The 137,802-nt window shown below is 40.7% G+C and overlaps 6 protein-coding genes and 1 pseudogene across 17 annotated transcripts; 2 read left to right on the top strand and 5 right to left on the bottom strand.

The window, feature by feature from the left end:
* Positions 1-5,434: 5,434 nt before the first annotated feature.
* ATPSCKMT (ATP synthase c subunit lysine N-methyltransferase) lies at positions 5,435-30,050 on the bottom strand. 6 transcript variants are annotated; one of them, XR_011737518.1, is made up of 7 exons: positions 29,823-29,888; positions 29,093-29,376; positions 27,790-27,927; positions 26,702-26,752; positions 20,874-21,193; positions 12,552-12,625; positions 5,435-7,395 (listed from the first exon to the last, which is right to left on the bottom strand). XR_011737518.1 is itself a non-coding variant. In XM_071804456.1 (5 exons), the coding sequence occupies exons 1-5, from the start codon at positions 29,851-29,853 to the stop codon at positions 20,996-20,998; spliced, it is 591 nt and encodes a 196-aa protein (XP_071660557.1). In that variant the 5' UTR covers positions 29,854-29,892; the 3' UTR covers positions 13,352-20,995. The 6 variants fall into 6 exon arrangements, 3 of the variants coding, with proteins under 3 accessions (XP_071660557.1, XP_071660556.1, XP_065686103.1); XR_011737519.1 differs by lacking the exon at positions 5,435-7,395 and adding an exon at positions 7,572-11,636; XR_011737517.1 differs by lacking the exon at positions 5,435-7,395 and having other exon boundaries at positions 7,572-12,625.
* Positions 30,051-30,170: 120 nt separating this feature from the next.
* CCT5 (chaperonin containing TCP1 subunit 5) lies at positions 30,171-38,276 on the top strand. The gene is made up of 11 exons (XM_065830030.2): positions 30,171-30,365; positions 31,232-31,292; positions 31,390-31,554; positions 32,078-32,276; positions 33,059-33,251; positions 34,198-34,347; positions 34,674-34,793; positions 35,193-35,378; positions 36,310-36,447; positions 36,825-37,005; positions 37,997-38,276. Exons 1-11 carry the CDS (start codon positions 30,261-30,263, stop codon positions 38,122-38,124), a joined length of 1,626 nt encoding a protein of 541 aa, XP_065686102.1. The 5' UTR covers positions 30,171-30,260; the 3' UTR covers positions 38,125-38,276.
* A 5,211-nt stretch (positions 38,277-43,487) lies between these two features.
* On the bottom strand, positions 43,488-65,104 carry LOC136099065 (serine/threonine-protein kinase SBK2-like). 3 transcript variants are annotated; one of them, XM_071804453.1, is made up of 5 exons: positions 65,003-65,074; positions 60,090-60,321; positions 56,495-56,684; positions 55,535-55,737; positions 43,488-55,268 (listed from the first exon to the last, which is right to left on the bottom strand). In XM_071804453.1, the coding sequence occupies exons 2-5, from the start codon at positions 60,090-60,092 to the stop codon at positions 54,714-54,716; spliced, it is 951 nt and encodes a 316-aa protein (XP_071660554.1). In that variant the 5' UTR covers positions 60,093-60,321; positions 65,003-65,074; the 3' UTR covers positions 43,488-54,713. The 3 variants fall into 3 exon arrangements, with proteins under 3 accessions (XP_071660554.1, XP_065689047.2, XP_071660555.1); XM_065832975.2 differs by lacking the exon at positions 60,090-60,321 and having other exon boundaries at positions 65,003-65,104; XM_071804454.1 differs by lacking the exons at positions 60,090-60,321; positions 65,003-65,074 and adding an exon at positions 64,814-64,951.
* A 20,127-nt stretch (positions 65,105-85,231) lies between these two features.
* LOC136098447 (carboxymethylenebutenolidase homolog) lies at positions 85,232-95,609 on the bottom strand. Of its 2 annotated transcripts, none has more exons than XM_065831864.2 (6): positions 95,487-95,609; positions 90,233-90,455; positions 89,297-89,404; positions 88,049-88,191; positions 86,505-86,596; positions 85,232-85,486 (listed from the first exon to the last, which is right to left on the bottom strand). In XM_065831864.2, the coding sequence occupies exons 2-6, from the start codon at positions 90,445-90,447 to the stop codon at positions 85,307-85,309; spliced, it is 738 nt and encodes a 245-aa protein (XP_065687936.1). In that variant the 5' UTR covers positions 90,448-90,455; positions 95,487-95,609; the 3' UTR covers positions 85,232-85,306. The 2 variants fall into 2 exon arrangements, with proteins under 2 accessions (XP_065687936.1, XP_065687935.1); XM_065831863.2 differs by lacking the exon at positions 95,487-95,609 and adding an exon at positions 93,840-93,977.
* Positions 95,610-97,276: 1,667 nt separating this feature from the next.
* LOC136098301 (carboxymethylenebutenolidase homolog) lies at positions 97,277-107,837 on the bottom strand. 3 transcript variants are annotated; one of them, XM_071804459.1, is made up of 6 exons: positions 107,528-107,837; positions 102,276-102,498; positions 101,236-101,451; positions 100,096-100,238; positions 98,552-98,643; positions 97,277-97,531 (listed from the first exon to the last, which is right to left on the bottom strand). In XM_071804459.1, the coding sequence occupies exons 2-6, from the start codon at positions 102,488-102,490 to the stop codon at positions 97,352-97,354; spliced, it is 846 nt and encodes a 281-aa protein (XP_071660560.1). In that variant the 5' UTR covers positions 102,491-102,498; positions 107,528-107,837; the 3' UTR covers positions 97,277-97,351. The 3 variants fall into 3 exon arrangements, with proteins under 3 accessions (XP_071660560.1, XP_065687649.1, XP_071660559.1); XM_065831577.2 differs by lacking the exon at positions 107,528-107,837 and adding an exon at positions 105,882-106,019 and having other exon boundaries at positions 101,344-101,451; XM_071804458.1 differs by lacking the exon at positions 107,528-107,837 and adding an exon at positions 105,882-106,019.
* Positions 107,838-110,051: 2,214 nt separating this feature from the next.
* On the bottom strand, positions 110,052-115,269 carry LOC139827201 (carboxymethylenebutenolidase homolog; annotated as a pseudogene).
* Positions 115,270-123,941: 8,672 nt separating this feature from the next.
* LOC139827200 (carboxymethylenebutenolidase homolog) lies at positions 123,942-135,121 on the top strand. 2 transcript variants are annotated; one of them, XM_071804461.1, is made up of 4 exons: positions 123,942-124,397; positions 130,512-130,734; positions 131,561-131,668; positions 134,314-135,121. In XM_071804461.1, exons 2-4 carry the CDS (start codon positions 130,520-130,522, stop codon positions 134,411-134,413), a joined length of 423 nt encoding a protein of 140 aa, XP_071660562.1. In that variant the 5' UTR covers positions 123,942-124,397; positions 130,512-130,519; the 3' UTR covers positions 134,414-135,121. The 2 variants fall into 2 exon arrangements, with proteins under 2 accessions (XP_071660562.1, XP_071660563.1); XM_071804462.1 differs by lacking the exon at positions 134,314-135,121 and adding an exon at positions 133,324-134,081 and having other exon boundaries at positions 123,944-124,397.
* The last annotated feature ends 2,681 nt before the right edge of the window (positions 135,122-137,802 follow it).

Here is a 137,802-nt window from a genome sequence, read left to right on the forward strand (position 1 = left end):
TTAATTATGTTTTTTAATTGACACAAGCTTTACATTGGAAAAAAAAAAGATACTGAAATAAAGAAGCTAACGCTTTGCTTATTTTATTGTCTTTATTCCAGAAAGCACTTTCACCATTTCCAGGCCATTGGTGGAATTCAATAGCTGAGGAAACAGAGGTTTCTAAGGAGTCTAAGGTGAGAGAGTGTAGGCTATAATCACATTCATCAGATTCCCCCACAGGGACAGTATCAAAAGTTCAATATCTGCCTGTGGGGCTTAATTGTGATTTGGAAAATGTTTGTGTGGATTTTTCAGAAATTACATTTTCTTCAGTCTTCAGAACTTTCAGACTGCCAGACACAAGAACTTTCTTTTTATAAAGTTAACTACTGTTGTGAACTACCAACCAAATGAATCTACTACTAGAAGATAAAATAAACAGCAAATGCCAGAAAACACATTCATGAGAGTGACTGGTTTGTATTCTGACACCTGCATGATGGTTTAATATTTATTCTTCTGATCCATCAGCTGGCAAAACATGTCACACAACACGTCACACAACACAGAGGCTTCGTTCCACATCAAGACTACTGCAGCAAACATAATTAATTGTATGCCTTTCACAAATCTATTTATTTGGTTTGACCCACTATGCATTAAGTTCAATCCAATATAGAGATATGTAACAGAAAGATAGCTCAAAGAAGCATCATGTTGAAGTAGGCAGCATAATTATTCAGTATATAATCAGCTTGATATATTTATATGGCTGAGCTTAGAGCTGTCTCCAGAAATGGAAGAATTACAGGGAATCTGGAAGGTAGTACAATGTTCAAATGATTTTCTTTAAATAATGCAAAAATATGCTAGAAAAAAGATTCAATGTGTTAATCTAATTGGAAAACTATGCACATTGCCTTTGTATTATGCCAGCAATAAATTATTGCATAAGAGCTATTAGCTATTACTGAAAGACGTAGTTTTCACAGTATACAATGTGGTGATATAACAATCCCATCTTTCTTTGCTGAAGTCATAAAATACCTCATCTTTTCAAACAAATCTGTTTCTAAATTACCTGAGTACAAAAACTGCAGGTATCTTCCCATATATCCATATTCAAGCAACCATTTAGAGAAAAGATGAACAAATTTTTGTGAAACTTTAAAAGAAACATGACACCAGTCTGAAAGCACATATGAATCTCAAAGCAAACATAACCTTTTGTGGAATTTAGAAGTTTTCAAGTTAGAAAATCATATTCTCTTCACCTAACATTATAGTTTATACCAGCAGTGCCAATATGTTATGCTTCCCAGCAGCAACGGCAGGTCCTGCTGTGGCTTGCAAAAGTGGGTGTCACAGACAGGATTTTGAGACATACAGGAACTTGGGAGGCAAATTCCTGCTGGTTTCATAACCTTCCTTGAAGCAAAGAAAGACGACCAAGAAATATAAGCTCTAAAACACCCAAAGGAGACCATTAAATGGTCTTCACATACACGTAGTAGGTGCAAGAGAAAGACTGGAAAACATTAAAAAGGGAATTTAGATTAAAATATACATGGTTTTGAGAAAAGAAGGCATTTTGGAAGACCAGTATTTAGAATCTAAGTGAAGAACATAGAAATAGGTAGGAAGAGAAATTACAGGGACACAAAAATACACTGTAAAGAATCAGCAGGTTTAGAAAGGGTTCTAGGCAAGACAAAGCATGAAGTAAGACACAAGCCCCCTTTCTTTCAATCTGAATGTTGTATGCAAGAAAAATGAGAATATGAGAGATAAAGAAGCTAAATCAGGCAAATTCATTTCCTCCTGAAGTACAAATTTACCTCTTCTCACCAGCTCAGGAATACTGAGGTTTCTGCAAACCCTTTCCCATCCCACAGGCTCATAGTGATTCAAAAAAGCCCAGTGGGCTGGGCTGCAGCTGCTCTCACCGTTGAGCAGGAAGGCAAATGAAGCCTCAGGCAATGGAGCTTCACTGACAGGAAATTAAATGAAAACTGTTGTATTAATTACCATGAAACAGATAAGCGCAGGGAGTCAATGAAGCCAGCAAGATCCTGTCATTTTACAGTCCTACACAGTTAACTGTGCTTCAAAGAGCTGAGTGCATCTGCTTTGTCTCATGCCAGCTACCACTGGTAAATCTTTCCACAGCCCCCTAATAAAGAAAACACAACTAGAACATTTTAGGTTTAAAATGAAAACCTGACTTAATGTTTCAACTGCACAACATTTGGCTGCAAAGCATTCAAAGAACCTTTCCCCTCCCCATGACATCTTCAGAAGGAAAAAAACATTAGCTGAACTGGGCTAAAGCTCCTGTTAAAATTGGAACCTTTTTTCTTAACACAAGACTATATACAAAAAAGTAATGAAACTACCAGAAAATATAAAGGCATTTGATAATTTTGATGCTGGTTCACTCAGATTCATTGCTGGACATAACACAGTGTTTTATCAGTGACTTTAAGACCTGGCAAAAGGACACTAGCCTCAGACTAGCCAGACTGGCCTGGTTTTAGCTGTCCCATTGTCCCAAGATGCACAGCAAGGCCACAAGACACTCAGTTACTGACTAGCAGTGCTAAAGGCTCCTTAATAAAAGGCAAACTCTGTAAAGGAAGAAAAGCAAAAACAATGAAGAAACAAATAAGAAAGGAAAGGTAGAAAAATTTGGCAGTTGAATTCCTGTTATCTGGAATTTAATAAAACATCAGTGAAATGGTGATCAGAAATTTCATCTTTAAGAAGTATTATATTATATAAATGCATGAAATATTTAAAGATTTCTATCGTCAGAGTTCACTGGTAGAAGATCAAAGTTTATTTTCCGTACATTTCATGGAATAATCTTAAACTGAGTCAACAGGTTTTACTTCCACAAATGTTTTTCTGCAAGTATCTCTAGAGTTCACAATGTCCAAAGAACTGCCAAGTGTCCTGACAGAGGTCCAAGTAAAAAATTGTGAATAAGAAATATTAATACCTGGAATTTTTTTATAACCATTTCTAATACTAATTCTGATTCTAAAAAATGATGCAAGTAGCTAAGTATTCACCCTTCTCATAGATGAAATTTCAGCCTTTAAAGAATAATCTACTTAAGAACTTCAGTATACTTTCATCCACACTCACATAATTAAATTCAAGATACATGAACAGTAATTATATTTTTTTAAATTAATAACTCATTACTCTTCTCCCTGACTACAAATTGCTAGACATGGCACTATCTCAGTAATCACCTGAATACTTTTAATGGCTTTTTTGAAGTGTGTTCACCTCCCTGAAGTAACATAATCTTTTATCCTCATCTGTTAAAATAAACTGAACACAAACTCAATATTCATGGACGTTATTGGCAGATTACTGAGTTCAGATAATGACTTCTCTTCACTTTTCCAATAACCTCATGCAGTTCTCTTTATTTACCTACATGCATTTTTCTGTTCAAAGACTAAACATGCTGAAAATTTTCTGATGATTGCATGAAAATATATAACATTAATGCAGACAGAACTGTCTTCTGACATCCAGCTTTCTGAAAACAGATGACATCTCCTACTGGCTAAGCTTAAGTCTCCAAACTATTACTAAAAAATTTAATTTCTTTTTATATCAAAGTTTATTTTCAAATGTATTAAGAAAACAATAGCTTCTCTACAATTTGCATTATTTAGAAGCTATAGTGATAACCTTCCATCACATCAGGGAAAAAAACCTTAAAGTTTTTATTTTTCCCTTATAATAATGTCATCCCTGTTTTGTACAGTAACTGTCTGTTAGGTTTTTTTAGGACTGAGTATACCTTCTGAAAAAGTATAAATTTTAACTTCACAAAAATTCAAAGAAATCTAATGTGGAAGTTGATATTTAAACTTCACCTGTTTTTAAGATGCATCCATTGATTTTTCTGCAGTAAGGAAATAAACAGTTCTGTTCCAATTGATGTGCTTACACGACAACTTAACTCCAGCTAGCAAAATCACTTTGCTAAAATTGCTCTTCAATAATAAAAATCCTTTGTTTTCCTGTAGCAACATCAAAACAAAGACTTTTTGTTACAGAACAGTTTTGAACACAATCGGTAAATGATGACTTTGTTCTATGTCAACACGGTTTCACTTTTTCATCGCAAATCAACTTCTAAAACCATAGCGAAGCAGGCAAGTAGTTAGGGACTTTTTACAAGTATTTGCATGCATGACCTGAAATCATTGTTAGGCAAAGGTTTCCTAAACAGCTCATTTTTCAAAACGGCTATTTACCATAAGATTAAATCATGATGTGATACACTGCGTGAAAGCTTTTGATTTTATAAACACCTTCACATTTATGATTTGCCATTTTAAAGAAAAACTGCTTGAAAATCTTCCAACTATCGACTTTTATCAACAATTACAGGAAAATTATGACTCTGCAAACAAATCATCATTTCCTTTTTCATGATGTGCAAACACAACGAGAAAGTTTGTTGGGATGAGCAAATGACAAAAAAAAAAAAATACAGGTATGCTACAAATGGATTTATATAGGAACCTTTCCTAACAAAAAGCAAGCACTAGAGCACACATGAACTGAGCTGCTAGTTTTACTTTCAAATTATACCATTCTTGGTATTATTCCATTCTGTTTCCATACAATTTAGCTTGATATGACTAGTAAATTTACTGCACTCTGAAATTCTGTTCGTTTTACAAAGTCACCTCATTCTTACAAGAATTGTAACTTGAAATCTAAACATACTTTCCATGGCTGATTTTCTTTCATTTTTTGCCTCAAATTCTTCTCCTTAGCATCTGGCTTTATTAATTTCCAAATAACACCCATCTTCACAAAATACCATCATAGTTTTGAGTGTCATTCAATCAGAGATTTTGAATTCCATTTGTGGAAAGAAATTGATGACTGACTGTTGAAAGTTTTCAAGTAAATGACATTAAATATTAAATACCTTATTCACATTCTTGGCATGAATGCAAGATGCAAACATGTTAAAATAACAAAACAGGCACCCTAGTTCCACCTACTGACCAAATATTCTCAAGTAAAAGATATCACTCTCTTGTCTTAAAAAGACTGGTTAGAAATTAGTTAATGTTTAAAATAATTTTGAAGACAAATAAGCAAAATTTTTTTCATTAATTACCACAAATAGTAACATTTCCAGTTGCAACACTGTAGTAGTTAAATCTTTGCCAGGTTGTTTGCCATCCCAAGGCACGTTCAGAAATAAAGTATTTCAAAAGGGAAATAAAATTTCACATATGTAAAATATAACGGACAACAATAAATATATTAACCCGGTAGTGTACATGTTTTCACTCTGTTACAGGACTGCATATTAAGAAGCTGTTAATTATCCTCCACATTTAAGTTTTTGTATCATTTAGCTTATGCATAAGAAAATCAAGACAACCTTTCCAGTTTACACATACCGTGTAATTGGTAGTCAGAGCTAAGCATTCAGGGCATGATCCAAAGTGACACTTTACTGGATAGCAACACAGGTATCTGTCTTTTGTTTGTAATTTAAGTCCAAAAAAAAAAAATATTTACAATGAGAGAAAAGGAAGCCTTAGTGTTGCCTGAAATCTTTATGGACAGAAAATGAAGAGGTTTGTCCTCATCAGCAATGGCATCATCAAAACCTGGGGGCTGGGTGAAGCAAGGAGAACCATGCTCAATATTGGCAACGACTTTTTCCTGCACCCCTCACTCTTAATTTGGTTGAAAGAGGAGACAGCGGAGGAGACAGGAGTTCCTCAGTGGGGAGATGCTGGGGCAAACCTCCCTAGGACACGGAAGCTTCCATGTCACTTCTACACCATGACAATGCATGGAAAATGCTGATTTGCTGAAAATAAGGGGAACATAGGGAGTACAAGAGGTAAGAGAAGTTTTAAAAGGAGTTGCTACTTGCACCTCTCCTCTGATGGCAGAGAAACTGCTTTGTCGTTGGTTCAGATTTTAATGCCAATGCCATCCTCCAGTACTGGTCACTGAGATGCGGCACTCCCAACTCCCAGCCCCTGCGGCAGGGGTTGCTTAATCATTTATATAGAATGAAACAGTTGCGTGACCCAGCACTACGGAGTGGAGACCTCAAATTCCCTCAGGCAGAGAAAGAATTAGAATGCAGGCAACTAGACTATTTTCCTCTGAAAAACAGAAGACTTTTTTTACATTTAATTTCAGCAAGGAAAGATATTTCAATTCAGTTAGATATAACATAAATTCAAATAGTGTTTACGCTAAAAACTGGGAAAATTATGCAATGTAGTAAAAAGATCGGACATTTACATAAATGAGACATGATTATTTCCATTATATCAAATAGTACTCTCCCAAATAATACATTATCTGGATAAAAATAGCCACATAATATATGAGTTCTCCTTCTCAGCTTTTGTAAAACTAGCAGCTACATCCACATATTTGTGAAATTAAAAGAACCCAGCCAGAGGAGAATTATCTATATGCAGCTTTGTATGGGATGTTGCAGAGAGATCTGTGCAGTATTTATCAAAGCTCGTCTACTTAAGAAAATACAGTTCCAGTGTCAAATTAGGTCACAATTCAGTGAATAGATTTAACCAAGAAAAAAAAATACAGAAATCAGAATATTTTCTTTCAACATTTTCCTTCAAAAACTTTAAATCCAAGAACATTTGTTGCAGGCAAGCTAAGTATCTGTGCTATTCTCAGGGTATCTACACTTTTTTCATTTTACTATATAAAACCATTTTGGGTCTCCTCTTTTCATGGCCTTTATCATATTTGGTGATCAAAGACTCAGATCTCATTACATCATTATAATTTCTTCCTACTGCATACCTTTAGCAAAAGGAAACATAAGTGCCTGTGCCCTAAATTCACCTTTTAAAAATATCCTTCACAAATAAGAGTAATTTCAGACACATATTGTCTTAATGACAATAAATGTCATTAAGAACATTTGCAGAAAGCAAAACACATTCTGTCATCTTTTCTGTGTCAGGTCTCAGCAAATCAGTGTTTGTCTCCATGCGGTGACTAGGAACAAAACCAGAATATACAGGAAGAGGCAAAAGTTAAACTTTTAACATATATCATGAACAATTCTGCCTTTCACAGACATGCTACCATTCCCATAATTAATGTAACAAATTAATTATTAAAAAAATAATCAGGAAAAATAGGTGAAATGCATGAAAGAGAGGTACCAGCTCAAATATCAGATTTTCCAGGAGAAGAAGCAAATGCTGCAGAAGCAAAGACTGTGAAGATGCCAGGAAGTCAGTCGCTGTTTTTGTGGAGGAGCAGCATTACAGTAAGCATTCATATCTCCATTGCTTAATCTTCATTAAGCTGATGAAACAGTGACATGAAGCCTCTCATGTTACTGTCCAGCAAGTTCTGAGTATAGAAAGAAATGGCAGAAAACACAAAGTCTATGCAATGAACAGCAAAAAGAGAAAGTAGTTTATTGAAAAGCAGATGAAACACAGCATCTCATCTAAAATATCAAAGAGATAATAGCATAAGAGTTTGTTCTGATCATTGCATTTGAATAATGGCTTTGGAGTCAAAAGTATTATTATAACAGGCAACTTTTATTTTGCAACATTAAACAGTCAAATTATGATCAGGGTTTCAAGCAAAAAAGCCTCAATCTATACGGTTATCGTGACAAAAACAGTAGGAAATGTACCCAGAACTATGAAAATATGGACAAACACACAGCACAAAGGAACAGCTAAACAAAACAGAGGTTTGCAATTTAAGTCTTTTGAAGAACATAGTTTAGATCAGAAAAACCTACTTTTTTTTTTTTCAAGAGAGAATAGTAACACCATAAATGTCTCAAACTAACAAAAACCTCAAAATCTTACTCAAAGCAAACACAGGGCTGTGCCTCACCATTAGCTCTTGTTACACCTGATAAACTGATGGCTTATGAGAACCACATTGAAACACCAAGTCTCAATAAACTTCCAAGTCCTTGTTAACCAACTAGTGCTAGCAGAGGTCAGTCTGGCAAGCATCTCCCAGGGCAGGTGGAAGTCTGGGGCCAGGAGGGAAGCAGACAAGGCAGATGCAGGCTGATAACAAACGGATATTGGGACTGAGCACCATGAGACAACACCAGCAGCCAGCTCATAAGGCGCAGACAACCAAAATGTGGGAGCCCCCATGAATCACATCTACAGCCCAGCGCAGTGAGCATCAAGAAGCAGAAATCTCTTACCTACAGAATGGATAAAATAAAACTACCCATCAGACCAACAGCCCCATTTCCAGACAGTCATGCTTGGGCCTTCGGGTGCAGGTCAGGATGGGAAATCACTGATACTCCCGTGACTGCTGAGTCCCTGCCCCCGACATCACTAAGTAATCTGAAGTTTCCTTCAACCATTCAGAAACACAATTAGCAGCCTACTGCATTATAAAAGACAACCCACATCCTAGCTGCCCAGGGAAGTTCACTGACCAAATCACGACTTTTCATTGAAAAGAGACAAAGCGGTTACCGAGGGCCTCTGTGCTTACTATAGCTGGCAAAAAGTTGCACCCAACTTAATTATGCCAACAAAGTGTCTTCGCTTATGTGTAAAGATTAAACAGTACAACAGGCTTCAGTCACAGTTCAGTCTTCCAATTATTACTGAAATACAAGCTATACTTGATAAAATAATTTAAGCGTGGCCATTTATCTAGAGAATTCTGTGACAGCAGAGTTACATCTGCCATGCATGTAATTACTTCCAATATCTCAATCTTCTACTTAAGGAGACAAATTGCATACTATGAGAAAATTAGTATTTGGCTACCTCATCATTAATAATTTGCCTAGGAAGTGAGATTCAACTACACATAGAAAAGCTTAGACGCAACAAACTGAACATGCTCTATAAGGATTATAGTGTAAAACATATGCTGCATTACAAATATTGTGACATGCAATACCAACCAGTAAAAGGCTAAGGACTGTTTTCCTGCAGTTTAATTGAGTATTAATAAAAAGACAGTCTTCTAGGTACAAAGTTTACTATTGATTTAAAAGTCCGCATCTCAATTATTGTTTCCATTTTCTTTCCAACAGGTTCAAATGTTACTCTTTTAAGTGAGCTCCACTAAGGTTCACATACAAAACGAGGGCTGCGACCTACTGAAAGAGGTCATTTATTTCCTGTATTTTTATGTTATCTGTGCCAAATGAATACTAACAATGGAGAATGTGTAAGTAATAACAGGAACCAGGTAAGCAGAATAACCAAAATAAGACTTCTAAATGATATAAATGCATGTAAAAATCAGACATAGAATACTGACCCGGGTAAAACTAATTCAGGTTTTGGTTTTGTTACAGTTTCATTAAATTCTAAGTAATTTGAGGAATTCAGAGTAGCTCAGTAGGACCCAGCACATATAGACCCTCACCTGCAGAAGTTGTCTGCAATTTCAGTGTTGAGATCAGCTTCATCCTTCATAGGCCAAAGGACAAGAAACTGTTCAATCGGCTAAGAGCCAGCAAAGATAAAAGTGTAGCAGGTCCAAACCAATTACACTTCAGGGGGATTTATCACTAGGAAAGGCTAATTAATATCTTTACTCCCTCCATCTAGATTTATTTTAGGAGACAGAAAGTTAACTCTACTTTGTAAGTCAGAGGACCACTACCACTACTAGTGCCTTGCCAAGAGCAAGAAAAAAGCTCTGAGCTTCTTGCTGTAATGTGCAATTGCTATCCACCTCTGCAGCATGCGCTCCAGAAAAGGCTGCACCTTCTCTTCATGTCTCATAGTATTTCAGTCCTTGCAACCAGGTCTCCTGTTTGGCATGCGGCATGCTGGCATACACCTACCCAGTTTCTTTCAGAAAACACCAGGAGACAGTGATTAGAAGAACCTGATCCTCCCAGAACAGGCAGAAGCCCATGTGAAAACACTCCTGGGTGAGCATCCAGGTTCTCCTCGCTTGTTGGACACATGCTTAACTGTGGCTTTGAGCTGCTCTAGCTGCGGCTCTGCCAACGCACAGGTACAACTGGGGCCTCTGAAAAATGGACAAACGCCACCTCGGCGGTCTGTTTTGCAGATAGTCTCTGATGCTCGTATTCAGGAGAGCAAGAGTGTTTAAGAAAGAGCAGTATTAACATGAAGACCATTCACTAAAGCTTGTATGCTCAATTTTCTTTCTTCTCTGCAAATTTTTGATGGACATATGGTCTAGCAATACCCAGGATAGTAATAATCTGATTTTTCAGTGTCTGCTTTTATGCCCACCTTCTTTAATTTATGCAATCAGCAACTGCAGCCTGGAATATATTTTAAATATTCATTTTGGTCAGGTATTAAGACAGTTCTTTAGAAACTTTGTTCTCTAGAAAATATCATCTACTTTACTGCTTTTTCAGTCTGGCACCTCCAAATATATTTGCCATAAGGGGCTTTTCTATCCAGAAATAAGGCTGCTTTAAAATACACTTCAACCTGCTCGGTGAAGGCACTGACTGAAATCCTCCTATTGGTATCTTCTAAACCAAGAAATTTTATCTAATTTAGAAATAAAATCTGTGCCAATTGAGCTAGAACTCCACAAACATGGCACCTAGGAGGGAAAAAGGGGATGGTGGAGAGGCAGCAAATGGCAAACAGGGAACTGCTGATACACAGGTCAAAGTCTGACCCCTCTCTGGAGACCAACTGACAGATTCTGACCCAGAAACTGGAAGTGAAACCAGCATGTACCAATAACATGCTTAGTCTACAACATAGAAGAAAATAAATTTTTATGGAGTAACTAGCATATGGTATAAATTCAAACTGCTCCGTGCAGAAAATTAATTTAGAAGTATTATATTTGAGCAGATTATCCATCTAAACATGGTGAAAAGTGGCATTTGCAGTACAGATATTCGAACCTCGAAAATTAAAGTTCCATTGTATAGCTGCTCAGGAAAAACAAACAAACAGTTTGCTTTATGGTGAAACTACACTACAGATAGGCAGAGTTTTTACCAGTTTCCTACATTCTTTTCACCCTTAATGAACAAGTCTCATTTTTCTTTTTAATACAAACTGCAGGACAAACGTTTTCTTTCAGACAGTTTCTACAACCATCATGTTAATATTAAAGTGGTCTATGGAACAGGTACTTCCCAATGCATAAGGATATAACAGATGGTGTAACAACTCTGTAATAAGGAAAACAATTTAAATCAAAAGATACATTTTTCCTCTCTATCATTTTTCAATAAACATTTTGAAAGCAGGTAGCACCAAGGCTTCTTGCTCCTCAGAAACAGGATTAATCTTTTTCAATTCACCTGGCCTTGGTCCAGTGTTCATTCCCTTCTTGGCCCTAGCTGAAAAAGTGTATTGATCTTTACCTAATCTTATGGCTCTTGCTGTACCATCAACATGGCATGACAGAAGTAGTGCAGGCTGAACATCCAAGTGTTATTATGGCTAGGTAACACTACCTAATTCGTATTAATTACTGTTCTCCCTAGCACCTCTTCCTGTTTCATGTAATTCTAGTGGTATAAATGACAGGCATCAACATATTGAAGCAAAATTGTACTAATAATAAGGAAATACAGAGGAAAGTCCTTCCATCCCAGGGCTGGCGAAGTGCTGTCACTAATCTTTCAACTAGGGAAAGAAAAACATGTTGCCATGCAGAAAACTGTCTCAAGCAGTCTCTTCTGTATATCCATTCTGAATTGCTTTTCTATTTGAATAGTCTGATTTTGTGATCACTTTTCATTATTTAGTGATAAAAGACAGAAAGGAGCAATGTTGTTTATTGCTTTGTTCCTGGACTAACAAATTTTGACTATATTTACTTAACTGGTGATTTGATTGCCATGGTGGAGGTAGTGTATTTGTTCATACATTGTTCAATATGGACTTTCCTGAATACGATCAAGTATTTTTGTCTTACGTTTGTTTACATTTACAGATGACATTGAGTTGTTGCCTCTTACTTTAGAAAAAAAAAATAGAGAAAGCAACTAATCTAGGAAGATCTACACATCATTTCAGCAGCTTGTTTTCCAAGCAGAAAAATATAACATGCATCAGTTCTGGTTTTCAGCTAGTTAAGCTGATCACTATCAATCAGCTTCTTAACCAAAAGATCAAGACAGTAACTGCACTTAAAACTGATGGTTGTGTCAGGGAAAGATTAGTTTGGGCTTGTCAGGACAGAAAGTTAAAACAGTGAGAGCTGTTGATGACTCCCCAAACCAGAAAACTTTTTCATTCAATTTTACATGCCATTTTGATAAGGTTAAATTTTGACGGCCTAAAGAAAATAGGTCTTCTCTCAGTTCAACTCATTTGTACCCATGAAGAATTACAAACATAGAAATAAAAGCGAGAAATGAGAACATGTAGGCTTACTAACACAGGCCATGAAAGATCAATGTGATGACTTCACCAAGAGAAAAATCAAGTTTAATTCATGTTTAGTGAAGTGTCCTCAGGGAATTAGAAATAGACCATGCACAAAAATTAAAACAAACAAAAAGTAAAGCAATAAGATACAGAAGTCACAATACCTACCCTGGATTGCAGCCAATTTATATTTAATACTGCCAAGAACAAGATATTTAAGTTGTCCAAAGATGTGAAGTTTTCTGCCAGAAAAAATGGAAATAATCAAAACAGAGAAGAACCAGACTGACTCTTGCACAAAAATAGACTAAGATGTAGTACATGATGCAAAGTTGTGTACTTCAATACAAATAATGTGTTTTACTCCCAAAGTAGTACATATAAACAGTGACAGACATATCCAAATGCAGTCAAAAGCAGTAACCATTAGACATCAAATGTCTAATAAAAAGGTAATAAAAAGCTAATAAAAAGATAAGAGTGAAGAAAACAAAACCAAGATCACGAACCTGACAGACACAACCTCCGTAGGTGATATATCTTACAGTCATAACTGCTAAAAAGGCATTAAATGGCACATGTGAGCATCTGACCTTTATACCTCTGGCTCCAATAGTTGTGAAAGTGCACAGGTATTGCCATGCTGCAGAGCAGCCAATTAAAAAAAAATACATTCTTCTAGCTGTCAACATCAATGTGCAGTTGCAGACTTACTCATTTTAATCAAAGCATCGCCACCAATTATGTCTGTGGCTTGAATAAATTATCTCTTTGCTTTGTTTTATGTAGTTGTAAAGCATGAAGAGCACACCAGCCAACCCTACAAAATGTTGCTAGATTTATCATTCGGTAGCAGTTTGAAAATGAATACTGGTGTATAAACACTACATTTTATTGCAGGGCAGAATGTACACTAATAACTAGCATTCCAACTGCCATCTTCTACCTCTACTTTTTTGTTGTTGTTGTTTAAACATACACAAACAAATTCCCTTGAAGTTAATAGGAACAACATATGCTTACTAAAGGCAGAACAGACTTGTGTCTCTTTCTCCAACCTAGAAATCTCTACTCAGTAACATTCAGCTTAGTCTATCACTGGAGTATTACTATATGATTATTCTTATATTTTCATTTCATCGATATATTTTTACTGACACATGAAAGGAATTATGCTGCTGTAAAGAGCAAAACATTCCACAAAAGGCAGGCAGACATAGAGTCCTACTAATCCAAGCCTCTGTACCAGACCCAGTATCAACCCCCTTGAACTAATCTTAAGCCCAAAGTAATTATATCAACTCTTGGTGGAAAAACAAGATGTTCCTATGAGTGGTCCTAACAAATGGTATTTGTATCAGCAAAAAGAATTTAAAAGAAAGCATTCTCATCTCTACTGGTACAGGATCTTCATGCTGCTGAGAGACGATCCAAAAGGGAAGCCTCTCAGACAGTCTTGCTCTTACGTTTGTGCTGCAGAGGGAGGACACTGGTGTTAGGTCTTTCCCTCCAGTGAAGTTTATGATTAGCTGTACCAGAAACAAACAGCAGTGTAAAACTAAAGAGCAACATTCTACTACTATCAGGCAGAGAGAAAAAAATGGAGTGAATTTATTCTCTGCTTTGCAGAGTTCTTTGACTGGGGCAGAGATCAAATTCAGCAGCACTAAAGCAGTATTCATAAAAGCCTGCCAAAAAATATGCTGTATCACATCATACTAAGACAGCAAGCTTCAGAAGCCTACATTTTGCACAAAAATGGAAAGAGACTTTTATCACCAAGATAGATTTTTCAGGTATACAACAGAATAGAACGATAAATGAATCATAGGCACTATCTAGTTTTGCACCTGTGGAAATGAAAATTTTACCACAGTCAGATTAAAAGAATCACTTCTGGTTAGTTATTCTGGAAGGGATTAAATGTATGCTTCTACCTCTAATTTGTCCTTTGTCTTTACACACTAAGTATCACCCAAGCAGAAGAAAGTCCCCACTCCAACCATTCTGATGTTTACAACCACCCAAAGTGCAGACAAACACGAATAAAACACGTATAGGCCTTATGGAGGATCCAGTGTCCAGGTTTCCTGTTTCCTGAGAAGTGCTCAGACTACCTAATTTTCATGCAGCAGACAAATAATCCTGAGAAGAGTACTGTTTGATCAGCATTTTTATTAGAATGAGCACAACAACCTAATTCAGATTGCATTTCCAGAAGGCTTACAAAAAGTGCTAACTTCTTCTAAGAAACTTAAATCATTCGTTAAGTCAGTCTTAATCTGACCTACATTACAGTCAACACACTCTGGTAAACACGACACAGTTGCTGAAGCCGGCAACATTTTTTACATTAGAAGCTGCTTCCTAATCTTTAATTACTAAGGGTGAATAAATACATTTTAAATCTGTATTGTTGTCACTCTGAAGGTATTTTGTTGGGAAAGAAGAACGGGTAAATAAAGAAATTATCTGAAAGCACTACAGAAAACATTTCAAGATGTTCACTAGCTGTATTAGTTCAGCCAATCATGCTCTCCCACCAACATACCCTTTATCAGAACAATGACAGTACTTCACAATTTAGAAGAAACCAGAAGGCTGCCTCTGATTGTAGTATTAGAAAATAAATTTATTTTAAAATAGCACACAATAGTGCTGCTTTGCTACGTGTCTTTCATGCCCTGGTTTTACTTGACACATCAGACTGACAACTGAAATTAAAGGTACCTGAGCAACAGGAGACCTTACTGTCCCTGTCACTAAGTAACATTAATATTTTCATGTCATGGCCATTACTTGTTCTCTTCCTGCTTGAGATCTTTTTAGAACTGTTCATGTGAGATCTGTGTTTGCAAATAATCTTAATTGGTACTGATTGCACCCAGAAAGCTTATTTAGGCATTATGTGTAAAGTCAGAGTGTAAATTTGGCTTCTACATGCACTGAAACAAAAAGGAAGAAGCCAGAAAATATACATGAACACAGATGATGAGGGTCTCTGTAGACAATTTAGAGAACAGTCCATATGGACATATAAATGATTTTGATCTGTGTGTACAGTCTGAAAAGCTTGAAAAAAATAGGAAAGACAGAAAAATAAGTATCTTTTCAATAAGAGCTACATAATCTTAAGGATGTTCATTTTGTGTGCTCTCCTCAGATTTCCATTTCCAGTCAAGAATCAAGAGAGCTTATGCCAGAGCTAGGCACATTCCCTTAAACTAAATCTATCAAAAGTAGAATTAGTAAAACGTAATGGGAATGTGCAAAACCATGCAGCTGTTCTCACAAAGTGAAATATGAATTTCCATGCATGGAAGAGGCACAGAGCCTCATACATTTGTACACTTCAGAGGTCCAAGGCAAGCAACAAAAGAAAGAAGAAAAAGATTCCTCACTTTGATACACTAATTTCCAGTTAGCTAGTGTCTTACGTAAACCCTTATCTTTAGTGCAGGGATTCTCAAATGTTAATTTCAGACACACTAAAGTTTTCCAATGGAAGGACACAACCACGAGTAGCAAATCTGCTTTTTTAAATTACTTTTTGTGGATTCCTCAGAAGGCACCCACAAACCTGAGGTTGAAAGCCATTGATTTACTGCTTCTGACTTTACAAAGACCTCTGCTCACCTCAAATCTTTAGGCCACAAGCTTGCTTTATATGTGTCTTCAAAAACCTACTTTGTTTTTAAAAACCACAAGATATATACAGTAAGCTGAAAGATATCCCTGTACATTTACTGGTAAGCAGGTTTTACTTAATTTTTACCAGTGCTAGAAGTTGCTGGATTGTATTACAGTGATTTTTCAAGGACTACACAGCAATTTGCAGGAAAACCATCAGTCTGACATTTCAACCAAAGCCTCTAATAGAAACCCCAACATTATAGTTAGAAAAAGAAATCAGCAAAAGTCCCACCTGAACAAATAAGCGAAATTCAAAGAACTATTGAACGGTTAAAATGCCTGTATTCAGAGTGATGAAATATAATAAAAATGTGAAACTAAGCACTTAAAACTAAATAGTCAGAACTGTTGTAGACCAAAGGCTATTTTCCAGCCTAAATACCATAGGGGTGGATGTGTTTTTCTTTCATTTACTGGAAACAAAAGTCATGCTATGTCAGCATACATATGGTTACATAAATCAAGAGGGCTAGTAAAATACATGTTAAAATGTTAAAGAGAAAAACGACATTCCTTAACATAGTCTTCCTGCAAAACTGATAAAAAAGGCAACTTAGTTTACAGGGAATAAAAAAATAAGAGGAAAAATTCAGAAAACAAAGAAGGAAAAATGGTAACTATCCCTGTATAAGTCTCCCTCAGAATACAAGATAGAAAGATTATCATACAAAGAAAAATACTGAAAATATTAATTCTGCAGCTATCTCACTCAAGGATTATTTTTAAGTTAAACACAGAGGCCATGTTGTCTAATCAGGAAGTCTAGAAGTCTTCTAGAATAAATATATGTTACTTCTGAAAAACAATGTAGGGCTACATTGTAAAACTAGAGAACTGCAAACTTGGAAAATGTAAAAGAAATATAACTCCCTCAAAGCAGAATTTACTGGCATTAGATCTGATGTATGGTTGCCCTCTTTCAACCATGACTTTGAAGAATTCATGTCCATTCTTGAATAAATGCTTCAGTATTTGTAAACCATCATGAAAAGTGAAACTACAGAAGTCTGAGGTGATCTATCAAGAATTAGTGTCCTTTCAAGTCTAATTGTATAAGACATGAATCCATTTCTGAGTGAATGCTCATCATAGCCCACTCTCTTAGTATGGATGCTCCTATCCAATGAGAAATATGCACAGCTGATGTGCAAGTCTGCCAAACTGCTTTGAAATAGTCCAAATTGCCATACTTTGGGCATGAGATTCCCTTCCTCCTTTCTCCCCATAGCTCAAAATATAAAAGACTAACAAATTCTACCTCTGCTTATTTCCCCTTTAGATCTTCAAATGGTATTGCAGTGGTAATATTTTTTAAAGAACACACATATAAGAAAAGTGAAGCTAAAGTCATTCTTTAAAAATGTATGCAGAATTCAGTTCTGTCATCTCCTGAGCTGTGTTCTTTACAGGTGAAAGACTCCTCCCAAAGCCTGGGCTTTGATAGTTTGTTTTTTTTTTCCACAAGATCATACTCATTCAACCAGCTTGTGAAATGTGGTGCTTTATTTTAAACTTGATTCTGTACCTTTTTACCTGGCTACAACGCCTGAGTCAGAATTAAACAGCAGCTCAGAGACAGGGGGTTAATTTTCTTGGAGCAGTATTAGATTAAGTGACAACATACAATCAGACTCCAGAGGGTAAGTCAGGAACTTCAATACACCCAGTAACGCAGAAATGCCTGAAGCTCAAAAAATATGTGCACATTTCACAAACAAATCTGGACAAGCTCAGTTAACATTGCTGTGTAAGCTGTAGTGACTGAGCAGCACACTGCATATCAAATGGCTGACTTGTAGCTGTACTCCCTATTTCTCCCTAGAAAGCAAATTTATGCAAAATAGAAAGCTACAAAATTTGAATTGTAGCACTCAAACTGTGCATTAGCACAACTGTTTTTGCATCACAAAGCCTGCAGGGACATAATGCATCTGAAGAAAAACAATAAAAGAAAGTCTGACTCCTATAGAACTCTGACCCTACCTAGGCAGGGCAAGGAACAAATAAAACAAGTAATTCCCAAAAGGCACATGATTCTACTACAAAACGTAAACAAAGATAAACTATAGGTTTTTCTGTGTATCTGAATTTGGTATTGAACAGCATGTGTAGCTTGAAGGTTTCCTTCTTTTGGCTTCAGAACTAGACTATAATTTCATTAAGACCGTTCTCTAAGGCTTTCCTGGTTTTCAGAAGAAATGAATTTGTACTTTGAAGTAGTATATCAATGAAATCGTAATACATGAGCCTAGCAATTGGAGGCATATCAATATAATAATTCATACAGTGATAACTGAAGTCACAGTTAAGTATTTAATCTTGTAAACTACCAAATAAACACAGCAAGTAATGGAAAAATTGAGGACAACATGACAAGAAATGCTTTCCCAGTCCCCCTGTGTAAATTAGAGCAATTCACTTTCCATTTCACACTTCAGCCATGGACACAGAAATACAGCATGTTTCCTTATGTAACAAGGAATACTGCACCTTCAGACCACTGTCTGTCTCAGTGTAGGCCCCCAAAAGTAAATGGCCAGAGCAAGAAATAGCCCTCTGCTTTACTTTAAAAGCATTCATAAATCTCTCCTTGCCTTGAGGACAGAGTTTAGTGCTCCTAAAGCTCAGGCCATCACGTCATTAATTCTAACTTGCTCTCCTTAACAAATATTTCTGGAGCAACAGATGGTAACTAAGAAGTACATTCCACAAAGCCTTTACCACAGGCAGAATTGAGAAATTCAATTTTACCTTTATAACTGGCAAATGATAATGCAATAGACATAGTCAGACATAGCAGAAAAAGTAAATACCTGCTTCATTCCCTACAAACCAACTTCAGTGAAAGCAGGCAGTAAAAACTTGGGTCAAAGGACTGCATTACAGAAGAGTCACTATTCAATCAATCAAAATATTTTGCTTTCTCCTTTATAATCATTCAGGGAAGGATTTGGCTTAATAAGCTAATTTCCCCGTTGTATGGTCTTTTTCAATAGAAATAATTTCAGATTTCCTTTGTCTAAGGTTCCAGTTTTATGGCCTTGGGATAGTCAAGTAAATTCAGCCATTTTAGACAAGCCACTGTAATCCTGTCCTGTCACTGTGCAATAATGATAACACTTAAATCGTGATAAAAATAACTTACTGTAGTTTTACAAGATGTACTATGTTACACTGTGGTGAAAGGCTGTAAAAGACTGCTGACCAGAAATCAAGTATTATTCAGTACATACAGTCTCCATGTTGACAGATGTGCCTTCCCATGTGAGGCTGAAATCATCTCTCCTTTGCAGACTCCAGAGCAGATACATTTGTCCCTTTCTTCTGCTTTGTATACATTATCAGAACAAAAGCATTCTACTGCTCTATTTCAATTCCTAGTGTAGATTGTATTTTAAATCCTCCTTTCTCCTCCCCTCCCACCAGAAAAAAGCCTGGGTACAGATGTAACTATGGACTATACATCCCAAATAACACCTGACTTCTCTTCAAATCAGATACTACAGCCCAGCAAACAGGCTTTCCCAATGTCTAATAAAATGTCACAGACTTTGTATTTACCTGAAATTGCACAGTCTCAGCAATTCTCTTGGCCCAAATTAATTTCAGTTGTGGTAATAATTGCTTAGAAGTCAGGTGACAATTGCCTACCCTGTTTTAGCTTTGTTCTATGCATATCATAGATGCAAAAGGTCTGACAAACTTATGTAGTCATCACTTAACAAATGGTCTATATGTTCATGGGGGCCAGGGGAGGCTAACTATGAACTTTGACTAATTGTTAACGTGTGAAAACAGTCAAAAGTCACCTGGGAACTAAAAAACCAACCAAGTAAGCAGACTGTTACAAAATAATAAAAGTGCTCAAACCACGTTAGAAAAGGAAAATGTCATGGCAGTGACAGTACCCCCCAGCAAACCAGTATCAGCAAAAAGGTGGGGAGAACTTGCTTTACTTCCAAGAAAAGCCATGCAGCGATGCCAGGAATTTTCGAGATCTCATCAGACAGCAGAACTCAGAAAAGTGCAAGGGAAAAAAGCCTGACTGAAAACCTCCCTTCCTATCTCACTATAAATTCAATTAAGTCTAACCAGATTTAACCAAGCTAGCCAGACCAACTAGCCCTGGAATCAGAAACATTCTTCATTACACATTCAAGTAAGCAGCTCTCACCCACACCTTGTCTAAGGTTTAAGCACACAGAAGTGGTGACACTTCACTGCCAAGTAGGTGACTTTTGAAACCCTAAATCAGAGAGGTCAGGAAAAATCATGGTCATTTGAAAAGGCTTAGACCAGTAAGTATTTAGTAAGAGCTCATTTTTGCAGTTTTCTCTTCACATAATAAAAATACATGAATATAATAAAGGGCTGCACTTGTGTTAATGAATAAACAACTTGTTATATTTTCTTGTTGTGTCATATCCAACTTTAAAAAGTACACATTAAAGGCTGAGGTGTAAAACATTGGCATCATCACCATACTCAATCTGCATCAGTTCTATGTATGCAGCTAATGCCTACTTGCTATACACAATGAAGACATTCAGGAACCACAGCTCATTTGAGAAGCTACTTGCACACCACTTCCAATACCAGTAACAAATGGTACATAGGCTCAGAAAGAATGCACATATTAAGTTCACCAATTTGAGCATTTTAACTTTTACATATGTTCCACATCAACAGTAGTAAACCATGTTTTATCTTGTTTTTCATATTAAAGTTTTCTGCTTCTATAAAACTTTCTTCTTTTTACTAACTACATTAAGCCATTTAACTATGCTTTTCACTAACCTTTGTGTGCTTTCAGATAACCAGTGTACTTCAGTTATTGTAGAAAATATATCTCTCCATTCACATTAATCTTATCTTTAACAAAGAAAGACAAAATTTCAGGACAAAAATGAATTAGATGTTCATGATTCTGCCCCTGGTGTAATTTCCAAGCTTTTTGTTTCACATCCTCTAGAATGTTTCAAGTCATAGGCCCATACAGTGTCTATTCCCTCTCCAGTAGTATGATCTGGAATCCAGCAAGGGAAAGGAAAACGACAGGCAATGATTCTGGCATTACATTCAAGTTCTTCTTCTAGTTTCTTCTCCAACTGTGGCATCTGTTGAACAACAATAAAAAGCTTTCAGAAGCAGTAAAAACCAGAAACATTTTCTTTAAAATCTAATTCAAGTGTTCAAAAGAAGGACAAGGTTTGAGGAATTTTTTGAAAAAATAGTAGGAAAGTATTCACAACATACGCTTTGGCTTTGATGCATTGGCAAAGAATAAAATGGTGAGATCAAAAAAATCATAACTCTAAATTATAAAAATTCAATCAAAAACCACAGATAACTTGGATTGAAAAAAAAAACCCACAAACAAAATACCACAAACAAAAAAAAAAAAAAAACACAACACAAAATAAAAGACTTTCCATGTTCTAGTTCATTATTCTCTTCAGGGTGATTCTTCTCTGAAGGAGAGTTCAGCATCCTGAATTTATACTATTTATGACACCTCAAGTTGCATGAACTATTATGTGATACTCAAAGGACAATGCCTCTCATAATTCTAGCCTAACCCCAGGACAAATCCTAGGACACTCAAAACATCATACAGCCAACGACCCAAAGCAAATATTCTGCTGTCACTGTATGGTAAAGTACTGGCATGTTACATACCATTGAAATTGAGCTTTGTTGGTTAGAGCCTGTTAACATACGCATGTAACTCCCCGCATTTAGAATCACAGAACGGTTTGGGTTGGAAGGGACCAAAGGTCATCTAGTTCAAACCCCCTCCAATGAGCATGGACATTTTCCAACTAGATCAGGTTGCTCAGAGCCCCGTCCAGCCTAGCCTGGAATGTCTCCAGGGATGGGGCATCTACCACCTCTCTGGGCAACCTGTGCCAGTGTTTCACCACCCTCATTGTAAAAAACATATTCCTTTTATCTAGTCTAAATCTACCCTCTTTTAGTCTAAGACCACCACCCCTTGTCCTGTTGGTGTAGGCCCTACAAAACACCCTGTCCCCATCTTTCTTATAGGCCCCTTTTAAGTACTGAAATGCCACAGTAAGTTCTCCCCACAGTAAGTTCTCCAGGCTGAACACCCCCAACCTCTCAGCCTGTCCTCACAGCAGAGCTGTCCCAGCCCTCTGATCATTTTCATGACCCTCCTCTGGCCCCTCTCCAACAGGTTCATGTCTCTCCTGTACTGAGGGCTCCAGAGCTGGACACAGGACTCCAGGTGAGGTCTCACCAGAGCAGAGTAGAAGGGCAGAATCACCTCCCTTGACCTGCTGGCCACATTCACTTTGATGCAGCCCAGGATGCAACTGGCTTTCTGGGCTGTGAGTGCACATGGCCAGCTCATGTCCAACTTTTCACCTGCCAGTACCCCCAAGTCCTTTTCCACAGGGCTGCTCTCAATCCCTTCAGACCCCAGCCTGTATTAATACCAGGAGCTACCCAGACCCATGTGCAGGACCTTGCACTTGGCCTTGCTGAAACTCATGAGGTTTGCATAGGCCCACCTCTCCAGGTGCCTCAGGATGGCATCCCATCTCTCCAGCATGTCAACCGCACCACACAACTTGGTGTCATCTGCAAATTTGATATTAAACAGTACCAGTCCAAATATGGATCTCTGAAGAACATCACTCATGACTGATCTCCATCTGGACACTGAGCCATTGACTACTACTCTCTGGATGCCACCATCCAGTCAATTCCTTATCCACTAAATAGTCCATCCATCAAATTTGAACCTCTTCAATTTAGAGAGAAGGATGTTGTGGGAGGCCATATCAAATACCACTACGCAACTCTCCTTGGTTGAAGACCTGCAGTCAGCTTTCCTCCATTTGCAAAAATTGAGTGGATGTGAAAGCCAACGGAAATATCACTACTCCCCCAGAACAAAGCAACACCCTGTCCAGTCAGATACTCTGTCTCAAATAAGTATAATAACTTAGAAAATTCTGCTATAGATTAAGTAAGAAATGAATTAAGACACCAAGACTTCAAAGAAATTTCTTTCTCATCCCAAATAGTGATTATGTTCTGGAGGGAAGGAAAAAAAAAAAAAAAAGGAAACTATATTTTTAGCCATTTTTGTCCTTTGAAGAAGTTTCAGGTTATGCCTAAGTAGATCAGTCCACATCCATTTGGAATTCCTCTTATTCTTACACATGGTACCTATCTCAGGGAGTGATTATAACAGCAAGCACCACAAGTTACTTCTATTACATGTAAAAATCTATTTAATTTTGTACCATGACATAACATTTAGAATCATTTACAAATACAGCTCAATTTAAGTCACAAAGGACACAAAATAGATTAAAAAAAAAAACCACACACACACACACAAAAAAAACCCCACTATTAGAAAACAGGACTGACTAAAGAAAATATATTTCCAAAGGCTGCAGATAGCTTCCACTATCACACACATGCAGGGGGTATCTTTGATGTAACATCCTATTATAGCTACATTTAAGCTTAAAATGGAATATTTTAGGAAAATTATGGTCATAGATCTAATATATCAAAGAGTTACCTCTGAATATTTTTAAGCATTCTATGCTCTGATTTCATCCATACAGCAAATGCTTCTTTTAAACATTTTTGCTACCGCAGCTTAAATAAACTAGAAAAATAAGTCCACTTTGGTATCTCAAACTGAGCTGAGACACCAGAAAAGGAAGGAATAATTTTTCACAGAAATGACAAATACAGGTATAGTCTAATTTTTAAGAAGTAATTACGAAAATTAGTGACATCTCACATCTACATTAGCTCAAATTAGAAAACTTCATTAATTGTTCAGCCAAAAGAACTGTATCCTTGAACCACAGTCAAACTAGTTTTTAAGCTAAATCTCTTGGTAACAGGTGTTACAATCCTACTATACTTGTATATCAAGAGAGGGTTGGGTTTTTTTGCTATGTCTACATAGAGTTTAGTAAACCTTTTGTACAAAATATAATCAGTTAAAATACACAGAAGTGGTGAATATGAGCACTAGTTAAAAATTCTGTCATCCCACCCTGAACAAGTGAAAGTTTCTCTGCAATGACTCAGATAAACACACCTTCCCTCTGATTCTTGCAAGAACTGAGAGGTCTTAATCTTCCCTGAAGATCAATAAATCTAAGTCCCGTAAACTAATCTCAGATATGAAATAAAAGCTCTGTGTGACAGCATCAAATCAGACCAGTATTATTAAAAAAAGCTAAAGAGGCCTATTGTCCTCAATAAAGATAAACTGCATTTAAGTTTCTAGAAAATCAATGTAGTCATCCAGGAAGCTAAGCGTTCACAACTTCCAAAGTAAATTTAAAGGGGATCATTAGCCAACTAAGGCTCAGGAAAGACAGTAGTTCATAATTTTGGATCTATAACATTTATGACAATATTTTCATTGGGAGAAGTTAGGCTTGTATTTACTGAATCTACTGAAGTTATTCTGAGCCCTCGTGCTGGTTTGACTGAAAGTGAGTTCATTTTCTTCATGCAATTAGAAACCTTTCTCTTTTTTTGTAGCTAGCACAGTCATTGTTTGAATTAGTTTGAGAACAAGAACACCCCAGGACAAAGTTAAAGTTTTTAATTGTTGTTGTCTGGGAGCCAAGGACAATCTGAGCTCTCTGCTCACAGGTGTGAGGCAGCTGGCAAGGGCAGCATGGATGGAACAGAATTTGACTGACATCCAGACTGATCAGTAAGATTATTCCATCCCATTAGCATCATGCTTCGTATTTAAGGAGAGTCAGGATCTTCTGGCTAGGTCTGTCAGAGCCAGCATGGAAACCTGCTTGGTGGAGTTCTGTTTGGGAGTTTCTTTAGTTTGGCCTTTTGCCAAACCTCCAGGCATCTGGACCTTCCTGACTTTTCCTCTCTTCTATCTCCAGAACCAGGTGCTGCTGCCAGGGACTGGCTGCTCAGTGTGTACAGAGTTTGAGAGGAATTGCATTGAGTATCTTTTGTTTTCTACTCTCAATTTTATATATAGTAGTAGTGCACCAGCAATATTTTGTTATTTTGTTAAACTGTGTTTATCTCAATCCACAAGTTTCTCCCTTCATTTTTGATTCGCTCCTGTATTCAGGGGTCAGGGAGGGAGTGAGCAAGCAGCTATCGTCCTTATATTGCTAATTCAGGTTAAACCTGGACAGCCCTATAGCTAGTCTTTCTATCACAGCTGTTACTAATTTATCCCACTTTATACCAATACATTTAAAGTTAAGCCAGCATTTCTGCTAGGTTTACTCACATTTGACCAGGGCATTTATTTATTTATTTATTTCTGTTTTACTGAAATATCTTTATTCACTTGTACTTTTCCCCTCAGTGCTATTGCAGAATTTCTGACTGAAAATTCAAATATTTATACTGCCCCCTCCTGGAACTCAAGCTCGAGAACACTTAACATCCAAACCTGCCAACATCTGCAGCACAAATACCTTCATAGTTCTCACTAATTTGCCACCCACAAAAGCAGGATGAAAAAGGCATCTTCACTTCAGTTTCTAACACCAGCTACAACTTGAATCTGAAGCAGGTATTTCATTCTAATGCTGTTAAAGAAAAAGCTGAGAATAGAGAAGCTTTATTTTACTTCTTGTTGCATCTTCCTGCTGCTACTACAGAGATATTATCAGTGTATGTTGTATAGTATAACATCACATGAAACTTCACTCATTCCATCCCACATCTGCCTTAGCAAATTAAAAAGCAATACAGGAGCACTTATAGGATATTTCTGATTTGCTCCTCAATATGCATCCAACCTCTATAGAAAATTCCAATAATAAACCAAAAAAAAAAAAAAAAGAAACCGCCAAGATTATTTAAATATTTACGATTTTTTCTCATTTCAAATAGAGAGGGGGAAAAAAAAAAACAACTAGATCGAGCTGAAAGCCAAAGTAAATGTAGTGTCTGACTTAATTCATCAAATATATGAGTAAAGCAGTCACTCTGCAACTCAATTTCTACAGCAAGTTTGAAGAATGCATTTTCCACAGGGACATGGTGAACATAGGTTACAAAGCCTTCCTAAAAGCCAAAGAATTTGTGTACTTGTCCTCTAACAATTATACTTGAAGTATTTGTCTCCCTTCCTAAACGCTCACAGTCTAACACAGGCAAGGGCCTATTTGAGTTGATCGAGTTTTTGGAGAAGAACATAAGCAACATTCAGTACTCTCCTCTAACAAGCTTCCCAAAAATGAGCTGTAGCAAACTTCCTACTCCATTCTCTCCCTGCATACTGCTCATTGTTTTCAGTATGAAAACCTGACATTTTCAAGAACTAAGCTATCACCTTCCCCCCAAGCAACTTGTGCACAGCAGTTTTCATTTTGGGTCTGGAATAACGGACAGAAAATACTTCTGAAAAAAAAAAAAACACACTATATTTTTAGAGCTCCAGTCCACACACTGTCACAAGTTTTACCAGGTTTAATCATAGACATTAATAAGCAAAAATGAAATATCAAAGTATTACTACTAACTACCTATGTCAATCTCTAGGTTGGCTCATTCTGCAGATGAATGTACTAACACTGCATGCCTTGGTATTAAAATAATTAAACAATGCAAAATAGAAAGCTTACCATTCGAGGTACCCCAAAAACAACAACATTTGTATAATGGGAAAAGGAAACCTAGAAGAAAATTTGAGAACAAGTCTTAATGAAAATGGTACTTATATTTGGAGAAGTTCTCACCATTGTTTTCCTCTACTCCTAGCTGCACACCTTTCAACAGGGATTTAGACCAAAAATAAGAAAGGAGATCCCACATTAACTTTGCTTCATGCAGATTTCCACAGAAAGACAACTTTAGATTGTGGAGTGGCAAAAAACTTCTACTGCCTGGCAAAGACTATGACACTAATTCTAGTAGCACAGAGCACCAGTTTAGGAAACACCTATACGATATTACTCGTAGCTAAGTTTTTCCACAACTTCTACATATATTAAAATGAGGTATGTTTTAATTGTGCCCCCACTTTTGCTAAATGTTAGCTAGCTATAAAAACTTCCCAAGCATTCCAAAGCCTGGGTTCCTCAGTCAGTGCTCTGAAGATTTCCTATACTCTTATCTAAACAAAAACAGTACATTCACACTTTTCCCAAAAATTCCTGGTATCCACTTTACCCATTACAAAATGCCATTCTTAAAAAAAAAAAAAAAATAGCAGGGGAGAGGTCCACATAAATATGACTCGAAATAGCACACCGCAATAAAGAAGTAATTGTGACTCAGATGACTGAAAACTGCGAAAAAATTCTCAGTCACATGTACGGAAGTTACTTTCAAGCAACACTCAAAACCAAGGTAACACATTGCATGGCTAGAAAACAACATGTCTAATGAAATGGTTATTTTGCACATTAGGTGAAGAAGAGTCTTGTTATTGACCCTCCCCAGAAATCAGTTCTCAGTGAAGCCTGACATTCATCAGGCACCAGAATGACATCACACACTCAAGGAGCCTGTACTGTAAAAAGACAGCACTTCACTGAAGCACAAAACCAGGACAGTAGCGTATTTGTGCCCATGGGCTCAAGTATTTTTCTCAAAGCCCAACACAGCACCTTGTGGCCAGTCGGCATTCTGGTTCTTTCAAGAAACTATCTCCAAATTACAGAAATCCCTCAAATATCCCAGATTCATTCTTACACACATCATCACCTACCTTCCATAAGTCTGAAATATAAAATCTGGTGCTCTGATGTACCCCATCTCTCCAGGCTCGGTATCTGGAGTACCAGACTAGCCAGGGATTTAATTCATAACCAACAGCTTTGAATCCCCTTTTTGCAGCTGCTATCACCTACAAGGAAGAAAATAAAACTCAACACAAGCTCAACTTTTTTTCAGGAGAGATGCATTAGGGCAACACCAAGCATTCAATTTTAGACATCTGGATCTCCAAGAAGTCTTCAGTCTCCATTTAGACACCTACATATATAGATATATATACACATACATACAAGGTCAGAATTAAATACACAGTACCTTTTCAAATTAGGTGCCTCAAATGAGGGTCAACAGCCAGAACGCTGAGCAGAGAGAACTTGAGAAGGAGTTAAGTCGCACCTATGTGCTTTTCTCTCTTTCCTACTTAGGCACTCTTCCTAAGCCATCTTGACATATTTGGATTTCCAAATCAAAATTTTTAGTGTGGAAAAACGGTTGACTCATTCACATGAAATATGGACAAAGGTAGCATTCAAGCACTCACTTGTTCCACCTAGTGCACCATCTCGTTGCTAAAACTGGGCTGAGGCAGATGTTCAGGAAATGCTACACAAAACATCACAACTACAAAAAAAAAAAAAAAACAAAAAAACCCAAAACAAACAAAACAAACAAAAACACACACAAAAAACCAGACCATTCTCCACTATGTCCTCACCATCACAATTCACAAACACGGCTTCAGACAACGTCCTGGAAGCACAGTATCACTTTGGCTTTGCTGATTCTCACCATATCTCTTGGTAATTATTCCAGTTTCACCACATTCATTTTGAAGCAGGGCATGCAGCAGTGCACAAAGGTGTGAAGACTACAGTTGTAGTATCAGAATTTTTGGTTTTGTAATTCATCTCACCCTCCAAAAGCACAGTGCTATTTAATCTCACAGCCTCATACATTGCAGCTACAAACCTACATGGAGTCACAGCTCTTTCACAACCACAACACAAATACTTTGCATCTTTTCACAAGAATGCAGTACAATTCTCTCCAGCCAACAGGATAAGGTTATAATTTTGTACCTTGTCAAGCTGCTGGTAACACTGCAGCAAAATATTGATTACTCACCTACACTGAATGTAAACCTTTCTCAGCTTTGAGCCTTCTCAGAGGACTCAAAACACTGGATGCCAAAGACAAGACGTTCATAAATATGAAGAAACAACAGCAGTCATGGTTACAGGATTTCGCACTTTTTTGAGAGGCGAAAGAAAAAGAATGCGATGCCCATAACTTACAACACGCCCATCTCCACTACCAATGTCAACTAGAGAGCCGCTTCTGTTTTCCAGCATTTTCAACACATTCTGGATCTGAGTGGAAGTCGCAGGAACAAAGGGCAGGCACACCTTCCTCAGAGCCGGGGTCACGAAAGGGGTGGCCACAGCATAAATTGCCACCAAGGTCCCCCCAACACCAGCGGTGGCCAGCAGCCCCCAGCTCCTTCTCCTGCAGCTGCCTTCGCAATCCTCCTGTGTGCCTGCTGCCTGGCTCCCGTTCGCCAGCACCTTGGCCATCACACCTACAAACAAACGTTAATGAGCATTTTCTCTAATCGCTTTATTATACGATTACACTTAAGACACAGTAGTGTTTTGTATCAAAGAGTTAGGAAACGAGGAAAAATAAACTTATATCCCTTCAGCTGATCCTTAGACCCAAGCGAAACCTCACCATTACTGCTTGTGAGGAGCTGAAGCGCTAGGCTACTATGTCGGTGTAGGAAAGCGGTTTCTGTTTAAGCCCGTAGTTCTTCCCGCCCGCCCGGCAAGCAGCGCGTCCCGGAGCAGCTCAAGGGCGGCGCGGGCAGAGACCGCCCCACCATCAGGGAGACAGACGTCCCTGAACGATTAGTGCTTTTCCCTACAGGAGAAACTTTTCTCCAGAGTATAGCTCCACCAACCGCAGAGCTACCCATCATCTGCCCCCCCCACCCCCCTCCTCTCCGCACCAACCCCATTCCCTCACCACCGCGCTCCCTCAGCACCAAGACAAGCATGCTTAGCCGGCTGTGTTTATAAAGGAGGGCAATACCACCTCGCTTTGCGGGAGGGACCGAAATCTTTCTGAAGGCGCCTTGGGGAGGAGCAGCACGTTCCCTTCCGCCGTGCCTCTTTTATGTTCACGTCACTCGATGTAACCCACTTTTGCTGCACTTGGCGCTTGTATTCTACCTAATAGTATGCGCTTCCCCGCCCCCCGCCCCTGCCACTCAAGCCACACAACTCCCACCGTGCCGAATGCTTCCAGAAAGGTCCGCTGGCCGCGCCACATAGGTCCCGCCCGCCAAATGTGTCGTGGGCTGCTGGCTGCGCAGGCGCGGAGCCGTGCGCGGGCGAGCGTGCTGCGTCACGGCGCGGCGGCGTCCGGCTCGTGCTTGCCCGGTCGGTGGGAGCAGCAGCAGCCATGTCGGCCGTGGGGACTCTGGCGTTTGATGAGTATGGGCGCCCCTTCCTCATCCTCAAGGACCAGGAGCGCAAGACGCGCCTCATGGGGCTGGAGGCGCTCAAGGTGAGCGAGCGGCCGCCGGGGCCGCTGGTCCGTCTGCAGGCCGCCGCTGGGCGGGCCGCGCCATGCTGTCTTTGGGGGCGGGGAGCGGGCACCGTTAGGCCTTGGCAGGGAGGACGGGGCCGGTTGGACCGAAGTGGTTCCGCGCTTTGTCTTCTGCCTCGTGTCAGCCGCAGGGCGCCTGGAGTCTGATACACGCCCGCGGCTGTGGGAAAGATGGAGGGAGAGACAAGGCGGCGCCCCCGGGGCTGGCAGTCCTCCTTTTTCTGTAGGTTCTGGAGCCGTGTCCGTGCCCTGAGTCTGCTCCCGAGTCGCTTGGCTGCGGTGTCATCTCCCTTGTAGGTGCGGCGGGGCCCTCCCGGGGGCTCCTGGTCGCCGCGGGCAGGGAGGATCCCTGGAGCCGCCCACCCTCATTCCCTCCTTTAGTTTTTTCCGCCTTTTCCCGTCTGAAGCTCCGCCGTTGTTCCCAAGAAAGGCACTGGCTGAGCGAGTAGGCAGCCTTATGTGAATGCGTGTGATTTAAATACTGATGGAAGAGGGCAGCAAAATTATGCTGGCTTCTCCTTTTAGGATTGCTTGCTTCTGGTGCTTCCCTGGCTTGAATCTCAGGGCTGTCATTTTAGGTGCCCTGGTTTTGCATGCTGTAGCAACCTAAGTGTAAGCTGTGCAAGAAAAAACAGAGAAAATGTTTTTTGGCGTTAAAAAAATACACATACTGATTTTTAAATTTTTTTTTTTAGCTATGCTTAGATGTTGTCAGTTAAATTACAATATTTGCATTAGCTTTTTTCCACCTCTGTGTTTTTCAGCTTAATATAATGATTGGGATGCATGATGATAATTTCACTTATTTATCCTTTGTTTTATAGTCTCACATAATGGCAGCAAAGGCTGTAGCAAGTACTCTGAGAACATCCCTTGGGCCCAATGGTAAATAATGCAATAATGATTCTTTCACAGTAATTTGTTTTGTGGATTTTATAGATTTTCCTTGATGCTTTGTATATATATATATATTTATTTTTAGGCTTGGATAAAATGATGGTGGACAAAGATGGTGAGGTGACTGTGACAAATGATGGTGCTACCATCCTGAATATGATGGATGTAGATCACCAGATAGCCAAACTTATGGTGGAGCTGGCTAAATCTCAAGACGATGAGATTGGTGATGGTACTACTGGAGTTGTTGGTAAGAAAATATTTTAGATTTAACTGAGGTTTTCTAGTTCTAAAATCAAACTTTTTCAGCTATTTTAAGAAATTTTGTGTGAAATAACAGTAGCTTTTCTGTAGCACATTTTTAGAGCACACACTGATTCGATAGACTTGATTCGATATTCTAGTCTGTTCTTATAAGCCTTTTAATCAGAAAGACGTTTTTGTGTCTTTTCTGTGTATGGTTACATTTGAAGTCAGTGTTGAGACTCCTCTTTGTACATTCAAAATTTTTCTGCGTAATTTTCTCCTGTAATCGTCTACCTGTCCCGTGTTGGTGCCCGTGCTTCTTTTTGCTGTAACATAATGCAGTTTTCTTTCTCAGCATAGTAAGTAAAGGGTTGTTTAGGGTTATTTTGTCATTTAAGAAACCTTGAACTGCTAAAATATTACAAAAAAAAATCAGAAAGCATACTTTTTAATTGTTTGATTATGTGCTAAAAATGATGTTTCAATTTGTGGAAGAGTAACCATTATTTTAATATTTTGTTTTGTAGTTCTGGCTGGAGCATTATTGGAACAGGCTGAGCAATTACTTGATCGTGGTATTCACCCAATCAGAATAGCAGACGGTTATGAGCAGGCAGCCCGCATTGCTATTGAGCATCTAGACAAAATCAGTGACAGCTTTCCAGTTGATCCACAGAACACTGAACCTCTGATCCAGACAGCAAAGACAACACTGGGCTCTAAAGTGTAAGTCACAAAAACTACAGAAGAATATTTACAGTCCTCTTAAAAATGCTTTTAATTGAAAGGAGAAGTTCTGGTGTTTGCTTGGTGTTTGGATGGATTATTAAATTGTTGTCGCTATTGGAGTGGCTACTGAAAGCTCTATTATTTTTTACTTTGGTTAGTTTCTCAATGTACACGTCTCAGAGTAAGAAATTGTTAAGTCTTTTTCACGAAAGAGTCAATTCTGTGAGGTTAAACAGCTGTAAAATAAATTTCATTCTAACTTGTTCTGTTGGTTCCAGATTTCTGCATCATAGCAAATTCCGAAAGTAATAGAAACCTTTTAAAAATAATTCTGTGTTATCTTTCAAAGGTTTGTTTTAGTGGATTATTTTCCTAAAAAAAAAAAAAAATCAGTAGGATAGTTCCATAAGTGCATTTTTCATTATAGGTTCTATGTGTATTCTGTAAATTCAGACATTGTAAGGGCTTCCTTTCCAGAGCTCTCTTAAAAGTGGTTTCTGTGACTTGAATGTTTCTTAGCAGTTAATTCTCCTTGCTTGTTTCAAATCTGTATCTTGAGACTACGTCCACAAAAGCTACTTGGACAAACCATATTGCATGGTCTGCTTTTTCCTATATTTAGCATCTTTTATTTCTGCGAACAAACAAGCAGGACCCCCTTTTAATGCAGCGTCCAAAAGTCATGTGCTGTAATGATCCTTTTCTGATCAAGATTGATAGAATCACCTTTTTCTTCCAAACTATGAAAATACAATGCGACTTTTTTTTTTTTAATGTAGAGTTAACCGTTGTCACAGACAAATGGCAGAAATTGCTGTAAATGCTGTACTGACAGTAGCAGATATGGAACGTAAAGATGTTGATTTTGAGCTGATCAAAGTACAAGGCAAAGTGGGAGGGAGACTGGAAGATACGCAGTTGGTTAAAGGAGTGATTGTGGATAAAGATTTCAGTCATCCACAGATGCCTAAAGTAAGTGATGTTCCTGTGCACGTCTCTCATCTGTAATGGGTTAAATAAGATTGTTTAGCCCACTTCAAATGCTGTGCTAACATTTCTTAAGTATTTAAACAGTGTTGTGGTTTGGCTTGGTTTTTCACCTGTATATCAACAGAGAAAATGGAGAGTAGCATTGAATTCTTCATTTTGAAATACACCAAGTTAAAATTTACAGCAATCTTGAGAAAGGGATGGAAGTGCAAGCAGAAGGTACTTCAGGAATTGAGAAAGGCAAGGGATATGATTACAACTACATGAGGGCAGTTGAAGAGTTCTGTATTGTAAAAATAATAATCCAGAGTGTGTAATATGCTTAAGATGTTTAATGCAACTCAGTATCAAGAGGTGCTTCTGCTATTCTTAAGCTTTGTGTTGCCCTGTTTGAAACACTCGAGAAGCTGTGCTTTTATTATATTTGGTGTACATAGGGTCTCCAAGTCTTCGTGCTATGTACTTCAAGCAAGATGGAGACAATTTAGAATTTCTGTTATTCTAAAATATTTTTTCTCATAGGTGACACTATTTATCCTATAAGAAGGAAGACTGGTGGAAAATAATAGTCTTGTAATACATAAAAAATGTCTTTGAAGATGAGTATGTAGTATTTTTAATGGTCACAGTGATTATCAGGGCAAATAATGGTTTTATTGACTTTGTTTACCTAAACTATAAAAAGACATAATCGGTAAAGATTGTAAAGTGCTTAAACCATGTCTTGAAGCTGTGGAATTTCTTATTCTAACTGGGTTAGAGACTTGATGGAATTGTTTGAGTATGGTTAGTTTTACTTTAGAATCAATCAAGTGGTCTTCAAGTTTCTTTAAGAACATGGAGATAGAAGGATATGTTGTTGCAAATGTGAGAAGGAGGTGTTACTGAGGTGAAAACTTGTTTTTTTTTTTTTAATTTAATTGTACAGGTGCTTAGAGATGCCAAAATTGCAATCCTTACTTGTCCGTTCGAGCCACCTAAGCCTAAAACAAAGCATAAGCTTGATGTCACATCTGTGGAAGATTACAAGGCACTGCAGAAATATGAAAAGGAGAAGTTTGAAGAGATGGTGAAACAGGTAATCTTCTAGATTCTTTTTTTCTCTAGTTTCTGTGGTTTTTGTAGCCTTCACACAGAACATTACAGTGTGTTGACTGATTTCTGGAAATAAACTAATGATCCTACTGGGAGTGATATAGAAGCAGTTGTAAGGCTATGGATAAAAGTTAATTTTTATGTAAGTAGGAGATACACCCTGGTTTGAAATTCACTTTTATCTCTGTGTATGGCAGATGGTTCTTTTACAGACTTGTGTTTAGAGAAAATTAGGAGAATTATAAAGAAATTGTTTTTCATTTCTGGGCTAGTTCAGATCAGAAGATTGATGCTGTGTGTTGCTTTCAGATAAAAGACACTGGTGCAAACCTTGCTATTTGCCAGTGGGGTTTTGATGATGAAGCAAATCACTTGCTGCTCCAGAATGAGCTGCCTGCAGTACGTTGGGTTGGTGGACCTGAAATAGAAGTAAGTAAAATCTTAAAACTGGATTTTGTACGTGTTGTTAAGTGTTTGTCACGTAATATGCTGTACCAATTAAAAGTTCACGCTTTCTGGGTAGAACTGTGTAATTGTGTGTATGGGTAGGTATTGGAGAAAAATCGTTTGGGGGCTATAGAAAGAACCTACAAATAATGGGACTATTGTTTATAATCGGAGTGTATGCATGTTACTTGTTACAAGCTTTATGTGGCTAGGAATGTTTCTGCTTTAATTCCACTGTTTACAGAAAGAAAGCATCACCTAAAATGATGGGAAGATAACGTTTTGGAGTAGATGTTTGACATTCTGTTTCATTAGTTTTAAGTTAAGAAAAAAAAAAACATAAAAGTCTTCTCAAAATAATTGATGGTTGTTTAACTTCAGTTAATTGCCATTGCAACTGGAGGACGCATCGTTCCTCGCTTCTGTGAACTCACGCCGGAAAAACTGGGTTTTGCGGGTATTGTCCGAGAGATCTCCTTTGGGACAACAAAGGACAGAATGCTTGTCATTGAACAGTGTCAGAATTCCAGAGCTGTGACCATTTTCATTAGAGGAGGAAATAAAATGGTGAGATGTTTTGTCTGCTAGAAGTGTTTGATACGTGAGTTGCAGAATGTGTAGTTTCTTTCAAAAGCATGGTAACTGTTATAATTTTTCAGGGGAGGCTTGAAGGCAGTTGTGACTGTGTTAGAAGTCACTTGTAAGATTAATGTCCTATGTTTCTGAATGAAAAAATTGGTTTTTTACTATTAGACCATATAGTTCATAAACATATAAATAGTTTTACCTGTGAATGCTCTCATTTGTGTTTTTTCTCATGGGGGGTGTCACTTTTACGCATAAAGACATATCAGTATTTTTGAAAGATTTGGTTTATTATGGACCTAGGTATGTCACTCCTGATTTAGTCCAGCTAAAAAAGTTAAAACCAGACTAATCCACCCCCTTCAACCCCTCCTGCAAATGCTTATGTACTTAACCTGGTTCTTGGTTGCACTATTAGTGTTAAATTATATTTAGTATAGGTCAAGTCTTACTGTGAGTGAAAAACCTTAGGAAGAAAATAACATAACTCCTAGTCTAAAGAGTTCTTTATGAAAGCAAAAATACTACTTTAAAGGTTAGCATAACATGTTAAATCTTTCTGCATGTGTTGGTGTTGGGAGTTGACATGAACTGCAGCCTGAACATAATGTTGGCATTTAAATTTAAGTGTTTTGTATCTTGAAATATGCAAGATTGAAAACCTTATTATGTAAGTGTTTGTCATTTCAATTTATAGGTTTAAGAAATAACATTGAAAAGATGTGTATGAGGTTTTTTCATCCCTTCTCTGCCACTGGGTGTGAAATACTCTAACGTAGCAGCAGTAGAGCTGCATTAGAGCCATGAAAAGATCCTACAGTGTATTTGCAGTTTCCCTGTCTGTATTAGGAAGTATTTCTTCATAGCCTTCAGTTGTGTATATCGTAAAATACATGCTATTTTATAATTCCAGATAATTGAAGAAGCAAAGCGGTCTCTTCATGATGCATTGTGTGTAATCCGAAATCTTGTTCGTGATAATCGTATTGTATATGGGGGTGGTGCCGCTGAAATTTCTTGTGCCTTGGCAGTCAGTGAAGCAGCAGATAAGGTAAGAAAGGAGCAGTTACAACTTGCTTTAATTTATGAGTAGAAAATAAGGATTAAGTCTGTTTTAAGAGATTCCAAAAACCAGAAAGTGCATGTTATGGAACTTCCTGACATTTGCTGATAAACAATGTTAAAAGTTTTCCTTCCCTTCTCTGTAAAAAGTCATTACCAATACCTTTTTCCTTTTATGACAGGAGCAGTTTAAAATGGTTTTAATTTGCAAGTAGTTATCATCCAAAGGTGTTTGTTCAGTTGTTGAGATGTATATTGCCAAGAAAATTGCATATCATGCATATATATTTTATAGCTAGTGTGAAAATCTCCTTTTGTTGACATTAAAGTTAATAGCTGTATGAATTTAAATTTCTTTTCCCGTAGTGCCCATCTTTAGAACAATATGCTATGAGAGCTTTTGCAGATGCGCTGGAGGTAATTCCCATGGCACTTTCAGAGAACAGTGGTATGAATCCGATACAGACCATGACTGAAGTGCGGGCTAGACAAGTGAAAGAAAATAATCCTGCCCTCGGCATTGATTGTTTGCAGAAAGGAACAAATGGTAAGAACTACAGTGTGAAGAGAGAGGAGCATAACAGGGTTTTCTTTCTGAGATGATCAAAGCGGCTAATAATTTCCCTCTCAACCATTGAAGTTTTTTTGTTGATTTTTTGTCATTGTTCTTTTTTAATCTGTGCATCGATTCAGTTAACTCTTGCCCCTTGTCATAATAAGTGGAAATACAGGTGGAGAGAGAATGTGTGTCTACCGGGTAGAAAATGTAAAATTGCTTGAAAACCTTTATTTGGTGGAAGGATGAGTCGATGATGTTGGCTGACCTTGTAGTATGGGAATCAAAGCTGCTGTACTATGAGGCAAGAGCAGGCTGTATTTTAAATACTGCAGTTTTAGTGATCCAGTTTACATTGCAGCCCTACAAACAATTGTTTGGAGAAACAGCTCGTGAAGAAGTAAACAAAAGTTGGAAATGTCTTCAGATAGTGTTGTTCACACCAGTACATGCACATATATAGACCTGTAATAAGCATGTGAAGACTAGGAAACCAATGTCTGAAAATTTATTTTCATCTGGACATGCACTTCACTTTCTTAATTCTGTTGCTTTTTTCAGAAAATAAGGTGGTAAATTTTGGAACACAATGTCAGACATTGTGTTTATGTAAATTCATAACCCTTCTTTGATTAGGCATTTCTGCTTTATGGCATATGAACTTTCACATCTTTAGTGGTTGCTCAACCCTTAGGATCCTTCTAATGTTTGTGTATAGAAACTGTACTCTTTAAAAATAATGCAGAAAGGTGAAAAGCAACAATTGAGGGAAAACTGAGTTGGGGAAAAGAGTTTGGATCTTAATGTTCTAAGATCTTTGTTAAGAACCTGGACTTAAAACTCTGGTTTGTACAAATTGTTTGTCAACTGTGGTGGCCAAGAGAAGTAATCTTAAAAGGTTCTTTAATTACTAGCTCGGGTTAAATGTTATATCTAGATTTGAGGAAAATATATAATTCTTCTGCCTTTTTTTTTTTGGCAGATATGAAGCAGCAGCATGTTATAGAAACCTTGATTGGCAAGAAACAGCAGATTTCTCTGGCAACTCAGGTTGTTAGAATGATCCTGAAGATTGATGATATCCGTAGGCCTGGAGAATCTGAAGAGTGAAGGCTGAAAAACAAGAAACATTAAGGGGGCCACAGCAGTAGCGAAGATGGTAGTATTCTGATGTTTCATCTTCAGCTATTTATTTTGGACACGTTTTGTTTCAGATACTGTAATGGCTAATTGTTGAAAATAAAACATGATTTAGCACTGGCGGTTTCAGGACTTGTTTCAGAAGTTTCTTTGCATCATTTCTTAGGTGTGAATATGCATAGAAAATGCTTCTCAAATGGACAGGAAAAAAGATCAGTAATGCAGTAGTAAATTTCTGTGGGTCCTTTTCCATTGCTTCTGCAACTAGCCCTCTTAACTGCTTGTGAGCAAAGCCTACAAATTCAAGAGACCTTTCACTCTTCAGTGAGAAAATTGTTATAGCCAGTAATTCTCATATGTTAAATACACGAAGTATGAAGTTTCATTCTGAAGATTTAAAGCACCTGTATTTCATGCTTCCATTTTTATTTCTCGAAGGCCCCTTTAAGCATGTTCCTGACTTGAGTCAAAGTCCTTCAGTGAGTGTCCATAGAGGAAGAAGGATAGAAATAACAAGTCTGAGATGTTGGGGGAGTTCCAGGACTGGTTACACTAAGGTGTATTTCTAGAGCTGTTTGGGGAAGAATCTTGCAAAGCTTTATTTTCATTGTTAGAAAATGAGTACTGGGTGTTCCTTTGTTATTCTTTGGCTTCATTTATGTGCAGTGTGGTGGATAACAGTTAATCTGTTTTACTTCTGCTGAAGTCTGGCATTCTGAATCAATTCATGCTTGTAATTGTGAATCTAAAATCCCATAAATACAGTACATCACGTAGAGTCATTTCTTTGTTCAGTAACATGAGGAAAGGGGTGTAGTTATAACTTTAAAGGAAGTTGTTTATTTACAGTAAAGCTGTACCTGGGACAGAAAGGAAGTGACAAAACATTTACTCACATTTTATTAATTTTTCCCTTCAACGCCTGTCCTGTTGTTGTATTTAACCCTGCTAGGCAGCCAAGCACCACACAACTGCTTATTCACTCTCCCACAGCCATTGGGGGAGAGAATCATAAGGGTAAATATGTGAGAAAACTTGTGGGTTGAGATAAAGACAGCTGTGCATACAAGCAAAACAAGGAATTTTTTCACAGGCAGGTGTTTCAGCCATCTCCAGGAAAGCCAGATGCCATCACATGTAATGGTTACTTGAGGAGACAAACGCTGTTGCTCTGAACGGTCTCCCCCTTGTTCTTCCCCCAGCTTTATATACTGAGTGTGGTGTCACATGGTATGGAATATCCCTTAGGTCAGTTGGAGTCAGCTGTCCCAGCTGTGCCCCCTCCCAGCTTCTTGCACAACCCCAACCTGTTTCCTGGGGGATGGGGACAGAGTGAGAAGCAGAGGTGGCCTTGGCACTGTGCAAGCACTGCTCAGCAACAGCTAAAACACCTGTTCTCAGCAGTTTTGGTCACAAAATCTCAAGCACAGCACTATACCAGCTACTGTAAAGAAAATCAGCTCCATCCCAGCCAGAGTCAGTACACCTGTCCTGTCTACAATGGCAAATCCTACTACCAAATCTTTTCAAAGTTTCACCTATCGACTTGAGTTACGTTTTATTTTCACATGGCTTAGAAATCTTGACTCCTTTAAAGTGTGAGATGCCAAGAAAAAACAGGCAGGACTGCATGTCAGTTCTGCTGCCCTGCTTTAGGTTGTCCTGGCCAGGAGCCGTGAAGGATGTGAATGATGGACAGTTCTGTGCAGGTAACACTGCAACGAGAGGGAAGAAAAGCCCTGCAGGTGGTTTACAGGGTTGGTTCACAGCAATTTGGAGCTTACAGTCAGTAAGGGACAGATGTGCTGGTAGTTTCTAAGGATGTGTGAACTGAGATCTGATCAGAATCAGGTGGTGGTGTGTTGGTTTGGGTTTTTTTTTTTAGTTCCAAGGGCAGGTTTTGACTGTAAACTACTGCCTAACTCAGAAGCCTCTAGGAACACAGGACAATTTATTTTAAGAGTTGTGAAATCGTGTGGTTTTGCTAATCTGGCTTATGGAAGTAAAGGTTTTGTGCTCTGTACATAAATATTTTATAATGTTCAACCAGATCTCAGTATGAAAAGTCTGAAACTTGGTGATGGAATCTAGATAAAAATCATAAGAAAAGGAAGTCTTTTTTTTTAGACACTTGTACTTCTGTTCTTCAACATAACAGATGTGTAGCATTAGCATTGTCAACAATTGTGGCATAGAGGCAATTGGAGGACGAACGACTTTCATCACAGCATGCAACACACAACTGAATGTATTAAACCAAATTAAATAAACCAGAGCAGCTCAAACTTTCACAGCAGGAGTAATTGAATTTGTGCTTTGACAGAACAGTTGGAATACCAGTATTGTGATTTTGTGCTGTGGTCTGCCTCTGGTTGAATATGCCAGAGCAAACAGAGCTGAATTATGATAAGGTTGTAGAAGACAAACACTGATATTCAAATTACGCATGGTGTGTTTGTAACCATCAGGAAATAAAAGCCTTGCCGAGTCGTGTATTTGGGGCACGGTCCCTTCAAGTACTACTCCCTTACCCTGAAGAAAATACCGTGTTCACCACTGGAGGGCAATGCAGGCGTACCTGCCGTAGCACACTGCATCCAGCATTTTTAAAAGCGAGCTGAAGCAGCCTGGCAAGTCTTTCCCAGCATCACCGACATGGCACACGGATGTCACCAGCAAGACCTGAATCTTTCCGAATTATACTCAAGGGCTCCGTTACTTGAGCTAGTTTGATGACTGGCCCCATGTGCCCTCTTAAATCTGAATTTTCACATCTTCCTAGAATTCTTAACCTGGCCCTGTCTCTGTCCTGCAAGTTCTCGTTCCCCTGTTGCCAGCCAGTTTTTCCCAGCCTCGTTTCTTAGTCTGCTGTGTTCCCGGGCCTGGGCTTCTTTCCTTCTCTGATGTCCCGCATCTCCGCACTAATACAACCCTTGGCTTTGCAGGCACAGGAGGTGAGGCTGCCAGGAGCACAGCACACAGATTCCTCTCAGTCCTTCCCATCGCACCCGGCCCACAGCAGCTGTGCAGGGTGCTGGGCACTAGGGCTGAGCTTCTGACTTCGAGTGAGCCACAGTTATTCACAGAAGTTAGGTCTGACTGGATTTTTGTTAGGAATAGGGTTAAGCAGAGCTGTGAAACAACATTCTCGTTTCTCTACAAACTGATACTTTTAAATACATATTTTTCCTTTGCTTAGGGAAAAAACAAACAAACAAATACCTGCTGTTTGATCATTTCTGTCTGTGTTCTGCATGGGGAAAGGTGCTTCATAACGTGACCAGTTCCTCTCCAAACTGTCTATTCTGACGAGCTCGCAGGCAACCACAGATAGGGTCTTAAGGGGAGCAAGTCAAGCAGTCTTGCTAACATGTGGGTCTCCTAGTTCTCTCTATACTATCAAGACACCTGGATATGAGGATACCTAGAGCCAGACCTACCTACACTAAGCTGACTGGCTTCAGAACCTGCCCGGGCTGTATGTCACTACACTAAGGCTGTATAGAAAATAGGATACCATGGGAACTGCTCTCCTCCGTGGCAGAATGGTATGACCGTCCCTTGTACTGCTAAAAGTTGCTGTTATATTGGTCATAGGGATGGTTATTACACCCCCCAGACTCTTACCATCATCCAACGGGGAGTGATTCAGTTGTGAGGATTGAGTCCTGAGAGACTAGCCTTGTTTGTCCTCCCTGCATAAAAGTACCTCTCCATTTCATATCTTGGAGTGTTTCCCAGGAACTCTCTGCCAGGGAACATTTCTCACCATGTTAAAGAGCCAATTAAATGGACTGACAGTGTTTGCTTTGTAAACAACTCATCTCTCTGATACAAGAGACACAGTTTGCTAAACTCAGATGACTGGGATGTAAAGCTTCAGTACTTTCCCTGTAAGATGTAGACCCTGCAATACCTGCCTGGGGTACACGCACTAGAGTCTGTATCCTCGTGAGATTCCTCCCTGAGCTATTTGGGACCAGTAATTGTGCTATGGTGAGGCTCTTGCACCAGAGTCTTGAACAGCCACAGCACAGGCACTGAAAGAAACACGTCTCTGCCAGTTCTCTGGTGCCCAGGTACTCACTGGACATGGAAACTGCTGTCAGGGCCCTGAGTGCACACCCCTTTGCTACTCCTCAGGGGTTTGGCTACACAGCTCTGACATGGCACGGCTGTGCCACCTTATATCACACTGCTGGGGAAAATGCTGGGGGTTAGAAACAACTAGAAGAAGCCCTCGGAGAAGCCTCCCTGCTTTCACTGAGGACATGCTTTTAAACCCAGGCCCATACCCTTGTTCCTTGCCTGAGCTGTGTTTCAGTTTTGCCTGTGCCTTGCTGATACTGATGCTGGTTTGACTTCCTGGCTTGTCTTTAATCTTGGCTTGTCAAGCTGGACTTGCCTGGTGATCTTGACTCTTCCATGTGACTGGACCTGCTCTGCTTTTCTTGCTCAGGTGTAGTGGTGTCAAGGAGTTCTGGCAGAGAACAATGGCCAGAAGTTGTCTGGAAGGAGCACCTCAGAAACCCTTTGAAGGAGTCTTTACCCTTCAGGATGGGCAGTAGAAAGATAGCTCTCTTGAAATATATGAGCAAGAAGGGCTGTGCAAATGAAGGTGGAATAAGCAAAGGAAAGCTGGAGAACCTCAAGGACATCAACAAAATCTGATCACTTGTTTACAGTGAATGGTGGGTACTTGGGACTTCAGTCAGGGAAAGAAGAACAAAATATTAGAATCAGCAAAACAGATGTCAGTATGAGTGATGTTATCAAGGATTGCTTAAGGCATCAGCTCTGTGGGATGAGGTACTACCGTAAGCCCTCTCTCTCTCAGAAAAGTTGAGCAGCTGAGTAACGTAGGATTATAAATGCTTTGTGTGGATTCTAACACTTTTTCTTTTTACAGTAGAGCCCATAATGGGATACACTGTGTTCTGCAAATAGGAAAAGATCATAACTGCATCAGCTTCATCTTCAAAGTGTCCCAATGCAGTGGTGAAAGAGAGAGCAGCAAGGAGGAACTTCAAAATGCTAAGAGTGAACTAAGATGCTGGACTTGTGTACTCACCTGTACTGTGGTCATATCTCAGGGGTTTCCATTCTACTTGGCTGGAGCTTCACTTCTCTGCTTCCAACAAAATCAAAGGAGATTTCTTTCTTCCTTCTCTGCATCGACTGGCTGTGCTGCCAAGGACTATATGTTCCCTTCCCTGAACTTCAATGTGTAGTAAGAACCACTAAATTGAAAGTTTCCATTTCTCTGCAGGCTCCTCTTAAGTCAAAATTTGCTGAAAGGTGAAAAATTTCTTTGAGGAATTAGCACCATATACTTGCCCTGTTCTTATCTTTATTTTTTTGAGAGACAGAATACTGGATTGTATTAGACTGTTAGTCTGATGGGGTACAGGCATTCTTATTTTCTAAGTAAAATTATGTTGAAGTAAGCTTTAAAAAGAATTGTGTTATAGCTAAAACTAGCAGATTTAAAGAACAAGAAATAACTGGCTAGCACTGGTGAGCTGGCAGATTGTTTCTGATTCTCATAAGGCAGATTGCCAAAATATGTAGCTGCCTAAGGGTTTTAATGGTCATTTAAATGTATATCTTTTCCTGGAACATAGTTCAAAGTTATATGAAGAGAACGTTCTTTCCGCATCCTAATTTCTGGCAGAAACCAAAGAAAATTGGTTTATATTTTGGTCAATATTGTACCACTCCAGTGAAGAAAAAAAAAACAACAACTTTAACTCATTAAAATTTACAGAAGTGTCACTGGAGCAGCATTACTTTTTACTCTTAAAATATTTTTATTTGTTAAATACTAAATTAACAGGTTTGAAAATATTTTCCTGAATTCACATTTAATTTTAAATAGGTTTGGTTTTAAACAAAAAATAAATATAACCCAAATATTTAAATGTTTGGCTTGAATGTAAAGTTTTAGTGACTTCTAATACAATACAGTGCCCTTTTACACTAAGCAAAGAAAACTATCTTTTTCTGTAAAACTCTAAAGTAACCAAGTTGATTCCTCAAAAATGACATTTATTTTTTTGCCCCAGATCAGGAGGGAGTGGTTTGTCTGCTGGCGCAAACAGAGCCCATGTGCACAAGGGAATATCTAGTGTCACCTCAGCTGCTCTGATATCAGTGCATCAGAGCCTCAGACTGTCTCAGTTTCAAGAAGCTGCTTTGATTTATGTGCCTTATGACACCTAGTTCTCGGAGTATCGTAAAAAACCTGTCCAACGTTAAAATTGCTGAGTTCCCACTCTCTAAGTGGACTGTCTCGTGGTGAATTTCTCTGCCAGCTGCTCATATTCATCACTCACTGACCATTCCCATCACCCAGCTCGCAAGTGCAAAGCCCTCTGCAATCTCCTGACCTTTCTCCCACGCGTACACCACCGATGTCTCTGCTGCCTGCTGCCAGGTATGTGTCCCCATAACCCACTGGCAGGAGCTGATGGTCCTCACACTCAGCTGGATTTTCCAGTGAACGTAACACTTCTCCAAAGACCCTTGAACCAGCACAATAACTGAGTCCATCAGGGGCTCTTGACATGCTCGCCCCTGGCAGTCATCAATTCTTCCTGCTCTCTGCTGCTGTTTGGATTTGAGTCTTGGTCAGAGCTGACATTAGCTGGTTTCCTGTTTTTCACATCTAGCTACTGTGCTGGCTGGTATTTTGCAAGTGCCTTGACTAGACAGTTAGATATGAGGTCTTCTCATTAACACGTCTCTTGTAATCGGAAGAAGGCCAAAGACCTACGAAGTCAAGTTTCCAGCACTCCCTTTGATTTAAGGGCAGTTAAGGTTAAGTGAGTGCGAGTGCTAGTGATCGGGAAGGAGCTCAGAGGGACAGAAGGTGATATGTGGAGGGCACTGAGGAAGCAGGAGTGACCAAAATGACTGAAAACTCATTTAGGAAAGATCCTTTGCTGAGTAACTTCAGCACGAGGTTGCAGTGGCACATCCTCTTAATACTTGTCGCACTGCCTCGCTTTTCAACTATGTTGACTCACTCTCTAAGAAAAGCTACTGCTACAAATCCCATGGGAGCTCCATTTCTGATTCCTCAGGATCTGGATCAGGTTCTCTCTCTTGCTTTTTCATGCTGGGACCATGCAAATGCCCAGGGGATGGAAAGATCAGCACAGCCTCGACTTCTCTTCCTTGACAAAGAAAGTCTGCAGCAATTTTTTTCTCTTTTGCTAATATAAAAAGTATGTGCCCTTCAGCTCCTGCTTGTTTAGGAAGAGCAGAGGATGTGAGCAGAGATGTACCTTTCTTCAAAACTGAGCACTGTGTATTATTGCTTTTGAGTAGAAGTGCAGAAGCTAATAGGGCCAACAAAGTTCAGTGAATGTTTAGCAGTGATTTCATTTCTTGGCTGAATCTAAGCATGGGAGCAGTTTAGAGCTGGTGGAAAACAGGTCATGTTACTAAGTCCCAGGCAAATCTGGATTCCTGAGGCAGGGGTTAGTGGGTACGGGTGTTTGAATCCTTGGCGCACTCCCAGCACTGGGAGCTTCAGCTGCTGCAACACAGCAGTGTGAGCATCCGAGGGACTGAGATGTGGTAATGAGAATCCCTGTAGTGAAACAGTCCCATTAAGGTATCGCAAAAACCAGATCCCGCTTTGTCTCAAGAAATTGCTCTGTGGATGAGGCAGAATGGGAACAGGACCTCTGCACACCAGTAGTAGTGCAGTGTGGGATTATAATCCTCATCTCCAAGCCCGAGCTGTAGGCTTTGCTTCAGGTCATTAAAGGAAGACAGGCTAGCTCCTATGAGGGTTTTAGTGCCACAGATGAGATAATAGAGGTCTTGTTGAGCACACAGTGAAGGTAATTCAGAGGCTCTAGTGTCCTTATTGTCCAAATCAGAGACCTGGTCCTGTTGGCTTCCGGTCTATGTGCCAGGATTTCAGTGGAAGATGGGACCTGAATGACCAATAGCAGCACACGCCCAGGCTGTGCTCCGTTGTGGAGCAGGGGTACAGAAAGAGTGTCAAGGAAATAATTTACGTGTATCCCAGTTTACATGCTGTGAAATTTTACCAGCCCCTAATCCAGGCATGTTGAATCTATTTTGTGTACAGTTTACTCACCGACAGAAGATAGATACATTTATCCTCTCTATGTACTAACATGACTGAATCTCATGTCAAAGTTGCAGGCCTGAAAAAATCTGGATTTGAGAAGGCTATAAAACTCTTTCTCAGTAACTATTCATAGCTATTCCCCAATCATTAGCCTACTCGACAGCACTATAAGGAAAGAAAATGTGGGGATGTGACGACAATCCAACAGATTCCTCAGCTTGGAGGCTCAGAAATCTGTCTCAAGTTGTGCATTGCCTGATTTTCTGTTCTTAAATGCTTCTTTTCAGCCTCAGGACATAGGCGAGAAATTATCTTCTTTAATGCCTACCCAGACATTACTGTTGTGTTAGTGTTTGTCCGACAAGCTATACCAAAGGGTCTTTTAATTTAAGCAATGTGTCTGTGTAAGTTCTTCCCTTGTCTCCAGGTTGACAGGTAGTAGCCCTTGGTTCCTAATTGCAACAAAATGATCTGGCAATGAAACGGCAAGCAGATTTATCGCTGAAGTAAATACATGTTCACAAAAAAATAAAGACAATGAAGCTAAGGCTAATGAAGGAGTTATGCAAAGTGGCAGCTTTGTGAATGAGCATGGAAATTTCTGCCAGCATCCTGTGAGACCATGGAATGAACAGAAGAGTCAGAAAAGGGAGCTGAACATTATCCATTCTAAAGTGACCCTGCCTTGTAAATGGCCTGGTTTTGTTCTTGGTAGGGAAAGGTTCCTCATCTCTAGCGAAGAGTTTCCCATTTATCTTTCTTTACCATCATCTTATTAGGATTACCTATGGAAAAATAACCACTTTCCTGTGCCACTGTCCTCAGACATTAATAACAACTTGAAATTTTAGAAGCAGAGATGTGAAATCCAACCTGCTCCAACCTGAACATTGGTCCTGACCCACTACTCTCCCCTGCATAATTCTAATGTGGATGCTACCCAGCCATCTGCTAGCAAGCTGAAAACTGTCCCAAGAGCCACTGGAGAGCAACAAAATCTGTATCAAAGCTTGGCAAAATGAGTAGCCGTGCCAAAACCCAGGAACACAGGAACCAGGACCTGGGTCCATACAGGCATTGTTGCCTCCGCTTTCCCCAGCATTAGTAATGTAGAAAAGGAACTACTGCAGCTAATCAGAGGTAATTGTTTTGACTGAACAGAGAAGTACTGGTTTTGATGCCTTTCTTCCATTGGGAATGCAAGTCCAGCAACAGAAATGCCCCAAATATTTTTTCTTTAGTGGAAATACTGTGTGGAGTTGTGCAGATAGATATCTTTGTTAGACTTCATGAATTATCAGCCAACCAGCCAAGAAAAAATGACTGCAATTACAGCAAAATGCTAATGTCTTAAACTTCCATGTCATTCTTTCTATAGTGATTTGGTCTGCAGCAAGAGATATGGAATTTAAGTTGCTAGTAATAAACTCAGGTTTGTCCTAGAGTTATAAGTGTTGTTGTGTAGCTGGGTGGCAAGGCTCTGTCTGCATCCACACCTCACATATTAATTTCTCTGGTGGTCCAGGGACTCTCCAGGTATTCAGCTACATGGATGAGGCAATGGACTGATGTGAGACAGTGGACTGACTTGAGACCAGGCAATCAACTGAACAGCTAGCCACCTTCACAATTAAATGTTTGACTGCAGGAGTCTCCAAATGGGAATTTTGCACCTCCCTGGAGATCCCATCAGGCAGTCCCTGCTGTGCCCCGACCGATAACATTTTGGTGTCTAGATTAACATCCTGAGTGGATAATTTGGCCATCCCAGAGACTTCCAGGGAGCTTCTGATATAGCACTGATCAAACTGTATGTAAATCCTACTTAGGGACTAAAGTAATTGTCTTCCAGAGCTGTGAGACTCATTACAGCACTCTATGGGAAGAGACTAGTAGCAGGTCTCTTATGGATGAACTCTGAGGGGTGCTACAGTTTGCTGTTGGACTGAGGTGGTGAAACACAGAAAGCCCTATTGAAATTCTTCCTATGTTGCTGAAATCATGGAGTAGCGGGAACAAACAAGAAATATTGGTTCTGACCTCTGGAGGCAGTGGGGTGTTGGCACACAGAGCACAGAACTGATGGCAACTGCAATGCAGGCAGACCAATGAGTCCAGCGAACTGCAAATCAAAAACAAGGTGTAAGGAAGTCAAGGCTTTTGTTTCAAATAATGCAGTCCAAGGGGTGAGGGCTAATGGTAAGAAGGGAAGGAGTGGAAAGGAAAACGAGAACTCAGGGTCAGGGCTTCTGATTCCTTGCCTAATTCTGGGAGAGCCACGATATGTCTGCTGGTTAAGGAGACATGAAATCAGGATTACTGAATACTGTTGCCAGCTCCTGCCTGCTGGGTGACCTGTGCTGCAGTTCAGGACTTTGCTTTCTGTCCAAATTTCTCATTCATTGAACCAAACTGACTCTTGGTGGTGGGTGGTCAGTTAGCTTCCCCTCTTAAGGTCGCATCATTCCTGTGGCCACTGACACCTGGTAGCCCCCACATACCACATTCCATAAACTCATCTCTCTCCCACAGCGACAGAAGGAAAGGACAGGACAGGGACATCTAGTTACAGCCAGGTGTCTGCCAGCCCTGTGTAATTCCTGGCATGCCCTTGTGCAGCCAGGAACCTAGCGGGAAGGTGGCAGGCCACTCAGGGACAGGGCAGAATCACTGTTTATCTTGGCTCCCACTTAATTCCCAGGTCTCCATTATGGAGCAGTCCAGAAGGGGCCAACCGGTTCAGCAGATCCTGGGGTAGCCCATCAGCAGTAAACTCAGAGACTGGCAATGGCTACATTCAAAGGCATGCAGTGTCACCAGGAGGTCCATCTTCTCTCTGCCCTAACCTCCTCCAGCACTGGGAAGAAGCTGTCCAACCTGCCTGCTGAAGTCTACCCCTACCCTGCTAGCAACAATACCCAACCAGCATCTGCTCTTCATGCAAGTGTTTTCTTATGTTTCCAGCTGAGTGATGAACAGCCCTGGTGAGATAAAGGTGCTACAGTCTTCTCTGAAGTTCTATGAGCAGTATGGATATGAGGGAGGGGAACCTAAGGACATGAGTACATGCTGCTTCTTGCTACAGCTCCCCAGGTCAGCGGTGCAAGGAAATTAAGTTATTCAAATGAGACATGAGTGAAAGAGACTAGCACCACTTGCAGCTGAGTGAAAGGAGACGTTGAGTTGAACATCCAGGGTTTTTGTCAGGGGATGATTATTTTGCAGCAGCATGACCCCTATGAAGGTGAAACAGTGGGCAAGCAAGTTATAGAGAAACAGGGCTGAAGGAGTGAGAAAGATGGAACAAAGAGCAAGAAAGGGAGGGAAAAAAACAGTAGCACACAAGGAAGAACCTGAAAGCTCCTTAGGAGCTGACAGAGGAAAGAAGTGATAAGTGCCTTTCTTCAGCATGAAGGATGTTAGTCCATAGCAGCATGAGCACTGTAATGTTACCAAAGCCTCATATACATGGAGCAATTCTCACTCAGCTAAGGTAACTTATACCTTTGAGCCCAGCAAAACTATGACTGTCATACCTCCATTATATATGTGTGGCTGTATGCAATAACACTGCAAATCCTGGGCTAGGACAGTCTTGTGTCTGTCTGTGGTCAGGTTGATGGCATAAACCTGGTGTATAGTGGAACTCCTGTGTTCAATTTGTTTTGACTAGTCTAAAGTTATGGAGGTTTACCATCTGCTCATCTAGCTCAGTTTCAGGGGTTCAGGCATGCAAGCACATCCACCACCATGAGCCTCTGGGAACTGACCTATAGGTCACACAGGACTTACTGCAGTTTTTCAGTACTTAAAAGGGGCCTATGAGAAAGACGGGGACAGACTTTTTAGCAGGGTCTGTTATGACAGCCAAGGGGTAATGGTTTTGAACTAAAAGAGGAGAGATTCAGGCTAGACATGAGGAAGAAATATTTTACAATGAGAGTGGTAAAACACTGGCACAGGTTGCCCACAGTGGTGGTAGATGCCCCATCCCTGGAGACATTCAAGGCCAGGCTGAATGGAGCTCTGAGCAACCTGATCCGGTTGAAGATGTCCCTGCTCGTTGCAGGGGGCTGGACTAGATGACCTTTGAAAGTCCCTTCCAGCCCAAACTATTCTATGATTCTATGACCCCATATCATAAAGGTACAAACAAGTGTTTTGGTTCCTACCATGAGGACCGAGCCGCCAGAAGTTATCCAGTAGCTTCATAGAGCGGTTCAAGGTAAAGTGGAGAGAAGCTCTGCAGAAGGAAGGGTCAGAAGTTAAACCTGCCCAGGATAACCCTGTGGAAGATGATTGTGTGTTAGCTCTGTGTTTGCCAATCTCTGCAAGATTTACTGTCCTGAGAAGGAAGATGAAATAATTTCTCGAGGCAGAATGTCAGCTGCAACAACTGTTAATGGCAGAACAAGGAGATGTCACTTTTTCTATCTCTGGCTTTGAAGAGACCAGATGCAGCAGATGTCAGCCAATGCCTGCACATTACTGTCCTTGCTCTGCTTCCACCTGCCACTCTGTCAGTGAGGCAGGCACAGAGCAGCATTGGGGACAAGGACAGGGGACTTGGAGCTGCCTGCTCAAGTGGCTGTTCGCAGACTTCTCAGCGACCTCTAACCATGGTAACAGGACTGCTTTTCCTGAAACCAGCTCTGTATAGCTACAGGCCAGATACACAAAATAAAAACCAAACTATTTTATCACTTAAGATAAATTTTATCATAGGCAAATAGATGGTTGGTCAGAGATCATCTTTCTCACTATCCCATAAGAAATCTGTCAGCAAAGCTCAGGGGGAAGCTGTACTCAGTTGGAGTTAGCACACAGAAGGTGACTAGCAGGGCCCAGCATGAGAACAGGAGCCTTGTGTGATTCCACCCTAAGACGCAGGAGCCAGCCAGAGACATGAGTCCTTGGTGGGAGACAGCTTGCGAACAGCAAAGAAGGGTTAGAAGTGCAATTAGTCTGTGTGACAACTGTGACCACCTTCTGTCACCACCCTCAGCCAGGCCAAATCCTCCTTCCTCCCTCTTTTGCACAAAGCTGGAACAAGGCACAGGCCTTATAAACATGCCCAGCTGCTTGTCAGCCCAGGGGAAAAAACAAACAAACACAGCCACAGCAACAGGCAGGCCTGTATATGGGCAAGCACAGACTACTGGCAGGCGTGGCTGGCTCGCATGGGCCCTAAGTAGGGAAATCTAGGATACTGGAGAACCCTTATGGGATTTAGTAGCACTCAGTCTTCTTCTTGTGGTTAATACTGACACAGGTAGTCCAACACAGCACAAAAGAGACTTAAAATTATAGTATGGGTACCAAGGTACTGTGCAATCCAAGCTACAGGATGTGGAAAACACTGAGGCAGTTCCTTTGATATTTTAGTGTAAGGCATTTCCCTCTGGTTCACACATCCCGACTCAGGGATGCATGATATGGGAAAAAAAAAGGCTGATGGCTGAAATTTCATGAGCTATTGCATGTCAGGGACCAGGTATCTTCAGATCCAGCAAGCTTCAATCCTGCACATCTTGGTCCCTTAGCATGGCAACGGGGCTTTATGATTTCTTGTGGCTTCTCAGCTACAGGCAGCTCTAGAAGACATCAGCTGGGTTGCAGTTATTGCTGACCTGCCGCTACATAAGTAAGAATGAAAGGTGACAAATTCCTGTCAACTGTATCCCTCAGCTATTGCCTTTTCACCCCTGTGCTCAGAACGACACTTGTTCAGAACAGGGTCATATTTTGTGTTTTTTATCAAAGCTCTAGTGTGCTATGTCTTTGAAGTGAAAGTCAAAACTCCAGAACAAGCAGTGTGGGAGGAGGCAGGCACTGACACTATGCAATCTTGCATCTGCCCTACCATATTCCCTGACCTGAAATTATTTCCCCTACTCATTTTTGGCGTTTGGTGCTCAGTCCCTCTGCAGTCTCAAGACCTGACATCTCTGTGCAGAATGGGAAGGGTCACACAGGAGACTCAGTATGTGCTCTTGCTCAGGAGACAAGGCTACTAGACAACTCTGGGGAATATGCAGGATTAGTCCTTTACCACTCTTCCTAAGAAATTTCAGTCATTATCTTAGCAATGATACTTAGCAGAGTTTAAGTGGGTAACATAGCACAGAGTTGACAAGGCAGAAGGAATACTGTATGTTGCAAGCTTCTAGAAACAGCACCAGAAGCCTTACTGGAGAGGTCATGAAGGCTGGACCTCTGACCTGCCTTAGGTCACTGGATCAGCCAGTCTAACAGACTGACTTTCCTTAGCCTTCCTGTAGAAGGAAATGGCTCTAACCAACTGTCCAACCTTGTCCTATCCTTCCTTTTGTGTCCTGAGTCCAGCCAGTGTCACAACATGTTCTATATGTTGGAAGTATTGCTGACCTGTGGTTAACCCAAATAGTTTGCCTAAGTGCTCTCTTCAATAATCAACATTTTCTTTCTGAGATGACTCATCTATGGCATTGATGGACCATTATCCCAACCTAAGGCAATGCACGTCTGCCTCCACTTTCCCATTTCTGCTCTTTTCTAGTAAACAACTTCCACTTCTTCCTGCCAACACTTCCTAGCTGGAAGAATTGTTATGATCAAGGGCTCTGTTCAGCTAACAGATCCAGGCTCAACCCATCTCCCTGCCCCTGCAACACCGAAGTGCTGGCCCATGCTTTCCCACACCCTGCAGCCTCTGGTCTGCATTGCAGTCCCCAGGCTGGTGCTGAGTATGACTGTTCAGGAGGCATGAGGAGTGTGCAGTGCAGAAGATGGAGCAGAGTCCACAGTGAGCTGCGCAAGAGGAACCAGGAACCATGCGTCCTACCACAAGCCATGCGGAGTGCTGCAGGCGCCAGGGCACTAGGGCCTGGATTCACACTTGGACCACAGTCGCTGCAGCCAGATCTCACATAATGCAATGTGTGGTTACTTGATTTATCTCTTCATTCCATCCTGAAGAGGAGTAAAGTACTGTGTCTTTCTCTTCCATCTGGGGCCACCTGATGCCCCTTTGGGGATGACACCAGATCCATCCCATACCTCGTGCCTACATGAGCTGAAATGTTGCCCTTTAGGGTGTCAGGCACATGGCCAGCCCCACTGCAGCCCGTGCAAAGTGACAGCATTTCTGCACGCAGCTCCGTTCCATTCAGCCTCTCCCAGCAGCTGCTGTGGGGGTGATGGGGACAAGTGGATCTTTTTTCAGACCCCCTGGGGACAGGCTTCAACAGGTCTGTTTATTCATTGATTTAAGAAATCCAGCTGCAATTATGATTAAGCCACTGAGAAAAGGTGCCTGGGCTGCGCACTTGGCTCAGGGCAGAGCTTTTGCTGCTCTGCTCACTGCTGTGCTTGCTTCATTGGAACCCTGTCCATACCACCATCAAGGACATAGTGCAGTCACAGTGCTGATTTTATCATCTAGCTGCATATCACGCAACTTTCTGGCAGCAGACACTCCCTCTGCTGAAGTCTCAAGGCTCTGTGATGAAGGAGATAGAGAAACAATCCTGTCCATTGCCACTGCTTGGTGACACTAGCCTCTGTCACACTTTGTTGGGCAGCACTGATCCTCATCAGCATGATTGGCTCCTGCAAAAGACAACCTTGGTCCTGATGGAATTGGATAGTTTGATTTGTTTTCCTGAAGATGTCAGTGTTCCACCAGTTCAAGTCTGCCTTAGTTTGGAAATAAACCCTAAAATCTTGCTAATCCTTTCTCGTCAAGCCAGTTTTGTATCTTGTGCCCACCTCTACTGAGACCACTTCCTGCCATGCTGAGCAGTTGCAAACCCGATAAGCTGGGAGCCCCATACATCTCCAGTTACAACACGGAGTGTTCTCAAAATAAAAAATGTCACAGAATCACAGTGTGGTTGATGCCAGACAGGACCTCTGGAGGTTGCCTAGTCCAACCTCCTGTACAAAACAGACACAGCTAGAGCAGGTTGACCAGGGTCTTGTCCAGTCAGCTTTTGAATATCTCCAAAGACTGAGACATGACAACCAATCTTCCCATGTATGTTTGGCCACCATCACTCTAAAGCCATTTTTCTTATGTTTGAATGGAATTCCCTGTCTTTCAATTTGTGTACATCACCTCTTGTCCTGTCACCCAGTACCACTACAAAGACTCTGGCTGTGTCTTTTTTTTTTTACCCACTCATGGGTTATTTATACAGATTGATAAGAACAGAACAGAACAGAATAGATTTCAGTTGGAAGTGACCTACAACGATCATCTAGTCCAATTGCCTGACAAATTCAGGGCTGACCAAGTCAAAGCATGTTATTAAGGCCATTATCCAAATGCCTCTTAAACACTGACAGGCTTGGGGCATTGACCACCTCTCTACGAAGCCTGTTTCAGTTTCTGGCCACCCTCTTGGTAAAGAAATGCTTTCTAATGTCCAGTGAGACCCGCCTTCCCTAATCCCATGGGGAGTGGGGTCTAGGGCTTCACCACGGCCTCTTCGTTGCGCCAAGGGGAACTGACATAGTGCAGCACTCCACTGACAGGGCCACGCTTGGTAGGATCTATGGCCAGCAGGCTCCGCAGCATCAGGGCAGCCTCAGCCGTCAGGCGTTTCCAGTGGCGGGGCAGGTCCTCCTCCAGGCCCGTCTCCTGCCACTGCATGAAGTCCTCAAAGAAAGGGTCATCTGGCAGGCTTTGCTCCCAGGGGAAGTAGCCAGTCAGCAGGCAGAAAAGCAGCACGCCGAAGGCCCAGGCATCCAAGCTGGTGTCGATAGGCACGCCCTGGGCATCAGCAGTGTTACTCAGCTCAGGGGCAGTGTAGGGGATTACCCCAGCCACAAGCTTCAGCTTTGTACCTTTGGGCCGTGTAAGCCCAAAGTCAGTCAGCTTGATGCGTCGGCACTCGGGATCAAAAAGCAGCACATTCTCAGGCTTGACATCACGGTACACGAGCCCCCGGCTGTGGATGAACTCCAGCGCACTCACGAGCTGCTTGGCACACTGCTTAGCGGCTGGCTCAGGGATCCCATCCTGCACAGGGAGAGAGACAGGCGATACAGAACACGCAGAGCATCTTGGCAGCCCTGCCAGCTGGGCTCTCACCTGCATGCTCTGCATTGGCGAAGACCTCTGCACTACTGGTCTTGCAAGCCTGAAGCTGCTTCAGTGCTGTAGACCCCAGAGATGAGAGGCCCACACAGCCCATTACCTTTATCTCCCTTCCCTCCAACCCAACCAGCCTGCACAGGGGCCAAATGCTACAGTCCCAGTCCCCATGGCCTTGTAGCAGCACTCACCCGGGGTTTGATGATAGAGATGAGGTCTTTGTGCAGTGCTGGTTCATAGAGGAAGCCATAGTACTGGCTGGACTCAATGGCAATTCCAAACATGCTAATGATGGCGGGGTGGGTGGTGAGGGAGAGCGCCACACAATATTCATACAGGAAGGTGTGCAGCTTGGTACTGGCTTTGGGTAGCAGCTTGAGAGCCATAGGAGTCCCTGCAGATGGGGAAAAGCGTGTTAGACTCCTCTGAAAGTCACTCACATCAAGGCCAGACAGAGAGGGCACTGAGCAGCTGTGAGTCCAGACATAGCCACAGGAAGGTCTCTGGGCCAAAGCTTCGTGTGGATATGTCCCATGGACACCTGATCTGGGAACAGGCACTGCCCCTGATGTGAGTTTTGAGCCAGTCAGTGCACACACAGGAGCAATTCGTAGAGGAATGGAAATTCAGGCGATGTGGGCTCATCAGTCTGAGCTGAGACTACTGGGAAAGAGTAGCGTCAGGGCCCTGTGGGCACTCGTAGGCCTAAATGGCCTTGGCCAACCCCACCTAGAACCTCCACTTACACCCTCTGTCCTGAGGGCATCACTTTAGCTCAGGCTTGGGGGTCCACTGCTTTCCTGAGCTGCATGATGGCAGTACTGGTTTCCAGCCGTATCACATCCATGTCAGTGCCTAGCCATGAACTCTATTGATCCTGACTTGTGGATTTACTTCCTAGCTTGACCTTCGACCTGCTTCATCACTATAACCTTGCCTGATGGTCAGAGCTGCCACCTGGCATCACCTGCACCCTGGCTGAGTTCAGTGGGATGGTCCCTGGCTGGGGAGGGCCCTATCCTGCCAGTCTCCCTGGGGACCCCACATCATGCCTGGCGCAAAGCCCCAAGGAGTCACAAGGCCAGCCAGCACCCTGGTGAGTGGAGAGGAAGCAAGGCACAGTAGTTCATAGAGAGCAGTTGGTTCCTTACCTCTCTGCCTGTGGGTCACTAGCATCACGTGGCCATACTTGCCCCTGCCCAGCTCCCGAATAACCTCGTAGTGCTCGGCCACCTCGGTGCGCACCAGGCTCTGAGCTGTGATCTCCAGGAGCTCCTCTAGCACCGTTGGTGCCCCTTTCCCCGTCACTGTTGCAGCTGAGCTCTCGGCCATTGCTGAGTGCTGCAGAAACACCACAGTCCAGGTCAGGAAAATCACAACATGCACAGAGAAAAGGAAATTGGACATGTCATGCAAACTGTGCTAGGTAGGGTGTGTTTCTGCCACTTGGAGCCTGAGCATTTTAACAGCTGTGCTAGAGTTGAGCTTGTGCTTCTGTACAGTACACCTCAAGGCATAGCCCCTCACCATATAAAAGATCCCTGTACAGAAGAGAACCTCCCTCAGCCCTCTGGTCTTTTCGGGCCTCCAGACAGATGCTTGTCTTTCTCTAATTTCAAAGATCTGGAACACCTTTCTGTGTCTGTACTAAAGCTTGGCCTTCCAGATCCCTTCTTAGTCTACTCTCCAAGGTGTTAGGCAACAAGCAAAACATTAATAGAGCCCGAGATTATCAAGCGTGACCCCAGAGTCAGTGTGCTCAGAGCAAGCCAAAGGGAGCTCTGTACCTCACATGCCTGCTGATATTTCTGACCCAAAGTCACTCCTCTGTGCATCTGAGAAACTGAGGCAGGAAGGAAGCTTGAACACCATTGGCATTTTGAGCTACAGCCAGCTGCTTCAGACCCATTTCAGAGAAATGCTTTTTTCAGCCCACCCATCCAGATACAAGTTAGTATTTTAAGGAACCTGTGGCAGCACTCCCTGACTACCTCCCACTGCTCTGAACACAGGCACCTTAGATCGGGGAGTGCCCTCTGCTTTCAGAGCAAGATTGTAGAACCACAGAGTCACAGGATGGTCAAGATTAGAAGATCACCAAGTGCAACCTCCTGGTCAGAGCAAGGTTGACTAAAACAGGTTCCTCAGAACTGTGTCCAGTCCAATTTTCAGTATCTCCAAGGATGGAGACTCCACAGCTGCTCTGGATAACTAGTTCCACTGCTAGATCATCTTTGCAGTAAAAAAGTTTTTTCTTATGCTTAAGTAGAAATTCCATGTTTCAATCCATGCCCATTGCCTCTTGTCTTGTCACTCAATATCACAGAGAAGACTCTGGCTGTGTCTTTTTTATACTTTCTCATCAGGTATTTATACATATCGATAAGATGATCACCTTGAGCCTTGTCCTTTTGAGGCTAAACAAGTCCCAGCTCTCTAAGTCTTTCCTCATATGAGAGATGCTCCTGTATCTTAATCATCTTCATGGACTTTTCCAGATTTGTTGCAGTATGTCCACATCTCTCTTTTCCTGAGGAGCCCAGAACTGGACCTGCTACTCCAGATGTGGCCTCACCAGTGCTGAGTAGAGAGAAAGGTCGCCTCTTTTGACCTGCCAGTAATGCCTTTCCTAATACAGCTCAGGATGCAACCCAAGAGCCTGGGGGTTGTAGCATCCTTGGGTATGTCTTAAACAGTATGCAGTAAGACAGAGCTGTGGTGTAAAACAAGTGGCTCACCTCTGCATATAGAAAGTCTGGATCTCTTCCCATGAAATATTCTAAGTCGCATGACACCTTTGGGGCGAGTAAAGTGGTTGGCCCTACATTTCTGCAGAGGCTTTGGCTTGGTGTGAGAGCCAACAGCAGACAAAGTTAGTATAGTCCGCAGGGAGTTCGACACTGAACAAGTGCGTGCATGGGAGGAGAGGAATGGAAGGCTGGGGAGAAGCTCACAGGGAAAGTGTTTTAGAGATTTTGCAGATTGCTGCCTGGCTGGCACAGCTTGAAAAATTGCACACAGCAAGGGCACTGTAGAATCCACAAACAGACCTACTCTGCCACTGACATTTCCAAACTGCTGTTGCCACTTTTAGGTGTCAGAAGAATAGCTGCAAAAGCATTTTAGAGTCCTAGCTATGAATAAATTTAAAATGTAGCAGACCTTTGAAAGACATGTACCTCTCCTTGATATTAGATAGATTAAAGCCACACTAAATAGGGAGTGGAACAACAGGAGAGATATCTGCTTGTCTTGTGCGAAACACATTAGATTTATGTATGGGGATATAGTGGAAGATTTGGCGAGGAGGTTAGTTAAATGTAAATACGCTCAAGTGACTTGCACCTGTCTGTAGAAAAAGCACACACATCACACTAATTGTCTTACTGACCTTGTGTGCTTGATGAGTAGAAGCTCTCTGTTAGATAACACAGGCCTGGGAGAAACTCTGGGCACCTTATCACTGTGTCTGAGATTTCTGCTTTGTTGTGAGAAAGAGCGGGAGGCTGCACCTGCCTGAAGCCTTGAAATACAGGCGAGCTCAACAGGCCCAGCGATCTTCCAGCAGGGCTAAACTGACCAGCGCCTGCATCCCCGTTTGTGTCACCTCTGCCTGGGAGCTCAGGTGTGGCTTCGGAGATCCCCCAGTAGAGAGGTAACTAAAATAAAACTTGCTCTTTGCAAATGCATCCGTGGCCTTTGGCTCTTCTTGCGATGTGCCTGCGTATGTGCACACAATTTATATTTGTGAAAAAAATATCAAAAGATCTCTTTTGTAAGACAGTGTTTCTCTTATATCAAATTCATGGTCACACACAAGTTCTTGTCAGCAAATGGTTCATGATCTTCTCAGATAACTTAATTTCTCAAACTTGAGTTAGATAAAATTTCTTCCCTTGTAGCCCGACCACCTGTTAGTGCTATCTAATCCAAAGGTTAGAATCTTCTCGCTGTACCCACTTAACGTATTATTCAATAATGATATGATTTTCAAATATCTATTAATTAATCTGGTTTTGTTTATATTGAATTATTTATTATATGGCTTATCTATTTTTATACATTTCATTATTCCTCACCTATTTACTGTCTGAAAACTTGATTTGTGAATGGGACGGTATGCTTCTCTGTATATTCCTCATTCTCACTCCAGCTTTGGGAGTCAAAACACTTCAGTCCATAAGCTTTTTCAATTGAAAGAAAAAAATCCAAACAACTCTTGTGTCCTTCCACTTCACATTTCAAATGAACTGCAATACAAATGGCAAGGATCTTTACTTCCATGCGTAGCCCCACCATTATGGGAGGACAGATTGTCTGGGTACAGAACAGAGCATCAAACTGAAATAGCCAGCTTGGAAAAACAGATAGCCAGAGAATACGGGTAGGGTGTCTTGAGGAACACTGATAACCCTGTGGATCTGATCAGAGCTCCATATGAAGGAAGCCCCAGCTGCAGTCACTCTAGAAAAGTGTGCAGGCTTTGGCCCTTGCTGCCCTTGAGGAAACTGATTACAAGACACAAGTCTATGCTTCAGGAAACAGCCAAAGTTGTCAGGTCTTTCTCTGAGATGCCACCACCATTAGCTGGGAAGCTAAGTGAGAGCCAAATCTGAGTCACCACTGAGTAAAGTGTGCCTGGGTTCTCTGCAACGACCTCATTTACCTTTCAGAGTGCCATTTGTCCTTTGCAGAGTGACAAGACTGGGGAGGAGGCCACCAGGGCCCTGGCCAGGGTAGACTCACCATTTAGCTGTGCTGTAATGAAGGCAGCAGGCAGGGTCATTTTCAAAACTGTTCTTTCCTCCACCATCCTTCCTGTGCTTCATCCCTACTAGAGGTGCTTGTTCCAGGCTGTCAACATGTGAGAAACTCTGATTCCCTAATAGAATCTCTAATTATAGCAGCAAGAAATTCACATCCTTTCCACCATCAGGAGATGCTTCCCAGCTTCCTGAGGAGTTGAGGAGCAGCTAGCCTATGGAGATACAGTGTCTTAGTCTAGGTAATATTATTATGGTTCTTCAACCAAAATGATTAATATATTTGGTCCAGAACAGCACTTCATACATGTCAAGAGCCAAAGACAGTGCAATCTCGTTATAACAAAGATGGTGCTATGATGACAGAATCACAGAGGTGTTTAGGCTGGAAAGGACCTGCTCAAGCAGGGACAGCTAAAGCAGGTTATCTGGGAAGGTGTCCAGTAGGTTTTTAATACATCCACAGATGGAGCCTCCATAAACTCTCTGGGCAACCTATCACACTGTTTAGCCACCACACCACCGTGATTAAAGAAAAAAAAAAAGTGTTTTCTTGTGTTTAGATGGAATTTCTTATGTTTCAATTTATGCATGGTGTCTCTTGTTCTGCCAATGAACACTACTGAGAAGTCTGGCTCCCTTTTCTTCATTCCATCTTATCAGGTATTTATACATACCGATAAGATCCTCTCTGAGCCTTTTCTTTTCCAAGCTGAAGAGTTTCAGCTGTCTCAGCCTCTCCTCATGTCAAAGATGCTCCACTAAAAATGGCTTTGAGTATATGACATGTAAAGTCCGTTTTCTCATCTGAGCTTCTACAGACCTTTAACCCAAACCAGATAACCAACAACATTTGGGGCATCTCTCACAAAAAGTTGGTCAGACTTGATCCAAAGACAAACTTTGGTCAACTATAAAAGCCGGTGTTATCATTCTTGCTGTTACATATTTATAAGATATCCTAATCTGAATTTACCTAACCTGCTGCTGAAGTTTCTCAACCAGAGAAAAGAGTTTTTTAGTACTTATTGTATTTCTCCTGACTGTTGCAGGCTTTACATGTAGTATGATCAGAGGCATGACTGCAGCCTATGAGAATGTATTTTGAACTACTTAGATTGAATAAAACTAGCAGGGTACAGTCTAAAACTCAGGCTTTGTACCCAACCAACATTTTACTCAGGCTTCACAAGATTCACCTGGTACACTACTTCTGCAGTGCTCACATCAGTTAGTTTTAAAACATACAGGATGCTTCCAGAAATCGTAGTCACATTTTGAATAAACATCTCCATGCTCTTTGATCAAGACACCTCTTAGTCCTCTTACTGATTAAATGCCTTCATCAACTTCTGTCCAGTTCTCAAAACAAAGCCTTTTGTCCAACTCTCAGATCTGTTTTATGCCTCTTTTCTAAAGCCTCAACATTTTTTTCAGTCCACGTTAAAACACTGACTGCTCCTGGGGGAATGCCTCCTGTGAGGCATTGAGCCAGAATTGCCTTCTGCCTCAGGCTGTGGCCCCAAGATCTCTTTCTGCAGGAACACCACACTGATAAGCAGCATTACCTTATATATCCATTATGATTCCAGAGCTTTCCCAAGTTACTGTTTTTCTGGGGGAAAACTCCATTTCTTCACAGGTTTCCCTGGGTGCCTTGTTTCTACCTGAATACTTTTCCATTGACCTTAGTAAAGCACATTTTGCTCAAATGGACTTAGTTTATCAAGTAATTCAGACCACTTAGTGTCTCTGTTGTTACCAAATAATTGGGTTAATTTCTGTCTAGAGTCTGTGTAAGGACCCTGTCTGCAGGGGTTTCCCATCAACCTCTAAATTGTTGACAGGAGTTCGGAGCAATTGCCAGACCAGTATTGGTTTGTACAGCATCTTCCAGAAATATCCCATGCACTGATCGTTCCCTGAAAGCTATCTGTAGAAATTCATCCTGACTTTGGTCAAAATCACTATGGCACACATTTATAATGGATTGAAAAATAAGTCAACTATTGTGGAAATCATCGTATTTTATTGGTGTCCTCACCCTACACAATTAATTTTGTTAAATCCTGACTCTGTTATAATACTTTTACCTTTGTCAATGATCTAGAAGACAACACTGAAATAATCCAGAAAATGTTTGCAAATGATACAAAATGGGTTTGGGTAGTGTCACGGTTTAAGCTGAGCTAGGAATTCAAAACCATGACAGCCGCTTGCTCACTCATCTTCACCCCCGAATAGGGCAGAGAATCAAAAGGGAAAGGAGAAACTCATGGATTGAGGTAAATACAGTTTAATAAAATAAGAAAATAACATTAATATACTACTAATAATACTAATACTTATGTAAAATGGAGAATAGAAAATAAATTAAGATATTCGATGCAAATCCTCACAAACTCCATCCACACTGAGCAGCCAGTCCCAGGCAGCAGTACCTGGTCCCAACCGCCGATCCCAGAGAGAAGAGAGAAAAAGGTAGAAAGGCCCAGAGGCCTCTGTAAAATGGTGGGATGGCAAAAGGCCCAACTAAAGAAACTCCTAAACAGAAATCCATCAAAACAGAGCAGAAATCAAAACGAGTCTCCTTCTCTGTCTTCCTCCTCCCTCCTAACCAGAAAATTCTGACTCTCCTTAAATTTGAAGCATGACACCAATGGGATGGAATATTTTTATTGATCAGTCTGGAGGTCTGTCAGAGTCTGCCCCATCTATGCCCCCTTTCCAGCTGCCTCACACCTGTGGGCTGAATGCTCAGAGACCTTGGCTCCCAGACAACAACTTAAAAACAGTAACTGTCCCGGGATGTTATCTCTTGTTCTCAAACTAAATCCAAACAATGACTGTGTTAGCTATGAAAAAGAAAGGTTTCTAATTGCATGAAAAAAAATTAACTCATTTTCAATCAAACCAGCACAGATAGATAACACGTTGCTTGATGAAAGTAGTGCATGCACATACACACATACAAAAGTGCTTCAAATGACCGAAGAAGCTAGGAGTTTAGCCTGGCACTGAGTAACCATAAAAAAAAAAAAAAAAAAAAATCAATTTAATCAGAAGAATCTAAGTTCTTCGTGCTGCTTTGTACATAAAATGTGCACTGTGTGAACCCAGAAATGTAGGCCTGATATAGTCTCAGTCTCAATTCCTTTGCAGACCTTAATATGTAGGATGATACAGAATTGCACTACAAATAATCCACAGTGGTGTAGATACACATCTTAATGATACAGATTGAAGTCTAAGAGAATAACTGTACAAGGGTTACTGATCTTGCAGGTTCAACTCTTGCATTCGTTCTGCTGAAGAGAATGCCCAAAAAGCATCAGATGCAGGAAATATCAGCAATGAGATACATACTAGCATTTTCCAGATGCTAAATTAGGAAAATAAAATTTACTTTAAAAAAAAAAAGAAAAAAAACCCAAAACCATTCTGCTTTACATAGAGTAATGTAGATTATAATCAAAGGAGAGATTTGTTCTGAGACAACGTACCTCTTACAGTTCACTGTAGTTTCTGCCGAGGTTCTTACGAACAGATGCCCTGAGACAGTCTGAAATTTAATCTCCGAAAATCAGCTGAGTTAGGAAAGCTGTATTTCTAAGAGGTGGCCACCTGCTAATGACTTCTGCACGAGAATTGAGAATATCGTGCATCAGTGGAATTCGTATTCTTATTAGAAATACATTCCTTCCACTTGCTCTGTTTTGCATTCTTATTTATCTAGTTTTTTTATTATGGTTTTTATAATGTTAAGAACCTGTTGATGTGAAAGCCTTGTTTCTCTAGGCTAAATTTCCTGAACTCTTTTGGTGGCCAGTTGATGAGTCACCACAATCAGCTATTGGATGTTTTCTATATTTTTAATGGTATCAGTGAGACCACAGTTCAGCATGTTAGTGCTGGTTTCCACAATTTGACAGAAAAAGGCACAGAGAAGAACTGAGAATGACAACATAGCAGACAGTTACAGGGAAAACTTAGAGGGGAGCAATCTTTTTAGCTCATGAAATAGACAGCGAAGAAGTGACTCTGACATCTGTATGTATGTTTTTGGGTACTAGAAGTTCATTAAAGAGGGCATTATAATAAAGCATTATAATAAAACCAACAGCTGAAGCTGAAATGAGGCAGTTTCAGAACTCAGTTGTCGTGCAGTTTTTCTGAAGAAGGATATTTGCCCCTAAAAATCTCATCAAAGAGTATGGAAAAATACCTGTCCATCTCTGGAACTTTTAGCTCAAGAATGGCACCTTTCTTTTTCCCCAAAAGGTACACTTTAGTGCAAAACACTTTTAATACAGGCAAGAGATCAGAACGGATTATCGCGGTGGTTGTTTCTGGCCTTATTGCTGATAGATTTATGAGCTTCTTTCTAAAACTGGTCAGCAGGCTAGTACTTAATCTCACTGCAAAGAACGGCATGACTGTCCCCTTAGCAGAACTGTGTATTGCTCTTCTGAGGAAGAAACACCTCGCAACCTCCCCAGAGAGACCCCCGCCAGCCTCTCCCCAGCAAGCAGGACACCACTATCTCCATGCAGGGATCTCCTCAGATGGAAATCTGCAGCAATCTTGCTGGGACCAAGCCACATCACACCCTCCTCGCAATCAACCAGCCAGTACCGCGGCACCATCCCACCAGACATAACTGAACACAAGGCAACATTTTGGGGCAGAGCCATCTAACAAGCTCACCATCAACCAGATGTGGGAAATGGGTACACTCCACGTTGTGTCGGCACACTATGATGGAGTCTCCAAAACCAGTTTGCGAGGGGTGAGCTCCCAGTCCTGCCTTTTTACATGCCTGTCCACTCTCCTTCATCCTGCCATGCTGTGACCTTTCATCCCACACTCCCTCCCTGTCTTTTCCAAGCGTCTCACCTTCTTCAGCAGCGCAGCACTGCCGATCAGCCGTGGACTGCCTGTCTTCCCTGCGGCAGCCTCTGGGCTGGGTTCAGCCTGTGCCGAGCAGCCAGAGGGGGCTGCCAGGCATTACGGGGCCAAGCGTGACGCCCCGCCCCTTCCCCATGTCTCTGGTCCTGGGGGCAGACTGCCTCCCTGCCGAAGGTCACCTCTGGGGGGAGGAAGAAAAGAGGGGGAATGGGAGGAGGTAGAGGACTATCCATCTGCCCTGTTTGTAGAGGGAGAGGTGTTGCAGGGATCAGGGTTGGGTTGTTGTTTCTGCCCTAGCCATATCATCGTACACCCCAGGGACCCTTCAGCAGCCCCACCCTGTTCAGCCCTTCCCTCCAGCTTGGGATGTCATTACAGCTGAGAGAGCAAAGCAGCTCCCCAGGCTGTGACAAGTAAGAGCATGTCCCTGATGGTAGGGCTCAGAGCAACCGTGGGCTGCCAGCACTTGCTCTTGGCCACCAAAGGGGCTGAAGACATGTCAGTCACAATTGCGTGTGCCAGTGGACACCAGAGACCAGGCACAAGCCATAGCTGGTTGAAAGCCCCTTCACAGGGCCAGGCTGCTCACACAAACCAGTACCACAGAGCATTACAGTAACTACAATGACTTGCAGTCATTTCGCCTGTTCTCAGTACCTCCACCAAGACTTTATTCCTGTGCCAAAGTCCTCTTTCTTCCACCCAAGTGTGGAGAAGAAAGTGACTTCTGGGGACATAGATGCCATGCAGGTCTTAGGTCTTGGATCTGAAGCGCTGTTTTTTTCTCTCACAGAGATGGATCAACTTGTGTGTCTGAAGGAGTGATGCATGCAGCTGTGACATAAGAGTGTCAGAGCACAGGTCTACCGTTCCCTAGAACTGAGGTCATGCAGTGGACCTATAAGGCTTCACCTGCCCTGATGAGCCTCTGTGCTCCCTCTGGGGGCACAATATGGTGAGGAAGGCTGAGAGGGGACAGAGGTGAAAAACAGTTTAACAGGAGAGAGCAGAGCAACCCCCATAATCATAAGTATTCTGGGTCTCTAGCACAGGGCTGAACCTTCTTGCTTGCTCTCTGAAGGGAGGGTAATTACACCAAAGGCTTGTCACTCAGTGCTCTGCCCTCCATAGGGGCAATAAGGTGAAACACACTGGCTCACCATCACAGACTTCTGAAAAGCTGGTCTGCTGCCTCTCAGAGATGGTGCAAATCAGAGGGCAAGAGGAGTAGCACAGTCAGGATCCCAGCTGTCCCTGTGCTTCTGGAGAAGAGGTGGGAAGTGAGGTTGTGGTGTTGATGACCTAAATGTCTTGTGCCATTCAGGGCTGCTCCATCACACTCATTCTTGAAGGATGCTCCAGTGACTGGGAAAGGCCTTCAATGGGCAAAGCCTCTTCAGGCAGGAACATTACAGCTGAGTGTGGCATAAGTTTACAGGAGAAACCTATCCAATACCCAAGAATTTAGCACTAGGATGAATGGTGTAGTCTAACCACTGTTCCCCAGGCACATGGCCCCTGTATTATTTAGTCTTCTCAGGGACAAGAATGAGTGAGACTGTTGCCTCTACTTGAGACACAAGTCAGAAGTTGAATGGCAAAGTCTCCCTGAAGACTTGTTTGAAGTCACAGTTACAAGTCAACACTGGGAAAGGAGCCCGGATTCCCTGACTCCCCAGTCCTTCTTCCCTCCACTGCCATCAGTAACTCAAAGCTGGTTCCAGATCTAGGAAAAAAATACAGTAGTCATCCTGTTCTTTCAGATAATTTTTTAAGAGACAAATGTTTTCCAATGTTTTCCACTCCTGCTGAGAGTGAGACCTGCTGAGTGGTTTGGCTTAAAGAGACCTGTTTCACAGACATACCTGCAGTCCAACAACAAGTAGCAATTTATTTGAGGGTTGGTCCCCTTCCTGAAGTTTATGTGCCATGACATCTGCAGGGCTTGTCATGCATGTCAATGACACAGGGAAAATGTCACATACTGTTTATCACACATGCATGTGAGACTCCCTGCTCTCTATTCCCTGAGGATTCGGCACAGAGCAGTTGTGTTGGAGGTCCTATGGCCTGCTGTCTTACTAATGAATTTGTGCATTTGTGCATTTCAGGACTTCTTTAATTTAAAACCTACAACTATCTCACCTACACTGCACACATTTTGTCCTGCTGGCAACCAAGATATTGGTCAAAGTCAACACTGACAGATCTGGAAATATGATGTAGCCAAGGTTGCCTTTGTCTTTCGGAAAGTTGCTCCCAGGCTGTGGGCTTGAGGATACACTGTCTCCAGTCATGCAGAACCATTTGTCTTCAGCACTATAAGCAGACCCACAAAGAATCTTGAAGTAAATCAAAGTCAGTTGTGGATGTCTACACATCCTTCACGAAAATTCTGTAGGCAACCATTGGAGGTGAAGAGGAAAAGTGGGAGAAATAAGGAATTACAAGTATGTATTATTGTCCACTGCTAAGACTCCTTTCAGATGAATGTTTTAATTTTGTGACACACAAGCACTGAAGATGGCCTATGGCCCACTGACTACCGTATCTGCTTCAAATCTAGCAAATAATTAAGAAAATGCATCCTTTTCCTCCTCTGAATTATTGTTGGGTTTAGCATGATAATTATCCTGTCCCTTGCATGCCTGACTCAGAATAGGCAACACAAATTAAAATAATGGAACAAGAACATTCCCAAGGGCCAGACGTGGCAGCCGGTGTCACAAAGTCATCACAGTGACAACCGCACGAGGAACAGCTGGAACTAAAGCAACTGCAGTGAAGGGACCTAGTCAAGGAAGTACTCTCCCACACCTCTTCAGTCTTTGCTTTACTTCCCTTATCCCTTTTCCTCATCAAACACACAACAGTCCATTTCACTCTCATCAGAACATCAGCAGTTCTTCAAGTACACGCCATACATAACTCTAAAGTATCGGGGTTGAATTCCTATTAGTGAGTGCTCTAAGTCAGATAATGCCAGAGATATGGTTGCAGCTGGAACACTAAGGGGATTGGCTGTTCAAACCCACTTTTAACAGGACACTCAGTTTCTCAAGTGTTTGCCTTAGTGTTAACTCTTCTTCACAATATCCTTGGCTAAAGACTCTGGTGATTTCCACAGGAGGTAAGTTGGCTGAGGAGGTCTGTACTCCTGTTTCCAGGTTGCCTAACTCCACATGGCTTTTTAGTTTCTATTCTGTATTTTGAGAGGCACCAGCAGTGTCTAAGGTGATAGAAGATTTGATGCCATTTGAATCCAAGAGAGCACTCTTTGGTGGTATGGAGGCTTATCAACAGGGATATGTGTGAAAGAAAGCTGCTGAAATATGAACATTTAGTTCCTTTACTTGGACTTAAGATGGCACTGCTCTTTTAATATTGTAGTCCATGGCAATACTCAAGTTGCCCATATATATTCAAACTCACTATAAGCACTTACCCAGAACATCACTGAAGACAGCTTTTCAGAGCAGTCATGATTCTCTCATTTCCAGCACTCAGTTTTGCTCAGCTCTTTTCAGAACTAGCTTTGTGCCTGATGCCGGGTTGGGAACAAGTCTTTGACTTTCCCCGTTGCCTTCGTACTTCTTCTATTAATAATGCCATGAGCTGCCAACATTTTCCTCCCCTCCAGTCTCAGCAGGCAAGTAAGCAAGCCAATCTGCAGGGTGCTACGGGGTGGGGGCTGTCTCCTGGCCAGAGAGCTGGAGCCCTGAGCTTTCCACTGCACAGGCAGGGTGATCAGAGGAGTCCGCCAGCTGCGCAGACCATTTGCGCTCTGAGGTCATTCAGAGCTACCCCATCGCTGAGGAATCTGCTGGCTGCCTTCCTGACAGTGCCGTACAATGTCCCACCTCGCCTGCCAGCTAACGCAACATGCTCATGTTGAGCCCAGGCCCTGCTCCCCAGGGGTGCTTCCCAATCATGTTCCCCAGCTTCAACAGAGCACCTCACACCCAAAACCTCCTCCTTTCACCCGCTAACTACTGTATCTACTTCAAAATATCCTGGCCAGTCCCATTTCAGCCTCCTCCCTTCATGTCGCTGTTGGGTGCGTGGGTGCAGAGTGGTTGCAAGAGGCAGTACTAAGCCACTGGGATCCATAAGCACTGATCCCTGTGCCTCAGACAAATGCTGGGATTGTGTTGTTCCCCCTAGCACAGGGACAGGGACTCACAATAGCTCTGTGATTAACCTTTTCCATTGTGATCTCTCTCAGCCTCTCCTCCAGGATTTAAAATGATATACAATATCCAGGATACACACCAGCCTTCTCGCTGAAGCTCAATGACTTGTTTATCATGACAGGTACAGCTAGGGACTGTTCAGGTGGCAGCACACTTTGGAGCACTCACCCTAGCCTGGTGAGATGGTCACCACTACTGCAGGCTGAGTTGGCTGGAGCTCTGGATGGCTTAGAAACAGATCCTGGGGAAGGAAGGGTTGTGGTGGGACTTTGGAGGAGAAAAGGCTGGACTTGCAGAGGAAGAGTGGGACCTGGTTGGTGGGGCAGGGAGGGCATGTTTTGCTGGGAAAGCTTATTTCTGTCAGGGCGCTGGGAGGGTCCAGATGCTCCTAACCAACAGGGAGCTGGGAGACAAGGGAGATAACAAGGCTGGAAGGTCAGGGGCTTCCCAGCCAGGGCTTGTCCCACAGTGCCCCACAATGTGGGAGCAGGAGAGTCCCACGGATGGGAATTGGGTTCAGCTGAGAGTCCAGATCGTCAGGCAAGTTTGTGGTGACAAAGCAGGTCCAAGGTTCACTTGAGAAGCTGATCTGTAGGTCAGGGTCATTCTCAGTGGTGGTAGCCAGTGCTAGACACAGGCCAGTGACTGCAAGGTAGGTCTGAGGTCAAGCCAGGAAATCAGTCCGCATGTCAGTGTCCAGACAAACACCCTCTTTGGCCAGAAACAGCCCCAAAAGAGTGGAGACAGACCACAATACAGCTCAGGCAGGGACTGAAAGCCCAGGGCTAAGCTGAAATGGGGTTCTTGGTCCATGGGCAAAGGTTGCAGGTGGAGGCCCAAGTGAGACTGGTGGGGGCCATCCAGTGCCCTCGGGGAAAGGAAAAACAGTGCCTCCTTCCTACCTCTCAATTTTTCAGCAGCTTCACATATGCCTGTTGCAATGGACTGGAAAGCAAAGGATGCTCCCACTCTCTGAAGAAAGCTGATCCCTCCTGTGCTACCTCACCTCATTTCTACAGCTTCATCTGCATGGGGTAGGAGGCCATGCACCCTGATAATCATTTTCCACCAGACAGCCCCCAGACACCTCAAATGCTGGGACATTGCCTCCAGTGATTGTGTCTCTCTGCACACGAGTTTCTCCTGGGGCCATCCACAAAAATGGGAGGGAGATGTCCCCCATAGGGCATCAGCAGTGAGCACCTGCTTTCTGATAGGTCTGGGTGGACGGGGGGTTGGGAGAAGTCGTGGGTGCATGTTTGCAGCACACAAGTCACCTGGGCTCTGGTGCTGGCCAGGGGCATTGCATCATCACAGTGCCAGGAGGCCTCTTTCATTGCCACTTTGTGTTTCCTGGTGCTCACCCTGCAGCTGCTTCAGCCAAGGTCATTCCTGGAAAAAAGTTGTGTCCAATTTTCTCTGAAACATTTCCACTGATGTGGGGTCCCAACTGCCTGCAACACTGTCTTCTTCTCTAAAGAAAACAGGGGAGGGAAGTTGTAATAACTATAATAAATAGATATAATAAAACCTTGAAGGGAATAAATAAGATAAAAATAAATTACTTTCCACTGTCTCTTAAAAAGACAAGACACAAGAACTAGAGGCAGGTCCAAAATAAACAAAAGGCTTCCTCACACAGCATGCCTTCAGCCATGGACATCTTGCCCCAGGAGACTGTGGGTAATAAATGTTTATGTGGTTTCATAAAATAACTGGATGGAGACACTGCAGAGGAAAAGCACAATTAAACACAAAGATTCAACATCTGTCTCAGACTGCTGTAGGCTAGGAGAATATTAGGGGGATTTACTACATACTTCCTTGCTCTTATGTCTTCCACAAGGAAATTGCCACTGGACATTCTCACAGCCAGGATATAGCATTAAATGTTTTTTTATTCTGATTTGTTTCAGCTGTTCTCATTCATTCCACTAATGAAATGCTGTGGTGGCAGGCGTATGCTGCAGTACCCGCTGAAAAAGCTAGCAAGGCAATAAACTTCACGGCCCTGCTCTGCAACCACTTCTCCCAAACAGCCCCATACCTGCTATTTAAATAGCTGGCAAGTGATTATCTTTCCTGGGCTAGCTTGTCACCTTTGCAGTCTGTCCCTGCCAGGGTAACAAATTTCAGATGGGTCAAGGAGGTAAGATGAGAGGGAGTTCGCTTTGTGCATGTAGTAGAGACCTCAGGACAGAGGGTTTCCAGAGAAGGAGTAGATGCCAGCCCTAAGCAGTAGCATCCTGGATTATTTGTCTTTCTCTTAAAGGAACACTTGCAAGACCTCTATAGGCCAGTGCTGGGGGAATGGGCAGTGTTTTAGAAAATAACTCTTTGGTAACTGAGGTAACCTCTCAGCTTCATGTTGCAGAATTTGGTGAAAGATCTGCATTCACCTTATCCGATCACCTTTGAGATTTTATAAACCTCACTCACACACTTTACCTCTTGTCCTTTACTCAGCTTTCATTCCATAAAGAGACTGTTCCTCCAAGCCTATAGTAACTTAATTCCTTTAATAACTTGTAGTGGGGAACCTGCCGGTCAATGGTTTTTTGGAAGTCCAGATTTAATATATTCTGCATCCCCTCCCCTGTGCTTATTGAGACCCTTACAAAACCCAGCATGGCAAAGATACAGGCTTTCCCTTTATAGAAGCCTCACCAACTCTTTCTTAACATGCTACTATTCACATACTCATCAGTCTTACTCTTTGTTATAGACATCACTCTCTTACCACAGATGGAAGTCAGACTCACCAGTCACTTTTTATAGTGGGGGTGTTATACTGACAATCCACCAGTTCTCAGGCACAGAGACATTAAAGACAGGTCATACAGCCTGGCCAGCAATTCGCAGTGCCACATTTGAATTCCTTCAGGACTTTCAGGCAAATGGCATGCAGTCCTAAAGATTTATTAACATTCAAAGTATCTGTCTAGTCTCACTTCAAACTAAGCTGTCTCCTCTGACCAATCTGCTGCAAATATGGCACCAGGAGTGGAAATCTCCCCAACAAACAAGGCACTTCTCTTCTGGAAGGTGGAAGAAGCAGCTGGATCCCAAGGCTTCTCTCCCAGACAGACATGAAAGAAAGGAGCTCTGAAGCTTCTTCAGCTCTCTAGGAGAAACATTTGAAGTCTGATGTCTTGGCAAATACATCTCTCAAAATCTGAATTCTCGTGTTTCTTTCCCAGAAGCATGACCACCAGGGTGGGTGCTGCTGCATCTGCAAGGTCATTCTATTGAAGGGCAGAGGCAATAAATCAAGACTGGTCTAGGAAAATACACCTGGGAACTGGACCCAAGTGTCGCTAGGAGGTGATAGTAAACTAAGGAAAAGTGCACTAATTGTATAGATTCATTCAACTACTTTGAAATTCAGTTCTACAGAAGCAATCTGCTACATCTAAGCCCTTCATTCCTTCATTTTTCTGAACCAGGGACCTTCCAGACTCTGAGCCTCAGCATTCCTTGTCACTAGTGTCTGATAATCCATCTCTGGTATTGAGGTGACACTACGTGAGTACATGGATGGCTGAGGACCTGGGACAAAAGTGGATAGGGAAGGGACATGAAAATATGCAGATAGAATAAATAAAAAAAAAAGGCAGAAAATCCTCAATCTGATGAGATGTTATTGGATGGACATGCATGGGGTTTTCAACTTCAACATCCCTGCTACCACAATTCTTCTGTCTCCACAGAAAAAGGAGGCAGGAAAATTTTGACTGTCTTCAGGCAGCCCTTGTTCCCTGCTGGCTTAGGTTTACCTTCATGCTATTCTGCCCTGTAGGAACTGTAGGACCTGTCTAGTGCTGTGGTCCCTGGAGATTATGTTTGCACATCTCACCCAGCAAACTTCCCTCTGAGGGATGATCTGCAGGCATGAGAGAAAGATGCCCAGCTGTGCTCCATTCCTAGGGGAGCTCAGATACAGCTTGAGTCTTCCAGAGAGGAGATTTCATCAACCTCTGTGATCACCTGAAAAAAAGGCTTCACTCATGGGAGGTTCAGAGTCCTTCCTCATCAGAGAGTCTGAGAGAGCTGCTGGTGCAAAGATATTAGCAGGGCTTGTTCCAGAGGTGAAAGGAAATGATCCTCCAGATGAACCCTGATCTACCTCCCCTTTATTGCTTCACATATATGATAAAACACTCACACACTTTGTGGAAAGGTTTTCCTCTTCTAATCCTCGGTTCCGAATCACAGAACCAGGCAGATAGCATACATCCAAGATAAACACGTCCATCTTATTGTGTCCTGAAACATTCAGATTGCCATCTTGTTTGTGTTACCATGCAATGGAAAGTTCTTCTGAGATGATTTTTCCTCACCAGGAAGCTCAGATATTAAGAATATTTTTTTTTTCAAAGTCTGTGGTTTTGACTTCTTGAGTTGGACAACCCGAGCCTAAGCATGAAAGCTGCCAGTGAGTCATGGTGCACATTAGAGCTGAAGACACCAAACAGTGCTCAGCACTCCCCAAATTCAGGCTCTGGTTGTTCACAGCTGGACTCCAAAACTGTGCTCACATTTAAAGATCTGAACATCAGAGATATCATGTGAAGCAGTAACATATTACTGTTTCTGCTATGTGACAGTGCAAACAGAAAGCTGTGAAAGGATGTTTGAAAAACTCCTGGACTTGTGAAAAGCATTTGGCACTGTCCCATATGATATCCAGAACATGGATTTGATGGATAGACCACTGGGTGGATAAGGAATTGACTGGATGGTCGCACTCAAAGAATTGTAGTCAAGGGCTCAGTGTCCAAAAGGAAACCAGTGATGAGTGGCGTTCTTCAGGGGTCAATATTGGGACCGGTGTTGTTTAACATCTTTGTCGGCAACAAGGACAGCAGGACTGAGTGCACCCTTAGGAAGTTTATCAACAACACCAAATATAGGCTGGGCAGAGAATGAATTGAGAGCAGCCCTAAGGAGGAGGACTTGGGGCTGTTGGTTGATGAGAAGTTCAACAACTTGGCAATGTGCACTTGCAGCCCAGAAATCCAACTGTATGCTGATCTGCATCAAAAGGAGTGTGACCTGCATGTCAAGGGAGGTGATTCTGATCCTCTGCTCTTGTGAGATATGGATCTGCTAGAGTGAGTCCAAAGGAGGGCCATGAAGATGATCAGAGGGCAAGACCACCTCTCCTATGAAGATAGGCTGAGAGAGATGGGGTTGTTCAGCCTGGAGAAGAGGATGGTATGGGGAGACCTTATAGAAGCCTTCCAGTACCTAAAGTAGGCCTACAAGAAAGCTGGAGAGGGACTTTTTCCAGGGAGCATGTAGTGATAGGACAAGGGATAATGGCTTTAAACTGAAAGAGGGTAGATTTAGATTAGAGATAAGGAAGAAATTCTTCACCATGAGGGTGATGAGGCACTGGAACAGGCTGCCCAGAGAAGCTGTAGATGCCCCATCCCTGGAAGTATTCAAGGCCAGGCTGATCAGGGTTTTGAGCAACCTGGTCTAGTGGAAAGTGTCCTTACCCATGGCAGGGGATTGGAACTAAATAATCTTTAAGCTCCCTCCCAACCCAAACCATTCTACTGTTCTATGATTTTGTGAACTGGCTTGGCCAATAGGAGTGAACATTCTAAGATGCTAAACCAAAATGTATTAAAGCACAAGTCTAATGAAGAGTGGCTGGGTGAACTGGGCTTGTTTAGCTTTGAGAAAAGAGTCTGAGGGGAGACTTTATCACTCTCTATAACTACCTGAAAGGAGTGTGGTGTCCGTGTCTCCTCCCAAGTACCAAGTGATAGGACAAGAGGAAGAGGCCTCAAGTTGCGCCAGAGGAGGTTTAGGTTAGATACTAGGAAAGACTTCTTTATGGAAAAGGTTGTCAGGCATTGGAACAGGCTGACTAGGGAAGTGGTGGGGTCATGATTTCTGGAGGTGTTTAAAAGACACATAGATGAGGTTCTTAGTGGCATGGTTTAGTGCCAGTGTTAGATTAACGGTTACACTCAATGATATTGAGGGTCTCTTTCAACCAAAATGATTCCATTATTCTGTAATTCTATGATCCAATCCATGCAAAACAGAGAACAGTAAAAGAGTTTTTGGCCTTGAGTCACATCTTTTTCTTTTGCTCCTCCATCAATCTCTAGTAGTAGTTAGTAGCAGTAGTAACTACCAACTACAACAGAATTGCTTTAATTTGTAGCACATTTTGCCTCAAATTGCACTTCTATTTCAAAGAAGATATGTTCAGAATGATTTCAACAAAATTATGTGTAGTATAAACAGAAACTAGACATAGAATTAACAACACCAACAACATCAACAACACCAACAAAACACACACAACATACAAGAAAAAACAAACAAACAGAAAAACTATAACCAACACAAAATAGTAAGAACCTGGATCTGCTGTTCTTTTTTTAAAGGTTTGAGGGGTTTTTTCTGGACATTTCTGAAGACATTTTTTTTTTTAAATTGTTTGGTTGTTGTCCACAGACTTTCTAAAAACCCAAATGCCAGTAATTTCTGGAGGAATCCTAAGCACTCAAAGTGACTGTGTATCATTGCCCAGCCACTGAGTTTCCTGAGATAAGTGACATTGCTGCTCTTTACCATTGTACATGTTTTGTTCAGCAACATCTCACTTCTACTGCGAAAACCATGTAGCACAGTTGAACTAGCAGAGATCACAGGCTTGTGCTACAGGAAGCTGGTCTTCCCATGTGGACATATCTATGTAAGTTCACTTAAGTTGTCACTATCAACATGAGCCTTTTGCTCAGATGAAATTCAAAGTGCTTTCCCTCCTGTCACAGATCGAGAGTTGTGAAAATGGCCAGTTGTCAGTGATAAAATCAGGACATTAAGTAGGTATTTTCTTCCATTAGGAAAGATGCAGATCAAAGTATCTCCATATTTGCCATATAAGATATTTAAAAGCTATCCATTTATTGAGGTCCCTGCACTGTATTCCACTATTCCTTCAGAGGAGGAAATGGCTGGGTTGTTTGTGATGATATGGCTGGAGCACGAATTAGGTGCTTCTGTGTAATGTTGCCCAGTGGCTCTCAGCCACAGCTTGGAAAGCTGAAGGCTCTCCAGCTAATGCATTATTTTCTTTCAGTGACCTCATGTTTAAAGCATCATTTCCTTTAGTCTTAGGCTCTCCCAAGGGGTCAGTAAATTCCATATTCAAATAAGATTTTAATATTTTAATTCCTTCTTGAGTGACAAGCTGGAATGGCAATTTGAGTCCTAATCCCTCTCCTGAGTGGTGAACGGAACATCTCATCATTAGTACATCAGACAGATGCTATCAAAGATACCATGGGAACAGCAAACACCAGCAATGTGAACCAGCTGGAAAATGACAAAACTTGAGATGGTCCCCTCTGCACCTCATCAGCCTGCAGAGGTTTTTGGTGAGCCCTCCCTTGTCTCCCTTCTGCTGGTATAGCATGATACAATGTAGGTATCTTTTCCTTTCCCTTCCAGATCTTTTGCTTCCTTCAGACTCACCATTCCCCAATTTGCTTAAGGGGAAGAAAGAATTTATATTCAAAACTTGTTCTTCTTTATTCAGTCCTGGTTTATTTCATTCTCCTTTGAATTGCTTTCCAGTTCCTTGTATTTTTGCCAAAGCATCCTGACATGTTCCTCTTAAACCCCCTTTGTATATACGATCTGGCATCAGCCCAGCAGAATAAATACATTCGGAGACACAGTGAAATTAGGGTTCAGCAGGGGAAAAGGGTGGGGGAGATCCCAGAAAAATCCCAGATGCCTGTTCTTCACCAAATTGCTTTTATCTGACTGAAAACTAACTTTCATCACAGGACTGACTGTGCTGTCTACTTCCTACCATTATCCTGGGTTCAACAATTCCTGGGAATTCAACTTTGCACTTTGGCATAAGATCTACAAATCACCCAGCAACAGCCATGAAGCAACACAAGGCCACCTGTCTCTCACAGTGACATTGCTGTCAGTGTGATGGGGAAAGGCTTAGGGACAGTGAGAGTGTTTGTCTCCTCAAAACTCTAGGGCACCTGGAAATAGAAACGTTCCCTGCTTTGCCTCTCCAGTGCTGACCCACTGCCTCTCCTTCGAAGCAGATCTCCCTTTATCTCTCTTCACAGAGGGGCTCTACCTGCACTTTGTCCCACTGGCTTTCTGCTCCTCTCTATCTGAGGTACCTCTGTTAACATTATCTAGTGTTCATCCAGAGCTGATTTTTGGCCCATGAAGTCAGGGAGATGGAGGGGACATGTGCGATACCTGTAACTTTCAGGAAGCACCATCACTACCAACTTCTCTCCTCATCCAGACACCCCACTTCTACCTGTCCTGCCTTACTATCTGTCCCCTACACCTTCTACTTGCCTATTTGGTTTTTCACCTTTTCATCTTGCCTATTTGGTTTTCTGGCCTCATGGGCAGACAAGACATCTTCAAAAGATTCTTGTCAAGCAAAACCAATCACACAGGTAAGATGCGCATGGACTAGTGAAGGTGGCCCTCAAGGGTCATCCCCAGGTCTCTCTTCCTCTTGTTCATGGTGTTTCTTTTCCTTCTTTCTGAGGTCCTTGAAACTTATGATTTTCCCACAAGTCTCTGATTTTCAGCAATCAGCACCACTTTCTGCTTCCTTCAATGCCCAACTCCCACACCTTTCCCTTTCACAGCCAACCATGTGCTCTCTCTTCATCCCACCTGGTAATGCTTCACTCTTTGCCTGTGCCAGTTTCAGTACTTCCCTGCTCTGCTGGAAAGACCCTGAAGCTGTGCCATCTCTTCCTGTTCTATGGCCTCTGCTGCTCTCCCTGTAACCAGGTAGCTGCTTGCAGACATTTAGTTGGAAGAAAAAAAAAAAAAAGTGAGAAAAGTGCAAGAGTGAGGACTGGGCCTCAGCAGTATTTTGCAGAGGCAAAAAAGATGGGATTAAGTGCACTCTAGCCATGTTGCCAGCCACCACAGTACAAGCCCAGTCCCAGTTGTAAGCCCTTCAGGTGTGATTAATGATTTCAATCTGATATAACCTGGTAAGATTCTCTAAGTAAAGCACCCTGCTAGCAATGCTGCGCAGCTTTAGCCTGGCTCAGGCTGCAAATGGAACAAGTTGATCACTGCTTGCAACAGCCTTGACAAAGTCAAACGAACAGTGTTACTCTCTGCCTTGATGTTACGTAGCAAAGCAACATCAACAAAGAGCGAGCTGAAAAGGACCTGCAAGAAATACCATTGATGCAGGGCTTTGTTACTTTTGTTATTCTGTCTTTGAGTGATTTTTACAATTGCACTAGCTAGGGAAGTTCATACCACCATTTTATTTATTAAATTTTTCTATCACTGTTTATTACATTCTGCATTTCTCTGATTATCACATCTGAAAATATAGATGTGACATACATCCTGTATATATCAGACATATACCTGAGCAGGAGGTGAGCTCTGCTTTACCCTGCCTTGTGGAGCCAGAAGTTGATTTCCCCTGTTGTGGATAAGACACAGGAGTGAGCCTGCACCTTTCATTTTGATCCAGGATATCTGTGTCTGTCCAAAAGAAAAAATCTGAGCAGAGCCAAAGTTAAATCAGCTGGGTGAGCAAAACAGAGAAAACCAGGGACATGGCAAGCACTCGCTTTGTTCAAAACAAATGGGATTACCTTATCTTGCACTGCTAACCTACCCTGAACCTACCCTACGCACAGCGATTCACAGCAACAGCGACAGTCCCAGTGACAGGGAGAGTTACAGCTGCTCACTACTCTCTAAAGCAACATCACAGAGCACTACAAGTACAGCGTTTGCCGATATGTGCACCAACATGTAAACTACCTCTTCCCCTGCATCTCTTTCCCCTTGCAAACACCAGTTCCTAAAAATTACCTTCAGCTTTTTGCTCAAAGGAGTCAGAGGAAGCAATAATGTTTTCTCTCACCTTGTTTTACTGAAGGACATGGGGTTTTTACTTGTAGCTGGCCACCTGTCTGAGATATCTTGGCTACTTCCTTAATTTTTTAAGGACTCTGGAAAAAAGAAAGACCTTAAAGAAATCTTCAACAATCTGTAAGCTCAGCACCTGAAAGAAAAGCTAAAGAACAGTTTTGTAGTCCAGTTGGAAATATTTCCAATCCCCTTAACAAATAACATTATCATAGCTTTGCTGAAGTTCATGGCAAACTACCAGGCCAGATGCAAAATTTCCTGACCAGCATTTAATAAAGAAGTGACAGGACGGAAAGGAAATGTGTTGCCACAGGTGCCACCATCTGCTCCACTATCTGATAGGGGAACTTTGTTTTGGAGCTTTATTAGCCCATTCCACTCCCCACTTTCTAAAATCAAGCGTTCTGTTATGTGCTGGCCTTTGATATGCTTCAGTGTCGAAGACGAGAAACAGGCAAGTAAGTAAAACGTGCTGAGGGAGGTTTCTGAAGACGTACAGAGGAGACAGGCACCAAAGTCACGTCACTGTTCTCAGAGAGCTCTGCAACAAAGTACTCTTTGTGAGTCTGCCTTTAGTTTTTCTTGTCTTCCATGAAATGAAACTAGATTGCTTTGTGTCTCTGTGACTAACCTGCTTCCCTGAAAAACAGTCTCCTCACTGCATCTTTCTAGAGGATAAGCTACCACTCACTGCCTGTGGTGAAACACATTGAAATATCATTAGCTAAAGAAATTAAATCCAGTTTGATCAAAACCTATGCTAGGTAGGCAACTACAATCCTAAATAACAAGTTTAGTATGCCTGTGGATGTGGCAAAAATGAGTTACAATAAGACCTTCAGATGGGCTGAATCTATGGGTGTTGTCACCTCTACCACTTCTTCCATCAATCCCCCGAGTTCCATCAAGTTCAAATTCTGGTCAGCCCTCTACCCCTGAAGCCTCACTAATCCAGTAGAGCAATCATTCAGCTCCTTCTCTAAAGCCTCCTCTGAGGAAGGCAAAGTCAAAAAACCCCTCCGAGACCTAGCAGCAATGTTCCTTGGAGACAGAGGTTGCAGCTGAGGAAGGAGAACTGCTTCTCACACTAGTAAAGCCGGCACAATGCAGAGGGATGTATTTTCAAAGTAAGTGCACAGTCCTTTATAATCTAGCAAAAAGCATATATGCCATCCTGCCTGCAGGCCAGAACCTATGAGATATATTTATACTGATTGAGTGCACATTCTTTTATGGGAATATTGGCACTGCTGTGTACACATGCACGTGTGTGGGGGGGAGTGGTGGGGGAGTGCTTGTCTTTGTTCTTGCTGATTATGGCCTGTACGTTGAAAAGCCATTTCTGTTCGGAGTTTAGGAGTCAGAAAAGATGAGAAAAATTATTAAGACACCACAGTAAAAACCAACCAAACAAAAACACCCCACCCCAAAACAAAACACCAAAAAACAACGACAAAGAAAACCCACTAACTTGACAGAGAGGAATACAGAAAATGGAGCAGAGTTGAAGAATCACCTTGATCTTGTGATCTTGTTGATTACCATAAAGATTAAACTGAAAATCCATCAAAGATCTCCCCCGCTGAGTGTGTAAAAAAAAAAAAAAAAAAAAAAATGCAAATGAAGAAGAACTAGAAGTCTGTTTAGTATTAAACTGGTGAAAGATACCAGATGCTACCAAAATACTTGTGTCATAGAGCAGAAATCAGAACCTGGATTTCAGCTTCCAAGAATACAGAGGATCCAGTGGTCCATATTCAAACTGTGGTTTAGTATTTTCTTTTATATACAGGACCTCAATCTTCTTGTGAAGAGGACATTATTAGCAGTGGACAGGATATTTGCTCTTGTTCTTCAGGACTTTCATCTCCACCATGTTCTGTTGTCTTATCTGTCTCCAGTCTCTGAGGGTTTTCCTCTGAGAGACCTCTTTCACTTCAGTCCATGCAACTTCCTTCACTCAAGCATCAAGAACTCATTGCATGTAGGCCATGACCCTGCTTCAGTACAACGCTTCCTTAGTGACCAAAATCCCACTCAGTCTACAAACAGTGAGATTCAGGCTCTTCCAAGTTCCCTCTTCTATTTTGTCCACAAACCAAGTGATTGCTCCCAATAAGGTCTCACTTCCCTATATCCCATGGGTTACCATCAGCCTGTTCCCTCTGCTCTACTGCTCCACTGCATCTCGGTTGCCCCCCACATTTCCTTAGTCTGCTTCTGCCTGTATCCTCTGACAACCGCTACACAAGCAGCTCAGGCTTTCTGTGTGCTGACTGGCCAGTTGACAGCTGGTCAATGAGACAAATGAGACAAACGAGACAAAGAACTGATGAATCCACACCATGCTGTTTTGCTCAGTGCAGTGAGTCTCTCTCCTCTCTGCCGGATTTTCTAAAAGTACAGAAGAACTAAATAGCACCAAGGACCTCACTGTTTTGTCAAAGTTGTTAGGAATTCATCAAAGAGCTCTGAAGTTACTATGGAGGGACTGAAGGCAGCACAATGCCCAGGGGAACAATAGCAGCTGCATGAGGTCCCCTGAACAAGCTTTCCATATGACTGCTCTGTTTACCCTGGTGTTTTTTCTACAGCTAATAATTTACCTTGTATCAAGACTGCTAGGTTTGGTAGAATCAAACATTACAAACCTGAATTTGTAATGTCTAACCTATACACCCATATGTCAGTGCTCTCTAGACACAAAGGATATTCTCAAATGCAAATTTTGATAATGGGGGGGGAGGATTTAGTAAAATAAATGTTAACACTGGCAAAATTCTGAGATTAACATTTTAAATACCGTATTTCTACAAAACATATAGACCTATTTCTACAAAAACAAATACATAATGAAAGGCAATACCTGTCCTACAGCAAGCTACTCTGAGTTCTCCAAGGACAATGAATTTTGACAAAATACTCCTCAGTTTCACAGTCTTCCTCTGTCTCAGGGGAAATTTGGCAAAGCTTACCCCAGTTCCCTGAGACATCTGTTCATTCACATAAAAAAAAACAAACAAGCTGTAATGGTATGCCAGCCAAGATATTATCTTTTGAGAAACCAAGGCTCTTTTATTTAAAATCCATGTGAGACAATAGTTACAGGGAGTTCAATTTCATCATTTCTGCCTGTTCTTATAGCAACCCTGATAAATTGGGCGTGAATCCATAGCTGGGAATTGAATTTGCACTTCACAGTCTATCTGATCCACATACCCATGTTGTTTTCTTCTGGGAAGGTTTGTGCATTGTTATCCTCCTGTTACCCCAAACTGCACAGGCACACACACCAGACGTGCCTGCACCAGCGACAGGAGGTGTCTGGAGTTCTCCCATGTCAAAACTGTTTCTGCTTTATGTGCTGAGTCCAGAACCATGTCAGGACTGGCAGGAAGCACAGAAGTCACTGTCCGGACCTTCCCTCTGTCTGTGCATCACAGGGAAGCTGCACAGACCCAGTCCAAGCACAGGATCGTGGAGGGCATCAGGAAACTGCTCACCTCCAATGTGGAGTGTTAGGGAATAGACTGCCTTAACTTACTGAATTATTTGGTATACTGCTTCTTATAGAACTTGGTTAGAAAATGGTTATATAGAATTCATTTGGCATAACTAAGTTTTCTTGGCATAACTACCACAAGCTGTGAACCTTTGAACCTTCTGCTTCATTAAGCAAAAAAGGCCTCTGAGTCTTCAAGCTGGAAGATCAGAGGAGCTACGACCCTGGAGATAAGAAAAAGTACTAAACAGTGCCTAATGGAAGAACATTTTGGCTGTTACCAAGAACTTATTATCTCCAACCGTGGGTGCAAAATAGCAATTGAAGGTAAGAACTTTAACTGACAGCCTATCTAACAAAAATAAAGGGATCCAATGAAGAATGGGGAGAACTCAGACTCTTAATTTTGCAATTGGCCTGGAGTGACATACAAGGTGGGTGTGGGCTTGGATTGTGAGGGTATAATTGTCCAAGATTTTTTTCTGCTGAGGGTCCCTCTTCAGAAGTCACTGAGGTCAAGCTGCTCTACACAGTACCATGCAAATAAATTATTTATTTAAGAAGAATCTCTGGAATCTATACCTGAGTCTCTGGTGTGGGAAACCTAGGGAAAAGGACATTCCCTAACTTAGAGGGACTGTTTCAACCAGCATGACCAGCATGACTCATGGCAGTGAGTCCTCCAAGGCAGAGGCAACAACACTCTGCACACCTGAAGAAGATTTCTCTCAGCTGGCTAGACCCACTAAGAACAGGCTCATCTTTCCTGAAATCAAACAGCAAGGAGACAGGAACACGATGTGCAGTGCCTAAACCAGAGAACAGCATTAATCGCTGACTGAGGGCGTAAGCTAAGGAGCAAAGGAAGCTTTTGCACTTTCACCTCAGAGGTCTGCATGCAATAGTTTTGAAAGACAGGACAGTTTCTTCAATGTCAGTTCAGTGTGGTGCAGGGAGAGCTATTTTCTCGTGGGAGATACATGGTGAATTGCAGGAGGAAAGGGAAAGAGTGGCATGAAGGAGGAGTTTGAGATGGAGGGACGGCTGAAGAACTGCGAAGAATGTGGGACCTGAGGTGAGACCCACCTGGTGGGAGACTCTAAAGAAGACGACAGTTGTGTGGCTGCAGCTCCATCACAGACCGCTTAGGCCTGGCCTGTCATGTGCCCCTGGCTTGCAGGGGAGCCAGAGGGAAGGTGACTGAGTGAGGGAGCTGCCAGGCATGGCTGGCAGAGGTGACCGTGAAAAGAAAAATATTGTGAGGCAATGTAAACATCTGAGGGGCTGCACCTTGAAGGATAATATTCTGTGAAAGCTGAAGGGACTCCCTGTTCTCACAAACATTTCACTGAGGGGAAACTGGGTTGTGCTCAGTACAAAATTTTAGCTGCAGCTATTCCTTTCAGCATCACAGATGCAGAAAAGGACTCACCACAGGATTACTGTGGATCACACTGAGAGGCACTGAAGGAGGAGAACTGCAGTGATGTTCCCCTAGTCACTAGGGATGGGCTGTACCTCACCAATCCTGGTACCTCATTAAATCACAGCACAGAGAAACCTGGTGATACTGGAAGGATTTGTGGAGGTGAGGAGACAGTGTTGTCATCCACGTTGGTTTAGATTCAACTCTGAATGAGGATGAGGGGTAGGGCAACTGCCTGAGTCAATGAGAGTTGACAGAGGATTTGCATTGAGCTGGTTGTGGAATGATGTGATGCATTTTCCTGAAAAAAAAAACAAAAAACAAGGGGCAGCATCAGAAACTCAGCTGGTGCTGGGGCTTCTGATGAAGATAATGTGAGGAAGAAAGGAATGAAGGACGCTGGTGCTTAACAAAAGAGACATTATTAAATGTCAGAGGATTCTGATGTGGGTGAAGGTCAGACAGCCTAGCAAGAGGCCATTGCAGCTGCATCCAGATGTCTGTGAGTGTTTCAGAATCCAAAAGGAGGCTTAGAAATGGGGGAAACACAGGCATGTGTCTGAGGACAAGCATAAAGGAACAACACACCCCACAGACAGGCTAAGGTAGCAGCATAACTTACTGCCATCAAGTGACACTGAACTAGGAATAGAAGTCCTTGTAAATGCATCAAAAATGAGGGAACGGTCCCTTTACAGTCTGCATACATTTCTTCTTATCGTCCTGCTTCCCTTCCCTCTTTCTAGCATTATGTTGGGCTGGTTTTATGAATTCTGATTAGGATATTCTGTTTCCAAGAAAATGTCTCAGCCTTCCAAACCAGAACTGTATTTTCCTCAAATCTGAACATCTCAGAGATCTTTATGAGAGCATTTCTGAGGTGTGGGGAGAGTTCCAATGATTTTTTATCATATTGACATTAATATAAAAAAGTGAAACTTTCAGATTCTATGTTAGAAATTATTGTACTTGAGATTATCACAATATTAAATTCAAATATCCTTTTTACATTAAGATAAACAAGATGAAATTTAAAAATACTTTTTACATATATGGCTTTCAGCATTTGAAAAGACATTTCTAAGCATCTACTTAGAAAATATCTGCTAATATGTAATGTGATTGCAAAAGAGTTCTACAAACTATTTTGATTCTTTAAGAACTTTTCAATCAATAGGGTCTTTATTATTTTCTGATTTCCCACAACACTTGGCTTCTTTTATGGGCTTTTCTTTGTGCTAAAGGTATTTATTCAGCCAGTTGATCATATCCTTTCTTGCTTCTTCAATGAAAGGCTTATCTTGAGGATTGATATCTTCTCTTTTGCGATGTACAAACCCATGAGTCTGTCCAGGGTAGATTTTAACTCCATAATCAACTTTGCAGTTTTGTTTAAGCTTCTGTTCCAGTAGGGTGACCTGTAACACAGAATGTTCTATGTTGGCTGAGTACATAGTTAAAGTGTTTTATATTTACAGTCCTGGCTTTTTACTGTCTGGGAGATACAGTATGTCCTTGACATAATTTTCTCTTCTACTAATTTTATACACAAATGCATTCCTGTTACTCCACTTTCTTTTTTCAGCTGGGACTTCTTTCTTCCAGTAAAATAACAGAATGCTATTGTATAAAACTGCAAAAAAAGGAAAGGTACTTGAGATACTGTAGTGATACTTGATAAAGCTAAAAGCACTTCTCAGTGTCATGAGAAGGACAGCACTGCACAAGTTACTGTTGACAGACTTCACAAAAAAATAGGGTAAGATGTATTAATTAAAAATTTGAATTAATTTGAAATTGAGGGAGGAGAGGCACAGATACAGAAACAGCCCTTCCAAGCTGGTGGTATTTTTGGCAGGACAATTAAGGTAAACAACACTCAGTGAAAGTGTGCCGCCTTCTGTGATCCCTTTGGTAGATAGTCGTTTTTATCCAGGCATTCTCCGCCCATGCTCCCCAAGACGTGTTGACAAGCATACCAGGAAGGAGAAGCTCTGCAGAACAGTGGGGAAGGAAAAGGGTAGTCACAGGATTTTTTCAGTCTCCTGAAACTACTGATTCCACTGGTACAGGTGGGGTTTTTAAGCCGTTTTTTTGTAATATCAATATGATTAAAGAGTCTGTCCTGTGTTAAACCTGGCTGAAGTCTTCCTTTGACTGCCATTATGGATTCTTGACACTTTTCTCCTTGGAGCTCCCATATATAAATCATCCGTCTTTTTCAACAGAAACAAAAAAACAACATTTTTTGGTGTCACTGTAAATACTTTTGCTTCAGGGATAAACAACATAAATTTGAGTAACTTTGTTGTAAAGCTTGGTGAAAGAGGAAGCAAAGTGCAAACTAATATTTTTGTTTATCTTAACTAAATACCAAATCACAAAACAAGCATGAAAAGAATAAAAACCTTCAAACATTTCTGATGGGAAACTCACCTCTTCCAACGGTATATAGTCATCCTTTTCAGCAAAAATGAAAAAGGTGGGGTGAAGCAAATTGGACCTGTCCTCAAAGTACCTGATCACTCCTAGGGAAGCAAGAAAGGTATGAAAGGCGTCGTGCTACTTAAGGCAGTTAAATCACTACTAAATCTATACAGTCAAGATAAAAAACATTCTGATCAGTTAGAGCTGATCGTCTTGTAATAAAATTAAACACATTTTGCTTAGAAGTCCCTTTTGTTATGAAAACTTCCTGTGTTTTGGGATGTCACTAAAGATAGAAAGACCAGCTCTGTCCGAAAAGTCAGACAATGATCTTTATACGTTTGCCCCATTGTCATTTCTCTTTGGCTGTCTCCTTCTGACCACTGTCAGAATCAGGGTCCTGTGAAAGACGGACACTTCAGAGCTGCTACATCTAGCACGATATGGCCATTTTTCAGGTAACTGTAAATATTCATCATTTCAGATACCTGTCTAGGATTTCTCTGTGCATATATTTACACTTATACAAACTCAGAACAAATTTCTGTTGTAATTTTGACTATTCAAATATGTTTGAATTTAAATCTCAAGAAAATGAAGTAGCTAGTGCTCTGGCCACTCTTTTCATTATTGGAATTCTTACAACAGAAAAGTGAAAATATAGCAAGTATTATAGCATTGATGAATTGACTCAACTGATCCGCAAATCGTGCAGCAAAACAGTCCCCATAGTCTTTCTGGGAAAATACGTTCAACCTCCTTTTACCTCAAATGAATATAACTTGATTTGGGTTATACATAAGTACAGAGATTTATGACAAAAATATTAAAGGTCACATAAATGCATTAAGAATGGAAGAGTGCGATGTTTGAAACAGAGAGTTAAAAAATGGTTCATACTAGTAATGAGGGAGCCCTGCCAGCAGTAACGTTGAGAAATAAGGGGTTTATGTCATGACCTGAAGCTCTGTGGTCTGCGCAGACCCCAACTCTGGTGACTCATTGGCAAAAGTCCTTGCACTCTAACAGCAGGGGAGAAGAAAGGCTACAGTGTGTCAATGCTGCCACCTCTTTTCCTGCAGGTTAAACAGGGCCATAGGGTACAGACAGGTTCTCCAAACAATGAAAAGCAGAGAGTGGGCAGGAACCCGTCCTAAGACTTGTGCAGGCTGAACAAGACACTGAGGCAAAGATTCACCTCATAGTTACTGGTGGCTCCTAAAAGACATAAAAGTTATGTCCAGAAATCATTTTATATCACGAGCCAAGAGGAATCTGACTTACAGTGAGACCTTGGCAATTGTCCCTTCTGTGCTATGTTGCACTGAAGTGATCCTGACAGTGCCAAATGATCACATAGATGTTACTGGCTATGGTTATTTCAGTGCAATAATGTGAGTGTGTAATATCAAATTGCTTGAAGAGTTTGTATAACAAAACCACCTCCTTCTTCCCCAAGATGTCTCACTGAGTTTTGTCACAGTAATACTTCTATAGAATAAGTTCCTGCCTGGTCCCATCTGCTCACGTCGTAATGGGCATTTTAGACTCACCATAGAGGGACACTCCAGTCTTCATATGAGGATTTTTCAGCATCAGATGTTGTACTGCTGCTCCACCCCAGCAAAACCCAATGACACCGGTCTCCTTTGCACCACATTGTTCCCTCAGATACTTCAGGACAACATCAACTTCCCTGAGACATGTAAATGAAAGCGAATTAAGACTCCAGCTCCGTTCCCCTGGCCTCCTGTTCCTCCCTTGCTGCTTCCCAGAGACTGGCTGGACATTGTTCTGCTTGTGGGAAGTGATGAGTGACTGCACTTGCTTCACTCTTTTTTTTTTTTTCTCTTGCCTTCGCTTGTTAAACTGTGTTAATCTCCGTCCACGAGTTTTCTTGCTTTTGTTCCTCCTGTTCTCTCTCTTCTCTGTCCCTCTTGGGGGAGCAAGTGAGAAGATGCATGTGTGTTGGCTGCTGGCTGGGGTCAACCCACAACTCTTATTTATTATTATTTAACTTTAAAATATAAAGGAAAATCCAGAGGACAAGATCAGTCTTCCAAGATCACTGTTACCAGAACCCAAGGGGATTTATAAAGACCAGCCCAAGTAACTTTATAAATGGGAGTAGCTGTCTTAAAGGCTAACATAAATTGAAGTTTGAGACACGTGAGCAGTGAAGAACATCACATTCTCACAAATGTGTCTATAGGTAAACCGTCCCTCATAGGGAAGAGCAATGCTTTATGCAAATGTGGAAGCAAATTTGAAAGTGTTTCAAAATCAGCAGTAACATAATACAATGAAGTTACATGTCAGATAATAATGGGGAAAAATATAGTGAGCAGAATGAAAATGTAGTATGCTTTGAACTAGCTGAAATCTGATAGGGAGTAGGACTAATTTGCCACAGCTAAACAGTGTTTGATGGCTACATTTGCAACCTTGCTAAAACCCCTGGAGGTTGTGCCTGCTTGCAGGAACTGAATCAAACTGAAGTGGAAGGAGTGAGTTGAATCTTCTAGCCTTTGCCCGTTCTTTTCTTTTGACTCATTAACCTCATTTCTACTCTCTGTGCAGGGAAACAGTGGTCATTTATTCTTGTTCAAAGTTCTGCTTTTCTCCAAAAAGCACCTCTCACATAACCATGAGCTTAACACAGGGACTGCATGGAATTTCTGTGAATACCCAACTGTATTTGATCCATTAATAACTTAGGATCAATTTTTACATCTTTCCTGAGGTAAAAACTGAGGCTACAGAAGGATGACCAGTCTCTGGACAAGGAACAACAGTTGTACTTGTCTATTTTGCTGGCCTCTCGAGTTTTCAGCCAATCCTTGAAAGTTGCCCAGTCATTAGAAGGTTTCCAAGCTTCTTGGCCTGCAAAAAAATCTGGACAGATGGCTCTGCAAGAAAAACAAAAACATTTTATGCGTATTAAATCATACTGAGAACGGGTTAAAGGGAAGTCCATCTGCACTATACAACAAATTTTATCTGTTGAATATGCACAGAACTCAATCTACATCAAAGCACTGTACAAGCCACCCTTATTCTTTTTCTGTGTCTAATAAGGAGACTTAGCATAACTTCCAGATATATTTTGCCCTGTTAAAATCCATCATTTAATTTGACAACTTGTTAACCACAATTAAAAACCATTAGCAGTTTCGCACTGGTTAAAAAAAAAAAAAAACAAACAGCCCTACAGTTTACATGGTAGATGCTTTTGGTGAGAAGGAATGCTAGCCCAGTAACATAGTAAAGAAAATATTTAATTGTTTTTCATATATTTGAGAACTTGATTCTTTCCTTGACACAACCTCCTACATGGTACCTTCAAGGAATCACTTTATCTTCTCTGGAATTTTTACTGTGCCAGCCAAGTTACAGAGACCCTACAATAGGAGAGGGAAGCTGGCTGCTTCGGGCTATGGAGGCACTTCAATAACCCAATGAACAATACAGGATAAGATTTTTCTATATCTTCCCTCTTTTCTTTTGTACTTGTCTATTATCTTGTTACGATAGGAGTACTCATCTATGTTAGACTTCTGACACTGTTTTAACAAACAGGAACCACTTTAGAGAAATCTGTAAGTGAAGCCTATTAAATTATTCCCGCTTGTATGGTTTATATATATATATATATATATATATATATATAAAAGTAAATAATTGGTTCAACAATCTTTCTTAAAAAAATATGTTTGGAAAACAGTAGAATTTCTTACATGTATCCATTAGTTGTCAGCATATCAGCTATGTATCTGGTGTTTGGAAGTTCCCATCCAAATACATCATGAATCACAATCACAGCTTTTTCCGTGCTGGCAGGTGGTTTGCAAACATACGCCTTGATGTGCCCAACTTGCACTTCTTGCCCACGGCCTCCGTAGTCAAACCTGTCTCCAATATCACATGGACAGGGCCTCGATTCGTTCGCCATGTGTGAGACTAAAGGACAAAAACCATTCAGTTGAGAATTTTCCAGCATACCATAATGAAAAAGATCCAAATACAGAGGTATCATAGACTGTTGAATTTTTGAATCACTACAGTAGTGTTGTGAACATGCTGATTACTGTTAGAACTAAAATGAAGAAGTCCATAAGCCCCCTGGGTGATTTTTCATAAATAATAATCTTGTTAGAGTTTCTTATGTTATGAACTCTTCAATGGGGACCTGGTACATAACCAGGATTTCCCTGCCCTACAGTAAGAAATACAGTAAAAATAAAGCTATGACCAACTAGCTGGGAGTCACCACAAATTATTTAAATAATGATGAAGCCAGTTCTTTCACTCTTCATCATACAGAATCATAGATTCATTTCAGTTGGAAGAGACCCTCAAGATTGTCGAGTCTAACTATAACAACTCCAGTACTGAACCATGTCCCGAAGAACCCCATCTAAATGCCTATTAAACACCTCCAGGAATGGTGACTCCACCAGTTCCTTGAGCAGCCTGTTCCCATGCCTGACAACCCTTTCTGTGAATAATTTTTTTCCTAATATCCATTCTAAACCTCCCCTGTCACAACATGAGGCCATTTCCTCTTGTCCCATCACTTGCTGCTTGGAAGAAGAGACCAACACCCTCCATGCTACAACCTCCTTTCAGGTAGTTATAGAGAGCAAAAAGGTCTCCCCTCAGCCGCCTTTTCTCCAGGCTAAAGAGCCCCAGCTCCCTCAGCTGCTCCTCATCAGACTTGTGCTCCAGGCCCCTCACCAGCTTCATCACCCTCCTCTGTACTCTCTCTAGTATTTGAATGTTGTTCTTGTGATGAGGGACCCAAAACTGAACGCAGTATTCAAGGTGTGGCCTCACCGGTGTTGAGTACAGTGGCACAATCACTTCTCTAGTTCTGCTGGCCACACTGTTTCTGATACAAGCCAGGATGCTGTTGGCATTTTTGGCTACTGGGGCACACTGCTGGCTCATATTCAACCGGCTGTTAGTCAACATCCCCAGATCCCCCTCTGCCAGGCAGCTTTCCAGCCACTCTTCTCTGAGCCTGTAGCACTACCTGGGGTTGTTGTGACCCAGGTGCAGGACCCGGCACTTGGCCTGTTGAACCTCATACAATTGGCCTCAACCCAATGATCCAGCCGGTCCACATCCATCTGTATGGCCTTCCTACCCTCCAGCAGATCAAAAGTCACACCCAATTTGGTGTTGTCTGCAAACTTACTAAGGGTGCACTCAATCCGGATCATCCAGATCATTGATAAAGAGATTAAACAGGACTGACCTCACTACTGAGCCCTGGGACACACTGCTTGTGACCAGCCACCAGTTGTATTTGGTTCCATTCACTAGAATTTTTTGGGCCCGGCCTTTGCCAGGAATGCATAGTTTTCTTTAGTATAGAATGTAAAGACTTAATGTAGGACTCTGCATTCTGAAGAAAAAAAAAAATGCTACTGTGTAGAAACAAATAATCACACTTAGATTAAATGTGATATTTTCCTGCAAAGATTTAAAATGTTTCATAATAGACTTTTTGAGTGTCAAGATATCTTTTTTCTAAACCAGCTTTACCCTCGGATGTTACAGATTTTTGAAGGAGAATACTTAAGGAAGGTGCCAAGAAAAATACACCAGCGAAAGCCAGAGTAGAAAATTATATTTATTTAATATTTAATAAAGAATACATCTGAACTCCAAGATAGGAAAAATGAAAATCTGAGTATAAGGAAAAATTTATTGAGTTAAATGTTTTATGAACAAGGTAACAGTAGGGTACGGTTAATGTTTTACAAACTATTACTTAAATGAAAATAAACAAGTAATTCACAAAGGTCAAAAAATACCAGCTGAATCTAACACAGATACATGTAGCTCCTTGATATCAAGTTAAAATTTTTATGCCATGGACTGTAAGTTAACCAACTGGGTGAACTGACTTCTTATTGCTGCAGAATGATCCAAGTAACTTATTTGAATATGCATAGAGCATCTCCAAATTATTAAAGAATGTGGAGAGAATTTAGATAAATCTTTATGTAAACTCTCTTCAGATAAATTGCTTGCACTGTCTAGGAAACCTTCACTAGTATAGAAATAAGGACATTAAATCTTGACTATGCCAAATGCTCACAGAAAGAAACGGGGTTGCTGAACAGCTCCTGAACTAGTGGGACTTCAATAGTTGTGGCACTAAAGGGACACCTTTAGGAAAACAAACAAGCAAATAATCCTGCAGCCAGGGGATTTGCACAGACTTCCAGGGACCAAGATGTTCTGGACTGTAAAATTCAGCAGATCCCCAGCAGTGTTAGCAGGGCTACTGTTGAACCTCCTGTGAGATTTCATTTTCACAGACCAATTCAAGATAAGCTGTAGCTTATTTCAAAGCTATATTAACTTTAGGAACACATTTATATAATACTAATCCTCTACGTTGTGGGTTTTTTTTTTTTTTTTTAATAAGCCATACCTACCCATATGAGTTTTTTTGGGTTTTTTATGTGTGTGGCGGCTTTTTTTGTTTTCATTTTCATTTTGGTTAGTTTTTGTTTTGTTTTGTTTTCACATGTTGTAGTCAAACATATAGGACTTGTAATTTAAAACAAGTCTACCAGGTAAAAATGAATTATTAGATGAACATACAAGACAAAAAACCAGTTTAAATATATAATGATAAAGAGCCGATAACCGATTTTCCATTCACAAACTTTCCTTTGATGAAAAAAAAAAAAAAAACAAACAGAAAATAGAACAAAACCCAGCACTTGAATATTAAATAAACATATATTTCAGAACTCCAGAAACACAAACACAATCCCCTTACCAGTCAGTACGTCCTTGAAGTTTTTAATTGCAAACATTTCACATTATCTGATAAAATGCAAAGTAAAATGTAAAACATGAAATATTTAAAGATGCAGATACAGCAGCTGATGAAATAATCTCCAGATACAAGCCTGTAAGCAGTAGCGTTGGCTTGTGTGTTTTATAAGCCATGTAGACTCTCAAGCTTTTAATGTAGCCAAAATGTGCCAGTGTTTCTACATTTGCTGTAGAATGTGTTTCATACTAAGTGTTCTGTGGCTCTTTCAACAGACTCTCCTGAGTCCTCCTCCTGAGAGGTCTTCCTCACCTCAAAGGGAAAATAAAATAATTCTGAATTATCATCTCAAACAATTTGGGAAAAGGGTAGAACCCTGGTGGCATTTGAATGAGCATGCACTCTTCAAAAAAGCATGAAGGTAAAGTGAAAGTCCCCCAAACATGTCAATGTCAGACCTCAGTACGCACTAGTTTAAAAACAAACAAACAAAAAACGAAATCAAACCAGACAACAACAAAAAAACCACCATCCACCACACATACCTGTAGCAGAGCAAGAGTGTGAGACAGCAGAGACGAGTTGCAAGACCTCACCGCAGATTGTTACCCCTGAATGAGATCCCAAAAGTGCCGACTCATGAAATGTAATGAGTGCGTGCAAGGATCAGGTTTCTACAAATAAGAGTTACGTAACTTACTGCCTTTAACTTTGCAAATCTCGGAGTCACAAAGTTGAAAGTTCACTCTTTCTGCAACTGTTATTTTTATTGCCAGTGTCGACAGGGTGTGCTACTGTGAGGAGTACTACTATAGCTGAGTACCAAACTCCTTTTTAAGTTACACAAAACAGTATTAAGCATAGGAGGTCTTTTCTTTTCACCTTAAGAGACACGTTCATGTAGATGAACAATTCATTTAGACAAAACTTTTTTTTTTTTTTTTTAAAGGGGTGTTCCTAGTAGTAGGGTGTAGTATTGCTTTTCAACATTACATTGTTATTATTTCCTTAGACTATTCATCCATTGGTAAAAGACACATCTGAAGTCATCAGCAGGGTGAGGTATTGAAGTAGAGACGCAATTTCAAAGATCTACACAAGACAGAACTTTGGATTCAAGTGACTGCCTGATCCTTGTACCCCTCCCATTCTTCTGATTTTCTTTTTTTTGGATTATTAGGATTATCCTTTGAATAGCGTTTTTTTAAGGATATTAGCAATCAAAACTCTCTATTTCACCGTTTCCTCAGAGGCACATCTAAAAAGTAGCACTAAATCTATATATTAGTTCTACCACACTTTTGTGTTGGGAAGGTTACCTTAAGATTTTGTCCTGATGTATAAGCTGTTTCCCTGTATTGTAAGTAACTTTGTCAATGTTATTTATTTACAATTCCTAAAATGAAGTCAAACAAATGAAAAATAAGCACGCCAAAGAATTCCAGAATGAAATAATGGTGTTCAAAATGGGTTCTTGGCTTTTCTCTCTTGCATACTACAAAGAATAAATTATACCACACAGGGAGCTTAGATACTCCACAGCTCCTTCAAAGAACAGTAGTAAATTTGTACTTTAAATTTTATTTTCCTTTTTGCTTATTTATGGTGTTAGAGTTACAGCACACAAGCCATTTCAGTATTTCGGATGACTGCTGTTCTCTAAATATATGACCTGATCGTCCTCTTGCACACCAGCTAACCTTCTGATGTTAATGGAACTCCAGGAAAGTGGAGTCCTCCAGGTTTCACACTGGGGTAATCAAAGTACAAGAAACTTCCAGACCTTTGCATTCTTCTCCCAGAAAAAATGTGTTGTGAGAGCTGTATCACCCAGATAACAAGTGGATTCATACTTTACATATAGATGGTATCATCAAAAGTAATAGTCACAAGCAGAATTCTCTGAAGACCTCCCCACGGGAAAGATGAAGGTCCATTAGCAGCATGTAAAGAAGGAAAACACAGATGGGAAAAAGCAAAATAAATTAAAATCCCATCAGGAGAGAGACGGTTAATACATACTGCTGACTATTTTTAAATGATACATCACAATGTATATTTCTCTGATAGGATACAAGTCCAATTTGAGAGATTTTCATTAGTAATATTAGCCTTTCCTAAATTACATTTTCTTCCCATTAAATCACATAGCAATCTTTTCAGTAGCACTGAGAAGGTGAAAAGGGACATACCTTCTTTTCTCTCTGGAAGTACCAGCCCGCAGTGAAGATCCGTGGCAGCTGCTTTCAAACTACAGAACACAAGCCTTTCTCCCCAGGAAACGCAATTAATCCATGGCAGTCACTGTCACAGGCTGCACTGGAGGCCAACACTGCCAGCGGGTTCAGAAACAGACCGGCAAATCCACAGCAGCTCGGTCCATCAGCTGCCGTGTGACACAGTGTGCCAGCAGCCACATCCAGCTCAGGGCTCCCCAGAGCCACCAGTACATGGGGTGAGAGGGAAAACTCCCCACACAGCTGCCGCCTGAGACTGGGTGCTGAAGCAGATGCAACCTTGAGTTGTTGCAATGCAGAGATTTGTGTCATATGATCAATGGAAATATTATGTAACAACATACATAATGCAAAACCACATGGCATTTCTTATTTAAGCAGTAACCATGGTTTAATATTTTCTTTTATAAACAGGGGACATTTCTTTTATATACAGGGGCTGCACCTTGAAGGATAATATTCTGTGAAAGCTGAAGGGACACCCTGGGCTCACAAGCATTTCACTGAGAGGAAACTGGGTTGTGCTCAGTACAAAATTTTAGCTGCAGCTATTCCTTTCAGCATCACAGATGCAGAAAAGGACTCACCACAGGATTACTGTGGATCACACTGAGAGGCACTGAAGGAGGAGAACTGCAGTGATGTTCCCCTAGTCACTAGGGATGGGCTGTACCTCACCAATCCTGGTACCTCATTAAATCACAGCACAGAGAAACCTGGTGATACTGGAAGGATTTGTGGAGGTGAGGAGACAATGTTGTCATCCACATTGGTTTAGATTCAACTCTGAATGAGGATGAGGGGTAGGGCAACTGCCTGAGTCAATGAGAGTTGACAGAGGATTTGCATTGAGCTGGTTGTGAAATGATGTGATGCATTTTCCTGAAAAAAAAAAACAAAAAACAAGGGGCAGCATCAGAAACTCAGCTGGTGCTGGGGCTTCTGATGAAGATAATGTGAGGGAGAAAGGAATGAAGGACGCTGGTGCTTAACAAAAGAGACATTATTAAATGTCAGAGGATTCTGATGTGGGTGAAGGTCAGACAGCCTAGCAAGAGGCCATTGCAGCTGCATCCAGATGTCTGTGAGTGTTTCAGAATCCAAAAGGAGGCTTAGAAATGCGGGAAACACAGGCATGTGTCTGAGGACAAGCATAAAGGAACAACACACCCCACAGACAGGCTAAGGTAGCAGCAGAACTTACTGCCATCAAGTGACACTGAACTAGGAATAGAAGTCCTTGTAAATGCATCAAAAATGAGGGAAGGGTCCCTTTACAGTCTGCATACATTTCTTCTCATCGTCCTGCTTCCCTTCCCTCTTTCTAGCATTATGTTGGGCTGGTTTTATGAATTCTGATTAGGATATTCTGTTTCCAAGAAAATGTCTCAGCCTTCCAAACCAGAACTGTATTTTCCTCAAATCTGAACATCTCAGAGATCTTTATGAGAGCATTTCTGAGGTGTGGGGAGAGTTCCAATGATTTTTTATCATATTGACATTAATATAAAAAAGTGAAACTTTCAGATTCTATGTTAGAAATTATCGTACTTGAGATTATCACAATATTAAATTCAAATATCCTTTTTACATTAAGATAAACAAGATGAAATTTAAAAATACTTTTTACATATATGGCTTTCAGCATTTGAAAAGACATTTCTAAGCATCTACTTAGAAAATATCTGCTAATATGTAATGTGATTGCAAAAGAGTTCTACAAACTATTTTGATTCTTTAAGAACTTTTCAATCAATAGGGTCTTTATTATTTTCTGATTTCCCACAACACTTGGCTTCTTTTATGGGCTTTTCTTTCTGCTAAAGGTATTTATTCAGCCAGTTGATCATATCCTTTCTTGCTTCTTCAATGAAAGGCTTATCTTGAGGATTGATATCTTCTCTTTTGCGATGTACAAACCCATGAGTCTGTCCAGGGTAGATTTTAACTCCATAATCAACTTTGCAGTTTTGTTTAAGCTTCTGTTCCAGTAGGGTGACCTGTAACACAGAATGTTCTATGTTGGCTGAGTACATAGTTAAAGTGTTTTATATTTACAGTCCTGGCTTTTTACTGTCTGGGAGATACAGTATGTCCTTGACATAATTTTCTCTTCTACTAATTTTATACACAAATGCATTCCTGTTATTCGACTTTCTTTTTTCAGCTGGGACTTCTTTCTTCCAGTAAAATAACAGAATGCTGTTGTATAAAACTGCAAAAAAAGATAGGTACTTGGGATACTGTAATGATACCTGATAAAGCTAAAAGCACTTCTCAGTGTCATGAGAAGGACAGCACTGCACAAGTTACTGTTGACAGACTTCACAAAAAAATAGGGTAAGATGTTGTATTAATTAAAAATTTGAATTAATTTGAAATTGAGGGAGGAGAGGCACAGATACAGAAACAGCCCTTCCAAGCTGGTGATATTTTTGGCAGGACAATTAAGGTAAACAACACTCAGTGAAAGTGTGCCTCCTTCTGTGATCCCTTTGGTAGATGGTTGTTTTTATCCAGGCATTCTCCGCCCATGCTCCCCAAGACGTGTTGACAAGCATACCAGGAAGGAGAAGCTCTGCAGAACAGTGGGGAAGGAAAAGGGTAGTCATAGGATTTTTTCAGTCTCCTGAAATTACTGATTCCACTGGTACAGGTGGGGTTTTTAAGTCGTTTTTTTGTAACGTCAATATGATTAAAGAGTCTGTCCTGTGTTAAACCTGGCTGAAGTCTTCCTTTGACTGCCATTATGGATTCTTGACACTTTTCTCCTTGGAGCTCCCATATATAAATCATCCGTCTTTTTCAACAGAAACAAAAAAACAACATTTTTTGGTGTCACTGTAAATACTTTTGCTTCAGGGATAAACAACATAAATTTGAGTAACTTTGTTGTAAAGCTTGGTGAAAGAGGAAGCAAAGTGCAAACTAATATTTTAGTTTATCTTAACTAAATACCAAATTACAAAACAAGCATGAAAAGAATAAAAACCTTCAAACATTTCTGATGGGAAACTCACCTCTTCCAACGGTATATAGTCATCCTTTTCAGCAAAAATGAAAAAGGTGGGGTGAAGCAAATTGGACCTGTCCTCAAAGTACCTGATCACTCCTAGGGAAGCAAGAAAGGTATGAAAGGCGTCGTGCTACTTAAGGCAGTTAAATCACTACTAAATCTATACAGTCAAGATAAAAAACATTCTGATCAGTTAGAGCTGATCGTCTTGTAATAAAATTAAACACATTTTGCTTAGAAGTCCCTTTTGTTATGAAAACTTCCTGTGTTTTGGGATGTCACTAAAGATAGAAAGACCAGCTCTGTCCGAAAAGTCAGACAATGATCTTTATACGTTTGCCCCATTGTCATTTCTCTTTGGCTGTCTCCTTCTGACCACTGTCAGAATCAGGGTCCTGTGAAAGACGGACACTTCAGAGCTGCTACATCTAGCCCGATATGGCCATTTTTCAGGTAACTGTAAATATTCATCATTTCAGATACCTGTCTAGGATTTCTCTGTGCATATATTTACACTTATACAAACTCAGAACAAATTTCTGTTGTAATTTTGACTATTCAAATATGTTTGAATTTAAATCTCAAGAAAATGAAGTAGCTACTGCTCTGGCCACTCTTTTCATTATTGGAATTCTTACAACAGAATAGTGAAAATATAGCAAGTATTATAGCATTGATGAATTGACTCAACTGATCCGCAAATCGTGCAGCAAAACAGTCCCCATAGTCTTTCTGGGAAAATACCTTCAACCTCCTTTCACCTCAAATGAATATAACTTGATTTGGGTTATACATAAGTACAGAGATTTATGACAAAAATATTAAAGATCACATAAATGCATTAAGAATGGAAGAGTGCGATGTTTGAAACAGAGAGTTAAAAAATGGTTCATACTAGTGATGAGGGAGCCCTGCCAGCAGTAACGTTGAAAAATAAGGGGTTTATGTCATGACCTGAAGCTCTGTGGTCTGCGCAGACCCCAACTCTGGTGACTCATTGGCAAAAGTCCTTGCACTCTAACAGCAGGGGAGAAGAAAGGCTACAGTGTGTCAATGCTGCCACCTCTTTTCCTGCAGGTTAAACAGGGCCATAGGGTACAGACAGGTTCTCCAAACAATGAAAAGCAGAGAGTGGGCAGGAACCCGTCCTAAGACTTGTGCAGGCTGAACAAGACACTGAGGCAAAGATTCACCTCATAGTTACTGGTGGCTCCTAAAAGACATAAAAGTTATGTCCAGAAATCATTTTATATCACGAGCCAAGAGGAATCTGACTTACAGTGAGACCTTGGCAATTGTCCCTTCTGTGCTATGTTGCACTGAAGTGATCCTGACAGTGCCAAATGATCACATAGATGTTACTGGCTATGGTTATTTCAGTGCAATAATGTGAGTGTGTAATATCAAATTGCTTGAAGAGTTTGTATAACAAAACCACCTCCTTCTTCCCCAAGATGTCTCACTGAGTTTTGTCACAGTAATACTTCTATAGAATAAGTTCCTGCCTGGTCCCATCTGCTCACGTCGTAATGGGCATTTTAGACTCACCATAGAGGGACACTCCAGTCTTCATATGAGGATTTTTCAGCATCAGATGTTGTACTGCTGCTCCACCCCAGCAAAACCCAATGACACCGGTCTCCTTTGCACCACATTGTTCCCTCAGATACTTCAGGACAACATCAACTTCCCTGAGACATGTAAATGAAAGCGAATTAAGACTCCAGCTCCGTTCCCCTGGCCTCCTGTTCCTCCCTTGCTGCTTCCCAGAGACTGGCTGGACATTGTTCTGCTTGTGGGAAGTGATGAGTGACTGCACTTGCTTCACTCTTTTTTTTTTTTTCTCTTGCCTTCGCTTGTTAAACTGTGTTAATCTCCGTCCACGAGTTTTCTTGCTTTTGTTCCTCCTGTTCTCTCTCTTCTCTGTCCCTCTTGGGGGAGCAAGTGAGAAGATGCATGTGTGTTGGCTGCTGGCTGGGGTCAACCCACAACTCTTATTTATTATTATTTAACTTTAAAATATAAAGGAAAATCCAGAGGACAAGATCAGTCTTCCAAGATCACTGTTACCAGAACCCAAGGGGATTTATAAAGACCAGCCCAAGTAACTTTATAAATGGGAGTAGCTGTCTTAAAGGCTAACATAAATTGAAGTTTGAGACACGTGAGCAGTGAAGAACATCACATTCTCACAAATGTGTCTATAGGTAAACCGTCCCTCATAGGGAAGAGCAATGCTTTATGCAAATGTGGAAGCAAATTTGAAAGTGTTTCAAAATCAGCAGTAACATAATACAATGAAGTTACATGTCAGATAATAATGGGGAAAAATATAGTGAGCAGAATGAAAATGTAGTATGCTTTGAACTAGCTGAAATCTGATAGGGAGTAGGACTAATTTGCCACAGCTAAACAGTGTTTGATGGCTACATTTGCAACCTTGCTAAAACCCCTGGAGGTTGTGCCTGCTTGCAGGAACTGAATCAAACTGAAGTGGAAGGAGTGAGTTGAATCTTCTAGCCTTTGCCCGTTCTTTTCTTTTGACTCATTAACCTCATTTCTACTCTCTGTGCAGGGAAACAGTGGTCATTTATTCTTGTTCAAAGTTCTGCTTTTCTCCAAAAAGCACCTCTCACATAACCATGAGCTTAACACAGGGACTGCATGGAATTTCTGTGAATACCCAACTGTATTTGATCCATTAATAACTTAGGATCAATTTTTACATCTTTCCTGAGGTAAAAACTCAGGCTACAGAAGGATGACCAGTCTCTGGACAAGGAACAGCAGTTGTACTTGTCTATTTTGCTGGCCTCTCGAGTTTTCAGCCAATCCTTGAAAGTTGCCCAGTCATTAGAAGGTTTCCAAGCTTCTTGGCCTGCAAAAAAATCTGGACAGATGGCTCTGCAAGAAAAACAAAAACATTTTATGCGTATTAAATCATACTGAGAACGGGTTAAAGGGAAGTCCATCTGCACTATACAACAAATTTTATCTGTTGAATATGCACAGAACTCAATCTACATCAAAGCACTGTACAAGCCACCCTTATTCTTTTTCTGTGTCTAATAAGGAGACTTAGCATAACTTCCAGATATATTTTGCCCTGTTAAAATCCATCATTTAATTTGACAACTTGTTAACCACAATTAAAAACCATTAGCAGTTTCGCACTGGTTAAAAAAAAAAAAAAAACCAAACAGCCCTACAGTTTACATGGTAGATGCTTTTGGTGAGAAGGAATGCTAGCCCAGTAACATAGTAAAGAAAATATTTAATTGTTTTTCATATATTTGAGAACTTGATTCTTTCCTTGACACAACCTCCTACATGGTACCTTCAAGGAATCACTTTATCTTCTCTGGAATTTTTACTGTGCCAGCAAAGTTACAGAGACCCTACAATAGGAGAGGGAAGCTGGCTGCTTCGGGCTATGGAGGCACTTCAATAACCCAATGAACAATACAGGATAAGATTTTTCTATATCTTCCCTCTTTTCTTTTGTACTTGTCTATTATCTTGTTACGATAGGACTACTCATCTATGTTAGACTTCTGACACTGTTTTAACAAACAGGAACCACTTTAGAGAAATCTGTAAGTGAAGCCTATTAAATTATTCCCGCTTGTATGGTTTATATATATATATATATATATATATAAAAGTAAATAATTGGTTCAACAATCTTTCTTAAAAAAATATGTTTGGAAAACAGTAGAATTTCTTACATGTATCCATTAGTTGTCAGCATATCAGCTATGTATCTGGTGTTTGGAAGTTCCCATCCAAATATATCATGAATCACAATCACAGCTTTTTCCGTGCTGGCAGGTGGTTTGCAAACATACGCCTTGATGTGCCCAACTTGCACTTCTTGCCCACGGCCTCCGTAGTCAAACCTGTCTCCAATATCACATGGACAGGGCCTCGATTCGTTCGCCATGTGTGAGACTAAAGGACAAAAACCATTCAGTTGAGAATTTTCCAGCATACCATAATGAAAAAGATCCAAATACAGAGGTATCATAGACTGTTGAATTTTTGAATCACTACAGTAGTGTTGTGAACATGCTGATTACTGTTAGAACTAAAATGAAGAAGTCCATAAGCCCCCTGGGTGACTTTTCATAAATAATAATCTTGTTAGAGTTTCTTATGTTATGAACTCTTCAATGGGGACCTGGTACATAACCAGGATTTCCCTGCCCTACAGTAAGAAATACAGTAAAAATAAAGCTATGACCAACTAGCTGGGAGTCACCACAAATTATTTAAATAATGATGAAGCCAGTTCTTTCACTCTTCATCATACAGAATCATAGATTCATTTCAGTTGGAAGAGACCCTCAAGATTGTCGAGTCTAACTATAACAACTCCAGTACTAAACCATGTCCCGAAGAACCCCATCTAAATGCCTATTAAACACCTCCAGGAATGGTGACTCCACCAGTTCCTTGAGCAGCCTGTTCCCATGCCTGACAACCCTTTCTGTGAATAATTTTTTTCCTAATATCCATTCTAAACCTCCCCTGTCACAACATGAGGCCATTTCCTCTTGTCCCATCACTTGCTGCTTGGAAGAAGAGACCAACACCCTCCATGCTACAACCTCCTTTCAGGTAGTTATAGAGAGCAAAAAGGTCTCCCCTCAGCCGCCTTTTCTCCAGGCTAAAGAGCCCCAGCTCCCTCAGCTGCTCCTCATCAGACTTGTGCTCCAGGCCCCTCACCAGCTTCATCACCCTCCTCTGTACTCTCTCTAGTATTTGAATGTTGTTCTTGTGATGAGGGACCCAAAACTGAACGCAGTATTCAAGGTGTGGCCTCACCGGTGTTGAGTACAGTGGCACAATCACTTCTCTAGTTCTGCTGGCCACACTGTTTCTGATACAAGCCAGGATGCTGTTGGCATTTTTGGCCACTGGGGCACACTGCTGGCTCATATTCAACCGGCTGTTAGTCAACATCCCCAGATCCCCCTCTGCCAGGCAGCTTTCCAGCCACTCTTCTCTGAGCCTGTAGCACTACCTGGGGTTGTTGTGACCCAGGTGCAGGACCCGGCACTTGGCCTGTTGAACCTCATACAATTGGCCTCAACCCAATGATCCAGCCGGTCCACATCCATCTGTATGGCCTTCCTACCCTCCAGCAGATCAAAAGTCACACCCAATTTGGTGTTGTCTGCAAACTTACTAAGGGTGCACTCAATCCGGATCATCCAGATCATTGATAAAGAGATTAAACAGGACTGACCTCACTACTGAGCCCTGGGACACACTGCTTGTGACCAGCCACCAGTTGTATTTGGTTCCATTCACTAGAATTTTTTGGGCCCGGCCTTTGCCAGGAATGCATAGTTTTCTTTAGTATAGAATGTAAAGACTTAATGTAGGACTCTGCATTCTGAAGAAAAAAAAAATGCTACTGTGTAGAAACAAATAATCACACTTAGATTAAATGTGATATTTTCCTGCAAAGATTTAAAATGTTTCATAATAGACTTTTTGAGTGTCAAGATATCTTTTTTCTAAACCAGCTTTACCCTCGGATGTTACAGATTTTTGAAGGAGAATACTTAAGGAAGGTGCCAAGAAAAATACACCAGCGAAAGCCAGAGTAGAAAATTATATTTATTTAATATTTAATAAAGAATACATCTGAACTCCAAGATAGGAAAAATGAAAATCTGAGTATAAGGAAAAATTTATTGAGTTAAATGTTTTATGAACAAGGTAACAGTAGGGTACGGTTAATGTTTTACAAAGTATTACTTAAATGAAAATAAACAAGTAATTCACAAAGGTCAAAAAATACCAGCTGAATCTAACACAGATACATGTAGCTCCTTGATATCAAGTTAAAATTTTTATGCCATGGACTGTAAGTTAACCAACTGGGTGAACTGACTTCTTATTGCTGCAGAATGATCCAAGTAACTTATTTGAATATGCATAGAGCATCTCCAAATTATTAAAGAATGTGGAGAGAATTTAGATAAATCTTTATGTAAACTCTCTTCAGATAAATTGCTTGCACTGTCTAGGAAACCTTCACTAGTATAGAAATAAGGACATTAAATCTTGACTATGCCAAATGCTCACAGAAAGAAACGGGGTTGCTGAACAGCTCCTGAACTAGTGGGACTTCAATAGTTGTGGCACTAAAGGGACACCTTTAGGAAAACAAACAAGCAAATAATCCTGCAGCCAGGGGATTTGCACAGACTTCCAGGGACCAAGATGTTCTGGACTGTAAAATTCAGCAGATCCCCAGCAGTGTTAGCAGGGCTACTGTTGAACCTCCTGTGAGATTTCATTTTCACAGACCAATTCAAGATAAGCTGTAGCTTATTTCAAAGCTATATTAACTTTAGGAACACATTTATATAATACTAATCCTCTACGTTGTGGGTTTTTTTTTTTTTTTTTAATAAGCCATACCTACCCATATGAGTTTTTTTGGGTTTTTTATGTGTGTGGCGGCTTTTTTTGTTTTCATTTTCATTTTGGTTAGTTTTTGTTTTGTTTTGTTTTCACATGTTGTAGTCAAACATATAGGACTTGTAATTTAAAACAAGTCTACCAGGTAAAAATGAATTATTAGATGAACATACAAGACAAAAAACCAGTTTAAATATATAATGATAAAGAGCCGATAACCGATTTTCCATTCACAAACTTTCCTTTGATGAAAAAAAAAAAAAAAACAAACAGAAAATAGAACAAAACCCAGCACTTGAATATTAAATAAACATATATTTCAGAACTCCAGAAACACAAACACAATCCCCTTACCAGTCAGTACGTCCTTGAAGTTTTTAATTGCAAACATTTCACATTATCTGATAAAATGCAAAGTAAAATGTAAAACATGAAATATTTAAAGATGCAGATACAGCAGCTGATGAAATAATCTCCAGATACAAGCCTGTAAGCAGTAGCGTTGGCTTGTGTGTTTTATAAGCCATGTAGACTCTCAAGCTTTTAATGTAGCCAAAATGTGCCAGTGTTTCTACATTTGCTGTAGAATGTGTTTCATACTAAGTGTTCTGTGGCTCTTTCAACAGACTCTCCTGAGTCCTCCTCCTGAGAGGTCTTCCTCACCTCAAAGGGAAAATAAAATAATTCTGAATTATCATCTCAAACAATTTGGGAAAAGGGTAGAACCCTGGTGGCATTTGAATGAGCATGCACTCTTCAAAAAAGCATGAAGGTAAAGTGAAAGTCCCCCAAACATGTCAATGTCAGACCTCAGTACGCACTAGTTTAAAAACAAACAAACAAAAAACGAAATCAAACCAGACAACAACAAAAAAACCACCATCCACCACACATACCTGTAGCAGAGCAAGAGTGTGAGACAGCAGAGACGAGTTGCAAGACCTCACCGCAGATTGTTACCCCTGAATGAGATCCCAAAAGTGCCGACTCATGAAATGTAATGAGTGCGTGCAAGGATCAGGTTTCTACAAATAAGAGTTACGTAACTTACTGCCTTTAACTTTGCAAATCTCGGAGTCACAAAGTTGAAAGTTCACTCTTTCTGCAACTGTTATTTTTATTGCCAGTGTCGACAGGGTGTGCTACTGTGAGGAGTACTACTATAGCTGAGTACCAAACTCCTTTTTAAGTTACACAAAACAGTATTAAGCATAGGAGGTCTTTTCTTTTCACCTTAAGAGACACGTTCATGTAGATGAACAATTCATTTAGACAAAACTTTTTTTTTTTTTTTTAAAGGGGTGTTCCTAGTAGTAGGGTGTAGTATTGCTTTTCAACATTACATTGTTATTATTTCCTTAGACTATTCATCCATTGGTAAAAGACACATCTGAAGTCATCAGCAGGGTGAGGTATTGAAGTAGAGACGCAATTTCAAAGATCTACACAAGACAGAACTTTGGATTCAAGTGACTGCCTGATCCTTGTACCCCTCCCATTCTTCTGATTTTCTTTTTTTTGGATTATTAGGATTATCCTTCGAATAGCGTTTTTTTAAGGATATTAGCAATCAAAACTCTCTATTTCACCGTTTCCTCAGAGGCACATCTAAAAAGTAGCACTAAATCTATATATTAGTTCTACCACACTTTTGTGTTGGGAAGGTTACCTTAAGATTTTGTCCTGATGTATAAGCTGTTTCCCTGTATTGTAAGTAACTTTGTCAATGTTATTTATTTACAATTCCTAAAATGAAGTCAAACAAATGAAAAATAAGCACGCCAAAGAATTCCAGAATGAAATAATGGTGTTCAAAATGGGTTCTTGGCTTTTCTCTCTTGCATACTACAAAGAATAAATTATACCACACAGGGAGCTTAGATACTCCACAGCTCCTTCAAAGAACAGTAGTAAATTTGTACTTTAAATTTTGTTTTCCTTTTTGCTTAGTTATGGTGTTAGAGTTACAGCACACAAGCCATTTCAGTATTTCGGATGACTGCTGTTCTCTAAATATATGACCTGATCGTCCTCTTGCACACCAGCTAACCTTCTGATGTTAATGGAACTCCAGGAAAGTGGAGTCCTCCGGGTTTCACACTGGGGTACTCAAAGTACAAGAAACTTCCAGACCTTTGCATTCTTCTCCCAGAAAAAATGTGTTGTGAGAGCTGTATCACCCAGATAACAACTGGATTCATACTTTACATATAGATGGTATCATGAAAAGTAATAGTCACAAGCAGAATTCTCTGAAGACCTCCCCACGGGAAAGATGAAGGTCCATTAGCAGCATGTAAAGAAGGAAAACACAGATGGGAAAAAGCAAAATAAATTAAAATCCCATCAGGAGAGAGACGGTTAATACATACTGCTGACTATTTTTAAATGATACATCACAATGTATATTTCTCTGATAGGATACAAGTCCAATTTGAGAGATTTTCATTAGTAATATTAGCCTTTCCTAAATTACATTTTCTTCCCATTAAATCACATAGCAATCTTTTCAGTAGCACTGAGAAGGTGAAAAGGGACATACCTTCTTTTCTCTCTGGAAGTACCAGCCCGCAGTGAAGATCCGTGGCAGCTGCTTTCAAACTACAGAACACAAGCCTTTCTCCCCAGGAAACGCGATTAATCCATGGCAGTCACTGTCACAGGCTGCACTGGAGGCCAACACTGCCAGCGGGTTCAGAAACAGACCGGCAAATCCACAGCAGCTCAGTCCATCAGCTGCCGTGTGACACAGTGTGCCAGCAGCCACATCCAGCTCAGGGCTCCCCAGAGCCACCAGTACATGGGGTGAGAGGGAAAACTCCCCACACAGCTGCCGCCTGAGACTGGGTGCTGAAGCAGATGCAACCTTGAGTTGTTGCAATGCAGAGATTTGTGTCATATGATCAATGGAAATATTATGTAACAACATACATAATGCAAAACCACATGGCATTTCTTATTTAAGCAGTAACCATGGTTTAATATTTTCTTTTATAAACAGGGGACATTTCTTTTATATACAGGGGCTGCACCTTGAAGGATAATATTCTGTGAAAGCTGAAGGGACACCCTGGGCTCACAAGCATTTCACTGAGAGGAAACTGGGTTGTGCTCAGTACAAAATTTTAGCTGCAGCTATTCCTTTCAGCATCACAGATGCAGAAAAGGACTCACCACAGGATTACTGTGGATCACACTGAGAGGCACTGAAGGAGGAGAACTGCAGTGATGTTCCCCTAGTCACTAGGGATGGGCTGTACCTCACCAATCCTGGTACCTCATTAAATCACAGCACAGAGAAACCTGGTGATACTGGAAGGATTTGTGGAGGTGAGGAGACAATGTTGTCATCCACATTGGTTTAGATTCAACTCTGAATGAGGATGAGGGGTAGGGCAACTGCCTGAGTCAATGAGAGTTGACAGAGGATTTGCATTGAGCTGGTTGTGAAATGATGTGATGCATTTTCCTGAAAAAAAAAAACAAAAAACAAGGGGCAGCATCAGAAACTCAGCTGGTGCTGGGGCTTCTGATGAAGATAATGTGAGGGAGAAAGGAATGAAGGACGCTGGTGCTTAACAAAAGAGACATTATTAAATGTCAGAGGATTCTGATGTGGGTGAAGGTCAGACAGCCTAGCAAGAGGCCATTGCAGCTGCATCCAGATGTCTGTGAGTGTTTCAGAATCCAAAAGGAGGCTTAGAAATGGGGGAAACACAGGCATGTGTCTGAGGACAAGCATAAAGGAACAACACACCCCACAGACAGGCTAAGGCAGCAGCATAACTTACTGCCATCAAGTGACACTGAACTAGAAATAGAAGTCCTTGTAAATGCATTGAAAAAGAGAGAAGGGCAAAAAGAACACGCTGGCTATTTGCAGGAAGGAAAACTAATACGAGTAATTTCGGTAAGAACCGAAGTGTCCAGAACCATTTGGTTCAGTCTTCAGAAAAGTTAATTTTAACCATATGCTGAATGAAATTCATTTTCTAGTAAAAACAAGAGTACAGGTGTATGAAGGGTCAAGAAAAATTAAACCAGAATAACTAGATGTGGGTGGGTTTGAAATTCACTTCAGGGAGCTTAAGCACCTTTCTGAACTGTGAGCCATGATGTTTCTGACTGCATGGTCAAATGTTTGATGTCCCCAGGGAACGGAGGAGGACAAGCACAGGGGCCAGATTTTCTTTGGAAGAAAGGTAGGAACTGATAGCACTTTAGGCTACCAATAATGCCTAAAAGATATGAAAACAGATTATCTAGAAGTCAGTTGATAGCCATAGAGTAGAACAGTAAGATGCTAAAGGAAATAATTTCTGCCCTCCTGAGCTCTCCCTCCCTTCCCTGGAAATGGAAGGAAAAAGATTAGAAGTCTTCTCTTGTATTTCCTTCCTATGATCTATGTATGTCTGATGGTAGTCTCCTATTCCCACTATTTTCTTCTTTCTCTTCAGAGTTTTCCTGCTCTTCACAGTCTCTTTATGCCCTACCCCACTTGTTCAGGTCCTTTTTCTCTGGTCCTGCTTGTTCCTGTACTCTCCTCACTTCAGCCATGCTTCCCAACTTTCCACAACCCCCTTTCAGTCTGCATATATTTCTTCTCATTGTCCTACTTCCCTTACCTCTTTCCAGCAGTATGTCAGGCTGGTTTTATGATTTCTGAATAGAATATTCTGTTACCAAGAAAACATCACAACTGTGCATACCAGAACTAAATTTCCCCCAAAGCTGAAAATGTCAGAGATGGAAGTCTCAGAGTGCAACAACTCTAAACACAGCAGGTTTTATGAGAGCATTTCTCAAGTGTGGGCAGAATTCCAATGATTTTTTATCATATTCATATTAATATTAAAAAAGTGAAACTTTGAGATTCTGTATTAGAAAATATCCCACATGACATTCTAATAATGTTAAGATAAACTAGATGAAATTTAAAAATACTTTTTACATATATGGCTTTCAGCATTTGAAAAGACATTTCTAAGCATCTACTTAGAAAATATCTGCTAATATGTAATGTGATTGCAAAAGAGTTCTACAAACTATTTTGATTCTTTAAGAACTTTTCAATCAATAGGGTCTTTATTATTTTCTGATTTCCCACAACACTTGGCTTCTTTTATGGGCTTTTCTTTGTGCTAAAGGTATTTATTCAGCCAGTTGATCATATCCTTTCTTGCTTCTTCAATGAAAGGCTTATCTTGAGGATTGATATCTTCTCTTTTGCGATGTACAAACCCATGAGTCTGTCCAGGGTAGATTTTAACTCCATAATCAACTTTGCAGTTTTGTTTAAGCTTCTGTTCCAGTAGGGTGACCTGTAACACAGAATGTTCTATGTTGGCTGAGTACATAGTTAAAGTGTTTTATATTTACAGTCCACAAATTGTCCTGGCTTTTTGCTGTCTGGGAGATACAGTATGTCCTTGACATAATTTTCTCTTCTACTAATTTTGTACACAAATGCATTCCTGTTATTCGACTTTCTTTTTTTAACTGGGACTTCTTTCTTCCAGTAAAATAACAGAATGCTGTTGTATAAAACTGCAAAAAAAGGAAAGGTACTTGGGATACTGTAGTGATACTTGATAAAGCTAAAAGCACTTCTCAGTGTCATGAGAAGGACAGCACTGCACAAGTTACTGTTGATAGACTTCACAAAAAAATAGGGTAAGATGTTGTATTAATTAAAAATTTGAATTAATTTGAAATTGAGGGAGGAGAGACACAGATACAGAAACAGCCTTTCCAAGCTGGTGGTATTTTTGGCAGGACAATTAAGGTAAACAACACTCAGTGAAAGTGTGCCGCCTTCTTTGATCCCTTTGGTAGATAGTCGTTTTTATCCAGGCATTCTCCGCCCATGCTCCCCAAGACGTGTTGACAAGCATACCAGGAAGGAGAAGCTCTGCAGAACAGTGGGGAAGGAAAAGCGTAGTCATAGGATTTTTTCAATCTCCTGAAACTACTGATTCCACTGGTACAGATGGGGTTTTTAAGCCGTATTTTTGTAATATCAATATGATTAAAGAGTCTGTCCTGTGTTAAACCTGGCTGAAGTCTTCCTTTGACTGCCATTATGGATTCTTGACACTTTTCTCCTTGGAGCTCCCATATATAAATTATCCGTCTTTTTCAACAGAAACAAAAAACCAACATTTTTTGGTGTCACTGTAAATACTTTTGCTTCAGGCATAAACAACATAAATTTGAATAACTTTGTTGTAAAGCTTGGTGAAAGAGGAAGCAAAGTGCAAACTAATATTTTTGTGTATCTTAACTAAATACCAAATCACAAAACAAGCATGAAAAGAATAAAAACCTTCAAACATTTCTGATGGGAAACTCACCTCTTCCAATGGTACATGATCATCCTTTTCAGCAAAAATGAAAAAGGTGGGGTGAAGCAAATTGGACCTGTCCTCAAAGTACCTGATCACTCCTAGGGAAGCAAGAAAAATATGAAAGGCGTCATGCTACTTAAGGCGGTTAAATCACTACTAAATCTATACAGTCAAAATAAAAAACATTCTGATCAGTTAGAGCTGATCGTCTTGTAATAAAATTAAACACATTTTGCTTAAAAGTCCCTTTTGTTATGAAAACTTCCTGTGTTTTGGGATGTCACTAAAGATAGAAAGACCAGCTCTGTCCGAAAAGTCAGACAATGATCTTTATACGTTTGCCCCATTGTCATTTCTCTTTGGCTGTCTCCTTCTGACCACTGTCAGAATCAGGGTCCTGTGAAAGACGGACACTTCAGAGCTGCTACATCTAGCCCGGTATGGCCATTTTTCAGGTAATTGTAAATAGTCATCATTTCAGATACCTGTCTAGGATTTCTCTGTGCATATATTTACACTTATACAAACTCAGAACAAATTTCTGTTGTAATTTTGACTATTCAAATATGTTTGAATTTAAATCTCAAGAAAATGAAGTAGCTACTGCTCTGGCCACTCTTTTCATTATTGGAATTCTTACAACAGAAAAGTGAAAATATAGCAAGTATTATAGCATTGATGAATTGACTCAACTGATCCGCAAATCATGCAGCAAAACAGTCCCCATAATCTTCCTGGGAAAATACCTTCAACCTCCTTTTACCTCAAATGAATATAACTTGATTTGGGTTATACATAAGTACAGAGATTTATGACAAAAATATTAAAGGTCACATAAATGCATTAAGAATGGAAGAGTGCGATGTTTGAAACAGAGAGTTAAAAAATGGTTCATACTAGTAATGAGGGAGCCCTGCCAGCAGTAACGTTGAGAAATAAGGGGTTTATGTCATGACCTGAAGCTCTGTGGTCTGCGCAGACCCCAACTCTGGTGACTCATTGGCAAAAGTCCTTGCACTCTAACAGCAGGGGAGAAGAAAGGCTACAGTGTGTCAATGCTGCCACCTCTTTTCCTGTAGGTTAAACAGGGCCATAGGGTACAGACAGGTTCTCCAAACAATGAAAAGCAGAGAGTGGGCAGGAACCCGTCCTAAGACTTGTGCAGGCTGAACAAGACACTGAGGCAAAGATTCACCTCATAGTTACTGGTGGCTCCTAAAAGACATAAAAGTTATGTCCAGAAATCATTTTGTCGCCAAGAGGAACCTTAGAGTGAGGCCTTGGCAATTGTCCCTTCTGTGCTATGTTGCACTGAAGTGATCCTGACAGTGCCAAATGATCACATAGATGTTACTGGCTATGGTTATTTCAATGCAAGAATGTGAGTGTGTAAAATCAAATTGCTTGAAGAGTTTGTATAACAAAACCACCTCCTTCTTCCATAAGATGTTTCACTGAATTTTGTTACAGTAATACTTCTATAGAATAAGTTCCTGCCTGGTCCCATCTGCTCACATCGTAATGGGCATTTTAGACTCACCATAGATGGACACCCCCGTGTTTATATGAGGATTTTTCAGCATCAGATGTTGTACTGCTGCTCCACCCCAGCAAAACCCAATGACCCCAATCTTCTTTGCACCACATTGTTCCCTCAGATACTTCAGGTCAACATCAACTTTCCTGAGACATGTAAATGAAAGTGAATTAAGACTCCAGGTCCATTCCCCTGGCCTCCTGTTCCTCCCTTGCTGCCTCCCAGAGACTGGCTGGACATTGTTCTGCTTGTGGGAAGTGATGAGTGACTGCACTTGCTTCACTCTTTTTTTTTTTCTCTTGCCTTCGCTTGTTAAACTGTGTTAACCTCCGTCCATGAGTTTTCTTGCTTTTGTTCCTCCTGTTCGCTCTATCCCCTGTGACTCTTGCGGGGAGCAAGCGAGCTGATGTTTGAGTGTTCTCTGTTGGCTGGGATCAACCCACAACAGTGGTTTGCCATGACTGATTTTTAAAATAGAAGGGTAAATTCAGAGGACAAGGTCAGTATTCCTAGATCACTCTTATTAGACCTGAGAGGATTTTATAGAGAGCAATCCCAGTAACTTCACAAATATCAACAGTTTTCTTAGAGGATAACATTAATACAAGTCTAAGAGACACAGAGCCATTGAACAACATCACATTCTCACAAATATGACTATAAGTAAACTGTCTCTCATGGGAAAGACCAATGCTTTATGCAAACGTGGAAGCAAATTTGAAGTTGTTTCAAAATCAACAGTAACATAATACAATTAAGTTAAATATAGGTAGAAATGGCAAAGTAGTATGCTTTGAACTAGCTGGAATCTGATAGGGAGTAGGACTAATTTGTCCCAGCTAAACAGTGTTTGATGGCTACATTTGCAACCTTGCTAAAACCCCTGGAGGTTGTGCCTGCTTGCAGGAACTGAATCAAACTGAAGTGGAAGGAGTGAGTTCAATCTTCTAGCCTTTGCCCGTTCTTTTCTTTTGACTTATTAACCTCACTTCTACTCTCTGCACAGGGAAGCAGTGGTCATTTATTCTTGTTCAAAGTTCTACTTTTCTCCAAAAAGCACCTCTCATATAAACCAGGAGCTGCATGAAATTTCCATGGACACCCAACTGTGTTTGATCCATTAATAACTTAGGATCAAATTTTACATCTTTACTGAGGCAAAAAGTCCTGCTACAGAAGGATGAGCACTCTCTGGACAAGAAACAACAGTTGTACTTGTCTATTTTGCTGGCCTCTCAAGTTTTCAGCCAATCCTTGAAAGTTGCCCAGTCATTAGAAGCTTTCCAAGCTTCTTGGCCTGCAAAAAAATCTGGGCAGATGGCTCTGCAAGAAAAACAAAAACATTTTATGCGTATTAAATCATACTGAGAACGGGTTAAAGGGAAGTCCATCTGCACTATACAACAAATTTTATCTGTTGAATATGCACAGAACTCAATCTACATCAAAGCACTGTACAAGCCACCCTTATTCTTTTTCTGTGTCTAATAAGGAGACTTAGCATAACTTCCAGATATATTTTGCCCTGTTAAAATCCATCATTTAATTTAACAAATTGTTAGCACAAACAAAAATATTAGCAGTTACCTTCTGCTTAAAAAAAAAACCACCCTACAGTTTACGTGGTACATGCATTTGTGTCAGAAGGAATGCTAGCCCAGCAACACAGTAAAGAGGATATCCGGTATGCTTTTCATATATTTGAGGAAATGTGTCTTTCTTTGGTACGAACTGGTACATGGTACCTTCACGGAATCACTTTTATCTTTTCTGGAATTTTTACCGTACTGGCAAAGTTGAACAGAAACTACATCAGGAGGGGGAAGCAGGCTGCTTCAGGCTATGGAGGCACTCCAGTAACCCAATGAACAATACAACATAAGATTTTTCTATATCTCCCCTCCTTTCTTTTGTGTTTGCCTACTGTCTCATTGCGGAAGGACTACTCAACTTTGTTAAACTTTTCACACTGTTATAACAAATAGGAACCACTTTAGAGAAATCTGTAACCGAAGCCTATGAAATTATTCCTGCTTGTATATATGTATATATAAAAGAACAAACAAACAAAAAAAAAATGCTATGAAATAATTGGTTCAACAATCTTTCTTAAAAAAATATGTTTGGAAAACAGTAGAATTTCTTACATGTATCCATTAGTTGTCAGCATATCAGCTATGTATCTGGTGTTTGGAAGTTCCCATCCAAATATATCATGAATCACAATCACAGCTTTTTCCGTGCTGGCAGGTGGTTTGCAAACATACGCCTTGATGTGCCCAACTTGCACTTCTTGCCCACGGCCTCCGTAGTCAAACCTGTCTCCAATATCACATGGACAGGGCCTCGATTCGTTCGCCATGTGTGAGACTAAAGGACAAAAACCATTCAGTTGAGAATTTTCCAGCATACCATAATGAAAAAGATCCAAATACAGAGGTATCATAGACTGTTGAATTTTTGAATCACTACAGTAGTGTTGTGAACATGCTGATTACTGTTAGAACTAAAATGGAGAAGTCCATAAGCCCCCTGGGTGACTTTTCATAAATAATAATCTTGCTAGAGTTTCTTATGTTATGAACTCTTCAATGGGGACCTGGTACATAACCAGGATTTCCCTGCCCTACAGTAAGAAATACAGTAAAAATAAAGCTATGACCAACTAGCTGGGAGTCACCACAAACTATTTAAATAATGATGAAGCCAGTTCCTTAACTCTTCATCATATGTATGTCCTTATCAGGAATGCATAACTTTCTTTAGTATAGACTGTAAAGGTCTTATATAGGACTCAGTATTCTGAAGGAAAAAAAATGCTGCTGTGTAGAAACGAATAATCACACTTAGATTAAATGTGATATTTTCCTGTAAAGATTTAAAATGTTTCATAATAGGCTTTTTGAGTGTCAAGATATCTTTCTTCTAAACCAGCTCTACCCTCAGATGTTACAGACTTTTGAAGGAAGATACTTAGGGAAGGTGCCAAGAAAAATACACCAGTGAAAGCCAGAGTAGAAAATTATATTTTGTTTAATATACAGTGAGGAATGCATCTGAACTCCAAGATAGGAAAAATGAAAACTGAGAATAAGGAAAAATTTATTGAGTTAAATGTTTTATGAACAAGGTAACAGTAGGGTACGGTTAATGTTTTACAAAGTATTACTTAAATGAAAATAAACAAGTAATTCACAAAGGTCAAAAAATACCAGCTGAATCTAACACAGATACATGTAGCTCTTCGGTCTCAGGTTAATGATTTTCTGCCACAGACTGTAGGTTAACCAGCTGGTTCAACTGTCTTCCTATTGCTGCAGAATGATCCAAGTAACTTATTTGAATATGCATAGAGCATCTCCAAATTATTAAAGAATGTGGAGAGAATTTAGATAAGTCTTTACATAAATTCTCTACAGATAGATTACTTGAATTGTCTCAGAAAACTTTGCTAGTGTAGAAATAAGGACATTCAAACTTGACTGTGCCGAATACTCTCACAGAGAGAAATGGGGAAAAGCAGGTTATTGAACAGACCCTGAACTAGTGGGATTTCAATAGCTGTGGCACTAAAGGGACACCTTTAGGAAAACAAACAAGGAAACAATCCTGCAGCCAGGGGATTTGCACAGACTTCCAGGGACCAGGATGTTCTGGACTGTAAAATTCAGCAGATCCCCAGCAGTGTTAGCAGGGCTACTGTTGAACCTCCTGTGAGATTTCATTTTCACAGACCAATTCAAGATAAGCTGTAGCTTATTTCAAAGCTATATTAACTTTAGGAACATATTTATGTAAGACTAATGCTCTTTGTTGTATTTATTATTAAGTCACATCTACCCATTGTTGTTTTGTTTGTTTCACATGTTGTAGTCAAACATATAAAACTTTAAAATAAGTCTACCAGGAAAAAATGAATTATTAGATGAACATATAAGACACAATACAGTTTAAATATATAATGGGAAAGAGCTGATAACTGATTTTCCATTCACAAACTGTTTTCATTTGATTAGACTAAAATCAGAAAATAGAAAAAAACCCAGCACTTAAATATTAAATAAACATATATTTCAGAACTCCAGAAACACAAACACAATTACCTTGCCAGACAGTACATCCTTGAAGGGTTTAATTGCAAATATTTCACATTATCAGGTAAAATGTAAAGTAAAATGTAAACCATTAAATATTTAAAGATGCAGATACAGAAGCTGAGGAAACCAGCTCTAGACAAAAGCCTGTGAACAGTAGCATTGGCTTTTAAGGTTCATAAACCATATAGACTTATAAGCTTTGTAGTGTAGTCAAAATGTACTAGTGTTTCTACATATGCTGTAGAATGCATTTCATACTAAATATTATGTGGTTCTTTCCTCATCTCAGAAGGGAAAATAAAATTTTCTGTATGATCATCTCAAACAATTGGGGGAAAAGGTAGCACCATGGTGGCATTTGAATGAACATGCACTCTTTAAGAAAGCATGAAGGTAAAATGAAATGCCCCCAAACATGCCAATGTCAGACCGCAGAATGCATTTGTTTTACATTTCTTGGGAGGAAAGCGATGAAAATAAAAATTAAAAACAAACAAACAAGCAAACCACCACACATACCCGAAGCACAGCAAGAGTGTGGGACAGTAGAGACAAGTTGCAACAGCTCAGCACAGATTATTACCACTGAATGAAATCCCAAAAGTGCTAACTCATAAAATTGAAGGGGTGCGTTCAAGGAGCAGATTTCTATAAATAATAGATATGAGTTACTGCCTTTACCTTTGCATATCTCGGAGTCACAAAGTTAAAAGTTCACTCTTTCAAAAGTTGTTGATTTTATTGCTAGTGTAGGCAGGCTGTGCTACTCTGAGGAGCACTGCTATACCTGAGTACCAACCTTCTTTTTAACCTACACAAAATGGTATAAAGCATTGAAGGTCTTTTCATCTTAGGAAACATGTTGACTTAGCTGAGCAATTAATTTAGACAAAACATTTTTTTTGAAGGGCGTTCCTAGTCCCCATAGGGCTGGGACTGGCCTACAGATCCAAAAAGCAAACCTCCACCTAATTCTGTAGTGTTCTAGGTTTGATAAATGATGCCTTTTATGCCCTCAGGCTATGGAGTGTGAGGGAAGTCAGCTGTCAGCAGACAGTTGCCATGCGGCTGAGATCTGACTGTGGAGCTGAAAGGAGGTCTGTGTCTCTGTGAGCTAAACTACTAACTTTGTGAGGATGAGGGTTTTCTGATGCTCTGGAACAATTAATTGGTCTACAGTCTGCTCCTTACTGTTGTATTTCCTCAGAACTTGACATCTCCTACTCTGCTCCATGATTGGAAGTACGGTGTTCTTGTGACTGAATGCAATAATTCTCAACACAAAATTGGATGTACACCTTTCATGCTGTGCAGGATACGGGCAAACCACTAGTACGCCAGGGTGCTTCCTTATTACAGTAAGAATCTGCTCCATCACAGGTACTCAGTGTCTGATGAATTGGTATTTCTCCACACTTCCTGTAATTTTTCCTTGTGATTCATTCCATGTCACACTTCTTTTTGTAACACCTTCTTTCCCTCCACCTTGTACTGCTGATACTGCAGTGGTAAAGGGAAGAAGGGTGGGGTTTCCATTGCTCTAGGCAGGAGGAGAGCTGAGAGTTTTCAGGCAGCTGTGTCTGAATGAAGAGGGTCTGTGTGTGTCTCCCCTGATTGCTTCAAGATGCTTCTGCACTGGTGCACCAATGTTTATTGAGAGGAAAAGAGCTGGAGTTTTTCTTAGTGCAGTATGGGATGAGGAGCTATAAGACCTGTATTTCAGAGGCCACACAAAGACTGCTGGCTTGTAGCATCTTATCAGGCTAGCGTGAGTGGGGAAGAACCTGTTCTTCTGCATGGGCTTGGGAAGGTTCCTTTTCAAGGCAATACGTAACCTTTCTAATCAGTACTTAACCAAAGGCAGTGAAATTTTGCCGGTATCTTTCCAAACACAAGTATGCCATAGATGTCAGGTTTTTTCACAGAAATAAACACAGCAAAATAAACCCAAAACTTGCAACATACTTTGGTCTGCTTTAAGCGGAACTGATCGAGTCATATCACCATGATCAGTGAGATACACACTGTGTGTCTGAGAAGGGAGAGACCAAAGGCATTTACGAAGCGAAAGAGGAAAGCAGATTGCCAGGGAACCCACTGCTGCCCTGTGGGCTGGTCTTGGGAGAACACACAGGAGCCTCTGGGGGTCACCTTGTGATGGCAGCTTCCTGAATCTCTGCTTGTTTCCTTCTGCTTGAGGAGACTGCATTATCTTCTAGTGATTGCACCATCACAATTCTGCTGCTGGTTGTGCAACACATTTCAGCTGAGGTCACCCCAAGCCAGGGTTTGCACACCCCCTTTAGTGCTGAGTGGACTCTTACTGTGCTTCTCTTTTTCTAGTCACCAAATTATGTCTCTTCCCTTTCTTCCCACATGTGATACCTTCACTTTTTCTTTTCTGACCTTAGTCCATCAGGTGTTTGTTTGTTTGTTTTTTCTGGCTCATAAATAAGTCTCATTACATGTTCGATAGAAAATAATTGTTTTACATAATTGTCTTTGTTTAAATGGAATGCATTAATGATGAATTTATGTTAAACAGTATTATGTTGTATGCAAAATCTAAAATGGTTGTAATCAGGACCTAGTTTGGTCATCTTTTACAGGATAGTGTATTGTTTTGCTGTGTGTAACTTCAAATTAAATACTCAAAGCAGGTAAAATACTAGGGATAAAATTATTTATATTTTCTAGATTTGTATCACAAATTGTATTATATGGTTTAGTCATTGAAAATAGCCTGTATGGAAACCTATAAATATTTTCTAATGCTTGTAGACATTTCTGTGGAATAGTTAACAATGATATTTAACAACATTACTTTCTCAGGAAAAAAGAAATCAAAACAAAATTACACCTGCATAGGAACTTTCCATGTTATGAATTACCAAAAAAAATTCAGTGTTTGATTAATTAGTTAATTTTTGATGTGTCTGTGTGTGTGTCTGGCTGTGCAGAGGCATCTGCCCAGAATTCTTTGCAGAAAGAGAAGCTTGGAAGCCTTCTGATGACTGGTCCAAGTTTGATAATTGGCTGAAAACTCGAGATGCCAGGAAAATAAACAAGTAAGATGTCAGGGAGCTGGATACGACATTGCCTGCTGCTGTCAGATATTGATTCCTGCCTCCACCTTTTTATTTTCTTTGAGTTTGGATGCAGCTAATCTATCAATGAAGGGGGACTTTTAAAATGACTTCTTAAAAGTGGGTGGAATTGGTGGCCTTTTTATTTTCCCTTGAACAGAGTTCAAGGACAAGTCTTTCAGTAGTGGCTTAGTGTTTTGTCATCTGATGTTGATACCATAGACTGCTAATTCCTTCCTCTGCCTCAAAAAGCACGGTTTAAAAATGGCCGGTGACACAAGCAGTGAGAAAGCATAATTCACATCTTGAGTCTCAACGAGTGTAACAGACTGATCCTTTAAGATGTTCTATGGAAAGAAGAAAAGAGCTTTTGATAGCACCATAGTAACTTGCTCAGCATGGTATAAGTGGCCCCAGGTAGCTGATGGCTGGATCTTTTGTCAGGGTGCAGTGAGGGCTGGTGGCTCCCTGGGGGACAGAGTGCTGGGAGCCAAGAGAAGTGCCAGGGCCTCATCCCAGGGTCCTCCACAAAGATGGACAGGGCAGGGACCTGGGTGGCAGCCAGGGCCAATGGAGACAGATCTGAGCTCAAGCTGGGAATGAGGCAGTTGGGGTCAGAGGCAGGTCCAGACACATTAACCAGTTATCAGACACAGTCCAGTGATCTCCAAGCAGGTCTGTAGCGATGTGGCAGGGCCAAAGCCAGGCCAGGAGATTGGTCTGTGGTTCCGTGATCTGGACAACGGTACAGATCTATAGGGCCTGTGGGGAGGCACAGGCAGAGCTGTGACACAGCAGGAGCTATAGGACAAGCAAGGCTGAGTGGCAGAGCCTCAACCTAAAAGCAGCTCCCACGGGAGACAGGGGTTGTCAGGTTTGTTGAGTCTGCCCCACGACACACTCTGTATTTGATGAGAAGGTTATGGGAGATGTAACTGAATCATTCCCAAAGAGCTCCTGTCTCTGAGGTTTCACTTGTCATATAAGCTTTTCAGATTAGCAGCCCCTAATATTTGCCTGAACTAATGATTTATTTAAAGTATGTGAAAGAAAATGTAGTAGCAACATGATATGGGGACCCTTATATGGATCTCTGCATTTTCTTTTCATATTTTCAAATACTGTTATTACTGTACCTGCTAAATTTGCATTTATTTGTATGTTTCAGGGAAGCTGATGCTGTCCTGAAATATCTAAAGGAACGGTGTGGTGTAAAGAAATTAGGGGTCGTTGGTTTTTGCTGAGGTGGTGTTGCTGTATGTCACCTGATGATGACTTACCCAGAATTGAAGGCTGATGTATCACTCTATGGTAGGTAAATACAAGGATGCAATATAAGCAGGTACATATGCATATCTATACTGTGTAGCTTTGGTACTTGATATAGCATTATTTCTTCAAATCAGCTTGTCAGCTGATAAGGAGAGATATTTTGCCTTGGAATACATCAAAGTTGTACCAGTGGAGGTCTAGACTGGGCATTAAGAAGCAGGTCTTTTCTGAGAGGGTGGTCAAACACTGGAACAGACTTCCTAGAGATGTGGTTGATACTTCAAGCCTGTCAGTGTTTAAGAGGCATTTGGACACTGTCCTTCACAACATGATTTAACTTGGTCAGCCCTGAATAGATCAGGGAGTTGGACTAGATGATTGTTGTAGGTCACTTCCAACTGAAATATTCTATTCTATTCTATTCTATTCTATTCTATTCTATTCTATTCTATTCTATTCTATTCTATTCTATTCTATTCTATTCTATTCTATTCTATTCTATTCATTTTCAGCAGAGTAGGAAGGATATTATGCAAAGAAGATGGTGGTGAGGCTATTTATTCCTAGTTTCAGAATGGATCACAGCAGCAATGTCTTTTTTTCAGGTCTGGACAGACACACATGTTGTCCTTTGGTCACCTTCTCCAATTTATTAATAGCTCCCTTTTCCTGTTTGGTACTGCTTTACATGCTGCAGAGCTAGAACTTCACCTGGGAGCAGGCTGTGTTATTTTTGATCTAACTGCTCTCTGAAGTTAGATTGTGGTTATTTTAACACCAGCTTTCTATTTACGCTCTGCTCAAGAAGCTGGGATAGCTAAAGCTGCCCTTTGCTAACGTTCTCAGAATGTAAATTTTGGTCTACTTACTAAAGCATTGACTTTCCAAGTCAGTTAAAAAGAACTCAATCTCATATGCACAAAAACATCTTTCAAGTTTTATTTATTCAGATATTCAATGTATCTTAAGAAACTGGCTTAAATAGAGTTTTAATCTAGGACAGTGTTGTAGGAGCCGTGGTTACAGTAGGTTTAAAGTAAAGCTGGTATTTATAGTTACATATTGCCTGAGACATTAAAGCTTTTCACTGCAGAAGCAGAGTGCTCTATTTGAATCTGGATTTCACCTTAAGAGTCAGCTGAAGAGTTCTTTGTTTCTTTAATGTTTTCTAGAACTAATAAAGGATTCTGATGATATATCCAATCTCCTGAACCCTACATTTTTCATTTTTGCTGAAAAAGTTGACTTCATTCCCCTGCATCAAGTGTGCTAATAACCTCCATGTTCTTTCATTTCTGCATGTTTAAATTTCCATCCTGAACTTGGAGTAAAACCCCAGCCTCATAGTAGTGCTTCAAGTTCAACAAAAAAGCAGAAAAGACAGAGAAGATACAGAAGGGTAAATGTAACCTAGGCAAAGAATGAAAACTAGATTTTTAAAATTTTAGTCTATTTCTTTTATAAACAGTATGACTAATAAGCCAGGCAACAAAGTTCTATGAAATTTCCATTGCTATTTGGGAGTACTCTCGTCTGGGAGCTACTATTTGCTGTATGAATTTGTTTTCTATTGATCCTAGGAACCCACAAATGGTGTAGGATATTCCAAATCGCATCCATAGATGTCTGTTAGAAGCTTTTTATTCAGTTGTAGTGTATTTAGCATTGAAATGTATTTCACACGCAGGAATACTTTTGTTATATCCAAATCAGTACAGATTGTTGGCCCTGCCTTTATATTCTAACAATTTTTCTAGACACTTACTGTAAAGGTGTCTTTTCTTTTGGTTTTTGCTTTTCAGTTTGCCCATATGGAGCTTCATTATTAATGCCTAGCCTCCATGATAAATTATGGAGTTGAATTATGAATAAGATGAGGACTGGCAACATGGAATATGGCTATATTAATATAGCTCCTACTGTGGTCTGTATTACAGGCCACCCTACTGAAGCAGAAGTTAAAGAAAAATTGCAAAGTCAATTTTGAAGTTAAAGTTTATCCTGGACAAACTCATGGTTTTTTTACATTGCAGAAGATATCAATCCTCAAGATAGGTCTTACATTGAGGAAGGAAGAAAGGATATGATCAGCTGGCTGAATAAATACATTTAATAGAAGAACAAGAAACTTAATTTGTAATGCAATTATATAATACACTGGAGTTTTTCGCTAAGACATTTTAGAAAATTGGAGGGGAGAGTTTGTTGAAATAGGAATTAAAGAAAAAAAGCAAACAGAATATTTTAGATATTTTTTGTCAGTAAATTCTAATTGGTACTTTCATATTAGTTTCTTTTTAAGAAGCCTCAGATTGCACATAGGAGTGTCATGTTTTAATATGCTGTGAAATATACTCAATTTCCTTGAGGTTTGTCTTAAGGCTTGAAACAAGTTAGACTAATGGTACATTAATGTCTGTGTGTATTATGGCTCGTGTTCATCTAAGTTCTAAACAAATCACAAGCCCAAAGTTTAGGGATGCAAATACATTATTTGGTGAAGCACATTTTGAGAGACTAGTTTTTTTTGATGTGTACCCTATTCTGTGAAACTCGATAGATGATCACCTGGTCAGTTTAGGAATTCAAAAGTACAATGCAACGTGCAGACTGGGCATTTTAATGCATGACTTACAAACCAAAGTTACTGCTTAAAGAAGAAATGTTATGTGTTTTTGCATAATGTATGTTGTTACGTAGTTTTTCCATTGATCTTATGAGACAAATCTCTGTGTTGCATCAGCTCAAGGTTGCATCTACCTCAGCACCCAGTCTCAGATGACAACTGCATGGAGATTTTCCCCTCTCAACCCACTTTTTGGAGGTTTGAGGAAGCCCTGAGCTGGATGTGGCTGCTGGCACACTGTGTCACACGGCAGCTGATGGACCGAGCTGCTGTGACTTTGCTGGTCTGTTTCTGAACCCGCTGGCAGTGTTGGCCTCCAGTGCAGCCTGTGACAGTGACTGCCATGGATTAATCACGTTTCCTGGGGAGAAAGGCTTGTGTTCTGTAGTTTGAAAGCAGCTGCCACAGATCTTCACTGCGGGCTGGTACTTCCAGAGAGAAATGAAGGTATGTCCCTTTTCACCTTCTCAGTGCTACTGAAAAGATTGCTATGTGATTTAATGGGAAGAAAATGCAATTTTGGAAAGGCTTAATATTACTAATGAAAATCTCTCAAATTGGACTTGTATACTATCAGAGAAATATACATTGTGATGTATCATTCAAAAATAGTCAGCAGTATATATTAGCCATCTCTTTCCTGATGGGAATTTAATTTATTTTGCTTTTTCCCATCTGTGTTTTCCATGCTGCTAATGGCCCTTTATCTTTCCCGTGGGGAGGTCTTCAGAGAATTCTGGCCTGCAACTGCTAATTAGCTGTTACTTTTCATGATACCATCTATATGTAAAGTATGAATCCACTTGTTATCTGGGTGATACAGCTCTCACATTTTTTCTGGGAGAAGAATGCAAAGGTCTGGAAGTTTCCTGTGCCTTGATTATGCCAGTGTAAAACTATGATGACTCCGCTTTCCTGGAGTCCCATTAACATCAGAAGGTTAGCTGGTGTGCAAGAGGACGATCAGGTCATATATTTAGAGAACAGCAGTCATCCGAAATACTGAAATGGCATGTGTGCTGTAACACTAATACCATGACTAAGGAAAAAGGAAAACAAAACAAAACCAAACCAAACAAGTAAACTGAATGAGATCAGGAAAGTGTTAACTAATAAAATATAATGAGTGTGTGCAAGGATCAGGTTTCTACAAATAAGAGTTATGTAAGTTACTGCCTTTAACTTTGTATATCTCAGAGTCACAAAGTTCTCTCTTTCTATATCTGTTATTTTTATTGCCAGTGTACGCAGGGTGTGCTATTGTGAGGAGTACAACTATAGCTCAGTACCAAACTTCTTTTTAAGCTACACTAAATGGTATTAGGCATTGGAGGTCTTTTCTTTTCACCTAAGAAACACGTTGATGTAGCTGAACAGTTCATTTAGACAAAACTTTTTTTTAAAGGGTATTCCTAATTCACATAGGCTGTAGTATTGCTTTTCAACATTACATTGCCATTGTTATTACCTCCTTAGACTATCCATCCATTGGTAAAAGACATATCTAAAGCCATCAGTGGGGCGAGGTACTGAAGTAGAGACATAATTTCAAAGTTCTACACAAGACAGAGTTTATAAATTGTAGGAAAAATATTTTCTCTTTCAGAATGAAAATAAAGTGTGTAAAAAGCTAAGAGTTCTGTAGATTGCTGTACATACCATTGTACTAAATGTTTAATACGTTGATACATTTTTATGATAACACAGGACATTTAATACATTTTTTTCCTTTTGGATTAAAGTGACTGTTTGATCCTTGTATCCCTCCTGTTCTTTTGATTTTCTTTTTATTGGACTATCAGGATTACCCTTCAAAGAGCTTTATTTAAGGATATTAGCAATCAGAACTCTCTATTTCCTCAGAGGCACATCTAAAAAGTAGTACTAAATGCACGTTAGACTTTTGTCTTGGGAAAGCGATCTTAAGATATTGTTCTCATATATAAGCTGTTTTCCTGTATTCTAAATAACTTTGTCAATGCTATTTATTTACATTTCCTAAAATGAAGTCAAACAAAAGAAAAAAAAAGTCTACCAAAGATTTCCAGAATGAAGTCATAATATTCAAAACCCAGCCCTTTTGTTTCAATTTGGGCTTTGGCTTTTCCTTCAAAGAACAGTAGTAAAATTAATGCAAGAAAAATTGGCAGTTTGAAGCATTCCTAGAAAATTCCTAGGAAATTACAGCAATGCTTGCAGAACCTTATCTCCACTAGAGCTGCTTAACCACATTTCCACTCCCTTAGTCACAGGACTGTGGCTCTGGAAATTCTTCCTTATCCATAAGACTGTTTCCCATTACCTTGATATTAACATCAAACTTCAGAAACTAAAGAGGTTTCAATTTAATTTTGTATTGATTCCCCCTTCCTTGCTGAACAAGTTGTCAGCTATTCTACTTAGAAATCCAAACTTACTTCAGCACATTCACAATCTCTGTACGGTACATACTGTTGGTTGCACTTTGGACTCTAATGCTGTGTTCCAATTTGGCTGTTATCGCTTTTTTGTAAGAGTCCTCTCAGCACTAAAGGGGGTGTGCAAACCCTGGCTTGGAGTGACCTCAGCTGAAATGTGTTGCACAACCAGCAGCAGAATTGTGATGGTGCAATCACTAGAAGATAATGCAGTCTCCTCAAGCAGAAGGAAACAAGCAGAGATTCAGGAAGCTGCCATCACAAGGTGACCCCCAGAGGCTCCTGTGTGTTCTCCCAAGACCAGCCCACAGGGCAGCAGTGGGTTCCCTGGCAATCTGCTTTCCTCTTTCGCTTCGTAAATGCCTTTGGTCTCTCCCTTCTCAGACACACAGTGTGTATCTCACTGATCATGGTGATATGACTCGATCAGTTCCGCTTAAAGCAGACCAAAGTATGTTGCAAGTTTTGGGTTTATTTTGCTGTGTTTATTTCTGTGAAAAAACCTGACATCTATGGCATACTTGTGTTTGGAAAGATACCGGCAAAATTTCACTGCCTTTGGTTAAGTACTGATTAGAAAGGTTACGTATTGCCTTGAAAAGGAACCTTCCCAAGCCCATGCAGAAGAACAGGTTCTTCCCCACTCACGCTAGCCTGATAAGATGCTACAAGCCAGCAGTCTTTGTGTGGCCTCTGAAATACAGGTCTTATAGCTCCTCATCCCATACTGCACTAAGAAAAACTCCAGCTCTTTTCCTCTCAATAAACATTGGTGCACCAGTGCAGAAGCATCTTGAAGCAATCAGGGGAGACACACACAGACCCTCTTCATTCAGACACAGCTGCCTGAAAACTCTCAGCTCTCCTCCTGCCTAGAGCAATGGAAACCCCACCCTTCTTCCCTTTACCACTGCAGTATCAGCAGTACAAGGTGGAGGGAAAGAAGGTGTTACAAAAAGAAGTGTGACATGGAATGAATCACAAGGAAAAATTACAGGAAGTGTGGAGAAATACCAATTCATCAGACACTGAGTACCTGTGATGGAGCAGATTCTTACTGTAATAAGGAAGCACCCTGGCGTACTAGTGGTTTGCCCGTATCCTGCACAGCATGAAAGGTGTACATCCAATTTTGTGTTGAGAATTATTGCATTCAGTCACAAGAACACCGTACTTCCAATCATGGAGCAGAGTAGGAGATGTCAAGTTCTGAGGAAATACAACAGTAAGGAGCAGACTGTAGACCAATTAATTGTTCCAGAGCATCAGAAAACCCTCATCCTCACAAAGTTAGTAGTTTAGCTCACAGAGACACAGACCTCCTTTCAGCTCCACAGTCAGATCTCAGCCGCATGGCAACTGTCTGCTGACAGCTGACTTCCCTCACACTCCATAGCCTGAGGGCATAAAAGGCATCATTTATCAAACCTAGAACACTACAGAATTAGGTGGAGGTTTGCTTTTTGGATCTGTAGGCCAGTCCCAGCCCTATGGGGACTAGGAATGCCCTTCAAAAAAAATGTTTTGTCTAAATTAATTGCTCAGCTAAGTCAACATGTTTCCTAAGATGAAAAGACCTTCAATGCTTTATACCATTTTGTGTAGGTTAAAAAGAAGGTTGGTACTCAGGTATAGCAGTGCTCCTCAGAGTAGCACAGCCTGCCTACACTAGCAATAAAATCAACAACTTTTGAAAGAGTGAACTTTTAACTTTGTGACTCCGAGATATGCAAAGGTAAAGGCAGTAACTCATATCTATTATTTATAGAAATCTGCTCCTTGAACGCACCCCTTCAATTTTATGAGTTAGCACTTTTGGGATTTCATTCAGTGGTAATAATCTGTGCTGAGCTGTTGCAACTTGTCTCTACTGTCCCACACTCTTGCTGTGCTTCGGGTATGTGTGGTGGTTTGCTTGTTTGTTTGTTTTTAATTTTTATTTTCATCACTTTCCTCCCAAGAAATGTAAAACAAATGCATTCTGCGGTCTGACATTGGCATGTTTGGGGGCATTTCATTTTACCTTCATGCTTTCTTAAAGAGTGCATGTTCATTCAAATGCCACCATGGTGCTACCTTTTCCCCCAATTGTTTGAGATGATCATACGGAAAATTTTATTTTCCCTTCTGAGATGAGGAAAGAACCACATAATATTTAGTATGAAATGCATTCTACAGCATATGTAGAAACACTAGTACATTTTGACTACACTACAAAGCTTATAAGTCTATATGGTTTTATGAACCTTAAAAGCCAATGCTACTGTTCACAGGCTTTTGTCTAGAGCTGGTTTCCTCAGCTTCTGTATCTGCATCTTTAAATATTTAATGGTTTACATTTTACTTTACATTTTACCTGATAATGTGAAATATTTGCAATTAAACCCTTCAAGGATGTACTGTCTGGCAAGGTAATTGTGTTTGTGTTTCTGGAGTTCTGAAATATATGTTTATTTAATATTTAAGTGCTGGGTTTTTTTCTGTTTTCTGATTTTAGTCTAATCAAATGAAAACAGTTTGTGAATGGAAAATCAGTTATCAGCTCTTTCCCATTATATATTTAAACTGTATTGTGTCTTATATGTTCATCTAATAATTCATTTTTTCCTGGTAGACTTATTTTAAAGTTTTATATGCTTGACTACAACATGTGAAACAAACAAAACAACAATGGGTAGATGTGACTTAATAATAAATACAACAAAGAGCATTAGTCTTACATAAATATGTTCCTAAAGTTAATATAGCTTTGAAATAAGCTACAGCTTATCTTGAATTGGTCTGTGAAAATGAAATCTCACAGGAGGTTCAACAGTAGCCCTGCTAACACTGCTGGGGATCTGCTGAATTTTACAGTCCAGAAAATCCTGGTCCCTGGAAGTCTGTGCAAATCCCCTGGCTGCAGGATTGTTTCCTTGTTTGTTTTCCTAAAGGTGTCCCTTTAGTGCCACAGCTATTGAAATCCCACTAGTTCAGGGTCTGTTCAATAACCTGCTTTTCCCCATTTCTCTCTATGAGAGTATTCGGCATAGTCAAGTTTGAATGTCCTTATTTCTACACTAGCAAAGTTTTCTGAGACAATTCAAGTAATCTATCTGTAGAGAATTTATGTAAAGACTTATCTAAATTCTCTCCACATTCTTTAATAATTTGGAGATGCTCTATGCATATTCAAATAAGTTACTTGGATCATTCTGCAGCAATAGGAAGACAGTTCAACCAGCTGGTTAACCTACAGTCTGTGGCAGAAAATCATTAACCTGAGACCGAAGAGCTACGTGTATCTGTGTTAGATTCAGCTGGTATTTTTTGACCTTTGTGAATTACTTGTTTATTTTCATTTAAGTAATACTTTGTAAAACATTAACCGTACCCTACTGTTACCTTGTTCATAAAACATTTAACTCAATAAATTTTTCCTTATTCTCAGTTTTCATTTTTCCTATCTTGGAGTTCAGATGCATTCCTCACTATATATTAAACCAAATATAATTTTCTACTCTGGCTTTCACTGGTGTATTTTACTTGGCACCTTCCCTAAGTATCTTCCTTCAAAAGTCTGTAACATCTGAGGGTAAAGCTGGTTTAGAAGAAAGATATCTTGACACTCAAAAAGCCTATTATGAAACATTTTAAATCTTTACAGGAAAATATCACATTTAATCTAAGTGTGATTATTCGTTTCTACACAGTAGCATTTTTTTTCCTTCAGAATACTGAGTCCTATATAAGACCTTTACAGTCTATACTAAAGAAAGTTATGCATTCCTGATAAGGACATACATATGATGAAGAGTTAAGGAACTGGCTTCATCATTATTTAAATAGTTTGTGGTGACTCCCAGCTAGTTGGTCATAGCTTTATTTTTACTGTATTTCTTACTGTAGGGCAGGGAAATCCTGGTTATGTACCAGGTCCCCATTGAAGAGTTCATAACATAAGAAACTCTAGCAAGATTATTATTTATGAAAAGTCACCCAGGGGGCTTATGGACTTCTCCATTTTAGTTCTAACAGTAATCAGCATGTTCACAATACTACTGTAGTGATTCAAAAATTCAACAGTCTATGATACCTCTGTATTTGGATCTTTTTCATTATGGTATGCTGGAAAATTCTCAACCGAATGGTTTTTGTCCTTTAGTCTGACACATGGCAAACGAATCGAGGCCCTGTCCATGTGATATTGGAGACAGGTTTGATTACGGAGGCCGTGGGCAGGAAGTGCAAGTTGGGCACATCAAGGCGTATGTTTGCAAACCACCTGCCAGCACGGAAAAAGCTGTGGTTGTGATTCATGATGTATTTGGATGGGAACTCCCCAACATCAGATACATAGCTGATATGCTGACAACTAATGGATACATGTAAGAAATTCTACTTTTTTCCAAGCATATTTTTAATAAGAAAGATTGTTGAACCAATTATTTCATAGCATTTTTTTTTTGTTTGTTTGTTCTTTTATATATACATATATACAAGCAGGAATAATTTCATAGGCTTCGGTTACAGATTTCTCTAAAGTGGTTCCTATTTGTTATAACAGTGTCAAAAGTTTAACAAAGTTGAGTAGTCCTTCCGCAATGAGACAGTAGGCAAACACAAAAGAAAGGAGGGGAGATATAGAAAAATCTTATGTTGTATTGTTCATTGGGTTACTGGAGTGCCTCCATAGCCTGAAGCAGCCTGCTTCCCCCTCCTGATGTAGTTTCTGTTCAACTTTGCCAGTACGGTAAAAATTCCAGAAAAGATAAAAGTGATTCCGTGAAGGTACCATGTACCAGTTCGTACCAAAGAAAGACACATTTCCTCAAATATATGAAAAGCATACCGGATATCCTCTTTACTGTGTTGCTGGGCTAGCATTCCTTCTGACACAAATGCATGTACCACGTAAACTGTAGGGTGGTTTTTTTTTTTAAGCAGAAGGTAACTGCTAATATTTTTGTTTGTGCTAACAATTTGTTAAATTAAATGATGGATTTTAACAGGGCAAAATATATCTGGAAGTTATGCTAAGTCTCCTTATTAGACACAGAAAAAGAATAAGGGTGGCTTGTACAGTGCTTTGATGTAGATTGAGTTCTGTGCATATTCAACAGATAAAATTTGTTGTATAGTGCAGATGGACTTCCCTTTAGTCCTTTTTCAGTATGACTTAATAGGCATAAAATATTTTTGTTTTTCTTGCAGAACCATCTGCCCAGACTTTTTTGCAGGCCAAGAAGCTTGGAAACCTTCTAATGACTGGGCAACTTTCAAGGATTGGCTGAAAACTCGAGAGGCCAGCAAAATAGACAAGTACAACTGTTGTTCCTTGTCCAGAGAGTGCTCATCCTTCTGTAGCAGGACTTTTTGCCTCAGTAAACATGTAAAATTTGATCCTAAGTTATTAATGGATCAAACACAGTTGGGTGTCCACGGAAATTTCATGCAGCTCCTGGTTTATATGAGAGGTGCTTTTTGGAGAAAAGTAGAACTTTGAACAAGAATAAATGACCACTGCTTCCCTGTGCAGAGAGTAGAAGTGAGGTTAATAAGTCAAAAGAAAAGAACGGGCAAAGGCTAGAAGATTGAACTCACTCCTTCCACTTCAGTTGGATTCAGTTCCTGCAAGCAGGCACAACCTCCAGGGGTTTTAGCAAGGTTGCAAATGTAGCCATCAAACACTGTTTAGCTGGGGCAAATTAGTCCTACTCCCTATCAGATTCCAGTCCCAACCCTATATAGATATTTGCAATTTATACTGCAAATTGAGTACCTTGCAGCATATACAGTTATTGCAAAATGTTGCTGCATTTTGGAATATAACTGCTGTACGGCACAGAAAATAAGTGTGAAAGATTTGCAGGAGGGGAAGAGATAGTATTTAATACCCCATGTGTGTATACAAGTCATTCCTATGCACATATTCAGTGTTCATATTCAATATCATAATATATGACATTCATTCATATTTCTGCTGACAACTTTTTTAAATGTCATTATATAATTTAGCCTTAATGGCTGATTATTTTAAAAGACTTCTAAAAACATAATGTTTCAGAATACACTGGTTTTTAAAGCCATTGCACATTGTTACGAAATCTAGCAGAATCACTTTTTACAGCATTGTGTTTTCAATATTCTATGAGCTCTATGTGTGCCATCGTTTCTTCTGTAAACAGCACAGTATGGAGGAAGTATGGTGTACTCTGCAACATTTCACAGCAATGTTCCTTTGTGTTTTTTTATTATGAAGGCATATAACTCAAACTGCCCTTGTAATAGTTTCCTATCACGTAGGGGAATAACTGTTCTAACATAAGGCTATAAATCATAAAAAGCGGGATTTCTTGAAGAATAAAATCTTTCTTACATGTATCCATTAGTTGTAAGCATATCAGCCATGTATCTGGTGTTTGGGAGTTGCCATGCAAACATATAATGAATCACAACCACAGCTCTGTTTGTGCTGGCAGGTGGTTTGCAAACATATGCCTTAAAGTGCTCAACTTGCACTTCTTTCCCACAGCTCTCATAATCAAACCTGTCTCCAATACCACATGGGCAGGGCCTCGATTCATCTAGGAGTCTGCAAGAGAGCAGAAAGGAAAAACAGTAATATAATTTATTTACAGCAACAACCGTGATCATGAGTCATCTTCATGTAGTCCCCACAGTTCCTCCAGACAGCTAGTAATACCCACTTGGTACTGCAAGGTTAGAAGTGAAAGCTCCAGGTGTTTATTGTAAACAGGCGGCTCTCGACACCTAGTCCTGTGTGGTGCCATAAATATTAATTCATTCCAGGTCAGTCAGCAGAACCCGGGAATGCAATGAGGCCAGAAGGAGGGTTTATGTCAGTCCACCATTCCTGGCTTTGTGCCTGGAGCAATCCAGCATGTGATAACTACATTTTCATGTGATGTCCCCACACACTGTGCTTCATGACTACTCCTCTCGTGTTCTTACAGCTCCTCCTCACAGGCTGGCACCTGGTAGCTCCTGCTGTTCCTCCCGTGGGACATCTCCAAGTTTTCCTTGTGCATGTCCCCCTTCCCTTCCTCTATGGGGAATCCAAGGCTGCTGCATACCCATACTTTGCTGGTCCCCTTGTATCCCCTACTGCCTACAACCCTTTCCCAAGGGGTCCATCATTAATTGACATCTCTAAAAGTTCTAATAAATCAACTAGAAGATGGCAAATCAGCAGAGGGTTTTCTCTGAGTTACTCTCTATGTAATCTGAACTGAGAATGGTCAGAAGAATACAGACGTACACCAGATCACAGATATGTAACTTCTCTAGAGGTAAGCAGTTTAAGGGACAAATTAGAAGCTACTTTATTTCTCAACTCAAGACCTAAGAGGTCTTCTCAGAAGGATCCCTCAAGCTCAGTTTAATTTCCTATTCTTTTGACCTGGAGATAGGCCACTGTAGGATCTTTTTTAAACTCAACTAACTTTTGGTACCCCCTACTCTTCCTCCCTCACCAAGCACTAGGTGATCATAATATAACCTTTTTCCACCCCAGTTTGAGAAGCTGCTTAACCTACTACTAGCTCTGCAGCCACTCTTAACCAATCAAAATGGCACTCTTAGCTTACTAACAAGAACTAGTTTATCTTCCCAAGTAAATACATGTACTGGAATGATATTCCTTGGTCTGGCTGGTCCCCTTGTTAAAGTGAAATGCAGCATGCTGGCAATAAAAAATGAATGCACTCTTCAATGCTTTACTGTTTTTTGTTAGGAGTATATCTAAACCATTAATCCCCTTCTAGATTTTCTAACTAATTCAAATAGACCTTTAATGCACTTTCAGTACTCCCTCCCTTCTTCAATTTCTCTGCTACAAATGTGTGTATCATGGTAAAGGGTATTAAAAACAAAACAGGAAATTACAGTGAACAACAAATTACTCAAAATCCTGCCTCTTTATAGCAGTTATGCTCTTTTCACAGGACAGCACGCTTTGGGGTGATACACAGAGGTGCTCCCAGCACTGAGAACTGGCTCTCTCTAAGGATGCCTCTCAACAGTACCCTCTGTGAACAAAGTTGACCTTTTGAAATCAATCACCACCCAACCTCCAAAAGACGCAGCTGGAGTTCAGCCTCCCAGACTTGACCACAGCTTTGTCAGCATTACAATGAAGCCAAAATACCATTTCTGAATCCCATGCAAAGTAAAGGCATGAGACTTCAAATGCACTCTGTATAACTGGCTTGACTTAAAACAACTCTCACACCATTGTGCTTGCTGACTGTTTTTCTTTATGAGCAGTTCATCTGAGCAGTAAGCCGACAATAATTGATTTCTATTTAAGTAAAAGACTTGTTTCTTTAAAATAAATCTGTTTAAAAATACATGCTAAAACACAAGCTGTGTATAAACAAAGCAGCAGCATTGCCAAGGTTTATTAAATGTAAACAACACGCTGCATCAGTAAGTTCTTTTAAAAACACAATGACTTGAAGAATGTTTATGAGTTATTCACAGAAAGGGATAAATTGTCTTGCACTGCTGAGGCTATCCTTAAAAATAGGTCAAAATTCACAGCATAACCTTTTAATAGAGTGATGCTGGTGAAAAATACTAATTAACCTGTCATGGATGCAGATTTTCACTAGTATGTAAGAATAGTTCACCGAAGGGATTAACAGAGATGTTGAGCAGACCATGAATAAAACACTTTTTTTCCTCCCACACCCTGCAGAATTTATCCAGTACAGCTGAAATAGATTAAATAAAAATTGCAGGAACCCAGAATTTTAAAAGTTGTTTATTAATTGAATTATAATTTTCACCTATATGTAATTCAATAATCACAAATTTAATGAGCTGAAGGTTGTTAGTTTAGGAATCTGGCTGTATTTGCAGTTTAGATCAGTTCTTTGCACTTATAGGTGAGATCAGCACTTTGCATTCATGAAACTTCGTCTGAGGCTGGGACACATGAAGAATTTTTACATATCAACTACTCAGGTTTGTTCTCCACTTCAGAAATCAGCTGCATTGCCATTTCTTTTGACTTTTCTTTCATAGCTTTCTGAAAAGTGATTTTCATCATGACTTTAAAAAGCTGCATGGCTTGCGTTTTTTCAAAAAAATTACTCACTAAATGTTACAGTCTCACAGTTTTAGACACTTTGTCACATTTAATCAAGCCCACACACGGCATATTTGCAGCCCAGATCTGGCATTTCCATTGCCTTGATTTACCTTTCCCAGTTTCAAGATTTAGGCTACCACATAAACCTCCTCTATAAAATAGAACCAAATAGCAAACCAATTTCGGTAAGACTCAGTTTAGGCAGAGAGTCTGATCCGTGAACTTCTAATATGGTGGCCACAGCACAACAGCATTTGTGCCCTTGTCCCACCCACAGCAGTGAGCCTGGGGCTACAGCATCAACACAGAATCAGGTAACAAGACTCAAAACAGCTTCAGTTTGAAACACTTCCGTGCCTTCTCCTTATCTCTCTATTTATTCTTCCCATTGCTCAGAAACACCTCAGCAGCCTTTTTCCTGCTTCCTTATGGCATGTCATCAAGGTGGTAACTCCTGTCTTCTCATCCAGCAAGCTCTGATCTTCAGGTGGCAGGAGCAACAGATATGAAACTGGAAAAAAATGACCTTCATAGCAGTCCACACTATAGCAGGGGCTTCTCCTACCTTTATTGATTGCTGGTAATGCTTGGATGGCAGAAGTTCAGATTTGCTAGTTGTTAATCTTTGAATACTTTGAATGCTACTTCTTCTGTGATATATATTTGAGTTGTCTAAGGTCCATCCCCTTCCAATTGGGCTTTAGTTTATTGAGTAATTTTAGTGTGACTTTGCACTATTTAGCCAATGAAGTTTAAATAACAGAGAATTACACAGAGATTAACTCAGCGTTCTGGAACTAATACTGTTTGTCATGGGTAAAATGCTCTTATACGGCTCAGTATACCTCTACTTATATTTGTTTTTTAAAAAACAAAATCTCACTCATGATGAGCAAGCATAAACAGAATACCCTCAGGGTGCAATTCAAATTGTGCTTCTTCCAACTCATTGGCTCATCAAGTTTTAATGATGTCCCAAGGCAATCTGATTTTGCCATGTACAGGAGATAAATCGATAAACATTCAGCAGTGCAGACAAAATGCAGGGTGTGACAACATTGTATCACAACCAGGGCTCCCTCTGAATAGCTCGAGAGTCCTAAGGAGGAGGTGACATTCTACATTTTATCATAATGTAGCAGGCTACAGTGCCTTGCTGCACAGAGACAACATTCAGCAGCTTTGCTCGCTACAGCTTCCACTTACTAATAAACCCGGTTCCCCCCGCTAGTGGTGTGCATTTACTGCAGGATTTGACAGGAAATGTTCAGAGTGTCGACTATTCCACTTAGAGACAAACCCCCTAAAAGTCTTCATGGTGACAATCAAGGAGAGGGGCCCCATCTTGTGGACGTTTCCTTGAGCGAGTACGGCTGGGAAGCTGTTGAACACAGTGCTTTCAATGTGGTGCGGAAAAGCCAGCTCTGATAGCGAGCTGCAACATGTCCTGCCTAAATTAGAGTTAAGGCCGGTCTGAGTGGCATTATGTGCAGAAAACATCTGCTTACTTTCTCCCGAGGGAAACCATCCTCCCCTTTCTGCAGGTGCAAGGAATCTGGTCTCAATATGTCTTTTAAAGACCTGGAGGAAAGTTTATGGTCTGCCTCGCAAACTCCTTATCTGTGCACTGAGAAGGTGGGTTGACAGCAGAGGGGAATGAACCAGTATGAAGTATGGGCAACCAACACTGCTGAGGTCAACCAAGCAAACCTAGGAACAATTTAGCAGGAGCCCCAGAGCCCATGGCACTCATGGCCATGTGCTGTGAATGGCAGGAGAGTCTGGATCCCCAGCACAGCTAGAGACACCCTGTGCCGCTCATGACAACCCAGGCTCAATGCACTTGAAAGAAGAGTACAGGCAGGCTCTCTTACCTCTTCCATAGAGCTGTTTACACAACCTGCAGCTGCATCCCACATGTGCTATTCCACAGATACAACACCCACCTCATTAGCTTAATCTAAGGAGGCTCCCCACTGAATACTTATTTTTAAGAAGCTGTGTAGTATTTGGGAAAACAAACAGGAGAAAGCTGCTGCACCTGTGATGTGTGTTTCTAGTCTACTTTAACAGGTTTTTTAATGCCAAAAATGCAACTGACATTTTTCAATTTGGGCCAAGCTAAAGCAGACATTTCCTTACCAACTCCCTCAAATCTGTATTTTTCTGATTAGCAACATCTTCATCGCACTCGCCTCCTACAAAAATGATATATATGGTCCTGCGTTCACAAACAATACTTGGAAGATTTTTCTGAGGTCACGAAGGCATAGAGGGACAGGAGTGGTGCCAAGGGCCTGGAGGTCTCCTTGTGGTACGCAGGAATGCTGCAGGGTTA

This window comes from Patagioenas fasciata, chromosome 2, assembly GCF_037038585.1.
Source record: "Patagioenas fasciata isolate bPatFas1 chromosome 2, bPatFas1.hap1, whole genome shotgun sequence".
Taxonomy (NCBI): domain Eukaryota; kingdom Metazoa; phylum Chordata; class Aves; order Columbiformes; family Columbidae; genus Patagioenas; species Patagioenas fasciata.

Bases quoted from the DNA above. Each gene is read 5' to 3' on its own strand.
- ATPSCKMT (XM_071804455.1), bottom strand. From the start codon at position 29,853: ATGCTTGTCTTGGTGCTGAGGGAGCGCGGTG. The intron at 29,377-29,822 runs GTGAGGGAATGG...GTTTGTTTGTAG, and splicing joins GGTGCTGAGGGAGCGCGGTG to GTGTGATGGCCAAGGTGCTG. The intron at 21,194-26,701 runs GTAAGCTTTCTA...GTTGTTCAACAG, and splicing joins TTTTTGGGGTACCTCGAATG to ATGCCACAGTTGGAGAAGAA.
- CCT5 (XM_065830030.2), top strand. From the start codon at position 30,261: ATGTCGGCCGTGGGGACTCTGGCGTTTGATGAGTATGGGCGCCCCTTC. The intron at 31,555-32,077 runs GTAAGAAAATAT...TTTGTTTTGTAG, and splicing joins TGGTACTACTGGAGTTGTTG to TTCTGGCTGGAGCATTATTG. The intron at 32,277-33,058 runs GTAAGTCACAAA...TTTTTAATGTAG, and splicing joins ACAACACTGGGCTCTAAAGT to AGTTAACCGTTGTCACAGAC.
- LOC136099065 (XM_071804453.1), bottom strand. The intron at 55,738-56,494 runs GTAAGGAACCAA...CCCCATCTGCAG, and splicing joins AGTGACCCACAGGCAGAGAG to GGACTCCTATGGCTCTCAAG. The intron at 55,269-55,534 runs GTGAGTGCTGCT...CTCCCTGTGCAG, and splicing joins TCTCTATCATCAAACCCCGG to GATGGGATCCCTGAGCCAGC.
- LOC136098447 (XM_065831864.2), bottom strand. From the start codon at position 90,447: ATGGCGAACGAATCGAGGCCCTGTCCATGTGATATTGGAGACAGGTTT. The intron at 89,405-90,232 runs GTAAGAAATTCT...TTTTTCTTGCAG, and splicing joins CTGACAACTAATGGATACAT to AGCCATCTGTCCAGATTTTT. The intron at 85,487-86,504 runs GTGAGTTTCCCA...TCTGTGTTACAG, and splicing joins ACTATATACCGTTGGAAGAG to GTCACCCTACTGGAACAGAA.
- LOC136098301 (XM_071804459.1), bottom strand. From the start codon at position 102,490: ATGGCGAACGAATCGAGGCCCTGTCCATGTGATATTGGAGACAGGTTT. The intron at 101,452-102,275 runs GTAAGAAATTCT...TTTTTCTTGCAG, and splicing joins CTGACAACTAATGGATACAT to AGCCATCTGTCCAGATTTTT. The intron at 98,644-100,095 runs GTGAGTCTAAAA...TTGCTTCCCTAG, and splicing joins GACTGGAGTGTCCCTCTATG to GAGTGATCAGGTACTTTGAG.
- LOC139827200 (XM_071804461.1), top strand. From the start codon at position 130,520: ATGGCAAACGAATCGAGGCCCTGTCCATGTGATATTGGAGACAGGTTT. The intron at 130,735-131,560 runs GTAAGAAATTCT...TTTTTCTTGCAG, and splicing joins CTGACAACTAATGGATACAT to AACCATCTGCCCAGACTTTT. The intron at 131,669-134,313 runs GTACAACTGTTG...CTCTTTTCACAG, and splicing joins GAGGCCAGCAAAATAGACAA to GACAGCACGCTTTGGGGTGA.